The sequence below is a fragment of the Rattus rattus genome, chromosome 1 (assembly GCF_011064425.1).
Source record: "Rattus rattus isolate New Zealand chromosome 1, Rrattus_CSIRO_v1, whole genome shotgun sequence".
Classification (NCBI taxonomy): Eukaryota; Metazoa; Chordata; class Mammalia; order Rodentia; family Muridae; genus Rattus; species Rattus rattus.
In genome coordinates, this window is record NC_046154.1 from 10791632 (window position 1) to 10904131 (window position 112500).

General features: G+C 52.4%; 1 protein-coding gene and 2 pseudogenes across 4 annotated transcripts; 1 reads left to right on the forward strand and 2 right to left on the reverse strand.

Moving 5' to 3' along the window:
• The first annotated feature begins 10824 nt into the window (after positions 1–10824).
• Positions 10825–69054, forward strand: Spsb1 (splA/ryanodine receptor domain and SOCS box containing 1). Of its 4 annotated transcripts, none has more exons than XM_032894311.1 (3): positions 10825–10992; positions 59894–60735; positions 67090–69054. In XM_032894311.1, exons 2-3 carry the CDS (start codon positions 60042–60044, stop codon positions 67215–67217), a joined length of 822 nt encoding a protein of 273 aa, XP_032750202.1. In that variant the 5' UTR covers positions 10825–10992; positions 59894–60041; the 3' UTR covers positions 67218–69054. The 4 variants fall into 4 exon arrangements, with proteins under 4 accessions (XP_032750202.1, XP_032750220.1, XP_032750194.1 ...); XM_032894329.1 differs by lacking the exon at positions 10825–10992 and adding an exon at positions 27708–27764; XM_032894303.1 differs by lacking the exon at positions 10825–10992 and adding an exon at positions 57179–57358.
• Positions 48641–49062, reverse strand: LOC116890256 (annotated as a pseudogene).
• A 40854-nt stretch (positions 69055–109908) lies between the features above and the next one.
• On the reverse strand, positions 109909–111974 carry LOC116886159 (annotated as a pseudogene).
• Positions 111975–112500: the final 526 nt, after the last annotated feature.

Below are 112500 nucleotides of genomic sequence, written 5' to 3' on the forward strand. Positions count from 1 at the left end.
TCAAATCCCGGCTCTCAGTGAATGCCACAGGGGTGTGTGTGTGGGGGTGTGGGGGTGTCCATCATGTCACCATTATGAACTTTGGTTTCCTCCTCTGTGAACTGGGATAGTTAAGTCTGCTTTCCAGAAAGGAAGCATAAAGCTAGGACTTCATATAGAAGCCAGGAGAATTTAGGATGGGGCACAGGAGGGCTCTGGGCACTTCTGATGGGGACAGTAAGAATTAGGAAAGACTTCCCCTGAGTCAGGGCCACAGATAAAGAGATTAGTAAATGCCACAAGGTGATTTTGTGCGGTCCCACAGGTGTGGGGCAATGAGGGGTTGCCTGGTCCCCTGGGACCCTGAAGGGACAGCAGGAGCTTCGTCTGCTCCCGGGGCTTCAGAGTCTTTTGCTCAACCGAGGACCAGGCTACCTCACACTGCCCCACACATACTGTGTGCCAGGCACTGTGCTTGGTACTCAAAGTGCATAGCAAGACAGAGAACAGGCCCGGGATTCCCAGTCTGCAGGAGACAGGCGAGGTCCCAGGCAACCACAGCCCTGAATACTAGGGAGCCACAGCTGTGTGCAGTCAGGTAGAGGGAGCTCCTCAAGAAACACCAACCCCAGCTGGGGGCCAGTCAGACGGGAGACAGCTGCACGGGTCAGTCATCCCCAGGGCCTGGCCTCGCCCCCCTCTCGCCCCGGCAAGCTGCAGCAGCTGAGGCAGCCTTTCCAGCCTTGGCAGTTGCCATGGTCTAGCCATGGTCTACCAACCAGGCATTCTCGGATTCAGTAGGACCTACTCAGAAAGACTGAGGCACCCACTTATTCTCCTTTTAATACGTTATCCATTCTTCCTCCCACCCCCACCCCCGTTTGTGAACAAGCATGTCACAGCATGCCTACCTTGGTCAGAGGACAGCTATCGGGAGCTCTGTCCCCACTGTGGTTTCTGGGCACTGAACTCAGATCTGCAGTGTTTTGTTTTTTTTTTTTTCCATCTGGCTGGCTCTCTTCTGTCTTTGGTTTTTTGAGATGGGGTCTCATGTAGTCCAGGCTGGCCTCAAACCTGCTGTGAAGCTGGCACTGAACTCCTGATTCTCCTATCTCCTCTCCAGGTGTTGGGATTCGGGGTGTGAACCACCGTGCCTGGCTGGGACTGAAGCCCTCTGAAAGGCCCGGCAGCGCCTTCGGGGAGCACTCTCACAGCAGAGCTGGCTTGTGGGAGCGGTTTAAGACCCAGGCTGGCCACAATGGCACAGACCACCTCCTCCACCAGATCTATTAAAGGAGGCCCAGCCTATCGCCAGCCTTAAATGTAGCTCTCATATCCTTGCCTAGCTAGGCAGAAGAGCTGTTTCCCCTTTGTGCCATTGGCCCCGGCCCAGAGCAGGAGCCCTGTGGAACCCAGACCTGGGGAGCATAGGCTAACATCCTGGAGCCGGCCCTGGCCCCAGGCACCAGCTGCAGAGAGCGGCTCCCTGAAGCAGCTCCCGGAAAAGGCTCAGCCCACTCCTGGTACATTCCAGATCCTGGGTGGTCTAGTGTCAGGGACCCAGAGTCCAGAGGAGCTAGGTTCAGATTGCCACCAATTTCCTGAGAGTTTTTTCCTAGGGCTCCAGGCAAACCCACCAGTTAAATAGGAAAAAATAACAGATGACATCTTAAAACCAGATGTCAGAGTCTCTCCTGAGCCATTCAGGGACAGAAGGTGCCGGCTCGCCTCTTCTTCCTCCTCCCTCCTCTGTACAGTCCATGCTGCAGATGGGTCAGCCACCGCTAAGCCACACAGCATACCACGTAGTTGGCACCTAAAAATATTGCCTTGTGTTTTCCCTTTAAATAGAAAGGTCCCTCAGCTCCATCCACGCCAGGCCTCCACCTCTGGGTTCCGGGTGGGCGCCTGGGACTTCAGCCAGACTGGGCCCCCCTACCCCCTCGCTGAGCTGTCATGGCTCAGAGATGGAGGGGGTGGGGTGGGGTGACTTGTGATAGGGGTTCGTGCACTCCTGAGAGCTGGAGGGATGACACAGGGTAGACTGGTGTTTGACTTGCCCAACGTCCCCGAACATTACATATCCAGATGGGCCCTATTTCAAAGCCCAGGGCATCCCCATTGCACAGATGAGAGTCCAGGATTGGAGGAACCTGTGACAATGGAAGGGGCAGGGCATACTGGTGTGCTTACAGGACCCGTGACCAGGGATATCTGACCTCCTGAGGTACCGGTGAGAGATGGGAAGCTGTAGCCCATGAGTTCTTCATCTCTTGTCCTTGTGACTTCCTTTGCTCCTGAAGAGAGGGGAGCAGAGACTTCAAGGGCACACAAGCTATGGGTTCTCCTTCTGGTGCGTTTGTCTCCCTCTCAGCTCGGGTCCCGGGGTGCATACACTGGGTTGCTCATCTATGATTCAGGCTCAGACGGCCCTGGAACCCAAGGCCAGGAGAACCAGCTCATCCCCAGCCACGCAGCAAATGCGAGTGGGGATAAATAATTGCTCTTTAAAGTCACCGGCTTTGCGTTGCTATGTGTCAAGGATCCAGGTGAGCCTTGGGCGTCTGTGGGAATGCAACATAGCCCTTCACACAATAGAAGTCTGGCGAGATTAGGATGGCCCAAAGATTCGGACAATTGGAGGAGAATTGCCTCTCTCACAGGGGCTGTGAGGGAGGGCCAGGTGGGAGAGTGTGTAATCAGGGGTGGTAAGCCGAGAAGGGCAGATGGGAGCTGGGAGCCAGAGCAGAGCAGAGCGTGGGGTGGGGGGAGAAGCTTCTGGAGAGGGGCCTGTGGCACAGTCATGGAGGAGGAAGCAGGGGGTTGAGGAGGTAAAGCATGGAGGGAGGAGACTGGCGGAGCCAGGAGAGGTGGGAAGAGGGTGCCAGGTGCAGAGCGGCAGAAGGCAGCCTGTTGAGGGCCTTGTAGATGTGGTCAGGCTTTGGGACTCTGTTTTAAAAATATATGTGTGTGTGTGTGTGTGTGTGTGTGTGTGTGTGTGTGTGTGTGTGTGTGTGTGTGTGTGAGAGAGAGAGAGAGAGAGAGAGAGAGAGAGAGAGAGAGAGAGACCCTGAGGGAATCTGTTCTCTCCCTCCACCACGTGTGTCCTGAGCCCTCCTGGCTACCCCTTAGTTCTGTCTTGGTGACAGAGTGGGACAGTGAGGATTTACTTTGCAGAGACCGTTTATCTCGCTGTGTGGGATGCTGATCGGAAGGGCCGAGTTCCCAAACAGAAGAGGGTGAAAAGCCAGGTACCAGGCAGCTGAGGGGTGAGGAATACATATTTGTTTTCAGTCAGGGCCAAAGTCAAGACGAAGGTGTCTCAGGCTACAGGAAATCCCCCTTCCTTACCGGGTCCAACCCTCAGGGCTATCGGCAGTTTTGGTTTTCTTTGGCTTGTGGGTCACTTAAGCCCACCTCTTTGCCTCTCGTTTACTTTGGTCTTGTTTACCAGGCTCTCTGTGTAGTTCAGGCTGGCCTCACACGCCCGCCTCAGCCCCCTGTGTGCTGGAGTTTCAGGGGAGTGCCACCATACCCGGCTCTGCCTCTCTTTTTTCCAGGGTTTTCTGTTCTGTTGGTCTGGATCCAGACAGGCCTTCTCTTCAGTGCTCCTTCACCATTGGATCAAATCCCACCTGAGGCCAGTGTGATGTCATTTTAGATCTGCAAAGATCCCCATCCCCATCCCATCCCTTGGTCTCCCAAGTTGGTCTCCAACTTGCTACGTAGCTGAGAATGACCTTGAGCTTCTGGCCCCCCTGCCTTTACCCCCCAAGTGTTTGGATTATACCACCAAACCAAGTTTTATGTCGTGCTGGGGATTGAGCCCAGGGCTTCATGCATGCTGGGCAAGTGGTCTGCCAACCTAGCTAAATCCCCAGCCTGAGATCTTGTTACTAAACACGACAATATTCACAGGGTTTGAGGCACAGGGACCAGGTAGGTTACACTCTTACTTCCATAGTGTATTACACAGGAAGGACATAGCAAAGGTGACAGGTAGGTAGTGTGGGGTTGAGGCTTGTGCTGTGAGGCAGGCCAGGAGGAGCTAACTCAGTTTCATCTTCCAGCCATCTTTGTGGGAATAATACCAACAAGCTCCCAGCATGCAGCAGGGCACACGGCTCATGCCCGGTAAATGCTTATGCTAAATGAATGGGGAAACTGAGCCCTGATGGATGTGAAGATGAAACAGAAGGTTCAGGTCTGTGGGTCTGGACTCGTGATCGAGATGTCTACCAAACACAGCAAGCTGAAGACTGGAGAAGAAACGGGTATCTAGCTGCTGGAGGTGCCTTAACATTTGGGGACTGTAGCTTGTTTTTTGCTACTTTATGGGTTCTTCCCTCCACTCTTCTCCCTTTTCGTCTACCCTTTCAACCCTCTAACACTAGATAGGAGAGGGAAAAAGTGTAGAGGGGAAAGAGACAATATTACTGTTAGACTACTTCCTGCTGATTAGGGACATTGAGTTCTTTGGGGGCAAGTCTGATCTTCACTGTCAGGATTTCTAATTCTTCTTCTTCTTCTTCTTCTTCTTCTTCTTCTTCTTCTTCTTCTTCTTCTTCTTCTTCTTCTTCTTCTTCTTCTTCTTCCTCTTCTTCTTCTTCTTCTTCTCCTCCTCCTCCTCCTCCTCCTCCTCCTCCTCCTCCTCCTCCTCCTCTTCCTCCTCCTCCTCCTCCTCTCTCTTCTCCTCCTCCTCTTCTCTTCTTCTCTTCTTCTTTTTCTCCTCCTCCTCATCCTCTTCCTCTTCTTCTCCCCTTCTTTTCTTCCTCTTCCTCCTCTTCTTCCTCCCTCTTCTTCCTCTCCCTCTCCTTTCTTCTTCTTCTTCTTCTTCTTTTCTTCTTTTTTCCTCCTCTTCCTCTTCCTCTCCCCCTTCCCCTCTTCCCCCCTCCTACTCTCCTCCTCCTCCGTTTTTCAAATGACTACTTAACAAACCTTGACCAACAACAAACAACCCATCCTGCTTCTCTGGGTCCCAACATTTATATATCTTCTGAAAAGTTCCCAGAATTCCAAAGGTCACATGACCACAGAGACCATCTGCAGCTGGCAAAGTCACACCTCTGCTAGAGCACGAGGCAAATCGTGTCAGCTGATGTGGACAGTCTGAAGCAGCCCCATCCCCTACACCTGATGCTGAAACAAAAGCATATCCCCATATTTCTGATTTTTTTCCCCAAAGAAAACAAAATTCTCGCTACGGGAGACAACAGAGTGGCCTTAAGTTCTGGACCAGAGTGTTCTCTCTCCAAGCTTCTCTGAGTAAAAGAAAAATAGATGATCGTACAAAGATACCTGAAGTGAGTCTTTTAAAAAATCACTTAACTTTTATAAAGGTTTATTTTACTCTGTGTGTGTGTGTGTGTGTGTGTGTGTGTGTTGGTCAAAACTCAATATCGTGTATCATCTAAAATCACTCTCTAACTTATACTTTGAGACACGCCCTCTCGCTGTACCTGGAGCTCAGTAATAGGCTGGACTGTCCCTGCTTCTCCAGCACTGGGGTTACAGGAGTGCTAGCTATCTCGGTCACATTCGTATCACTACCCAATGATCCATCTCCTCTCAGCCCCGAACGATCCCATTCCAGCCTTTTCCGTTTACATGGAGATTCTCTAAAGCCAGGAGCTTGGTCCATTTTGCTTACCACTCGCCAGTGTGTAGAACAGCACAGAAGGTTCTATGTAGGCGCCGAGGGGAAAAGAAGCAATAGTCTTACCAGTGTGCTGGATCCTGAATGCTACAATACTGACCCGCCAGGTAAGATATGCTTGTTGCTGAACAGAGGCACAGAGATTATGAGGGTAACCAGCTGCTTAAAAGTCCATGGCTTGGGAGGTCGTGAGCCCTGGGGTAGGGAGAGAGGATGCTCCCGTTGTTTTACTAAGTGGCCACGTTGTCAGACTGCCTTCGAACTATTTACGCTTATACCCACAACAGTCTGCTCTCAGCCGTGGCCAGAGATCTTCTTTCAATATGGGCAGCACGGGCGGCAGTTACTGAAGAGACTCAGAATGGGCTAAGGTGCCAGAAAAAGTGACTGTTGAGGGTTGGGGCAAGGTCCTGGGTTGGTCCCCAGCCCCGAAAAAAAAAAAAAAAAAAAAAAAAAAGTGACTGTTGAGTGCTAGCCCTAATGGAACGTAGGTATTTGCCCCTCCCCCCAATACACGCTGCCCACATCCTATTGGACACCCTCAGGACATCTATACTAGCCCCTCCCCGAATGCAAGCTGGCCAAGGCTTATTGGACATCCTCGGAACGTCTATACTAGCTCTCCCCCAATGCACATTTATGCACGTTGCCCAAGGCTTATGGCCTTCCTCAAGAGGGAACAGAAAGGTTTAAGTGGGGAGGAGAGCTGTCGGATGCTGTCTTGTGGACATGCATGGCTGCCCTGCCCATGACCTTCCTGCGGCTGTGGTTCCTGCACGAGCCCGCCCTGTATAAGAGTAAGCCAACCAACGTGATCAGTCCACACTGTAGCAGGAGGCACCAACTCAACTCAGTGGGTTAAAAATATCATAGAGGGGGTTGGGGATTTAGCTCAGTGGTAGAGCGCTTGCCTAGCAAGCGCAAGGCCCTGGGTTCAGTCCCCAGCTCCGAAAGAAAAAAGGAAAAAGGAAAAAAAATATCATAGAGAAGGAAAAAAGAGAAGAGCTCAATTTATGTTCATTAAGATCCTCAAATTTTAACTTTAAAAAAAAAAAAAAACAAACCTGAGAGACCAAAGGAAGAAATACTCTTAGGAAGCATTTGCTTATAGTGTTTAAATAAAGATTTACTGTTCTGGTAAAGATGTCCCATGGGGAAAACGCCCTGAAAGATGGGCAAAAATTACTAGTGGCAAGCTGACAGGGGCAACAGCATCCCAGCTATTATTGGCTATTATTTTACTCGAAAAGGATCAGAAAATATTGCAGGGGGCGCTAGAGAGGTGGCTTTGTGCCTAAGAGCACTGGCTGCTCTCTCGGAGGCTCTGGGTTCAACTCTCAGGACCCACACGACAGTTATGAATGTTTATAACTCCCAGTTCCAGGGGATCTGGCACCTTCTTCTGGCCTCTACCAGTACCAGGCACTCACACAGCATGCTCGTGTACATGTAGGCAAAACACTCATTGATATAAAATAAAAACAACTACACCCTGAAAAACAAACAAAAAACACATTGCAAGATTCCACCCTCTCCCTTTATCCACATCTCTGGGGATCTCATGTAGCCCAAGCTGGTCTTGAACTCAGTGTGTAAAGGATTTTAACCTTGAACTTCAGATCTTCCTGCCTCTACCTCCTAAGTGCCAGGTTTACAGATACATGCCAGCAAGACCAGGTCTATGTTAGTCTAACAACTGAGCTTCATGCCACGGAATGACCATCTCTCTGTTAACGTCTTCTCAGAGAGCCTTAAGAGCTCCTTTCAAGCCTGGGTACCACTTAAAGCCCGATACAGTTACTGAACCTTTTCTCTGAATGTTTGGTATTGCTATACTGCAATCTCATGTCTTGCCAGCAGGTGTCACTGTTCAACAACGTGATCCCGCACCAGCACACCCACACAGGACGAATAGAGCCTAGTTTTACTTTGTGAGCGAGCTCTGTCCTCAGCAGGGATGGTCTGCATGTACTAATATACCCCAGTCAGTGTTTGTTCTCTCTGTCTTGGTAGCACTCGCAACACTTTTGTGTCATGGATTGGTCTCACAAATCCTTGGGACTCTTTAAACTCCTCAAAACCTTTTTACTTCATGTTTGTTAAATGATCGAACATACGTATATACGAACATGCCTCTCCAAGCCCTGGGGAACACAGAGCAGTTCTATGGATAACAAAACCGAATCTTTTGGGCTGGGTAAAGTGCACCCCACAACCGTGAAGGTCTGAATTAAAATTCCAAACACCCGTATTAAGGACGCTGTGGCAGTGATCATCTATAATCTCACTTAAATATTCATACTTCTCAGATCGTGGGGGAGGGAGGTGTGGGCTGGAGAATCCCCAGAAGCTCCTGTAATGGGCCTGGCAGAAACGAAAATATTCCAGAGAGACACTTGTATCTCTCATTCTGACTGTCAGACTATCGAAACAATGGACCCCAAAGAAATGGGAATTTCCCCAGGAATCTCATGTTGGCAGAAGAAAGGGCTCCGGCCAGAGGGGGAACTTGTCTCCCAGAAAGATTTCACACAGTTCTAAGAACTCAGACCTCCCTACGGGATGCGAATGAGGCCCAGACAATGACAGGACAACCATGTTTTGACCGTAACTGCTTAGGTGGGCATGGCCTCTACCTCCCTTCACGACTGCACGGATGAACTTGTGGGGTTTACGAGATCTCTCCGCCCTTCTTCCCGGTGTGACCACACCAAATATATCTTTTTTTCCCCCTGCTTTCCACTTTTAATTTGGCTCCATTAACTGGCTTTATTGAGGACGGGTGGCCAGACCTGAACTGGAACACAAGTTGTAACCTCTGAGTACGATAACATGCCCAGACCAGCTAGCCTGGTGTATGTAGCAGTGAGCAAGAAAGCCTGGTCTTAAATAAGTGGAAGGTGAGGACCAGTGCCCGAGGCTGTCCTGACCTCCACAGGCACGCGGCGCTACGCTTGTGCCCACGTTCACGTTTACACACACAGCCATGCACACAAAATCAACTTCAAACTGAATCTCTGTAGGTTAAGTGTCTTGGTCAAGGACACACATCGTGTGAACAGCGGTGTTGGGGTTTGCACTACGCTGGTCTTATTCCAAGGGGCCTCAGGGAAGACAGGGACCGTGTACCCTTTAAAGAGTGGCAGTATTCTTTCCTGTGGGCCCCAACTGTCCAAGGTATCTCTACCCAGATCTCAAACCAACGTCAGAAAAAGCAATTCTGTGAAGACTCGTTCCCTAACGATCCATCCTTATCATTTTTCCGAAGGTTAGAGAAGTAAGCAAACCCTATCAGCAGAACCCATGATGTACAAGATGTGGGAGTGGGGTCTCGGTTACAGAGTGAGCGGAACTGGGCGTCCTGAGCCTCCTCCCCCACTGGGGCTCACAGATTTGACTCAGTCTTAAGCAATCACCAGCTGACCTTTCGATCATATTTATCAGCTGCTGTAACACTATTGCAAGCTCATGACTTTTCAATAAACAATAGGATCACGCCCCTTTCAGACTCGTTCGCAGTGCTCTGATTCACGGAGGTCACTGCAGTATGACTAACTGTGTGATACCAGCCCACCTTCCCAGTATCCCGGGGTGACAGAGACGACTGTCTGGTAAGCCTAGCTATTCAGACCATTGATATCAAGTTACCCAACAGGATCAGAACTCGAGAGTTCGGGATCGGTGCTGATGGAGAAGTAGTCAAGCCTTTTGAGAGCTGTCTTTCTCAGACAGCTAAGGACCCAGAGCAACTGCTGACACTCTAATCATTTGAAACTTATCCGGTCTGTCCCTGAAGCTCTCCCCCAGGCAAAAGATAAGCCTTAGAAGAGTACTTTTTGAATAAGCTGAGAGGATGTAGCCCTGGTGTATGACCACAGTACCTGCCTTGTGAGGTGACCGTACCCGATAAGGGACGCACACTTCTGGCTCAACATATGGAGCACGGCTCTCTCCTTCCAAGCTATATGGCTGCTGTGCTCACAGGGAACCCTACAAGTTTTCAGACTTTGAAGAGTCCAACAGGCGGGAGTCACCCCAGAGTCACCGGCAAGGCTGCCTGACTGATAGGGTCCACTGGAGAGGCCATTTTCCCCACCCAGGTCCACCTTGTCCATGGCAGTCCCGAAACATCTGTGTTTTCAAACAAAACTGGCAACTCAGTGAGGTGACTGGAATCTACACAGTAGGCTCCGGCCCTTCGAGTCTTTACAGTGAATGATTACATAACGTCAGCGGCCACAGTATTGATAGCAATGTCTCCAGCATCCCTCACCACCAATGGGTGAGGAGTGGGGAGATCTTAGGGGGATATCGTTAAGATGGGAACGTAAAATCCCCCTCAGCCCCTGTTCTGTAGTGAGGGGGAAGGAAAAATCCCTTTCAAAGCCTCTAACAGGGCACTGTCACTCATGCCATCCTAAGCTCGGTGTCTAGGTACTGTGGATGCCTATGCGACCAAGACCTCCGGGTCTTGAAGTCCTGAGTTGCCTGCCTCTCCCCATAAGTGCGGAAACAGTATAGAGCAGCAGGATTGCTTTCCTTTGCAAGGCCGTATGACAGAACCTTAACTCGGAGTTTCAAACGAGTTAGTCAAGATCTTGCTCCTGTGATTATTGCTATAACCTCCCCATGACAAACATTCTTTTCCCTAATGAATGAACCTCAACTTCTCAATACAGGACTGGGCACCACCGCAGCCCCTCGCAGGTTTTCCGTTACTATGATATCGGCCTTAGGCCCAGCCTTTTCCCAAAACTCCTCCAGAGGGATCAAAACTCGTGCTGCAGAGGCCAGGGCAGAAAGATGTATGGCTGAGCCTACACCAGGTCCACAAGAAGGTGGTACTGGGGGCTACAGAGCTCGCAAAGCCGCAATCCGGGATGCCTTTGATCCTCGCACGCTCTGCGCTCTCGGGCGCCCCGCAGCGTTCAGCCCTGGGAAACCCAACACTGGGCCAGAAAGTAGAGGGGCGGGGCGGGGTAAGGGGAGGGGCGTGGGGCGGGGCTAGGCGGGAAAGGGGACGGGGAGGGACCTGCGGAGCAACGGGCAGGAGTGAGGGCCGGGATAAAGGGCGTGACCTGGGGCGTGGCAGGGCAGATGAAGGCGGGGCGGGGCATACAAACCCTGCCCACGGCGCGTCCCTCTTTTTCTCCGCCCCCCCACTTTAGAGCGGTCGGTGGCTTTTTCTTCTCAGCGCACGAGTCGCGCTGGAGCGGCCCGCGCGCTTGCCGCAGGAACCTGCTCCAGGCGCTGGCGCCGGGGCCGCGGAGAGGAAGCGACTTCGCTCTCTGCAGCGGGCGCGGCCCTGGGCACCGCGAGCCTCCTGAGCTCCCGGAGCTGCGGCCTCTCTGTGCGCGGTAGGCGGCTCGGGACACCGATGACCCGTTGGGTGGGCGCGCGTTCGGGCTCTGGGGTCCGGGGAAGAGGGAGACACGGGAACCACCACGCAGTGGGAACTGAGAGGGCAGGCGCGGGGCAGAGAGTGGGCAAAGGGTGGGCACCCGCCGTGAAGCCGTGATCGATCTTGGGTCCCCGGAGAGGGGCCGGGCGCCGCCCAGTGCACAGCCGCGTCTGCTGCGGAGGGGCGGCTCCTGGAGGCTCTGGGGTCCCACCTGCGGGGGCGGCATTGGGCGGGGGCCTCAGTGGAGCGGGGACTGTCGCGCACTAGGATGAGCCTAGGCTGCAGACCGAGAAAGAGGCCTGGGGTGCGCCATAGTCCCGGGGCGCCTTAGGGTTCTGGTTGCTGAGGCGGACTCCCATCGCCAAAGTCGAGGGGATCCTTTCTGCACCGTGCATCGCGACCCTGCTGAGTTAAGTTAGTTTCGCTTTTCCCGCCAGTACGAGCTCTGATCTGCAGTGGTCACAACTGTCCTAGTCCTCCTTCCTGATCCCCCCTTTCCGATCCGGCCCGGTAGCGCCTCTCTCTGGGAGACCGCCTGGTGACACTGTGCGAGGCGCCAGCCACCCCGGAGCCGCCGATGCTTCTCCCGGGCAACCGAGGTTATGTCAGGAAATCGATGGAAACAGAGAAACAAGAGCAGCCTGAATCGGCTGGTGGAGCAGCGGGCTGGGTTGTCCCGCGCCTGAGGAGTGTGCAAGGACTCGTTAATTTCCAAGTTTAAGGATGTGCCATGGCAAAGACTGAATGTTCACAAATGGTGCCTCTAAAGATGCTCGCCAGCCAGGAAATTGTGGTGTGCTTTTGCGAATGAGAATGTGTCCTCGAGTGTTTCTGGGAGTGACGGTGTATCGTTGTGAATGCGTGTGTTTCCTAAGTGTTCTTGCCTGTCTGTGAACATATTTCTGTGGCACAAACATGTGTCTGTACACATCTGTGTGTGTGTGTTTCTGTGTGTGTGTGTGTGTGTGTTTCTGTGTGTGTGTGTGTCCACTGCCATCCAGGATAACCCAGCAGTGGGGTGGCCATTGGCTCCGGAGGGTTGTGGAGTATGACTCCCCTCGCTTGGTTGGTTCTGGTAAGTGGAGTTGCTGGAGTGTTGGCCGGCACCTTTTCAGAGAAGCTTCTGCCAGCTGAGCAAGGCTCAGGCTCCTCTTTTTCTCTGAAAGCAAACTGTGCAGTGGTGGTGAGCTGGCAGAGGCTGCTTCCTGAGTGAGTAATATTTAATTAAACCCTCTACTTAGTAACATCAGAAACTGCTCATGAGCTGAGTTTTAACAGGTGTTTATCCCCCATGACGAAGATTTGGTGTCCTTGAAGAAGGCTCAGGATCGGGCAGACACACACACACACACACACACACACACACACACACACACACACACACTGAGGTAGGATGACCTCGAGGGAGTTGACTTTCTTCCTAATTGTTAGCCTCTAGGAGAGAGTGGGATTGCTTTTCCTTTTTGCCCCACGCCTTCCTAACTTGCATCTCTGGGAGGCAGAAAGCACTACACTAACATTAGTGGTACAGACAGAGGGATCGTGCAGTCAGAGAAGCACTACATCATTTAGAGACTATCTAGCTAGACCAACCCTTTCCCAGTGGAGGCCCAGAGAGGTTGGGAGATTTAGCTGAAGTGCATAGCCAGGGTTATGCACCAAGACTTAAATCCTGGCTGTTGGTCACTGTCCCTAGCCCTGAGGTCATAGGCCAAGTATCTGCAAAGTGACCGGGCTGGATTAGATCATCTGAAACATTTCTCCTTCTCCTCTTATTGCAGGGAGCACGTCTTCCAGTAGATCTCAGACGTTCTCTAGATTGGGAGATGTGGAGTTTCTGAATCCGGAAACTTTACAAGTCCTTTTCTTGCTTGGCCTGTATCCCACTCAAATCAGCCAGACCAAAACCTGGGGAGAAGCCATAACTGTCAGAGTCTTAGGAAGGCCTGGTCTTGCCTGGGGCCCTGGATGAGGTCACTTAGGGGTAAATTAGGCTTTGCCAGTGTGAGGCTGTGCCAGCAAGGGTGGACACACCCTTCAATGGGTTCCTCATGGCTGCTGCATAAAACAGGCCCCCGTGGAATCAGCATAGACGTTCAATTTCTCCTTGCTCCCAGGGGCACTGCTGCTGTTGATGGGGATGCAGACGCTTCCTTCTTGAGCCTGCTACCCTCTCCGGGGTGGATGAAGCTGGAAGGCAGACGCATCTGTCTCCGCTTTATCTAGGTCTTTGCGCGTCTCACCATGCTGTGAGTTTAATCTAGGGAGTTCGCACCAGTCCCTTTCAGAAATAGGGTGTGGCTAATATCCGTGAGTTGATTCGTCTTTTTTGTCACGGTGTACGGCGCATGGCAGGTGTGCCTCCCTGGGTCACGGCGCCAGTTTGTGGTCCCTGCCTTCACCGAAAGCCAAATCAGTGAGAGCTAGAGCAAAAGGCTGCCCGTCCCCCGGGGCTCTCAGTGCCGTGCCCACCCTTCTGCAGATGGTATCCTCGCCATCGGACTCTGCCATGAGTCCTCATCACACCCCCACTGGGCAACAGCTAGGACTGGTGCCAGGCTCCTTGACACATCGGGTTGTCTACACTTCCCAGGCGCTTAGACTGGGCGCTCTAGAGCTCCCATCCCCCTCTGCCGCAGCAGGTTACTTAACCAAGGTCTGTTTGCCATTGAAGGGCGGAGTCAAAACTCCAACCCAGTCACCATCACCATCACAGTGTGCCTCTCTTCGGCCTTGCCTGTCCCTTCTGTGTTGTTTGTTAAAATATTTATTATTGCGTGTGTATGATGTGTGTGTGTGAGGAGGGGTGCACATGTGCCATAGCGTGTGCGTGTGCGTGCGTGTGTGCATGCGTGTATGCGTGTGTGCGTGTGTGCGTGCGTGTGCGTGTGTGTGTGCGTGTGTGTGCATGTGTGGTGTGTGTGTGCATGTGTGGTGTGTGTGTGTGTGTGTGTGTGTGCGCGCGTGCGTGTGTGCATGTGTACCAGTTTGTGGCACTTTGTCTGCTTAACCATCTTGATAGCCCCTGTTAGCTTTATAAATGAATTTTCTGTTGCTGCTGCTGCAAAAAAAAAATTCAATCATCTGCTTGTGGAAAGGATCATATGATGAATGAGTCTTCACATTCCTTCACAAATTTTGAGGGTGAACATGTGCACATACATGAGAACGTACCTGCACATACACAAGTTGCAATGTTCAGAAGCAGAAATAGGTTGTCGAGTTACCTACCGTACCTTGTAAGATGTATTTAAGGGGAGAATCGGGTTAAAATCAGACCCCGTGACTCCCTCCGTATGAGGGTGAGGTATGTGTGCCATCTTGTGTGTCTTCACTTCCTGACTTTGAAGCTGAGGATGATGCTACGGTGAATGAAGACCTTGACCATGCCGCCAGCAGCCCGTCAGGGGCTCCAGCCTTGGGCCGCTCTTCAGAGCTCCTGGGTAGCGCCTGGTTTATTTAGCATTGTAAAAGTTCTGTCGGTTGCCTAATATTAAAAACAATGAGTCTGAGGGTCATGAGGCAAACCACATCGGTTTAGGGCCTCTTGGCCTCCCTGAAGAGTTGGGCAAGAGAAGCCGCCAAGGCACAGCCCTGCTCTGCCTGCTGTGGAGGCCCAGACCTTGTGCAATGCTTGTGCAGGGGGTCACGGCAGGCCTGGGTGTTAGGAACAAGAGATGATTTGTCAACAAATTCTGGATTAGACCTCAACCCAAACTTTAACTATTCAACTTGCTGTGCTGGCTGTGTCTGGAAGGGTCTGGAAGCCCCCGCTTTGCCCCAACTTCTGCGTGCTCTGAACTGAAGGGGGTGTGGGTGTTGGGATGTAGCCTCCACACTCAGAGAAGGACAGCTGAGGGGGACTTTGGCATCTCAGGGTTGGAGGGCCCCGCCTGTGACAAGGTCTCCACTCTGCCTCTCACAGTGACCCCTGCTTGCCAGGTTAGCTATGCGGCTGTGATGCTGCCAGTTGTTTTGGGGGCCACCTTGACTGTTAACGTTACACCCGTGTAAGTGGCCTTTCTTATTGCTATAACAAAATATCTGATTTTGTTATATATATTTTGAAAATGCAACAAAGAACAACTTAAAGAAAAGGCTGTTCCATCATCTTGGGGAAGATGTGAGAATAGAGGCTGAAGGTGCCTGGTGTCATGGTGTCCACAGTCAGAAAACAGCGACATTAAAGTGCTTGTACTCAGTCCTCCTTATCCCGTTCAGTCAGCCCATCCTGGACAGTGCCACTTAGAATCAAGGCAGGTCTTCCCCTCCTCTTGAAACGGCCTCACAGACAGACGCACTAAGAGTGTCTCTGAGGTGATTGCAAATCCCATCAAGGAAGATTAAACATCATAGCGCCCCTGTTCGGTGAGCATCTGCTTCCCCTACTTGTCATCCCACCCTTAAGGTACAAGGGCTCTCTCCCTTTGGGTCACCTCCCTTTGTGTCGTCTTACCCGTGCACGGGGAGCTGCCTTCCAAAGGAACGTACGTGTCTCCTAATTCCCTGGGAGGAATCCACAAGCCCATGGGGTAGATTCTGTGGGTATGGGGTCATGGTGGCAGGGGACATGGGTCTGCTGACTGTCGAGGTTGAGATTCTTTGTTTAGTGTTGCAGTGTCAGGAGTTATGGGGGACACTAACAGGTTGGTTGGCCCCCTCTGAAACACGAAAAGCTGGCACACTGTGTCCACTGGAGTTGCCAAGCCTCTGGGGTCAGTGGAGGAAGGGTCAGCAGCAGCTGGAAAGATTGGGCTTCCAGAGGGGCGGATCACTCCCACCTCAGACCTCACCGCCCATCCTGGGAGGGCCCAGAGGGCGAACTTCCTTCCCACCCACCAGTACTCTGGGAAATAGATTTGGGAGACCCACTCTGAAGTGCGGCTTGCTCTTCTCTGACCTTCTGTGGAACCCCATCCCTGAGAACCCTCGAGTGGGTAGGAGTAATCGGACGTGGGGGAGAAGGAGGCTGAGAGGTGGCTCTCAACCTCCAAGGGCAAGGTGGGTGTAATTAGTAATTACCATAATGGGCGGTCGAGCGAAGCCGTAATCACAGCCGTCTGGCTCGTGCAGACCTATGGGGCCGGCGAGTTAATCACCATGTTCCTAGGAGCAAAGCAGATGAGAGGAAGCCTGCTGCGTTCTTGACTGTCCAAGCAAAAGGCCTCCGGGGTGAGCGAACCCAAGTGTAACTCAGATCACAGAAACAGAGGCATGGGCTCTCAACTCGTCCCACCTGAGCCCAGCAACAAGGAGGCTGGGCCTACCTGAGTTCACCCGAGTCACTCAGGAAGAAAGTGGACACTGTTAATCTTTCGGCTAGGCCTCCCCGAAAGGCCTTAAGGTCTTTGACCGGGACGGCTGTACACTAGGGGACAGGAAGTAATCAGAGAACCCGGGGGCCTAGTGGATTGTTGTCCGTGAGTTGACTCGATTCCAGGACACTGGAATGCTCTCGTGGTCCTCTCTTCCCAGAGGAGCTGGTGGGGGTCACGTGATCAATGGAGTTTTAGCTTAGACCCAACTTAGAGGATGCAGTGGGTCCCTGAACATATCTGTGGTTATTTTTTTTTCTTAATCTTAATATAACGGGGACAGAAAGTATAGCAGCCAGCGTAATCATCACATTGACTCTCTGACCCGTGAGCAAGACCAGGGTCGAATGGAAATCATTAGGAATGTGTTCAGCCGGAGAGAGACGATAAATCGATGAGAGCACTGATGTATCTCTCAGAGGGCTTTCAGAGATGAGCGCCCTATCAAGGGTTTGAGAGGCACCAAGGGTGGTGGTCTCCTCACCCACACCCCCATTCAACTCGACAAGCACAGGTAGGCTATGCCAAAGGCCTCTGGGTCTTAGAGAATGACATTGCTTATCCTTAAATGGAGCAAGTGGTGACTCTAGCTGCAGCTGCTGCACCAGATGTGACTTTCTTACTTGAGCAAATGCACACATCTGGTATACAGCTACTGAGATCATGGATCTGGAAAATGCCCTTTTCTCCAGATCTGTCTGTCCACAAGACCTTCCGCCAGCAGCGGATTTTCACCCGGCAAGGCCAGTAACACACGCGCACGGTCCCACCTCAGGGGTAATTCACTCTCCTAGGCCATGGCACAGTTCCATCCCTAGGGTCTCCCTTGCCGTGACCTTCTACGATATGTCACAAGTGCCAATGATGTTTAAGACGTTACGCTGCTTGGATTGAATGAGCGAGCGGTTGAAAGGCACTTACTAGGAAGACCTTCATGGCGGAAGCTGGACAGAAGGCCCCCGTTGAAATCTAGGACCCTTTGCATCAATGACGTTTTTTATGAGATGTGTGGTGTGGGGCAGGCTGGAACACACTTCTCCGGCAAAGGATTAAGTGGTTGTGCCTTGCCCTGCTTACAGCCAAGAAGGCAAACGTACGCTAGCAGCCCTTTTCGGAGTCTGAAGATAATACATTCCAGACTTGGGCGTGTTACCGGCCTCATCTCCTGAGGGACTCCGAATGCTGCTGGTTTTGAGTGGGACCTGGACAGGGAGAAGGTTCTGCAACAGATCCAGGCCCCATGCAGACCGCTTTTTATGTTTGGGCTGCATGATCCAGGGACTAAGTGATCCTCGAGGTGCTGTGGTAGATAAGGATGCTGCTATTCAGAGCCTTTGGCAGCCCCCAAAGTGAATCACAGCACAAGTGCTTGGGATTTTGGAGCAAGGCCCAGCTGCTCTCCCCAAATAACTACTCTCCTTTTGAGAGACAGCCCTTGGCACGCTGCTGGGCCTCAGTGCGAAATGAACCCCCGACCACGGGCCGCCCCTTTATCCTTTGATTTGAGCCACCACCCGTATGAACTGGGTATCACCGGATGCCACCCCAGCCCCCACCCCAAGCCATAAAGATGGACGTGTACCTAGGAACAATCCATGATCCCTGAGCAGTGCCCGAACGCTCCAGTACGTTGTCTTTGAGACAATGGGCAGGATGCCTGATTTGAAGATATCGGACAGGCTGTGTTCCCAGCCATCCTTCCCACTGCCCAATGATGTCCTGGAGTAGCCACGGTGCCAGGGAAGGATACTGCGTGTGAGAAGCAGAGAGAGCGACACTTGTCTATGTGTATAATGAGCAGGCGCTCACTGCTTGCTTCTGTCTGTATGGAAAATAGGCATGTTAGCTTACGAACCTGGGCCTGACGGCTCCTGAGGAGTGGCATGCAAGGTTATCTTCTGGCCTCTACGTGCATAGACGTGCACATATGCACATGGACATGCACACACACACATGCACGCACGTACACACGCACGCACGCACACAGAGTCTGGTAAGGAGTCTAGCTGGACAGTCAGGGGAGGCAACTCTCTAGTGCTGACCTGCCAGTTGGGAGAGGAGCTGATAGTACTCCTGAGGTACAGTGGGCAGACACTGGGAGCTCACTGGACATGCAGCGTTAAAGCAGGGTTGAAGAAGTGGTTAGGAGGTCACAGCTAGGAACTGGAGCCTGTTTGGAAAGGAAGTTTCTCTGTCAGCAGAAGATTGCGTGGCATGAGGTGAGACATCGCAGGTTTGGAGCCATGTTGGGCATCTTCTTCCAAATGGAGAAGACCTTTGGTGGCCTCTCAGGCCTCGGGCTTCCACCTGGTACACACTGTCTGGGGAGAGGCTACCTTTGAACACCAGCAGACACCTCCTAGCTGATGTGTGCTCGGACCTCTAAGGTGAGTTTCATAGTGTCTGGGAACCATCTGGAAAGCCTTTCAAGAGAAAAATATGAAGTCTACAAACCTTTTAAAAATATTTATTTATTTATGTATGCGAGCACAGTGTCTCTTGTCTTCAGACACACCAGAAGAGGGCATCAGATCCCATTACAGACGGTTGTGAGCCACCATGTGGTTGCTGGGATTTGAACTCAGGACCTCTGGAAGAGCAGTCAGTGCTCTTAACCACTGAGCCATCTCTCCAGCCCAGATCCTTCAGAAACCAAGGTATCTACAAAGCCAACTCAAAGCTGAAGCCACAGAACAGATGTTTGTCAAGGAGAAGCCAGCTGGGAAAGCGTGGGCCAGGCCACTGGTGGACATTAGATCCCCGTGAATCTACGATCCTAACGTTACTTCTCTTCAGTGCTCGGGTTTGAACTCAGAGCCTTGTGTGTGCTGAAGAAGTGTTTCTCCCACCGAACCACATTTTCAGCCCTTGGAGTTTTGAGATGGTCTTGCTGGGCTAGCTTAGCTTGGCCTTGAACTTGTGATCATGTCTCAGCTTCCCTAATGCTAGAATTATGGCTATGAGCCAACACGCTCAGTTTCTGTGAAGATAGCAATAGTGACCAGGTCTTGGTGCAAGCCAGACCAGTACTCTACCAGCAGGGCTACATCCCAGGCTGCCTGGGGAAGGAGGCTTCATGGTGTGCCTTTAAGGTAATTGTAACCACGGGGTTCCTCTGATGCCCGCTTCAACTGGATTGCAGGTGAAGCTGCCTGTGCTGCTGGTGGGGGAAAGGTATAGGGGCTGGAGAGGTGTCCCGTCGCTCTGGTTTCTTGGCCATTAAGTCCCCCCAACACACACACACACACTACCCCTGTCCTGGAACAAGAGGAATAACACCAGTCATGGCCCAGCCTCTATTCCCAGGTCTCCGGACTGTGGTCAACATAATATCTGCTTCCCCGCTTCCCTCACCCTCCTTCCCGCCTCCCCCTGTCCCCAGCCTGATCCTGGTGGCCCTTGTTACTAGAACTGCTCAGCCTAGCTCATCAATGACCTGTCCCCATCAGCCACACACTTGCCTTTCCTCCCCTGCTGAGGAGCTCCTGGGGCTCCTTGGGTCTCTCCTGCTGCTACCAGACCCTGTTTGCTTCCCTTCTACTACCACCATTGCTAGGACACATACATGAGAGAAACAACGCAGAAGGGGACAGCCGGACGTTTGGCTGGTGGTTTCAGATTTTGTAGGCCGTGTTCACCCAGCTCTGCCGCTTCTGGGCCCGTGTGACACCGCACAGCTCGTGTGCAGGTGAGGAACGAGAAGCAAAGCAGCACGCCTCGCAGCAGTTGTGAGGTGGAGAGACGGATGCTTGGAGAGCTAGCGCGACTTTCTCTCCATTCCTTCCTGACAGCGTCTTGTATTCTTTCCACACTTTGCCCGGCAGTCAGGGGAAGGCGCGTGAAATACCATCTTCTCCAAGGATGGCTCTGCGAGTAGTCGGAACCCTTGTCAAATGCAGTCTCCGCCAGGCTCCATGCCTGACATCCTCAAACGGCCCCGTGAGGTAGATGCTGCGGCCTTGTTTATGGCTGAGAATAATGAACTTCAAAGATGTTTCCTGAGCTGTAGATGGCTTCCAGGTCCCCGTGGACCCCGGGAACACGTGAATTCCAGACACATGTAGCCACCAAGAGGGTTCCTACAAGGTTGAGATTTTTCACGGTCAGTGCTAGGAAGTCTGGCTTTCACAGGGCAGCCTGAGGGGAGGCTGCTACATTGCTGTATAGCAGGGGGTGGCAACCTGTGTCAGGCTTAGTGGTTGTGTGTGGGTCCAGGGTATCCTTGTACCCCCTCCTCCACAATTTCACCTCCAGCGCTATTCCTGAGATATTGATCAGATGGAATTTCCCCCTCGATTTCCTGTCTTACCCTAACCGTTATTTCCATAACGCCGTAAGTGGGGATCCTGGACCTTTTCTCTCAGAAGACCCAAATTTAACCCCCTCGTCTGTCCAACTGCCTATGCCCCCTCCCCATCAGGTTATTGACCTGGCGGTGTCACTGTCCACTGACAGAGGCCCAGGAGTCTGGCTCCGTGGTGCTGCTTGGTTGCCTCAAGTCTTCCCTCTTGTGGGGGTCCATGATAGTAAGACAGTTCTGTGCCTGCTGTGGGGAGGGCACAGGAGAAGCGAGCCATCAGATGGGGATCACAGGAAGCTGGCGGACCTCAAATTAAGCACAGGAGTCAGAGAATAGTAGGTTTTATGAGGGATGAGGCATTTGGTCTGAGAAACCTTCAGAGAGTTTCTGGGTGAGACCTGTAGACAATGCACACAGAAATGGAGCTCCGTAGCTTGAAGAGGAGGGAGAGGGAAACCTTTGCAGGCTCTTCTCAGTTTGGTGATTTTAGGGCCCACGAGAACGGTGGCTGGATGTGTCTGTGGAGCACAGATGAGGGGAAGGGAGGGCTTCCTAAGGATGCACAGCAGTGTCCAATTAATGATCACCTATAAATTATACGTATGTGTCAGGGCTCCTTCTTCAGAGCCATGGGTGCTGGGCCCAGATTTCTCTGTCCTTTGTGTACCTGTTATGCTGACTCTGAGTTGATTCCTGTGGTCTCCCCGCCACCCCGTTTACCCTCCCAAGCCCCTCCAAGCCAGCCTTCCCACCACCCAGCTTTCAGGACTGTCTGTAAAGCCCAAGATAAAAGGCTTTCTGCTCCCCTCTTTTTAAAAAAAATTCCCTCATCATTCAGCCGCTGTCCCCTGAATGCCTGCTCTGTCTGGACTGTCCCGGTGCCTGCACTGAGGGAGATGCCCAGACAGGGCTAACCCGGAGGTCTGAGTCTGAGCTGCACCCTCGTGACTGGGTCTCTTTCTTCCCCGCTATGGGTCTTGCCACAGCGGAGGTTTGCACGGCTGTCAGATGTTTACTGTGGAAACTTGCAGACAGGGATACCTCCAGGCCCCGCCCTGACCACCCAGGTCACTGCTCATTCCCTGGTCTCCTCAGTAGGTACAGTCATCCTCCTTTGAAAACCCCATCGGGCTCAGGAATAGCGGTGGAGTTCTAGGAAAGATCAGCAGGGCTCTTGCGCATTGGGGGTTTATACTGAGTGTCCCCGAATCTGTGTCTCTGGACACTGCCTACAGTTTGTGCAGAATCTCAGGGCTGTTTGAGCCAGAGGGGCTCTACTTAGATTTGGATTTAGGAGAGCGGTAGTATAGGGTTCTCTAAGGTGTAGTTTTTATTTTTTATTTTTGAGAGGGGTAGTTTGCACTGCTCAGCATGGATTTGGAGCCCATACTCCTAGAAACTGACTTTCAGACGCCACCTCCCTCCCCTCTCTGCCTCTGGCTTTCAAAAAATGCTTTCAGGAGTGACACCAGGGCCAGGCAGGCAGGGCACAGGCTGTTTCTACAAGGTCCTGGGTGACAGGTGTGACATATGGCTTCACCCAGCACGTTTGAGGGAGTGTGGGGTGTTCTTCCTGAGAAGGTGGATTTAGAGAAACCTGAGGGAAGTGAATTATCTCTGTGGTACTGGCCTGTCTGTCTGTCCTTCTACCCCAGCCAGCTGAAGCAGCTGCGTTCAGGCCCCATAGAAACCAGGGCTGAGCTCTCTCTCTCTCTCTCTCTCTCTCTCTCTCTCTCTCTCTCTCTCTCTCTCTCTTTCTCTCGCCTGTCCCTCACTGAGCTGAGACTCAGTCCAGTAAAAGTGGCACAGCTTTGGAAAGCCCCCCAAGGAAAGCTGTCCCCAGGATGCGACCAAGGGTAGCGTAAGAAGCTTGTCCAAGCTAGGCTCGTTGTGTGAGCAGGGTGGCCATGCTGCATATGGGATGCTCATTTTCTTCCTTCCTGTAGGAAGGACACCAGTTCCTACAGGTGTGTGGAGCACCTGTAGGTGTTGATTTCCTTTTAAATCTACGTGCTTTCCACTATACACGAGGTGGGGACTCCTAGGCCCTTCACGGATCGGTAAACTGACACTTAAAAACTATACATGGAGGTACACTGCTTCTAATCCCAGTACTTGAGGAGCTAAGGCAAGAGAATTGTAAGTTCCCAGCCAGGGGGACTACATAGTGACCCTGTTGAAAAAAAAAAAAAAAAAGAACCAGAATTAAAAAATGGAGTCAAATACTTATGCTGACATAGTATTATAGATGCAAGAATACTATGCTTGGTGGTTTTTTTTTTTTACATTTTCCTGCATGTGTGTTGTGTATGCATTCTTTGCAAGTATGTGTATGTGCTTGCCTGCATGTATGTGCACAGGGTGTGTGTGTGTGTGTGTGTGTGTGCTTGAGCGAATGTTGTGTGCACAGGGGGTGTGTACTTGTGTGCATGTGTGTGCACAGGGTTGTGTGTGCTTGTGTGCATGCGTGTGCACACAAGTGTATGTATGCATGTGGAGGCCCGAGGCTGATGTGGGGAGCCATCTGTCATCCAACATGGCTCTTTCCCGTGATTCCTAAGTCAGTTTCCAGATCAAGCCCAGACTGCACCAATAAGGCTAGTCTTACCAGCTTGTTCCAGAGGATCCTCTGTCATCACCCTCTGAAGCTGGAATTACAGGTGGGCTGCCATACCCATCTGGCATTTTTGTGGTTTCTGGGGATCTGAACTCTGGTCTTCCCACTTTAACTGCTGAGCCATCTTCTCCAGCCCCTCGGTCTGTATCCTGACCCTGTGCCTACCTGAGCTGGAAAACTCAGGATGGGGTGGTGAGAGGCAGTTCCTACAGTGCCACACACTGGGCAGGGTAGGGGAGAGATTCTGATGGAGGGGGCGAAGGAAGGGCCTCGTGACTGGGTCTGGAGAGGGAGGTAAGATGGCGGCCCTTCAACCCTGTAGTCTGGGAGTAGCGGAGCACACCCCACTCACTCCCAGTCCCGAGCACATGTGTATGCTGGTGTGGATGACACCAGCATCTTCAGAGAGGTAGAAAAGACCCTGAGTCTTGCACTTTTCCCAGACAACCCTAGACATGTTTAGTGGTTCTGCTGGGCTCTCAGTAGGTCAGCCACACCCAGAATCTTCTACTTTCACACAGATACCCAGAGCAGCCGCCTGGCTGGGGAGCCTCCGGGCCTCAGCTCTCCTGGGCCTCCTGCTGGGAGCTGCCACTCGCCAGGGTTCTGATTCTCAGACCAATCTCCTAATGCCCCAGAGGGGATGCATACCTGGGTTCACGTGGAGGAGGTAGAGGGAGGTAGCGGGGAGAGAGCAGGGCCCTGATACTTCCCTCTGCTCTTTGTCTAAGAATTCACATTTAGACAACTGAGAGACTGATGGCCTCAAGCCTGGCCTTCCCTTGTGGTGCCACTGCTTCTCTCTGAGAAAAACCAGCCTTGGGCGTCAGACTTTAATTACCTTCCCAAGGGATGCTTCCTGTGGATATTTCTAGTGACAGTGGCTGAGGCTGAGCTCCTGAATAAAATTAGGGTGTTTAACTGGGTCATAAGCTCCCATGCCCCCCAGAGGCTGGGAAGGGAGGCAGAAGGGCATCGGAAAGCCGGTCGTGTAAAGAAGTTCATGTCCCTGCTAAGGACTAGCTCCTGGGACCGTGGAGCCCACTGGCATGGTAATGTTTTGTTTTGTTTTTTTTCCCCAAGAGAAGACGAGAATACACACACACACACACACACACACACACACACACACACACACACACACACACACACACACACACTGATAACTAACTCAGGGAGTTTTGTTTGAGAAGTCCCAACACTATACCAGCTGAAAATGAATCTTTGAGTCAGGACACAGGACACAACTGGGAAGCCCACTCGGTTTGGGGCCAGGCAGCTGGGCCAGGGAGTGTTTCCACCCGTGGTCCAGCCCCCAGGCCACCTGCCCAGGCTGCATTGTGGTTAAAACTGAGGACCAATTCTGCAGATTTCACTGAAACCAGAGACACACGGTGGCTCTGAGGAACAAGAGGGGACAACTCCCTGCTCCTCAAGAGATGGCGTTCGCATGATTGTCTTTTGGGTACCCTGCATAGCTCTCACAGCTTTGGAGACACAACACACACTCCTGGTAGGTACTTAGTAGATAATTTATGTTGCAGATAAGCAAATTGTGACCTACCCCCCCCTTTGGTAGATGGGGTTTTAATACAAATCTGATTGCTCTGTGTGTGTGTGTGTGTGTGTTATTTTGTTTTTTTCCCAAGAGAAGCTGAGAACACACACACACACACACACACCCCAATGACCTTGCCCTGGCCTGAGCTGCATTCTAATTATATCCACTGAGGTCAAGGTCCCCCTAGCTCCTCTCCTGCTGGGGCACCTAGAGTCCACCGGCTGTCCCACCTATGAGCACTGCAAAGGCTGCTGACTAATTCACCTCACAAAGGTTTTACATGCTGGCGCTTCCAGGAACCTCGTGGGTGGATTTGTTTCACTAAAGGGGAAAATGAAACAAAACATTGGGGCATGGGGGTTCTTTCCTGAGAAGAGGACTCAGTAATTAAGGGTGCGCACGTGTGTGGCTCTGGGCATCCTGGTGCATTCTGCAGCCAGCAGGGCCTCTTGGCAGCCTGCTCCAGGGAGAAATCCCTTAGTCATTTACAAGCAGATTCAGGTGTAGGAGGTCAGGGAGGTGCAGGGCCTGTGGGGGACACAAGAGACCCTGCCCTGCCCAGGGAACCACATCGGCTGGGCACTCCTTCCAGCTCTGATCTGCCCCATACCTGCCAGAAGAAGAGCTGGGTGAAGAGGAAGGTGGCAGGTGAGACAGCAGACCACACCCTAGGGGCTCATGGCACTCCAAGGGGACACGGCCTGGCAAGAAGATGCTCCCAGCTGGCCAACACCTCCTGCCTACTGCTGCTGGGTTGGGGACAGGGGACTGCCTGGGATGCTTAGATTCTGCTGGAGAATGTATACAGCAGTTAGTTCCGGGAGAGGTGTGTGTGTGTGTGTGTGTGTGTGTGTGTGTGTGTGTGTGCACTCCTGTCTGCCTGTCTGTCCGTCTGTCCGTCTGTCTGCACCATATATTTCTGCATGGCCTCCTCCAGGTCATCACTACATCTTGTCAGGTCCAGGCTCTACTGAAGTAAGCCTGCTTAGATCCTGACACTTGACAGGATCCCGGGATGCTCGGCTATGTCCCAGACTTAGGCAGAGAACCTCGTGTAGATGCTTTATGGTAAGGAAGCACAGGTCACAGCAGAGACAGATCGGTTGGGCGATTTTTGGTACCCTGCAGCCCATGTGTGTCCCTTGCCTCAGACCAGGGACATAAGCAGGCTGTGCAGGGAGGGACCGCTCTGAATGCAGTGGACTCTCTAGGGTGGCAGGCTCCTGTCTGGATGGGTCTGCAGGGGAAGCCGGGCTTAGTCTGTGTGTGGAGGAGTTTTAAAGCTGCTTTGAGCTTGGATGGGAGTCCGGGAGGTGACTGCAATCTAGCGCTGGAACCTCGTGCCTCTGTGACCTGAGCGTCCTGGTCATTTCTCTGAGCCTCCAGTTTCCCCCGGGATGTGGGGGTCAGAATGCCCCCTGAATGGGCTGAGGCAATGCCGGTGAGTTGCCTGGGGTTGTCCTCCCAGTATCCAGGTATGCCCCATCTATTGGAAACAAGGCAGTTTGTCATGGAGAGGATGGGGAACCAGATAACTCCTCCCTAATACAACGGTAATGGAGGCCAGCAGGGATTGGGGAGAATTTTAATGGCAATCAGGATTTATTCGGGAAAGCTGCTCAGGGGGCGAATTCTCTGACCCCGAGTCTTAGGGCTGTGAAGGCCGAGAGAAAGGAGGAGAGGGAGACAAGAAGAGACGCATTCACTGGGTGAGGGTAGTGTGTACGCAGAATCATCAGGCGCTTAGCCGGGACTTAGAGTCATAATAAGTGCCGGAGAAATGACATCAGTAAAGGCAGTATGACGTCTGGATTTTCAGTTTTAATATTTGGGAGTGTGTGTGTGTGTGTACGTGTGTGTGTGTGTACGTGTGTGTGTCTCGGGTCCGTAGGTCCGTCTGTGTCTTTCCCTCCCCCTTCCAGCTCTATTGGTTTCTTGGATCTGAGCCTTTTATTCTTCTCTGATCTTCCATTAATCACACGTATGCATATTAAGGGTGTCTGGCCCAAGTACCAGCCCCCTCCGCTCCCCAGCCGTAGGAAGCGCGGTGGACAGCTGTGGGCTGTGACAAGCCAGGTGGAGACAGGAAGCAGCTGGGCTGTTTCCCCCCTTTCCGGGCAGGTTAGGGAAGCACGGTGATTGTTCTGGGAAGCTCAGCTGGTACAGCACCCCTGTTTCCTGTGGCCAGTGAGGGCGTGGCCTGGGGTCTGGGCTGCCGCTAGTGTTGGCGTGGGCACCAGAGGCTTATAGCGCCATGCCTTATCTTCAGCTAGGGGGTGGCTGGTGGTGATAGACTCTCCCCACACCCATCCGTGCCTTTTACTGTGCACTCTCTCTGGCTGTACCCTCTTCACTTTCTCCTTTGGCAGCCTGAGTCCCGAGCCTCTGCAAGCTGTCTGAGGAGCAGGCCGGCGAGACGGGGGAAAGCATCTGTGTAGTGGTTCTTTGCTCCAGAACCACCTCCCCACAGCTCCTCCCAGGCTTCCGTGTCTTGAGAACACCGTGATATGGTTCTGGCTTCTGACCTGGATGCCAGACAAGTCCCCGTGCCTCTTGTGTCTCAGCTGTAGAACTGGGTGTGAGCTCCTGTGTGGAGCCATGGCTGGACTGAGCAGAGACAGACAGATGTGTGGCTGGTGCCTGTGGACCACTGGTGCCATCATTTAGACAATTGTGCCTTTTGTGGGTTCGACAGCTGTGCCGGACTCTGGGTGTACAGCTGGACAAGGCAGGGTTCATGGCCCTTCCATGGCGGGGACAGTCACATGAGCCGGTGATCAGAACACAGTGTAACTGCAGGAGGCACCCTGTCAGGATCCCAGCCCACGATTGTGCCCTAGAGCAGGTCCACAGGAGGAGTCAGGAGCCTCAGCGGCAGAAGCCTGGAAAGCAGTGCGGTGTGTGGGCTCGTCAGACATACCCAGCTCCCTGCAAGGTAGCCTCTCCGCTCTGGGACCCTGTTTTCTTCTAAGGTCGCGCTGATCTGATATGAGGAGGTGGGGACCCTCTTAGCTGCACACCTTTCATAAACACTGCTAAGGCAGGAGGATTGCTGTATGTTTGGGGCCAGACTAGGCTACGCAGGAAGACCCCGTGTCCAAAAGGGAGAAGTAGACAAGGAGCGCTACTTTGAAGCCCACTGGGACCATGCAGCTCTGCTCTCTGGGGACAAGGCACAGTCCCATCCCAGAGACTGGGTGTCCACGTTGCTTCTGCTACAGTTTCTTTGCCTCCTTCCTGGTATTACGTGGCAAGAACTTCCTCCTATAAATAGGTGTGGAGATCCACTAGTACTATGGCGTGTTCTTGGTGAGGGGGCGGGTGGCCGCTCACTGGGAGAGAGACTAGAGAGTTGTAAGTAACCGTCACTGTCTCTTGGGGCAGGCCTGCCCACTGTGTGTTAAACACATCCACTGGCTCAGCTGGCCAAGCCAGGAGCTTAAACCTACGGAAGACTCTGTCTCCTCTCAGCTCCCCTTCACCTCTGCCTTGCCTCACTTATGTGCAGATGTGGGGTGGCCACAAGAACCCTTCTGTCCCAGGCGTGGTCCGTTTGTTTGGTATGTCTCAGTCCTTGCAACACAGAGGAAGTGAGTACCCACCCCCTTCCATCCTGCAAAAATTTTAGGCAGGGGCCCAGAAGAACCCCGAGGGAGCTGTGGAGACCCATCTAGGGCTGATGGATCAGGCCTGAGGGTGTGTAAAGAACCCAGAGGCCCCAAAGAGAACGCTGGAGTACACTCCAGGCACAGACATGGCTTGATCACTGTGAGGGTTGTAGGTGCCCATCTACAGTAGCTGGGACATGGTGACTACACGTGGCGGATGCTTTGTAGACACTGAATTGAATGGATGAGTGAACGAATGAGCTCGCCCATCTCTTCGCTGACGGTGGAAAAGATAGCATCTTTGATCTAGCCAGGTCATACTTTGTGGTTATCCCGTTGATTGGCTCTCGAGGGGTCCATCCATTTAGTTCTGAAGCCACTGTGTCTAGGACAGTGCCTGGCTTACAAGGGACTGAGTCCCTTGACCTAGTAAGATGGACGAGGCTGCCTTTGGCTCTCTAGCCTGTGTCCCCTCCCTGAAGGATCAGGTCTGTCTCCTTCCTTCCCAGAGGTCTCTCTCCTACCTTCCTACTGAGGATGGGTGCTGTGCTTGGCTCTCTGACCATCCTCTTCACATTCACTGAAGGCAGGCGCTGTATTTATTTCTCCACGAGAGACATTGTGTTTACGTCGCTGGCATTTTTAAGACTCTAACATCCTGAGGCGAAGTGAGTGGAATGGAGTTACATAGGACTCTTGCTGGACAAGTTCGTGTAGCAGGAGGGACCACACTTTACCAGGCTCCAGGGAAGACCCCATTCCTGCTTTGCCACCCCTGCAAACCTCTTCCGTGCCCCACCCCACCCCATGTCCTGTTCAGATGTCTGAATCCCTGAGAGCCCCACTCCTACCCTCTAGGCAAGGGGCGTAGCTTTGGCCATGATTCTGGGGAAGGAGGCGGCAGGGTAATTACAGTTACTGGAAATAATCTTATTTCCTTTCACCCTTTTCTATCCCACTGAAAGGAAAAAAAATAAAAAAGAAAGAAATCAAAACAAAACAAAAACGTCCCCAAAACACCAAGCCGAAAAGAATTCTTAAACCTCCCTAGTTTAGTCTGTGCAGTTGGTCCAGCCAAGGGCCTTAAACATTTGCATTCCTGGGGCTTAGCTGGCTCTTTGGGTGTAGAGTTTCTGGGTTAGTGGTCCTCCAAGGTGGAGTCAGACAAAGTCCTTACAAAGAAAGTGTGTGTGTGTGTGTGTGTGTGTGTGTGTGTGTGTGTGTGTGTGTTAGAACGTCAAGTATCCTTACAAAGAGTGTGTGTGTGTGTGTGCGTGTGCGTGTGCATGCGTGCGTGCACGTGTGTGTGGTGTGTGTGTTAGAACGTCAAATAGCCTTACCAAGAGAGTGTGTGTCTGTGTGTGTGTGTGCGTTTGTGTGTGTGTGTGTGTGTGTGTGTGTGTGTGTGTGTGTGTGTGTGTGTGTGTGTTGGAATGTCAAATATCCTGCTAGGCATGAGTGGGCTCCCGGAGCGCCAGGGCGTAGAAATGGGCTCTGACCTATTGCAAGTCACCTCTGTGCTGGGAAGAGAATGTCCCCGGTTGGGTCTTCAGACCTATATAGCCCATTCACTGTGTGTTGGGGTCACAGCTGAGAAGGGGTAAGAAGTTTGGGAGACAGACATGGGGTTGTTCCCATTTCATCAAAGGCCATTTGGGTGGAAGTCACTTGATTGTCACTGTAAGGTGCCTTTGTCTTTAGGGCCAGTCCGATGACAGATAGTAAGATATGGGTCACAAGGCTGAATCAGTGGTGGGAGATGACTATGTTAGACAGGTGGGTGGTGCTGGGTAGGCCCAGGTCACAGGAAAGATTGTTATGGGCGGGGAAGCTGGAGGGCACAGGCCTGACCCTTAGGCAGGACACAAGGCTGGAAGACTTATCAACCAACGACCTGCTGTGTCGAGAGGTACAGCCCCACTGTAGGTGGAAACTGTTGTAGGCACAGGCGCTGAAGTGCAGGGCATCTCTGTGGCTCACAGCAGGCCTGGAGAGGGTGGTAGCCACAGGAACAAACCCAGAAAGTACCACCTATGAATGCCCCTACTGTGGCCTCTTGTCCCACGAAGGAGCAGCTCTGACATCTGTTTTATATGTGGGCAAAGGCTGTCTGTCCTCAGGATATGTACAGCTGGGTCATGCTGCCTGCCCTCTCTGAATTCCCACCCTGTGAGAGGATCAAAGGGTCTTTATTAACACCTGAGCCCCTGGCTTTACCCTTCTTTGGCGAGCCTTACCGTGGTCCTGTTCCTGTGCCTTCCTTTTAATCAGCTCTTGGTACGTGCCATGCTCAGGACTCAGTGGAGGCCATCGCTGTCTCCTCTAATCTTCAAGTCATTGCTCTACAAGACAAGGCTGTTAATCTGATTTGCAGAGAGGGGGAAACTGAGGCCCACAATATCTCAGCCGAGGTCACAGCTCACATTGAAAATAAAAAGCTCATATCTTTCTCTGATTTGGGAAAAATGTTCAATAGATTCTTACTTATTCCTGTTTGGAGAACTGTCCATTAACCTGCCTTCCTCCGTATGGTAGGTTCATCAGCTCTTGGCAAGTGTGATCAAAAATCCCAGCCCTGTAACTGATCAAGGCCAGACGGCTAATGTGTTTTCTTCCAAGCCTGATGAGAGATGGCTTCATCTCTGGATAGTCTAAGGGGGTTAGGGAATGCTGTGCTAAGTTCTGAGTCAAACCTGAGGCAGTCAAGGCCACCTGCTGGTTCCATTGTGGTTGGAAATTGGTGGACAGTTTTTGAGGGCCAAGAGAAGCCACATACAGGTCCAGGTATTACTGAGGGACAGTGGCTTATAATGTCAAGCTTGGCCTTGGCTATGCTGATGGCCAGGAGGAGGCTGGGGCCCTTATCCTGGAGGCAAGTTCTAGGTTAAGTCAGCAGACACATCCAGCCTCTTACCCTCACCACACCCTTCCTACCACTCTTCCCAGACACCTTTTGTTGTCTGGCTCGGACAGACGTCTGGGCTCCCAGGGAGGTTCCTGATGGGGGACCTTGGAAATAGGTCACTCCCTTCCCGTGTAGCCAGCACTGACCCAGATGTGACCTGCCTCATGTGACAGTGTCCGTCTGAGTATCACTCTTTGATGCTAGCAGTGGAAGGGCCAGGTGGCCATCTCATCCCAGCTCTGGCCTTTGAAGACTATCTTCTCAGCCCCAGCACTCTGCATGCCCCTTCTGTCAGCCCCTCCTCCTCGCTGCCATATTGGAAAGGGGAAATCCAGTCTTGACTTCTTCCTCTCTCAAGAGTACCCTGGCTGGGCTGGCGACTCCCAGTCTCTGGATGAAACAGACAAGTTCCTGCAGGGCCGAAGCCAAGGGCTGCTGGGCCTAAACGTGGCCCTTCTCTGGCCCCCTACCCTTTGGTATCCCACAGAATCTTGGGGTTTTCCATATATTCCTGGCTGGCGTTCTCAGTTGCACCCCACCCCGCAAGCCTTTTGGCTGGACCTTTAGGAGATGCTTGGCACCATGGCGCTTCCTCCTCTTCCTCTCAGGTCTTCCTGAGGGCCAAAGAGAAAGTCCAGGGGGCTTTCTTCCAGCAAAGAAAACTGAGGTACAAACCCCAAGGAGGGGATCTTTTTATCCGAGCTGTAGAATTCTTCTCAGAGTTCCTGGGTGTTCTAGGCCACCTCCTCTCTTTCCTCCAGCTTCTGTCCTTTCTGTGGAGTTCTATTAGGACCTTTATTTATCCCTCCCCAGACAATCTCAACTTGGTGGAGTGTGTGTGTGTGTATCTATGTGTGTGTCTCTGTGTGTATATCTGTGTGTGTCTGTGCGTGTTTATCTGTGTGTGTGTCTGTGTGTGTGTGTTTGTGTGTGTGTGTGTGTGTGTGTGTGTGTGTGTCTGTGTGTGTGTGTGTGTGTGTCTGTGTGTGTGTGTGTGTGTGTGTGTGTGTGTGTGTGTGTGTGTGTGTGTGGTGTGTGTGTGTGTGTGTGTGTGTGTGTGTCTGTGCATGTGTGTGTGTGTGTGTGTGTGTGTGTGTGTGTGTATATGTATGTGTGTGTCTGTGTGTGTGTGTGTGTATATCTGTGTGTGTCTGTGTGTGTATATCTGTGTGTGTCTGTGTGTGTCTGTATGTGTATATATGTGTCTGTGTGTGTGTGCATGTGTCTGTGTGTCTGTGTCAGTTTGAATGTGGAGGTAAGAGGACAACTTGTGGTAGTTGGTTTTTACCTTCTATGGCGTGAGTCCCAGGGATCAGTCTTAAGGCTGCAGCATGCTACATAAGCTTTCTGCCATCTGGGTTATTCTATCGGGCCTAGGGACCCTGACTTCTGATCATCTCATCCCCACGTTTTTCTTTGTCAGCAAGCCTGGCACCTGTGATGCAGCTGGATCGGACCCCAAGTAAGCAGGTTTGTCTACAACACCATGTGGACTCACCATGAGGCAGGCACACACACAGGAGATTACACACGGGAGACCACACAGCCATCCATGGCAACGGTGAATGACATTCTCAGTGGCTGCCAGTGTCCTACCATCGGTGGCTCTGCCGTGTGCAGGCTCTTCTGCATTTCCGCTGTTCAGCACATAGCAGATCCTCAATAAGGTTCTCATAGTGAGTGGGGAGATGTCTTGTACCAAGAGATAGGAGGATGTGGACAGCCTTGAAGCCAGGGAGCGTGCACCATGACAGCAACTCTACAACACTTAACTTAAAGCTAACGTTAGTTAGACTGGACAGTCACGTTTGAGACAAGAAGTCTGTTTTTCTCTGCCAAGGGGCCTGGGTGGCCAGATCCAGTGCAGACACATTCTTTCTATTCTTTCTTAGAAGACAGTGCATGGAAAGCACAGGGGTGGCTGGGTGCAGGATGCACAGTTGCTTGTCCTGTCTGGAAGGACTGCACTTACTCGCTGCTGCTCCGGAAGAGAATGCTCGTGTGGGTGGAGGGAATGTGTTGAGCCTCTTCTGTGCGCAGTGTAGATGTGGGTTCCCCAAGTTGCGGCTGCCCAGAAGGACCAGTTCTCATCATCCAGCCCGGGACAGATACTCTAGGCTTCGAACCAGAGAGGGTGGAGGGAGGGATTGAAGGCCCTGGCTGCTTCCCGGGCACAGCCAGCTCTATGAACTAGAGACAATTTGGGCTGCAGGAGACTTGAGATTCAGTTTCTGGGAATGAGGAGCCTGTAAAGCAAGGCCAGGGCTAAGGTGCTTCTGACAGGACGAACAGAGTCAGCTCAACAGAAAGAGGTGTCTAGCCACCCCTTCAGGAAGGCTGTGTCTGGGGAAGATGGGAGACCCTGCTTCCCCAGGACGTCTGTGCAGCATGTCTGTGGAGCACGGCGCTATAAGATAGAAGGAGCCCCTCTCATCCAATTGGCATTTATGAATTCCCATGCCAGCCTCTGTTCCACATCCTGAGATGCAGTGAGCAAGATGAAGCGCATGTCCTCATAGAATGACTGTTCTGGTGAAGATGGACTCTCGAGCCGGTGTCTCGGTGAACGTAAATGTTTTGGAGAAGCATGGAATGGTCTCCTGAGAGACGAGGGCTGGGGCAGGCGATCTGAACAATCTGCCATCTTGAACAACGGCTGCCAGGCCCCAGTGGTGATGGATGTTGGAGCAGAGAGGCCTAACCCTCTGAACGGCGCAAAGACCCTGAGTTTGAGACTGGCAGGAGGCCGGAGAGGCTGGACAGAACGTGTCAGGGAGAGGAAGAGCAAGTGACAGTGGGAAGGCCTACAGGCTCTGTGAGATGTCAGCTCAGGCCTGAAGGCAGCCACGGGGGAGTGTGGGCAGTGGGCAGCTTAGAAGCCACACGGGGAAAGAGAAAGGAACCCGAGGGAACCTTGGTGTGGAGAACAGCCTGGTTCTTCCCAAATTGACTGGGTTTCTGCCCCCAGACTTGTACGTGATGTGACATCAAATAAGGGTCTCCAGGATGTAGGTGCTTCATCCACGTTTGTCCGTCATGTGCTAACTTTGAGAAGGTTTAGTACTAGCAGCTATGCCAGCCCCTGCTGGACTGAGGCAGGCATCACAGGGACAGGGGTTCCGTGGCTGAATGCACACAGGATGCCAGGAAACAGGTCAAGGATAGAAAGCACGCAAAAGCCACGTGAGGGCACGGGAGGGGTGTCACAGAGGAGAGGCCACAAGACTTCCCGTGTCAAAGGCTCTGTAGGGGCAAAGTCTGATCAGGAAACAGGGTGTGCCTGGTGGAAGAAACCGTGAGCCAGAAGGCAGTCTTTAAAGCTCTGCTTGGAACCGTGGAAGAGTTCTTACCAGCAGTCCTGCCTCAGTCCCCAGCACCACAAATAAATAAAGTCTATTTATGCAAACACACAAACCCCTCAACCTGGGGAAATGGCTCAACCTTGGGAAAGAGCTTGCCGTGCAAGTACAAGGACCTGAGTTTAATCTCCCTAGAACTCCAACAAGCCCCAGTGCAGGACAGCACGTGCCTGTGAGCCCAGAGCTGGGTAGGCAGAGATCCAAAGAGCCTTGGGGCTTCCGAGCCAGCTACACTAGTTCAATCCTCAGTGAACTCCAGTCCTCCAATTCATGAGATCCTGCCTCAAATAATAAGGTAGAATGAATATGGAAGACACCCAGGGTTGACTTCTGCCCTCCACTTGTACACACACACACACAGAGAGAGAGAGAGAGAGAGAGAGAGAGAGAGACAGACAGACAGACAGACACACACACACACACACACACACACACACACACACACACGAGCACCAAAGCTTAACTTGCTTGTCAGCAGGAACTTTTTTGAGTCAGAAAATCAAATCTAAACAAGAAAAGAAAAAAGACTTGCTGTGTCTAAGGCGTCTCTGGGTCCAGGGGTTCCAGCCCTGGCGTCAGCAACTGTGTTTCTGCTATTTAAACATCTATTTTTTTTAACCCCTTTCTCAGAAGGTCATTTAGGCAAAAGTCCCAGGGTTGTTTTGACTGGTCCCATATCTTCACTGTCCCAGGGCCATGTGAATCATCTCCCGAGGCAGCGGGTGAAGATCGTGTCCCGACTCCCAGCAGCAGATCAAGTTCTGCTTTGTGATGGGGGACAGGGGACTCGTCAAAGTCAGAGCTGAGGCACAGCGTGAAAGAGAGACAAACCAAGAACTGGACGAAGGCATCAGGTGCCTTCCCCTAGCAAATTGTTGGGGACATTGAGCATTCTCATAGGGTAGTCATGTGTTTTGTGGGGGATGGATCCCCCCAAAAAAAGCAGTAAGGGATGAATCTAGAGTCATAGTAGGAGATCACAAAGCACCGTTGACCGCTGTCCTTGAAGTGACCTGTGCCTATAAACTTGCCAGGGTGATCTGCATACTTCGTGGGTGGCCACCAGATGGTTTAGCAGGGGCATGAGACAGCACGGTCCTGGAGGCTGGTTGGGAGGGCCTGTGGGGACTCCGAGAAGAGTCAGTACGGTTGATAACCAGGGAGCTGAAGCTCTGCTCCCTGCTGATGCCCTTCCCCGGGCGAAGCTGCCTACAGCAGAATGGAACCTGTCATTAGCAGGCCCCAGCAGCCTCTCTGCCCTCAGCAGCTCTGGAGAGCTCACACCCCCATTTTAGCTCTGGCATGGTTGATGGAGAATGAGCAGGGTGTGTTTCTAAAAGCAGCCTGTAGCCCACTGTGGGGCCTTCTCGCTTGCCTTGTGGAGGGGAAGTTACAGCTGGGTTCCCTTGGTATTCCTGGCTCCTGAGGAGATGGTTTGCCACCCAGAAAGCCAATCCCGCAGCTAAAGCCAGAGAGCTTGATCTCTCGGGGATTAAAGGTCACTGTAGCAAGGGGTAGCAGAGACAGTGTCTCAGGGCCAACCAGAGTCAAGTAACTGGCCCTGTCCCATACTGCTGTTGTCCCATCTGTCCCCCACAGCATGGCAGAACCAGATGCTGAGGTCAGGTGAGGGGCGTCCCCTTACAGGGGAGGATTTGGGTTTTTTCTGCCTTTGATTGGTTGGCCCTCTGGTGCTCATGGGAAGACTTGTCAGGGGAGGAGAGTCCCCTTAGGGTAGTCAGTGACTACTCCAGAACCGCCAAGAGCTGGTCCTACTGCTTTTTTGAGACACGGCCATCCCCTGCCACAGAGGTAGACACCCATGAGCTGCTAAGATTCATACAAACGCTCAGGCAGGCCCTTGGAGGCAATGTTGTGCTCTGAATGGGGACCAGGGACATGACCAGAATAGATGCAGGGGTAGGAGCTTGGCCTAGATGTCTCTGTGTGAATGTCCTCCTTGGAGGACTCTGGAGATGAGTGAGGCACAGGAGCTGGGGACAAATCTAAGAGTTTGAAGAAGTTGGGACATCCACAGGGCCCTGCTGCAGCTGCCCAGGTTCACTTTCCCAGAGAGAGCTGCTGGGCGGAGGGGTCTTGCATGCTCACCCCCCCCCCCCGGAGATAAACAGCGCCCTTGTTGCTGGCTGAGCAGACGCAGTCAGCCTGACTTTCCAAGGGGCTTTTCTCATCTCTAAAGTTTAGTCTACTTTGGTTTAATTTCAAAGATGGTATTGCTTTTGAGTCAGAACATAAAAATCCCCCTAGATGCAGTCTGGAGCTTGTTGACTGTGAGGAAAGGGGACACTGGGGGAGGGGAACAACTGGAACACCCTCAAAGCTTTTCCTGCCTGCAGCCCTGACCAGCCTTACCCTCCATGCCTTCCTGAGTAGCCTTCACAGGATGACCTACAGGGGTTGGGGGAAAGAAATACAGTTTAATTTCTGTCTATGCCAGTTTATATTTCTGGTGTGTGTACGTGTGCGTGTGCATATGCGTGTGTGTGTGTGTGTGTGTGTGTGTGTGTGTGTGTGTATAGTACATGTGTCAGTCTGTGTCTTTTGGGAGTGATTGTTTAAAATGGACGCTCCTGGTCAAATAGGCACACGAACTGGAAAGGGATGGTGAATGCTGGTGCAGATGAAGCTCTGGGTCGTGAGGAGAATGAGTGTTTGGCAGTGTCCTAAGAAGTCTGGGGAGATGCATCTTATGGGCAAGGACAGGCCAGACCAAGAGGAGGGAGGCCGTGGGCAGAGCCGCTAGCAGCTGGGCGCCACGCCTCTTTGCTTTGCAGGGAGCTGGTCCTCCTCGCACTGGACCCTGGTCCTGGGAGACCCAAGTCTGAGAGAAAGTTTGGCTGTTAGCTAAGGTCTCAATCAGTCAAGGGCCAGCAAACTCTACAGGCTGGGTAAGCAGACACAAGGTTGTCCGTCTCCTGGCGATGGTGCTCTGGAGCACGGGGAGTGGAACTTCTGGGTTGATCGCCAGCTTGTTTCCCTATTCACACCGTGTGGTGCTAGCTCTTTGACTCCCCCAGTGGAGGCCGGATCTGTCCAGACTCTAGAAATCTGACACCTGTACAGTGATGTCTCATTTTAATTTGGGGTTCCCCGGTGGACCTGAGTAGGAGCCTCCTTTCAAGTAAGTCCGTTTGCCGTGTGGAATTTCTCCGTTTTTGCAGTGGGCTCCTCACATCCTCAGGCCACATGGTAGCAGAAAGAGGAGCAAATGTGGCGAGAGTTACCCCCGCTGTAGCGTCACCAGTGAGGACCCTGGCGGGCAGAGAGGGGACAAGTTTGAACTGTGCTGCCAGAGGGAACTCACGCCTCAGAGGTGTGAGGGATGCCCAGCCAGGAAGGAAGGCGTTCATGTTTGGACTGAGGCGAGCCAGAGGTTGAGGGTGAAAATTGATAGATACATAGAGACTGGGAGGCGTCTGATTGAGTCCTTATGAGATGACGTCTGAGGGCAAACTTGAGAAAGGTGGTTTCCTGAGCCACCAATGCAGAAGGGTGACAGACGGTGAGGGACAGCAGACACCTGCAGTGGGGCAGTGGGCAGTGAGGAGTGTACATCACGGAGAGGACAGCATCTGTGTCAAGGACATAGCATGATTTCTAGATGAGGTTGAGAGGCACAGAGGATGCTTTTCTTAGGCCCGTTCGATGTATTGATTAGGAATCCATAACCTTGAAGGGCACTTAAGGGCTGGGCCTGAGCAGCCTGCTTCTATAAACTGAGTGTGGAAGGGAACTGAGGCCACAGGAAGAGCGGGCGGGAGGAGTATAAGGGATACAGGTCATCTTGGGACTCACAGCCCTCTCCCGGGCGCACTGGCCCTGACTTAACTTTAGAGATGTTCATTTGTTCATTCGTTTTATGTGCCAACATCTCATGTAGTCCAACCTTGAGCTCGCTATACAAATGGGGGCTGGCCTCAGACTCCTTATCCCTCAACCTCCCAAGTGCTGAGATCCCAGACATATGCCACCACACTTAGCTTGACTTTCTCTTCACCAACAAGTGGGTGGGTTGAGCACCAGTGACACCCACAGGCCTCCAAGCTTGTTTCCAGATATGTGGTCCTTGGTGATGCTCTGTTCAATGTCTCCCCGACAAAGAGCCCTAGGGCCTAGGAGCGATGGGAGCTTTTATCTCCTTGAGGCTTGACTTTCGATGTCTTAATTGGCATGAGCCTCCCACCCCCCACCACTTCTGTCTCCTGCCAGTTTGGTCTCCTGTCTGTTTGGTGAGGCCTGCAGCTTGTAAGCACATGCACTGCCTGGAATGGCCTAGACCAGCATAGTCTGGGAATCATGACAGGAAGGGTAGATGCAGCAAAGAACCCTGGGGACCCTTCACCAAATAGCCAGTGTCCTTCACAGCAGGGCTGCTCTTGGGAGGACTGACAGCGGTGGCCATCGAACAGCTTAAAGGGACACAGGGCACTGCCGTGGGCAATAGGCCACACTTCTTAGCAGTTTCGAGCGTCTGTCCCAGGAATACCAGGATGGGAAGCTTCTTTTCTAATTACTTTTAGACTTCTGTGCCTCTGGTTTTTCTTTCTTTCCTTTCCATATGAAAGAACTGTCGATTGTGGCAAACACAGCCTAAAATTTAGTGTTTGGATCTCAGGCTCAGACCTGAGGCCTCAGGCTCCATGGTAGGGCCAGTGAGCAAAGGCACTCAGCCTGCTCACCGGAGCTCAATGCCCAGAACCACGTGGTGGAAGGGAGAAGTGACTCCTACACGTCTGCTGATTTCACAGGCATGCCATGGCGTGCACACACACATACAATAAACTCGTACATAAATGTGTGCACGTGGGGTTGGGGATTTAGCTCAGTGGTAGAGCGCTTGCCTAGCAAGCGCAAGGCCCTGGGTTCGGTCCCCAGCTACCCCACAAAAAGAAAAGAAAAGAAAAAAAAATGTGTGCACGTGACAGTGAGCTCAGTGGGGAGTGATAGGTGATAGTAGGCGTGCTGTCATGACGCTCTCCCCGCTAGTCGGACCCATGCAGCCTTCGCTGTCCATCGCTCCGCCCTGAGCCCCGACATTCACCTGTCTGCACCAGTCTCTGAATTTGTCCTTAGAGGGACCACACAGAAGTGAAAGCGTACTGTATTTGTCTTTTTTGTGACTTATTTCATTTCCCCAAATATCCTCAAGGTTCATCCAGGTGTCAGAATTTCCTGCCCCTCTAAGTCTGAATTCTACCTCACTGGGTGCATAGATTACAGCAGGCACACGGGTTGCTCCCGCCCTTGGCTGTAACAGCTACACACTGTGGTGATCGGTCGGTCGTCATTGTTGATTTGACTGGGTTTAGAATCACCGTGGACACACATTTCCAAGTGTGTCTATGAAAGCATTTCCAGAAAAGTTAACCGAAGAGGAAAGACTCGCCCTGAATGTGGGCAACTCCATCCCGTGGACTGTGTGCTCTTAGGTTGAATAAAAGGTGAACTGAGCGCCAGCGTTCACCTCCTAACTTCCTGACTACAGACACCGTGTGACCAGCCGCCTCACAGTCTTGCTGCCATACCGTTTTGCCATGATGGATTGTCCCCGCAATCTGTGAACCAAAACAAACCCTTCTGTGCGTTGCTCTTGTTGGGTGTCCTGACACAGCAGCGAGAAGATGAACCAATCCAGAGAAGTAATGCTCAGAGGCGGGGCTGGTGCGATGATTAACCTGACCGTGTGGTTTGTGGGCCTTTAGAACTAGTTTGCATGAGGAACATGGAAGTTTGGAACCATGGGCTAGAACGCTGTACACAGAACTAACTATTCCTGTGGGAGTTTGGAACAATGCAGAAAGATGTGTGGACAGCGGAAACCTGGCTTAGGTTTCAGAGAGAACAAATACTCTATTGGGACTGGCTGGAAGCCGTTCATGTTTTATGCTAACAGCAAAATCTGGCTACATTCTACCTGTGTCCTGGGCATTCGAGTGTGACGTAAAGGTAACGAGCTAATTCATTTGGCAGAAGCAGTCTCATCAGGTTAGTGTATTCAGACGGTGGCCTGGCCATTACTTGCGGCTCTTATCCAGGTCTGCGGAGACAAAGAGCAACAAAGAGAGCAGAGAGGTAGGGAAGATGTGCTGTTTGGCCCGGATAGGTATGTGACAGAGTTTGAAGATGTGTGTACAGAGGGCGTGGAGAAAGGCAGCTGCGACTGTTAAGGAGGTGACCGTTGTTAATGACAGACTTCATGCTCTGCATTGGGACAAGAGGAAACCACCCTTAGCTCAAGACATCCCATCCCCCACCCCTCTCACACTGAGGGCTCCATCTTGTAACAAGAGTAGCTGCCTTTGGAAGGACAGAACCGGAAATGAGAATGGAGATGAAGGGTGCCCTGCTCCAAAATGGCCACTTAGGCAAGCATTTTCCCAGGCTCACCTTGAAGGCACACAGAGGCCTACTGTGTTGGTGGTCCAAGGGGACTAGGCTACACCTTGAGCTGACAGCAGAACTCAGCCCTGTCATCCAGGAGGCGTTAATTTTGTAGGCCTGAAAGATTTGAGGGGGCAGCCACAGGGCCCTGCACCAAGGTCCCAGACAGCGAGGCAGTATTCAGAAGGCTTAGGTTCCTCACAGGGAGGCCTTGAGAGATCATTGCATGAACCCAGGAAGGCGAAGAGACCCCAGTTATATTGGAGGTGCTAAGAAGAGAGGGCGTCTGCTAAGGCCTGGAGTAGAGCTGGCCCAAGAGTCTGTGCTGTAGGTGACAGCAGGGGGAGGGGACTAACCACCATGAGTTCCAGAGGCCAAGTACAGAGGTGCAGGGGCTGGAGTTTGCCCTTCTGAGTCTTAGTCTTGCTCCGGTCTGGCATTTCCACCCTACCTTCCCATCCCCCGCTTTGGAGCAGAAACGTTTATCCTATGCCATTGTGTATTGGAGGATATATAACTTGTTTTTTGATTTTACAGATAGGATGTTGCCTTGGGTCTTAGAAGAGTTTTTTTGAGTTGTTTTTTGAGTTGTATTGGGGCTGTTAAAGACTGTGGGGACTTTTAGGAATAGACTATTTTTGCATTATAAAATGGAAACGAGACATTATACATCAGGGAATGACCGTTACGGCTCAGTAGTGGTGTTCCTGAATGCCATGTGGGCATAGGGTAGAGTTGTGATGGGCAATCGTCATTATCAGTGCTCTCCCATCATCATCATCATCATCTTGGCTGTCCTAGAACTAGCTATGTAACCAGGATGGCTTTGAACTTATGAAGATCCAACTGCTTCAGCCTCCTGAGTGCCAGAATTAAAGGCATGCACCATAACACCCTTTAGTATTTTTTAAAGTATTTAGTGTGTGTGTGTGTGTGTGTGTGTGTGTGTGTGTGTGTGTGTGTTTCCTGTGTGTGCACCGTGTACGTGTAGAGGTCAGAGTTCAACTTGCAGGAGTCACTGTTCTTCCACCATGTGGGATCTAGGAACTGAACTTAGGTCATTAGGGTTGGCAGCAAGTGCCTTTACCCAGCGAGCCACCTTGCCAACCCATCTTGTTTATTGACGTACCTTCTCTGACTGGCCCGGGGCTCTCTAAGTGGGCTAGGTAGCCAGCTAGAAGGCCCTGGGGCATCAAATCAAGTCTTTCTGCTCATAGGGCAAGAACTTTACCAAGTAAGCATCTCCCTAGCCCCGTCTTGGTTCTTATCCTGCTTTCCCAAAGCAGGAGAGAGAGAGAGAGAGAGAGAGAGAGAGAGAGAGAGAGAGAGAGAGAGAGAGAGAGAGAGAGAGAGAGAGAAAGAAAGAGACAGGAGGAAGATGATGGACCAGCTGTTTCTGATCACTTTTCAAGCACATATCTGAGTTGAGTACCGGCCTCCATATCCAAGCCTGACTTAAACGGTTAAATGGCTGACTCTGGCAGAGCCCTCACGTTAACGTGCCAGCATAACACCAGTCGCCATGTTTGTGGACTTGCCGCCCTTCCCTGCCTTTTGCAATAGGTAGTGAAACTCTAACCACTTGGTAGGGAGAAGGCATCTGCTCTCTGTTTGTAACACATTCTGGTTCCCATCCAGAAACCTGGGGGGTTGAGTGCGCCAGGGGAGGGGCTTTCTGACGTGTGGCGTCTTCCCTGCCTCTTGCCTGGCTGCCGCCCCGTGTCCAGTCCTGCTCCCTGTTGTGTCACAGCCCCAGGGCCTTGCCACCAGGCCCCAGACAGTGTTTCACATTCTTACCCCAAGTGTCCTTGTGTTCTGAGCAACGTTTCCATTGACTCAGGCAAAACGAAGGGAGTGGGGGTTTCTGATAGCGTCTGGCTAATTATCCTTGGAGTGCAGTTTAAAATTTCAGCCCAACAGTATCAAGTCTAAGACGCTGACCCCCCACTATTAAGTTCATTGGCCTTCCCATCTGGGACTGGGGCAGGGTGAGCGGACAGTGGGTCCTCAAGTCCCTCTAAGACAAGCAAGGACTAGGGTTGACTAGTCGTCTCTGCCTCACATTCATTCTGTCTCCTTGTTCCCCGTCTCCCTGTTTCTTTTCCCTGAAGCCGATATAGGCTGATTACTGTGGTCAGAGAAAAACATGGCTCCAGGGAGGCTAAGGAGCCACAGGTCCAAGCAAACCTCAGGTTAGGGGATAATTAAGAGGGTCTCCCCGGTGTTATGGTGGCTCCCAAAGAAGGGTTTGGACCTTGTCTCAGGTCAGGACCCCAGTGCCCTCCCCACCCCATGCAACTCTAGGTAGCTGTGGCTATCCCACCTCCCTAGTCAAACTGCAGAGAAGAGCAAGTGAGCGGGCGGAGGAAGGACTAACACTTCTTTCTCCCTGCAGGTCACCCCGCTGCAGGGAGCAGACCTGGAGACTTGGGGTGTGGGCCTGAGGAGGGGTGAGATGTGCCTCTCGGGGCTCTTCTCCTATTTCTGCTTAATCCAGTGTCTACTCATGGTGTCCTGAGGCCCTGAGAGTAGAGTATCCCTGAATGGGAGAGATCCCATTCCAGTAAAGGGTGGGCCTGAGGGGGAAGGTTCCAGTTGTGCTGGGACAGGAGGGGACCAGCACCTGGCTATGTCAGCTGTTCCTGAAGCCCTACCCCACAATGCCCCAGGATGGTACAGGACCCTGGTGGAGCCCTGGCTGCTCTCCTGCCAGGTTTGGTTGGAGTCTGGTGGGAAATAGCTTTTCTTCTTTAATGGCAAGTCTTTTCGTCTGTTGACAAGTTACTTAGGGGAGGGAGGGAGAGGAGGGGTTGGTGGATCATGGCTGGCAGGATCCGTGAAAACTGTGCCCACCCTCAGCCTACCCCCTGCCTGGCTGAGGTTTCTGGTGAGACCTTCTAGTGGGACATCACCCCTGCACCTGCCAAGCTTTCAAAAGTTTTGCAAACCTGGCTCAACGCTCCGTGCTGTGCTGGCCATGACTCTGCAGCTATTGGGGCTCCCGTGTGTTCCCTGTCTTTCTGAGTGGGGTTCAGAGAGGTCCCTAGGTCTTGGGAAACACTCGGAGACATAGGAAGGGAATGAGTTACCTATTGGCCTCCCACTGGCTTGTAGCCTCCAATCTTGGAGGGCCCTTAAACTGCTGGGCCGATTAGCCTGTAATTGTTCCCAGCAGTGAGGAGAGCGGCCTGTTAGGCCTTCGTGTTTGTTTTGCCTTCTGTGTTAGGCCAGTGGTAACCAAGGGCCGTTTCCCCTTGGTGACGGTGGAGCTGACTCCGGCCAGGACTGATCCACGCAGCTCAGGCACGGCAGGCCTGGGGACCTGTGTGACAGCCACATTCAGGACTATACCCAGATCTCAGCAGCCCGGTGCTTTCACTGTGCTCCAAATCCTACCCCCCTGGTGGTGAAGACCCACCAACTTTCCTCCTGGCTTTTCTCCAAGGCACTTGCCTGGAACATTCCAGAACTCTGGATTTTGTGGTAGGTGTTGGGAGACTGCGAGGCCACTTGCTGGCCGACCGCATGTGGGCGGGTCTTGGACAGGCTCATGGATTTCAGCCAAGACACAGGGTTGTGACTGACTGCCTGCCTAGGTTCCTGCAGGCCCGGGGTCCTGAGGTCATCCCAGGCAGAGATCCGAGGAGGAGATGGCTATGTGAGAGGCAGCTGCACACTGCTATGGACACCAACCAGGGAAGGCTCTGTGAGGGGTGGGGGGCAGCCAGAGCAGACCTGGAGAGAAGGGCTGCAGCTGAGCGTGGTTTGTTCCAGGGCTGAGAATGGCTTTTAGCAGATATGGGGCCGGGAGGTCTCAGGGTCTGCCTGTCTGACTGGAGTCTGGGATATTTGGAGTAGAGGAGCATGAAAGGATGGGTGAAGCCTGAGGTGGGCAGAGGGGAAGGCCTATGGGTGACTAGAGGAGCAGCCTGAGGTGCTATTCCCATGACTTGTCTTCCCAGATCCCTGTGACCACTGCCTTCTGTCAGGTGTAGGGACCACAGCCTGTTTTAGTGCCCTACCCTGCCCACCTCTATGGGTCTGGCAAAAGAGTCATAAAACATTGTCTGCCACCTCTGTCACACGGTCGGTTGTGTTTTAGGATCAGCTTCCTGGAGGGGGATGAAGCCCTCCCTCCATGTAAAGCAGGGGTTCTCAACCTTCCAACCGCTGGGGTCCTTTAATACAGTTCCTCCTGTTGTCGTGAGCCCTCAACCATAACGTTATCTTTGTTGTTATTGCGTAACTATAATTTTGCTACTGTTACGAATCCCAATGTCTGCGTTTTCTGATTGCCTTAAGCAACTCCCTCCCCTGTGAAAGGATTGTTCAACCCCCAGGTTGAGAACCATTTCCTAGTATCTTTGTAATGTATTTCCTGTAAGCCTCTGACTCCCAAAGAGGCCACCCGGACAGCCCCAACCCACCTGAGCATCGTCACCTGTGGCCAATCAGTGAGGAGCTAGGGTGGGACCCGAGCTCAGCATTTTCATCCAGTTCTAGCCTGCCGGACAGTCACAAGGTGTTGGGCAAGCCAGGTGACTGGTCCCCTCCTTTATAAAGTGACAGCTTGCCTGTGATGCAGCCACAGGCAGAATTTCCAGGCTATCTGGTTTTCCGGTTTGAGGGCCTGGAGAGGGAGCTGTCAGTTGGGAGAGATGGGGTGCAGGGAGCGGGGCTGAGCTCCCTGTGCAACTTTCACACCGGTCTCTGCCACCAGTCCAGCTGCCTAGGCCATTAGGCCTCTGTGATTCATTGTAGCTGCGTTGTGAAAATGCAGGTCCTGGCGGCTTGTTTGGTTGGCGGGTCTTGTCGGCTCAGCAGAAAAGAGAGGCTTTTGATATGGGAACGGAAACTCAGACAGCGGTAGAGCTCTGCAGCGCCTTTGGTAGGAGTGGGGAGTGTGGTCCAGCTCCAGCTGTGGAAATCTGAGCCAAGCAGGCGGGAGGGCAGGCTTGCAGCAGGGTTCTGAGGAGGGGTCTCCCACAACAGGTCTGGTGGCAACTGCACAGCTGTGATGTGCTAAGCCCTCCTGCGGCCCCTTCAGGAGGCAGGGAAGTGCTGAAAGGCGACTCGCAAGCTGATGTTCTTATGTCCTGCCTGCTGAGGACCTACCTTTCTGACATGCCTAGCTGTTTATAGAGCTCTCTGCCAGCGCGGCCGGAGTGTGGAGTCTTGTGTGTGGACCTGGGGTGGGAGGAGCTGGGCTAATTAAAGTGGCCAGTCCTGGCCTTGCTTAGGCTGAGCTGACTGTTGGGACAAGCAGTCTCTTCCTTCTCTCCACCGGTTGCCATTCTGGGTCAGCCTGTCAAACGGCTATTCGGCCACTTTCCCGTTCCCCCTTCACGTTTTTCAAGAAGTGAGAACTGGAAAAGACAGTCCCCGGATCCAAATTGCTTTCCTAAGAAACTTCCATGATGCCCAGCTTTGGGCTGCCTAGCTTCAGGGAGCAGAGGAAGGGAAGGGTCCCTCCTCTCCCAGGCCCTGGGTGAAGTCACTGAGTTCAAGATGGCCCAAGGCAGCCACAGAGCTAAGTCACACCTCCAGACAGCTCTTCTTTGCCTAGATGACTGAGTTTGGGATAGGGAATGGATTCGCATGTCTGTGTCGAATCCTTGTCTCAAGAGACACACCCATCTGCTCGCTTTTCCCTCCCCCCACTAAACTGGAAATGTATGTCCAGTGTTGTCTGTTCAGTTGTTTTTAGTGTTGGTTGGTTGGCATGCCATGTGTGTAAGCATGTGCATGCCTGTTGTGTGCCAAGAACTTTCTGGGGAGATGCATTGCACACACCTACTCACCCCACCTAGGGAGCACACCACAAAGTCCAACTTGATAAACCAGTAAGTTTTATTAGAGTTGCTTACAGGAATGTGGGTGAGGGGTTTCTTACAGGAGCAGAAATGACTCAGATACCTGCAGCACCAAAGCCCACCCTAGCACGTGTGACAGGTCACAAAGCTGGGAACCTGAGCTCACTGCACAGCCTGCAGGTAGCACAGCAGGTTGGAGAGTGACCTTTCCAGGTGCCTAAATTTCTTCTGGGCAGTTGATCTGGACTGAGTGTTTGCATTTCAGCATTCTGAAATGGGGACTCTTGAGCTTTTATTGCTTACTCTGGCAGGGAGGGGCCTAGTGATTCTGGTCAGTTTCAGGGACTTCCTGAAGCCATTTTGAGTGGTTTGCCTTCCTGCTTAAGGAGCTTCCCTGCAGGGTGGAATGTTTGAATCTCTGGAGGAAACAATGCCATGGAGCATGCATGAAGGTCATTTCTCTCCTACTATGAGGGTCACACTCAAACTCAGGTCCTCTGGCTTGGTGGCAAATCCCTTTCATCTCCCTGGCCCTGGCTGTTTATTTAATGTTGAGTTCTGGTAGGATCTACATTTTATCCTCTAAGCAACCAGTGAGTTTGGACCAACAATGGATAAGGGACCCAGAACTCAGAAAGCCAAGGAAGTAAGGTCACCAAGCTTATAGAGCAGAAGTCGACAACTGACAGCCCAACTCCAGACTTGGTTAAACCAGTCTCCCTCGATTGACCGTGTTTCACACAAGCCCAGCCCAGCTGGAAACCGTCTATGGGAAACGACGGCACCTGTCTGAGGTGCTTGGGCTGTGCTCAATCTGTAAGTGGTAACGTTCCAAGAACACAGCACTTTGCCCATTAGAACCAGTCTGCCTGTGAGACCAGGCCAGTCCGACGGAGCATCAGTGCATGGCTTCCAGGGTGTGGACAGGAGCCCTGTGGTGTAGTATTGCTGGCTAAGATAGCATCAGCAGGGGGAGCAAGCAGGAGCCGAGCTGCCAGGATGGTTTCCTGATATCAGAAAGTGGGGTCCTTGCCAATGCTTGGTGCCTCAGGCTATGGACCTGCTCTGTGAGAAAGCAGGCACTGGAGTGTGTGGGCAGGCCTCTGCCTACTGGGCTGGGCCCAGGCTCTGCCCTGGCAGCGCTCTCCCATGCCAGCATCCTTACAGGACTGGAGTTTTGGATATGCTGGTCACCACTCCCCAGCCTCCTGTTGGGGCACAGGCGGGAGATAGAGGCACACATTCCAGATTTCTCCGGAGAAACTTGATCCACAGGTGCCTGCTCAGGGATGCAGGGCCACCAAGCCAAGATCAGCACTTTTGTCTTTTGCAGGGGGAAAAAAAAATAATGTGTGGGTGCACGGACAGAGGATTGCAGCAACCAGACGCTCTCGAAGGCTCTTCACTCCCACATCTGAATACTATTAGTCGTGGCTGGTGTGAAACGCTGGCTGCGGCCGGTGCTCAGTCAGCCAGGTCCCCGTAGGCTCTGGGTGTCCTTCAACCTTGCATCTCTGCCCTGCCCCCCTCCTCCTTTCATTCTTGGTGTGCAAAGGCACATGCTTCCGTTCGGTTGTGCTTCAGACAGCACAGGGTTAATTAACTCTGTGTGTATATTTACCAGCGTGGCGGGGCACACGTCTTGAAGATGCGTACCTGACAGGTGGGCCAGCCCACCTTAGTGTTAGCTGTCAGGAGCTATTTGTTTTGATTTTTTTTTTGATTCAATAAAGTTTTATTTTCCCAAATGTGCAGCTGATTGAATCTGTTCGTGCATCTTCACCAGCAGCTGGGGCGTCCCCACCCTTTGTATTTCTGGTGTCAACTCCTTGGGCTCTGTGCTTTGAAGCCAGCTTCCTACGTCCTTCCCTGAGTAGCTCCCGAGGGGCTGCCCCGGCCATGGGACCTCGGATCTCCAGTCTGGAGGAGACCACAGCTGGAGTCCTACGCTATAGTTGGGAACTTCCCTACAGAGTTTGTCAGACGTAGCTTTGTCGAACAGGAGGAGGTTGTTTGGCTTGTCCTGAACTTTGCCTTTGGACCACTTCTTCTTTTTGGCCTTGCCACCAGATTTATTTACTGGGTCTTTGTCTTTTTGGCCTGACTTTCCAGCATCTTTCTTCTTCTTGTCATCCTTGGGGAGCATGGCGGAGCTCGGAGAGTAGTGTGGACCCCTGCAGCCTCCCGACTTTGCTTTTTGAGACAAGACCTCTTACTGGAGCCTAGGGCAAACTGAACAGGCCAGACTGGCTGGCCTTAGAATCCCCAGGGTTCTTCCCTGTACCCACTTCTGCAGAGCTGGGATTACAGGAATGTGCCACCATGTGTGGCTTTGTACGTGGGTTTGGGGGTTGAATGATGGTCTTCATGTTGTGGGCAAATGCTTGATAAACTGATGTATTTCTGCAGTCCACACTAACCTATATGTTTAATAATTGCATTGTGTGTGTGTGCACATACATGCATACATACATGTGTATGCATGCGTGTGTGCTATGGTATACACAAGCAAAGGTCAAAGGACAACTTGGAATCAGTTCTCTCATTTGGGGGGGGGGATCCCATGATCAAATTCAGGTTGTCAGGCTTGGTGGCAAATGCCGTCTGCCATCTTGCCAAACCAATATTAATCTTTTTTAAAAAAGCACGATTCGGTGGCACCTGGTACACACATACACACACACACACACACACACACACACACACACACACACACACACACTTAGTTCCCAAACATTTGGGTCCCTTATCAGGAGGTCCTGTTTCTCCCTGTGCCCTTTTACTGCCCCCTCGAAATCTGCTTCGGTCTGACTGGATTCTCCTGATCTAGCCTTTCCACACGATGGGCTCACGGGCTGTGTGACCATTCGTGTCTGGCTTCTCTCAGGTAGCAGAAGGTTTTCCAGGTCCAGTGCACCACCTAGGTGTGCTGCACTTTGTAAACCACACCAACTGTTGGTTGCCCTTTGGGTCCATGTACCTCTTGCCTCAACATCAAAACAACAAGATGAGAAGACTTAAAAGCAGGGGACCCCCGTTCACCCCTCGTGCTAAACACAGCATACTTTTACATTCCTGGTTCTTTGTTTGCCAGAGGATGACAGCTTCGATGTCGTTTTGGCCTGTTGAGATAAGGTTAGCCAACTTGCTATGTAGCCCAGGATAGCCTCCAACTCAAGAATCCCCCCCCACCTCCACCTCTTTGCGCTGGAATTCCACGCATGAGCCGGCACCTTGCCAACAGCATTCTCGACAGGTGAATGGTAGTCTACCCATGCTCTGCCCAAGAGGTCATAGTTCCCCTCCTTGCTCTTACCTGCGTGTGACAAACTAGTACATGAGAATTTGCTCCCCGGAGCCTACCTACGGCTTGTCCGAAGCATAGGATTAATTCACCGGCCACCTTCGGACTTGCTGGGGCCTCCCCTTTAGAGGCCTCAGGACTTTCCAGGCTAATGGTCTTCGAGCAAGAAGGCCAGGCACAGATACAAGGGAGTTCCTGGAGGCTATAGGAAATTACCTGAGAAATTAAAGTCCCTGCTTTCCCCACTGCCTGTGAGACCTGAGGACTTGCCCTCTCCCAGGCCTCTTGTTGGTTCTCTGAAATCCCACCAGGGACCATGCGGAAGCTTCTCCCCAGTTCCTGTCAGACTCCTGTCCAAGGTCACCGGCAGCGGTCCTTTCTTTAGAAGTCTGTCTGACAAACTAGCCAGGCAAAAACTCTTCAGCACCTCAGCCTGCCTCTGTGAGGTGCAGAGACCAGGAGGCCTAGAGGCGGGTTAGTGGGATCTACGGCGTCTTCTATTAAAGGTGACTGTGAGGTGGGGATTCTGAGAGCCAAAGCTGTGAGGGTGAGAGCGAGCCACTTCCAGGTCACACGGTTAACGGGGAAATCTCAATCCCTTATGTGACTGTTCTTACACAGAACCCAGGTCAGCATTTAAAAACCAATGCAGGGATTAAAGTGTTGCTAGGAAAAACAACCCAGGTGCTGGGTGTGGTGTGACCTTTGGCTGTAAATGGCCACCATTGTATCTGCAGTCTAGAATAGTCTAGAAGGAAGGCAACTGTATGTATCTTGGTGCTTCTCTCTGGCCTGTGGAGGAGAGAGAACTAACTATGCCTTCTCCATTTCTGTATTGTGACTTCTTCCCAGTGGCGTTTGAGATAGTTGGTATCAAGGTAGAATGCGAGGTTTCTGGAAAGTCATAGAGGGGTCAGGGAGATGGTTCAGCAGATGGAGCGCATGCCGCACGGCTGTGCAGGCTGCAGTTCAGATCTCTGGCACCCATGCAAATGCTGGGCTGGTGTGGTAGCCTGCCTGGAATCCCAGTGCATGGGAGGTGAGGACAGGGCACCCCTCCTGCACACTGGTTAGATGGGTCTCTGCACACTCACAGGGACAACACACACACACACACACACACACACACACACACACACACACACACACCCCATAGCATAAACCCACTTAATATGGATCAGGGAGCCAGGTGTGATGGTGCACGCCCCTCCCCGTATTTTGGGAGAACCAAGACTGTACAGTTCCCAGAGGCTGCCCCTGCTGCCCCCACGTCACTTTGAGAACCACTCTCGCAAACGTGATTTCAGGCAACAACCATATAGCCTCTCCCCCTTCTGGATAGTTCGGGGGTGACTCCCGCTGCTGCTTTTTATCTAAGGGGTTCACATGACTGACTGAATTCAGGAGAGGTTAAGAGGGTGCTGTGCGAGGGGGCCTTCTGGTCCCCCTGCTTTTCTCATGCCCTGTGCGGGGGCATCTGTGTACGGTTTGTGTCTCCTCTCAGAGACAGCTGGGCAACAGGAATTATCTCTGTGAGCCATGGACCCATGACTTACCATGAGCCCCTGCGCTCGCCGTTCACATTCCCTGTTTTGAGGGGTCCTTTAGAATTGAAAGAGACGGGGGAGGGGGGAGGCAGAGCTCTGCATGGATGATGCTTCTCCTGTGTGCTGGATGCTGTGAGTGGGTCAGGTGTACCCCAACCCAAGCCCCTAATCCTCCCCCAGCACCTCCCTACTCTTCCTCCTGCTCCTTCTGTCTGGGAGACACAAAGGGAACTGAGGTCTGCTTCTAAAAGTAATCATCTCTATGAGAGGACGTCAGGGCGATACCTGCTCCTATACTAGGCCTTGGGGCCCCAAAAGCTGAGCTTTGGCTTGATGTCGGGCTGAAAGCTATCTCAGACCTGTGTTAGCCGCCTCTAGGATCAGTCAGCCTGGAGCCAGCCTGGTGGGGAACCAGGCAAGATGGACCCTAGGATTGCTTCCCTGGGGAGTCTTCTCCACGCAGGAGTGACCACTTGGAGGCTGCAGGCACCTTCCCCCAGCACCCCATCTTCTGCTTTCCTCTGGAGCTGATAAGGGTATAAGATACCAGGCAGCCAGGACCTGTCTCTGTGGGTTTCTTCAGTCTCCCTGCCTCTCCGATGCTGCTGTCGAAAGCACTCAGCTCTCTCTGTGCCAGCACTAGCAGCCCCGTTCGTGACGACTCCCCCAGGCCGTGAGAACCAGTGGCCCAGAGTCTAGACTCTTCCCACTGTCACTAAGGTACGATGCCTGGTTGTGGCTGCCCCTGCTGTGGCAGAGCTGCTCTGAGTGAGTTGCAGACTGCGGCCCTCCAGCTCTAACTAGACTACAAGCTAACTGTTATTTTAATTTCTGGTCTCTGTATGAATGTCTCGCTGATTTCCCATGGGTGCGAAGCAACTGCTTCAAGCCCTTTCTGAAAGTGCAGTGAGTCATCCGGGTCCTTCTGTAGGTGTCTGTGGCAGGTGCATTTTGCTCTTTTGAAGTCAGAGGCTAGAGCTCTGGACTATGCGGGATTTTCTTTTCAAAATCGCCTCTCAGAACTTTCCAGAAGGTCTTGATACTCTCTGATGGTTCTAGGACCAGAGACTTAATTTTGTCCCCCACCCCCCCACCTGAGAAGACCTCTCAAGTGACTGGAGTGGGAGATTATAGCCCCACCCCCACCCCCACCCCACCCCCGCCTGGAGTCCCATGGAAGATGACACCTTTGTTCTATAGCCCAGCTTGTGCTCCTGTGCATCCTGAGCCCTCTCACCACCTAAGCCTCCCTGCCGTCTGTGTTCCTCAGGCTGAAGGAAGCAGTGAACCCTAATGAGCAGGCCAAGCTGGAGCAGGCGGTCAGACATAGCCCAGCCAGCCTGCAGAGGCTGCACTGTAACATAATAACAGGCTGTTCTGCCCCTGGCATATTGCTCTTGCAAAACCCGGGGCTGCAACCACCGAGGTGTGAGGCAGGGAGGCCACAGGAGGGAGGGAGCCTATTTGATCTTCAGGTGAAAGGAGGTTTTATAAATAGGTCACCTTGTTCCACATCCTGAATTTCATTCTTTCTCCCTCTCGTGTCAAAACAAAGGTTTTACTGTTCTGGGGGTCAAGGGTACTGAGGGCGAGCGTAGCTTCAGGGCGTACTGAGGGCGTATGTCTGCTTCTTCCCTGGTGGCCCTCCTCTGTCCACTCCCAGACACGGCCCCCCAGTCACCTTGGCAGTGCCTTCTACAGTCGAAGGCTAGTTTTCAGAAGAAGTGGGACTCTTGGGCCAAGCTATCTGAAAGCACTCTGGGGGAAGTGAGGTCTGAGGGGCTGTATCATTTGCTGAAGGAACATGGTAGGGTTCCAGGTGGATGCTGACAAGTTCAGAAGTCCCAGCTGATCCAAGTGCTGGAAGTTGTCCCCTTAGATGTTTCCCTCTGAGGTCCCCATTCTTCCTCCTCGTCCTCTCTGGAGTTGGTCTGTTGAGGCCAGAGCAGCCCTGGGTTTTATGGGGACAGCATTATGTGGTCCTCGACAGGAGCAGAGCTTGAGTAGAACCCACCTGGCTAAGTTGTAGCCTGAAACAATGCGTTTGGGGCAAGTGGCAATAGACGATGGCTCCGTTTTTTCAGTGGACCGAGTAAGTTGGCGGCTTAGAAAGTGTGATGGCGCGCTAGAGAATCGACTGCAGAAATAATGGTTTCTTTGGGTCGGCTTGGAGGCTTAACTGGCGTTCTCATCCTTGGTTCCGATTTTCTGTCAATCATGGACCTCAAAGAATCTAAAGTGAGCACGCCCTGTCTTTCCCAGCACGGTATCCCAGGGTGGCCACTGTGAAGTGTTCCCTGTTTATTCTTCTGGGTCTTCCGCTGTGCTTGCTCCTTCAGAGATGGGAGCGCACGATGCACCTTCCTGTGGTCCGCTTTAACAGACTCACGGTATGATTTTGCAGCCTATCTCAAGATGCCTCATTCCCAGGGCTTACACGGCGAGCAACGTCTTCATCCGAGTGCTCCTGTGTGTAGGCCTGGTGGGGGCGGTGAGCCTCTCACGTAAGACTCCTGAAACAGTGTTTGGTACCTGGTTGGAGGTGTGCCGTGCCACCCCCACCCCCATAGAGAAGGTTGTCCTGGTTGGGGGTCCTTTCTGCACACTAGCTGATAGTTCCCTGCCAAGCTCCTCTGTCCTCCATGGTGTCTTGGAGAACAATAAGGGGCCCTTGACTGAGGGTATAGAGAGCTGGCCACGGGAAGCCAAGACTTCAGAAAGTTTCGATCTTGTTAGAACCAAGCTGTGCATTTGAAAGTCTATTACGGATGCCACCTTTGGAGGGTTCTGGGTGCCCCTGGCCATCTAATCTGAGCTTTTGCCTCTAACCGTGGTTGCCTTTTGAAGTGAACCTGGAACTGAGTGGTGACCCCAGCTCTGTGTGTGGTGAGAGTGGGGGAGGGGTGGGATTTCTTCCTTAAAGGAAGGCGGAAGAAATTTAAACCACAGGGTTTAGTGTGGTCTGGCGGATGCAGACACCCTTTGCTTAGTTTCTGAGCTTCTGATCTGATTCACTGGAACGTAAAGAAATAGAAAGTGAGGAGTGCGTTTGCCTGTGCCTGTGCATGTCTGTCTGAGTGTGCCTGTGCGTGTGTGTGCCTGCATATGTGTGTGTCCTGTGCACGTGCATGTGTGTGCATGCATATGTGTGCCTGTGCACGTGTGCGTGCGTGTGCCTGTGCATATGTATGCCTGTGTGTGTGTGTGTGTGCGTGTGCATGTGCATGTATGTGTGTGTGAACTGGCCTGTCAGGGTCAGACATCAGCCCTCAGGGCCAGTACCTTTGCTCTTGCCTGCAGTGCTTGTGGCTCTGCTTCCTGTCTGTGTTTTTCTTACCCACCCCACCCTCCAGCCAGAGATAGGAGGTCCCACCGCGTTCTTGGGGCTAGGTTTCTTCCATTCCCAGGCTGTGACCCGTGTGTGCCAAGTGGAGCAGGGGTTGAGCTGGGATCCAAGGAGCAGGAAGGTGAGGACTGAAGAAAGAAGACAGGGGTGCGCCCAGGACACCCCCCTCTCGGCCTTGGGATCTGTCCCAGGCCTAGCCCCTTGTCCACCGGTGTGCTTAGGTTCAGCCCCACATCCCTAACAAGAGAGCAGGACAGCCAGTGGCATCGGTGGCAGTGGAGGAGGGACTGGCCTCCACCTGAGAAGCTGCTCCCATGGCATTTCCTGAGTAAATTGTCCAGGTCGCTGTCACACTGCAGAGCCCCTGCCACTCACTGCTCTTGACTCTAGAACAAGAACTTAGACTCCAAACAAGAGATAGTTCTCTTCTGTGACTCACCGAGTTCTAGTCTATTGTGCAAAGAATGTCCTTTCTCTCATAAGCAGTCCACTCACCCTTTGCCAATGCTTCCCCACAACCCCCTCCCAGCCCCACCCCCGCTGTCCTTGGTTGATCTTTAATCTGATTTTACCTGGAGATAAACATGGCTGAGAGGATGACTGGGCATATTCCCCGCTGCCCAATCAGAGTAACAGACCTGCACTTAGTACACACAAACACACACACACACACACACACACGCGTGAATACAGACACATGCACACACACAAACGTGCACATGTATACTTGTGTACACAGTCTCTTAGCTGGGGCACTTGTCTGCTGCACAGGAACTGTGATGGGTGGAGTAGTGACACTCACTGTACGTCTCCTCGGCCCTCTCTTGGGAGTGTTGCTGGCCCTTGGGAATCGCCAACATTGTAATGTATGACAGCTGACAAAGGCAGCCCTGGGGACCGAGCACAGTGGGACATGTTCAGGATTTGGGGTGGCCAGAGTTTGGTAGGGCGAGTGGGGTGCTGTCCACTAGGGCTTGGTTTGGGGATTAGCTTGTCTTGAGGATGCCCAGCAGGTGCTGTGAGGTGACAAATGCCAGAGTTCACTTTCTGAGCCTGAGACTAAGGGACTCAAGTAGGGGCCACTGACTTTAGGCTTCTGACCTGTTCTTCCACTTCAGTGACCACTGACGTCACTCCACTCAGTGGTACCCCTGCACCCACGGGCGTATGTGTCTGTGTAGGCACCTGTGGGTGCCGTGACTGATGGGGTGTGGTGATGGCAGACCAGCCCTGTGGGCTTCCCGCTGTCTAGTTTCAGCCTACAAGGCAACCAACGCATAACCACTCCCTTCCCACCCTTTGTGATTTGGTGGCTCTTGGGTAGGGATGAGGGCTGGGCCTTCCACCTCTCCGAGGCTCGCCGACTGCTCCCCAAGAACCTCAGGCCCCAGCCCTCATGCGGCACATTTGAACTGGGTCTAGCCTGAGAATAGCAGGAGATGGAACTGTGTTTTTCTTACCCACCCCACTGGTGAGCCAGAGCCAGCATCTGAACTGGGTCCCCTACTTCCTGTTCACGACACCCACTGTTAGTCCTTACTGGCTCAACGAAGCCTGTCCTGTCCAGTGTTAACCGCAGCTGTGAAGACCCGCCCGTGTCCCTGTCACTCAGCACACACGGATGGCACCCACCCACCCCACCCTGAGCGCCACATCCAGGTATTTTGGAAGAGCAGGTCAGCAGCTTCTCACAGTTTTATAAGAGGGGTCAGTCAGCAAACTATGGCTACGGGCTAAATCCAACCTCTGTTTTCTTCAAGTATTATTGGACATAGCCACACCCATTTATTTACACACTGTCTGAGAAGCCTAAAATATTTACTATCTGGTCATTCACGAAGCAAATTCTCTGACCTCTGGTTTAGTGGATTCCTTAACCTTGGTCTGGTGTGGGATGGCATTCCAGTGCTTGGGTCACAGCCAGAGACAGTGTTCCCGCGTCGGGCCAGCTGTGGTAACCAGGAAGATTGGCTCACAGTGACCTTTGTCCAGTGAACGAGCACATTCTAGAACATCAGAAGCGAAATGCCAGTTGTGCCAAGCCCTCTCTAGAACGTTGTCTCCAATGAGTTTCGGATAAGCATGTGACGCACGGGCGGCACCCACGTTGTAGATGAGCAGAGGGAAACTGGGACAAACCAAAATCGAATCGTAGTCGGTGTACAAGGCACGGTGTCCTGAGTGAGTTTTGGAGCCTTGGAGACAGGTCTGGGGACATGCCCTGCGGGCTACAGCCCAGGGAGAGGTGAGAACAGGAGGGTGCATCTGCAGGGGCGTGTCTTTAAAAGCTAATTTATCTTTAAATCATGTGTGGGGCGGGGCCTGAGTGTAGGTCCCCTCAGAGGCCAGAGGGCCCAGCTTTGCTGAACCACCTGGTGTTGGGGTCCTCGGCAAGAGCAGTATTTACTTCTAACCTCTGAGGCGTCTTTCTAGCTGCCTGCATGGGCACAGCTTAAAGTGGAGGGGAGGAGGGAAGGGGGATGACATGGGCACGCTTACCTAGGCTACGAGGTGGCCTAGCTGTGGACAGTGGAACAGTGTCATCTTCAGCCAACAACCTGGACACACAGGAAAGATGAGTCAAGAGTGACTCCAGGCTTGCCATGGCAACCGACCACTCAGAAGGTGACTCAGATGATGGGATGGTGGGACACGTACAACAGTGCTTGGACCATGTCCCCTGGCCTGCCCTTATGAGAGAATCATTCCACAGTACTGTGGACATTTCAACTTGGGCCAGCCAGTCCTCTCCCCAGCTCTGTCTTCCCACACCTTCCGTCCAGTGGACACGCACTGTTCATAGCCTTTCCGTGCCTGGGCTCTCGTCTTCCTATCAGAGAGGGACACAGCTCAGCAGAGCAGGGCGTTGGTGAACTGACTGTGCTGTGTACAGGCCTTTGGTAGCATCTTAGAACTAGGAGAGCTTGTGGGGCTGACTGGGACAGGGAGTGGGTGCTCTACCCTGAGGTAACTTTTTTGGTGGTTCTTTCTAAGGCTACTAGGAGATCTCCTCTGATACCTGCCTTATGGTTCCCTGCTTCAGCCTTCCCAAAGCTGTTCGGTGGTGACAGAGTGGGATCTACGATTCTCTCAGGGGCTGGCAGGTTGAGTGCTGGCCTGTTTTTTTTAAATAAAGGTTTACTGTGATGCAGTCGTGAACATCAGCTTCTACACCTGTGTGCTGTGGTGGTGAAGTTGAATAGTTCGTAATCTGGTCCATAAAGCCCAAGACAGTTAGTGTGGAGTTTTTGCACATAGAATTTGCTTGTTTCTGGTGTTCATTTGATTTCTGCTGCGATGATAAAAACATTCTGACGAGGAGCAATTTGGGTGAGGAAAAGGTTTTACTCCAGCTTACAGGTTGCACTCTTGTCGTTGAAAGAAGTCAGGGCAGTAACTCAGGGAGCTTGAAGTAAAAATGACAGGCGATTCATTGATTGAACCAGCAACACGAGGCTCTGGGTCCAAAAGAGTTTTTTATAAGGTAATGCAGACCAGCCCTGTGGGCTTCCCGCTGTCTAGTTTCAGCCTACAAGGCAACCAACACATGACCGCTCCCTTCCCACCCTTTGTGATTTGGTGGCTGTTGGGTAGGGATGAGGGCTGAGCCCTCCCACCTCTCCGAGGCTCGCCGACTGCTCCCCAAGAACCTCAGGCCCCAGCTCTCTTGTGGTGCATTTGATGCTACACATCACATACATTTGAAAAAACATACTTGTCAGGCTGGCCCTTTACCCGCTGAGCTGTCTTTCCAGTCCTCAGGGTCTGGGTGGCAGAGAGCGTGGCACAGGAGGGAGACCCAGGAGTGCAAATGCTTTGCTGTTTTCCACCATCCAAGGTGGGGAAAGAACTGTCAGCCTTCCTCTCCAGCCTCCTCTTCCTCATCTCTACACCCACCGGAGGTCAAGTAGACAGATGCCCTGAGGTGTCCCCTCTGGTTCCGCTTCCCATCCTCCCTAACATATCCGAGGCATGGTGAAGCCAGAGGGGAAAGAGCTAGGCCTCCCTACTACAAGGCTGTAGCAGGAAGACTCGGGCGAAGCGTTGTCTTCTAGTTGATCATCTGCAGGTTAGCCCAGAACCATGTGAGGGTGAGTGGATGACCCTTGCCTCATCTATGACCATCCGAATCCAGGAGCCAGCCCAGGGGCCCCTGTGGAAACCCTTGTCGGCTCAGGTTCAGGCAGAGTAAGGACCTGACTAGGAGTTGCTGAGGCCTCTGGGCTGTAGAGCCTGGCTGAGTGTGCACGCAGTTTGTACGTTGAGCTGTGATCTACATCCGTGTTCCCTCCCTTGGGCCACTTGATGTCATGACTCTGAGAGTGACTATGCTGGAGGAGAAAAGGGACGGCTGAGTGTGCTGTCCTCATCTGCCTGTGCTGTGGTTTGCATTCTATACAGGGAAGAGGGGAGAGAGGGGAGCAAGGAGGTGTCAGTGAGCTGAGGCTCACTCCGGGGTCTATGCTGTCGCCTTGGCCTTCTGACTGTGAAAAGCCAACTAGGAGCCCAACCAGCATCCCCCAGTCTCAGACTGGCCCAGAACATGGAGGGCAGCTCCAAGTTCCTAAGCCCACTTCTACTTCTCCACTCCAGACCATGGGGAGATGGCCTCTTTCCTTCTGGGACAACAGAGCCTCAGGGACAGGGGCATTTCATTTTGTATCAGGGTTCCAAGCTGCTGAGACGTATTGGGGTGCGTGCTTCCGTGTTGCTCTTTAATCTTCCCCCTGTTGTTGCACCCCAGCTCACCCACTCTCCTGTTTTTCTTTCCACCAACTAGGCAATACAGAGCGCTTTACAACCTTTGGAAATCGCCTAGCAACCTCCCTTAGGGGTTCTGTGTGGCCCTGACTAGAAATCTGGAGTCAACGCCCCAAGATTGATGAGTTTGCCTTGGGAGTCGGTGAAAAGGTGAAAGAAAGGCCAACATGGGTCAGAAGGTGACAGGAGGGATCAAGACTGTGGACATGCGGGACCCCACATACCGACCTCTAAAGCAGGAGCTCCAGGGTTTGGATTATTGCAAGCCCACCCGGCTGGACCTGCTGCTCGACATGCCCCCCGTGTCCTACGATGTCCAGCTGCTCCACTCCTGGAACAACAATGACCGTTCGCTCAACGTCTTTGTGAAGGAAGATGACAAGTTGATCTTTCACCGGCATCCGGTGGCCCAGAGCACGGACGCCATCAGGGGCAAAGTTGGGTACACACGTGGACTACACGTATGGCAGATCACATGGGCCATGAGGCAACGAGGCACGCATGCCGTGGTGGGGGTGGCCACAGCAGACGCCCCTTTGCACTCTGTTGGGTACACAACCCTTGTAGGAAATAACCATGAATCCTGGGGCTGGGACCTGGGGCGTAACCGTCTCTACCACGACGGCAAGAACCAGCCAAGTAAAACATACCCAGCCTTCCTGGAGCCAGATGAGACTTTCATTGTCCCAGACTCCTTCCTTGTGGCCCTGGACATGGATGATGGGACCTTGAGTTTCATCGTGGATGGACAGTACATGGGAGTGGCTTTCCGGGGACTCAAGGGTAAAAAGCTGTATCCTGTAGTGAGTGCCGTCTGGGGCCACTGTGAGATCCGCATGCGCTACGTGAACGGACTTGATCGTAAGTGTTCCCTGCTTTGTCTAAAATAATGCCATCCCCCATGTTCTTGTGGTCCTGGCTAGCTTATGTAGTTATTGGATTTAAAATATCTTTAAGTAGGTAGCCCAGTGTTTGTAGATCCTCGCAGGTGATTTTTTGACCTATACCTGGTTAAATGAGAAAGTCTGTCTAGAGCCTGCAGGAGTACCTGGCAGTGCTTCAGGAATAAATAAAAGATGGATGGGTAGATGGATGGATAATGGACGGATGGACGAATGGATGGATGGATAGATGGATGGATAATGGATGGATTGATGAATGGCAGATGGATGGATGATGGATGGGTGGATGGATGATGAATGGATAATGGATGGAAGATGGATAATGATGGATGGGTGGATGATAGATTGATGGATGGATGATGGATTGCTGGATGATGGATGGGTGATAGATTGATGGATGATGGGTGGATGATGGATGATGGATGATGGTGGATGATGGATTGATGGATGGATGATGGATTGATGGATGATGGGTGGATGATGGATTGATGGATGGGTGGATGGATGGGTGGATGATGGATGGGAGGATGGGTGGATGATGGATGGAGAAATCAGATGACTGGATGAATAGGTGATGGATGGGATAATGAATAGATGAATGGATGGATGGATGGATGAATGAATGAATGAATGGTTTTTATTATTCTCTGGCTAACATGCTTCCAGCCTTGAACTGTAGTTGACTGTGTTCCAGCACAGTAGCATCAGCAAGCTGAGCTTTGTAGCCTTAGGGATGCTGTGGTCTCTTAGACAAGTGAAACCCAGGGATCTCTCCCAATCATGACCCAGATTCTGTCATTCTGTCTGTCTGTCTGTCTGTTTCTCTTTCTCTTCCCCTCTCCCCCATCCCCCTAGGGCTAGACACTCCATTGCACCATCGTCTTGAGAAGGACTTGCTTAGTCTCGAGTGTGGACACTGCTGGGTCAGCAATGACTTCTGTCTGTCCCTTTGGAAAGGGGCGTGGCCTGTATGTTGAAATGGCTTGTGTGCAGCAACACCATGCTGGTGGCAGATCCAGGTCCATGACAGCCCTGCATGAGTGGGGATGGGAAGCCGTGTTAGCAGGAGTCCTAGTGCTCCAGACCCATCCACCTCCATGCCAGGTCCCCTCTCATTTCCCACAAGGGCCTCTCCTATAGTCTATAGGTCCATCTCCATAGGGGATTAGCCAGGAAACGTTAGCCGTCCATGGCTGCTTTTAGGGGCAGGTTTGGCCTAGCACTCCAAATCCCGGCCCCAATCTGTGTTTTGTGATAGACGTGGCTCTCGCAGATGTCAGGAGCACAGACGTGACCATCCTACGTATAACCCTTCAGGATTCCCCAGTCTGCCTCGGCCTCCCTGGAGTCCATCTCTGAAAGGCTCTGGAATGTTCAGAGTAGTCAGGCATGTGAGCTAACTCCTAAATCTTCTCAGAAGCCTCTCCCTTTTCTTTTCCATACTCACGGCTGGAAACCACTTGTTGTGTGGAGGCATCTGTAGTCAGAGTCCCCACCTGCTCCATCTTACCCTGTGCAGCCAGCCAGACGGTATGGCAAATGTGGCCAATATGCACCTCAAAGGGAACTGACTCAGACCTGGACCAGGGAACCTGCAGAGCAAGTTCTGTGGTTCCGTCTCCCTCCGTTACAGAAACAAGTAGCATAAGCCCACAGCCGACTCTACGGGCACGGCCAGACTCCTGCACACAGGTGTCCGGGGCTTAGGTTCAAAGGGAGCCCTGGCTCTGGGTCAGCCTCCCTCCTCCCTTTCAGAGGAAAGCTCAGTACCCAGAGAGGTTTATGCACCCTCATGGCAGAGTGGCAGATGGGGGGATAGATGTCTTACAAGGATCCTTTGGCTTATGGTAGGCAACGATGGCTGCCATGACAGTTGTCCAGGCAAGAGATGACTAGGTCTGAGGCAAGGCAAGAGCTATAGAGGTGGTAGAGGCTGCCAGATCCTAGACTGCACAGCTCAGGAGATTGTGTGTAAGAAATGAAAGGCTAGTGAGGCTTTGACTCCAGGTGTTCCGCCTGAGCAGGTTGAAGGGTATAGCCACCATCAGAGAGCTGTGAAAGCTGAGGGGAGAAGCGTGTAGACGTTGAAATCAGTCCAGGTGGGCCCACACATCGCCTGAGACACAGGGGCTAGCAGAGGAGTTCGCCCATGTACAGAGGGCTTTGAGAGCAGGCACTCTTGGCTGGGAGTGTCGCTTAAGGGTAGCAGGCTTGCCTTGCATGCAGAAGGTCCCAGGATCCATCCCCAGCCTGCTAAAATAAGAAACACCCCATGGCCCTGGATGAGAGCACCCAGAGGGATGGGGAGAGCTAGGTTTGAGAGCGGAGGTTGGACCCTGTTAGAGGCGGGAGGCCCAGGAGAAGCAGGCCATGTGTCCAGAGGGTCCCAAGAGATGGTACTGGGTGCCAAGGGAAGACGAAGTAATGACAGGTCAAGAACGCCGACAGCTGCCTTGGCAACCAGACGGCTGCGAGTGACCTTGCCAGGGGTCATCTGGGTGGATCAGGGCTAAGTCCTGAGGCCTGATGGAGGAAACAGGATGCTATCTGTCCCAGTTCGGGAGGCCAGATGTCTGAGACCGAGCTGTCAACAGGGTTGGAGCTCCCAGAGGCTCTGGGGGAGAATTGGTTCCCTGAGGCCAGCAGGCCTGGCGTCTGCTGCTCCTCACCCGCTTCCTGCCTCTCTCCGCTCCTGGCCAGTTGTGGTGCATCTGTCCTCTCCCCAACCTACCCCCCTCCCCACTCCCACGTTGTTCTCTGGCTGCCTCGCCACAATGGTACCTTCTCAGTGTTCCCCAGTTCAGTGCTCTGGGGAAACTGGCTACCCTACCCCTGCCCAGGATGCCCTTCAGGGAGTATCACACGACTAAGGAGAAGTGACACCCTCTCTCAGAAATGCTGGCCTCATGAGACCCCTCTCCCTCCCCTGCTCCCCTCCCCCAAAAGCCTTGTGTTTTTGAAGCTTAGTTTGAGTCAGATCTTTTTCAGGGTACTACAGGCATCTCAGGTTAGGGCTCCAGGGCTGTGCAGAGTCTCCTAGATCTTGAGGAAGCTGTTCCTCTTAGAAATGCAGAAGTTGGCATGGGGGCTCGCCCAGGTCCTCAACCTTCTGCTCCTGGAAACGGTGTCTGGTTAACTTCCTGGTGTCTTCACTGCACATTCTGCTCCATCTCCTCTGCCGTTCGCATAGAAATCAGCGGCCCACCCTGGCCTCCTGAAGCGAGCATGTGTAGCCAGCCAGCAGTTCCAGACAGCAGGACGCAAAGCCACCAGCTCAGTGGACCAGCAGCGGACACTTGGAAAGGGCAGGGAGCAAGCCTGTAGTCTTGGCCAGAAGGATTGAGTGGGAACGACCCTCCTGGGTCTTGTGGTGACCAACGGAAATGGACGCAGTGGGCTGTGTGTCTGTCTGCACGGCCTGTGCGTTCTTGTCTCTCTCTGCCCAGGGTTTGAGAAGCAGGCAGACCTCAGCCCTGTGTACTGTTGTTTCTCCCCCTACGAGGATGGGGAACTGTGACCTGTTCGTTCTTGTTAGCAGAGTGGCTGGCTTACTCCGATTATATTTTCAACTCTTAATGCATCCCTACAGCCATTCCCCTCCCGTAGCTGGTCCTAGAAGGCCGCACAACCCATGATCATACCACCCCGCGCCCCGTGCCTTCTGCGTGGGTGAATGAGGTAGCAGCTTCACCTCTTCAGAGCCTTTGGGATCCTGATGTCTGACTCCCCGTCTCCAGGTTGATGGAACAGTCCTCCCAGGGCCCACCTACCACGGAGGTGGTGGTGATGTCAGCTGCCTTGTCTGTCCTGAAACACGGCAGCTGGAGCAGTCCCAGCCCTAGCCTCTGCTTTGGAAGCTTACTTCACAGGGGTGTCTGTGAGGTGGCCCGAAACTCACAATGCCAAGGGTTTCGTGGTGAGAATGGCTTCTGGGTTGGTGGGGGTCCTTGAGCCACATTAGATGGTTCCTGAGGCTTCGTCGACAGCCCCCAGCCCTTGGGGAATCCCCGCTAACTCCCAAGTGGGGCTGAGCCACTTCCTCCCGGAAGACCACTCTGAGCAGCCCCAGGCCCTCTGCCCCAGCCGTGCTCAGCAGTGAAGAGGGCGCGCAGAGGGTCCTCCGCCGGCCAGAGGCTGCAGTTTCAGGGTCTAGCTGGACATGGATGGTTGGGACTCCTTTAGTTTGTCCTCCTGCTCCCGGGCTCCTAGTGATCACCCTGGGTTGTCTAAGAAAGGCTCTATTTCCAGGCTTCCCGTTAAAAGCCATTGCTACAGCTCCCGCTCCTGAGAAAGCTATGGCAGAAGCATTCCTCCAGATTAGAGTTCAGGAAATGCCTTAAGTTTATTCTTTTCTCTAAAAAAAGTAATTGTGTGTGTGTGTGTGTGTGTGTGTGTGTGTGTGTGTGTGTAGTGTATGTGTGTGCATATCTGTGGTGTGTGTGTATGAAGTGTATGTGTATGTGCATATCTGTGTGTGTGAAGTGTGTGTGTATGTGTGTGATGTGTATGTGCATATCTGTGTGTGTGATGTGTATGTGTGTGTGTATGTGTGTGATGTGTGTGCATATCTGTGTGTGTGATGTGTATGTGTGTGATGTGTATGTGCATATCTGTGTGTGTGAAGTGTGTGTGTGTGTGTGTGTGATGTGTATGTGTATCTGTGTGTGTGATGTGTATGTGTGTGTGTATGTGTATGTGCATATCTGTGTGTGTGTGTGTGTGTGTGTGTGTGTGTGTATGTGTGTGTGCTGGCTTCATCTCAAATTCACATCACTGAGTTTGTGCCACAGGCATTTTACTCACTAAGCCATCCCATCAGCTCCGGTGTATCCTGTGGGGGGAGTGGGATGTGTGGGCGGTGCATATGCACATATATGTGGAGGCCAAAGGTCAGCGTCAAGTGTCATTCCTAACACAGAGCCTGGCTCTCTGGGACCTGGGACTCACCGATATGGCTAACCTAGCTAGCCAGCGACCCCCAGGAATCCTGCCTTGGCCTCCCCAGCACTGAGATTACAAGTGTGTGCTACCACGCCTGGCTTTTTTCATGTGTCCTGAGAACTAAACTGGGGTCCTCCTCCTTTCCTGGCAAGCACCGTCTAGGTTGAGCCATCTCCCCGGCCTGGTTTATTCTTGTTTAATTCAGCTGGTGTAAGCCTCAGCTTAGGCACCATTCTAATGCACCCAGTGACTTCACTACGATCAGCACCCGAACATTCCCCTACCTCAAAGAACCCTGCACTCCGCGTTCTCCCAGACATAGAATTCAACCTTCAATAACTTTTACTCACTCACTTTAGTTAGTTCTTATTGGGTGATGGGATCTGAAGCCAGGGCTTGGCACATGCTAAGCACCCTCTCTGCCACCCTTAGGTTACTCTTACTATTTGGAGGCACACTGGTGACTATTGAAGAATTAAACAGAAGAATGCACTTTCGCACTGGGGAGATGGCTCAGTCAGTAAAATGCTTGCCTGGCAAGAGAGAGGGAAGGCCTGAGTTCGGTTCCCCGGGACACATGTAAAAAAGCCAGTGTGATGTGTGCACTTGTAAGCCCAGCATTAGGGACACAGAGAACTCGGCGCCTATCAGAGCTAGCTAGCCAGCCTAGCCCACTTGGCGAACTCCAGGCCAATGAATGGCCCTGTCGCAGAACAAACAACAGTATGGTGAATTGTTTTCCTGAGGAATATGGGCTAAGGTTGTCCTGTGGGCTCTGCATTCACACACATGCACGTACACACATGAACGTGTATACACTTGGTCATTGTCCTCTGCCATACAATGAAGGCAGGGACATACCAGACAGTACCTGGAAGTAGAAGCTGGTTGGTATGCAAGGTCTTCCATGGGGGATGCTGACTCACTTCCCCAGAGCCATTCCTAGGGAAGGTCTGTTTGTCCAGACAGGGCAGAGTGACCCCACAGGGAGACCAGAAACAGCTCCTTTGGGTTCCAGCCCTATCTCTTCCAGGAGGGTGAGCCTAGGCAAGCTGATCAGAGGCTGCTTCTCGGCTCCCCTTTCTGTGAAGGGAATGAGGACAGCAACAGCCCCCTATGTCTACTCCATCACAACCAATCACTGTCGTGAGAGCCATGACTCCACGTGTCCGCAGAGGGCTTCTGACCCTGTCCGGCCCAGAGCTCCACAATTGTAGCCACAATTCAGAATTTAAAAGACATTTGTTAACCATCTGCTTGTTAAACCCCACTAAGATCGAGCCAGCGCCAGCCTTGGGCGCGTGATGTGCGCGGTCTGTTCCAGCGTCCTCCTGAGCTTTGCTAAGTTTCTCCTCTCTCCTGGTTTCCCCAGCTGAGCCCCTGCCACTCATGGACCTGTGCCGGCGTTCGGTGCGCCTAGCGCTAGGGAAGGAACGTCTGGGCGCCATCCCCGCTCTGCCGCTACCTGCCTCCCTCAAAGCCTACCTCCTCTACCAGTGATCCGCATCCCAGGATCGCCGTGTGACAGCCACCTGGTGCCAACTCACTGAGCCGTTGGGGTCCACCGACCCCTGCGCCTGGGATGGACGCCCACCCTCAGGCATGGGCAGACGCACCCTCTCATCCCACCGGCTGCCTCTGCTGGGTGGACCAATGCCAACAGACTTCTCCCTTCCCAACACCGGCTGAAGCAGCAGCATCCAGGCCCTTCCCTGAACCAGATGCAGAGAATAAACTATGAGAACCTCTCTCAGGCGCCTCTGCTCTCCAGTGGAGTGGGCTGCCCCCCACTACTCCCTGCAGAGAGAGTCTACAGCCACCTGGGGGGGTTCCTGGGAGGTGAGACGAGTGGGAGATGCCGGGGCAGATCCCAAAAGCAGGAATATGCAGGACCAGGCCACACCGATGAAGCTCAGGATGTCACATACCATGGACACTGAGACAGAACCCCAGGCTGGACCTCCCTCGGGCCAGCCTTAGTGTCAGCTGCCGGTGCTCCGTGCCCTGTATTTATTCTTTAAACAGTAGCAAAGGCCATTTATTTATTCCACTGAGAAAGGAAACCTTGTTGGGTGGCTTCCCTCGATGTGCTCTGTTGCTTTCCCCGCACCTGCCACCTCCCTGGAATGTGTGTGCCACACCCGTCCTTCTCCTGGGGCCAGGCCTGTGGCACGTGAGCTGGTGTGCACAGATACAAGTATGTCATTGTGTACGACCTTTGACCCCGTTCCCAAGTAGCTCTGCGCCAAGCACCAGAGCAGAACCTGAGTCCCCAGGTACCTGCTCCTGTTACCTGGAGCATCCATACACCGTCACACGTGTTTTGATCTCTCGTCTTCCGTGTGCTTTGAATTTTGCCCCCCTGATTCTTCTGATATTTCCTGTTGAATCCTCCAAAGTTCTAGACCTGGAGGACCATCGGGACACCGGGGGTGAGGGGAGGGGTCTCCAGCCCCTGGGAAAGCCACAGGCAAGGCAGGATTAGACCTTGTCACACACGCACCCTCAAGCCTCAGCAGTGGGTGTAGGGTGGACAGGACGGGTGCCTGTCTCCTGCAGTGCACCAATGGAGCACCACTGCTCCGGCTCTCTGGGGATGTGGTCGGTTGGGAGAGGGCTTGCCTAGCACGCAGGAAGCTCAGGTTTCATCCCCTGCACCAAGGAGAATCAAAAGCCAGGAGGCTGAGGCAGGAGGATTGCTGTTCAGTGCTGTACAGAGGTCGTGGACATCCCGGGCTGTATTAAATCTTGTCCTTTAAGAAAAAAAGAAAAGAAACCAACTTCCATCGAATCTGAGTTCTGTTCATTTCTGCACAGGTACAGTAGATGACTTTATTTGTTGAAAATGTTTAATATATTTACATAGATATATTTGTAAGAATCATTTTAAGCAGCTGCTGTAGGGTACCTTTTTTTTAAAAAAAAATAAACATCTTCCAGTAGAGTATAATTTTTAAGACACAGAGTTGGTGCGGAGACTAGATAAAGAATGTAAGTCATTCCCTCTGCGTTTTGAGGTCCTTCTCCTTTTGGGGGGGGGCCCTTTGTCAGACAGAAATCTTACTCGTTCTGGTTTTGGAGCGGATCACATTCAGCCGCATAGATCCCAGCTTGATCTCCACCCGGCCGTACCCTCATGGATGCTGGCGAACAGCAAGGCTCTCCTGTGTCCCCCATACTCCACCACCCCAGGACTCACCACACCTCCCTGCCGTCCCGTCACCATCACCGTAAAGCCTTGTGGCGTGTATAGTTCTGAAATCCCCGTTCTGTTCTGTTTTATGATGACTCATATCAGTCAGTAACCTAATAAAGGAAAGTTTGTTAAAATATGAAACCATTCGAGTCCTTTCGTGCCTGGGGTTGGGGGATGGTGGGTGGGGCGGGAGGCGTGGCTAAGCCCTCTTCCATCCAGCCAGTGACACTGCCTACTGTGTGGCTGGCTTGCCACTCCTTGCCCTGGCCTTAGAGTGGGGTGCGAGCTGAAGGGTATGGGTACCATCCTGGGATACACCTCACGTTTGCAGGAAGCTTTGCAACCCAGCAACCCAGTAAATGTAGCCCACTGAGCCCAGTAGGAAATGACTCTGAGTTTGGGTGAACTTCTCTCATTGCCTCCTTAAAAAGCTCTGGGGGAGCAGGGGGGAGTGGTGGAGGCCGAGATTGGGATGTAAAGTGGATAAATAAATTAATGAATTCATGGGGGGGGGCTTAGTGTAAGAGTTGGGGAAGATGGCTTGTCACTCAAGTCTGGATCAGAGCAGCAATGTAAAAAGCTGGGAGCAGCGACATGCTGCTAACCGCAGCGCTGGGGACAGAGATAAGCAAGTCCCTGCAGGCAGGCCAGCCAATCGTGCCAAATCCGTGAGCTCCGGGTTCAATGAGGGGCCCTGTCTCAAAAGCTAAGGTGGGGGTGTGACCGAGGAAAACAGGTGAGGTAAGCCTCTAGCCTCCGCATGCTCCCGTGTGCAAGGTCGAACGCACAAGCGCAGCCGAGGAAAACTGGAATTGACCGTGGGCTGCTGAGGATTACAGCATGGCCGGCTCTGGCCCTCAAGGCCCAGTCTCAGCACTTACCAGAAGACCTTGGGCCTGTGTCCCTCGAATCAGGAGTGCATCGGTATTGAAAGACCCTTGCCCGGGAGCTCATCCCTTCACCTGCTGCAGGCAGAGGGAGGCCCCGTGGGAAGGACAGGAAATTCTGGCTTACTTAGAGGAAGGTGAGCTCACATGTCATAACTCGATCCAGAGAACCACCGAGAGTATGCACAGCGCTCATTTCGGGGTGGGGCCACCAAGAGTGTATGCAGCTCATTTTGGGGTGGGGGGTGTCTGAAGGATACGCTGGGCTCTGGGGGTGCTGTGAGAAGTACCTGGTCAGGGGGGCTCAAGCCGAGCCCTTTCTGAGAGCCCCTTGGCCAATTTTCCTTAGACTTCTCCACTGTTAAACGCAAGTTCTCGCTTTGTGGATATAACTCAGTTGGTAGAGTTCTTGCCTGGGTCGTCAAGATGGCTCATTAGGTAAAGGCACTTGCTACCAAGCTTGATGACCCGAGTTTCGTCACTAGGGATGTCCCCACCACCCATGCAGAGACCTAATGCACAGTGTGGCGTGTGCACACAAGCACAGGACGACTAAAATTGTAAAAAATGAAACAGTCTGACGTGGTGACGTATATCGGTAATCTTGCTCTCAGGAGGTAGAGGCAGGAAGAGCAAGTGTTCAAGGTCATCTTAGGCTCGATAGTGACTTAGAGGCCGGGCTAGAGGGGTTGGGGATTTAGCTCAGTGGTAGAGCGCTTGCCTAGGAAGCGCAAGGCCCTGGGTTCAGTCCCCAGCTCTGGGAAAAAAAAAAAAAAAAAAGAGGTCAGTTAGGGTACATGGGACCCTGTCCTTAAAAAAAAAAAAATGCACGTCTCAGCAACCCCACCCCTTAAGCCCAACCAGCATTTCTGGGACCAGCCCCAGGAACCTACACTTTAGATGCCCACTTCTCAGGTAAACTTGCTTGAGAGACAAACCAGCAGTCTTGGAGACAGTGCTCACTCTGTCTCTCCCAAAGTTGCTAGGTAAAGAGACTCACTTCAGTGTGGTGGCAGCTTGACCCAAGAACTAGCGTGTGGCATCCTCAGTCACACCCAGAGGCTAACACTGGTGGTGTGACCATGGGCGAGACTCTGTAAAATGGCCATCGTCGGTGGAATGAGGGACCGTGGAGCCCCCACAGCAGGCTCTGCCTCGTCACGGCAAGGCCCATGTGCCAGCACGCACTTGTGAGACCAGTTCTTCTGAAAGGTATCGTTCCCTCCGTTGGAACTTGGCTTCTGAGGACAAACCAAACTTTCCTGATCTAACCTCCTAACTAACATTTCTTCCCAGGTAGCGTTCCTACGGATCAAGGTGGAACCTTTGGGAATGGCGGGGAGGACCTTTCCACGCCCGCCCCGGATGTAGGCAGAGGAAAGAGGGAAGGTCTAGAGTTATTTTTAGGCAGGAGTTCATGTCTGGGTTGCAGTTGTAACTCGGGCCTCCTTTGAAAGGGTGGCAGGGGAAGAGGGGTCAGGCATGGGGTAGGGGAGGCACCAGAAAAATGAGGGCCTTTGTACTGCCAGGAGACTTCTGGGGGAGCCGGCCTTTGTGCTGAAGGGAACAGTTTTAATAAAACCATCTGTGCAGACTTGGCCCATCTGGTTGTAATTAATCCCCTGCCTCCAAGCAGGTAGCCGGCTTGGCCATACATGGGAAGCCGCCTCTGTCTCCATCCTGGGCAGAAGCCTCCCTCCCGCTCCTAGGCGGGATGAGGAATGTGGACTTTGCTGAACCGTAAACTATGATGGGGAAGCTGGGGAGGGGGCTGAAGACAGAGCGATTCGTTCATGTTCCAGTCCAGACACCCAAACATGGTCGGGTTCCAGCCACAAGGAATATTTGAAATAAATGTACTGCGCGGGGCCAGGAGTTTGCTGTGTTTTCCGCACGGGGCCATGGCAACCAGAGAGGAAATCATGAGCTCGGATCAGGCTGAAGGATCAACAAATGATGTCCCGGCTCGGCCGGCCGGCGAGCCAGAGGAAGCTGCGCATGACTCTCTGAGAGTTTCTCAGGACTCAGCTGCGGGGAGCCAGGACTCAGACTGTCCATCTTTCTGGTGCGCTCAGACCTCACCGTCCACTTCTAGACCCAGATGCTTCATTACACTTTTGGTAGACTGTAGGAGGTCTGCTACTGTCGCTGAAGGTCTGATGATTTTCTGAGCAGAGGGGATGCTCTCGGTGAGGTAGCTCAGACTAAAGGCAGACACTGGAATCTAGCTGCTCTGTGGAAGTGGCCCTGGTGTAGCCCCTAGCCCGGGGCCTGTCTTCCAGTTCAGGCCCAGCTGCAACCCTTCTGGGTCTGTGTTCCAACACAAAGGCATCCTCTATCCCATCCAATGTCTCTCTCTCGGGATGTGACTTATATATGCCCATAAATGACAGGTCCTAGCTGGGGGTGTCAGCTGAAGTCCACAGATGTCCCCTGCATCTGACTTACCTGGGGAACTTAAAGGAAAACCTCAAACCCCAGCAAGCTTGCTATGCCAAAATGGAGAATCTGGTGGTGACTGATAAATGATAGATTGCCCCAGAGTTCTGAGATCCCAGAATTCTGCAAATAGTTTTCTCCAGGCAGATCCCTCTGCCATTCCCCATGGTCCCCTGGAAACCTGCAGAGGGCTAAGAAGGGGTTTGGTGACATCCCTGGTGAAGGCTTGTCCAGTTCTGTCTGCTTTGGGCCTTAGCACCTGTCGAGGCCCGGAGAGCTGCAGGCTAAGGCATGGATGCTATCGCCCCACCCAGTCTTCAGAACTCAGGAACTGCATCCTCAGGGAAATTCCTTCTTGGGAAGCTGAACCAGGAGGCTACTGGCATCATCAGGTTTCCAAGCCATGGCTCAGCCCCTTCAGGAGTTGTCCTTTTATTTGCAGTGAAACCAAAATAACATGGCATTAAATTCACTATTTTTCAGGACACACATCGGTGGCTTTTAGCACACTCTCAATACTGGGCATCAGCCTCCTTCCTGATCTCAAACACTTCATCATTCCCAAAGGAATATACACTTATACATATAACACACACAAACACACACATACATACACACTCACATATACCACACATACATACACTACACACACATACACTACACACACGTACCACATACACATACATATACCATACATACATCACACACACACACCACACACACACATACACGCATTCACTCATATATACCATAGATACACATGCACCACACACAAACATACACCACACATAAATATACCACACATATACCACACACACAATATCCACACACACATATACACTCACATATACCATAGATACACATGCACCACACACATACATACACCACACAAAAATATACCACACATATACCACACACACATACAATATCCCCACACACACATACATACACACACATGTGCCATATACATATAGCACACACACACACACACACACACACATATATATATACATATATACATACCACACATACCACGGACACATACCAGATGCACGTACACTCACATATACAACACACACACACACACACACACACACACACACACACACACACACACCCTCTCGTATTTTCCCTTCCCCACAGGCCCTGGCAACCATCACCTACTTTCTGCCTCCGTGGATCTCCTATTCAATGGACCGGGGACCCCATGGGGCCTTTTGGCTCTGTCTTTGGCTTCCAAGTGGCCTGTGAAGAGAACAGGTCCCTCACAGTGTCCTTTACTTTCTCTTTGTCTCCTTGTCTGTCAGAGAAAGAGAACATTTCCTCTCAGGATTCTTTCAGGATCCCTAAGCCAGTATCAACAGAGCTCAGAGCACATCTAAGCCCAGATGCATCTGAGGTGCTCCGTGGTTCCCAGCCACCAAAGCCCTTTCTTACGAAGACATCTTTCAGTGCCATTACCAAGACGGAGGAGCCTCAGTCGCTCTGGGGGGGGGGGAGGGTTTAGCTTGTTGTTGTTGTTGTGGTGGTGGTGGTTTGGTTTGGGAGCCAAGAACAACAAATGATAAGAGCTTCGTGGCTTTGTCCAGCACTCTGAGAAGGCTAGCGGCTCCGGGTTGTTGCCCCAGCCCCTCCCTCTGTTTTTACGCCTGTCTCCTTAGAACCCTCATCATCGGGGCCCAGGTGAGTTGATCCCAAGTCCTGGACTCAGTGGCATTTGCTGAGACCCTTCCCCAGAGAAAGTCACGTCCTTGGGGACTCTCGAAACACAGACACGGCGTTTGGGACCACCATGCAGGCCTCCACCCGCATCTTAAGGACAGAGTTACTGGGGTGGCTGAGAGGACTTTTCCAACAGGAGCCCATGAGAGGTGCAACCCAGGCTAGCCCGTGGGGACTGCTACCAAACAATCAGCGTTCTCAGTCATCAATACATTGTCCTCTCCCTGACTGCTTACCCAAGGCTAGTCCTATGACACGGGGTTTCTCTGTACTTGATCCGTATTCTCTGGGACTCAGACTCAGAGGCCATAGGGCCAGGATCCAGTTACAAATGTGTTAGTGTACACTTGAGTACCAGCTAACTTAGACGCTGCCTCCCCTCTGACCTCCCACCCTATCAGGGTCTATCTAGAAAGGACAAGCACGGCTCAGAGGTCCCTGGAAATGGAGGTGGGCCTGAGTGAGACATCGCATCTTAAGGGTCAAGTTCTCTTTGGAGACCCCCGAGAGGTCATCTCCCTTCATCTGGTGGCACAGGGATGCCATGGACCACTGCAGCTTTTCCTGGAGGGCTGCTTGAGTTGGTCCTACAGGGACACGGAACGTGAGTCCCGTGCTACCGGGAGATAGAAGACACAGCTGACGCCGTGCCAAACTGGGATGCCGTGGTCAGCCAGCACAGTTCTCCTCTCTGCGCATGGATTGATTTACAGGAGGCAGCGGGCAGCCCGCTCCAACGGCAGACAGAAAACTATTTGAAGCAGCTGCCAGATGTTGTGTCTGAGTTGGGTTTTACAACTTGCTTACTGGTGAACAGCCACCTCCTGCTGGAGTTCAGCTTGTCCCAGTGGGTTCGGGCCCTGGCGCCATCCCTGCAGGCCTTTGCTAGCTGCCTGGAGGCTCCCTCTCCTTTAGCAGGAATATTATTGGGACCTTGAGGGGAGCCAGGCTGGGAGCCCAGTTTCCAAAGCAGCCCATCTTCCCGAGGAGGTTCCCCCAAGGGTCTGACTTGGGGATTTCTCTTAGGAGCTCTAAGAATGCTCTGGAATGTCTGTTTGAGCTCAAGCACTTGGGGTGTGGCCTGAGAGATGTGTGTACGGAGTATGACTCTTAGCCACCTGATACCAAACGCCCGGGGGACCAGGGCTGGGGCCACAGCTCAGCCAAGAGCTTCTAGAAGGTTCCTAACTTTGTGCATGAGAGAGGGAGGTACTGGTGAGTACAGATTGTCCGAGGAGGCCACTGTGTTGAGCCAGGACAGCCTTAAAGGGAGGTCAGGATTTTCCCCCAGCGTGAGACTACTGGGGTTCACTGGAAGTTAGAACATGTTTCTCAGCCCTCCCTGTGGCAAGAGATTGAGGACTCCAGGCTCACGGTCACTTCCTGGGGCTGTGAATCGAAGCTGCTGAGCGGGTGACAGGGAAAGGGGCGGGGAGGAGGAAGGAGACGCATGATTAATCTTGTTGACTGTGAAAGCACGCCTGTGTCCGTCCAGGAATCCTGGCTGAAGGCCGCCAGAGTGGACAGAGTGTTCAGTCCCCTCCTGAAAGCCCCAGCGATGTTTTGTCCGCCGGGAAGGAAAACACCCTCTTGCCTGAGCTAGAACTTGGCTCTGCCTCTGGGAGATGCCTGGGAGAGCCTCCTTCTGAGAGGAGTGTAGCTGGGGACTAGAGGGTTTCGAGAGCCTGGCTTCTCTGAGGTGCCAGGGGTGCCCTCTAGCCTACAGCCCTCGGGAACACCCCTCCATGCTCTTGCCCAGCCCTGCCATTTTTTTTTTGTTTTGTTTTGTTCTGAAATAAGAAAAAGGAAAGAAAAGTCCCCAACAGTTCATCTCTCCCAAAAACCTGTGTCACCGGCCCAGAAATGATGGCAGAACTCAAGACATTCCCAGGCTGGCCCACATGAGGCACAGCGACCCTGGAGAAGTATAGGGACTCAGGTCCAAGACCCTAAGTCTGGGGTTTGGATTCAGAACCTCTGTGACGGTGGTCCTGCCAGCTTCCCAGGTGGCCCAACTGTGCCTTCTGTGATACGGGAATAATGATAGCTTTCGTCCAAGTTGGTGGCGACGCCAAGATCAAAGGCAGCGTGAGCACGGAGATGTGGCCTGAAAGTCCAAAGAGTCCTTGCCTGCCCGCCCCTGGATTATGACCCATTTATTTACAGGGCAATGGGAAAGAGACACCTCTTAGGGATGCCCACGGCTGCCAGACCGCCCCTCCCTCTAGCTCAGCACTTCCTCCTGGGTCGGTAGCAGCCCTCCAGGACGCTGATGACCTCTTTGAGCACCCCCAACCCCCACTTCCTGAAAGGATGGATTGGCCGCAGGTGTCACTTCCTTCGTGGGAAGCCATTCTGCAGCCCAGCCCAGACTCATCCTGAGAACACGCCATCCTCCTACGAAGGCTCAGAGGCCAGGGGTCCCTGTCAGGATAGCCCAAGACCCCAGACTCCATCAGTCCCCTTAGACAAACAGGTCCCAGCCCCACTGTCTGCGCCTGACACATGTGGACAGCAAATAGAGACCGAGGAAACCTGAGTGAGCCAGGGGCGTGGGGACAGACATGGGACGTGGGCTGCAGAGGGGACCAGGATGGACCCTCCTTGTCATTCTGGACAGGAGTGCCCTAGGGGCATTAGGAAAGATGATTCTGGGAGGGTTCCAGAAAGGAAAACAAGCCTGTTTATGTACCTATATGAGTACAATCGTTTGTTCCTGAGGAGCTGTTTGTAAAACAATGGAACCCAGGGTTCGGTTGATGCATTATTAGAAGTAGAAGTCGTAGTTAGTAATGGTGGTGGTGATGGTGATGGTGGTGATGGCGGTGATGATGGTGATGGTGATAGATACGGTGACGGTAGTGGTGGTGATGTCATCCAAGCACGGGATGTCTCTGCAGCCCGCAGAAAGCTCTTTGAAGAGCGTTAACCCAGACCCTCGGGAGCCAGGCTAGTCTCTGAGGCCAAGTCCATTCAGTTTCTGGCTTTCTGAGATGAACCCCTCTCAGAGCAACTAACTTGAGGAAGATTCCTACCTTTATCTGTATCTGGTCCTTTTCCTATTGGGGATCCTGGGGTAGTCATGAGCCAGGCCAGCAAGACTGCTGTGGCATGGTGGGGTGTGGGTTCAGGATAGTAGCACCCCACCAGCTCTCGAACAGCCAAGAGGCTGTAGGAACTTTTTCCTGAAGTTGCCTTTGGCCCCAGAGCCCAGCAGGAGTTCAGGTTGGTCCTTTCTAAAGCTGGTGGCTTCAAACATGATCACCATCATGAGACCAGCAGAACCCTCCCCCAAAGCCAGACACACACCACACACACACACACACCCCCCCACACCCCACCCCCACACACCCCCCCACACCCACCCACCCCCCACACACACACCCCCACCCCCCCACACACACCCACCCCACACACACCCCACCACACACACACCCCCACACACACACACACACCCCACACACACACCCCACACACACACACACACACACACACACACACACACACACCCCCACACACTCTCACACACACACACACACACACACACACTCACACACACACACACACACACACACACACACCACACACACACACACACACACACACACACACACACACACACACACACACACACACACACACACACACACACACCGTACACCACACACACACGCACATACACACCCCACACACACACACACCACACACACACACACACACACACACCACACACACACACCACACACACACACCACACACACACACACACACACACACACACACACACACACACACACACACACACACACACACACACACACACACACACACACACACACACACACACACACACACACACACACACGTAAGCCTAGACCAGAAGTCCAAGACCAGCCAATGCCCGGGTCACCTAGTGGCTGCTGCAACCTGAGAAGCCCAGGGAAGCTCTGTTGCTTGGGAGTTCAGAACGTGACCCCACAGGTCTAGAAAGGTGGCTCGGTGGATAAAGTACTTGCTCTGCAAGTGTGGGGACCTGGCTCACGTACTCAGCAGCCATAGGAAAAGCCAAGTCTGACAGTGTACCTGCAACACCAGTCATGGGACTTACACGAAAAAGGGGAGGGGTGGACCTAGGACAGTGCTTCTCACCCGTCCTAATGCTGCGACCCTTTAATGCACTTCCTCATGCTGGTGGTGACCCCCGACCGTAAAATTATTCCGTTGCTACTTCATAACTGTAATTTTGTTACTGTTATGAATCGCAACATAAATATCTGATAGGGGACCCTAGAGAAGCCTCGACCCACAGGTTGAGAACTGCCAGTCTAGCTGAATCTGTGAGCCCCTGGGGTTCAGGGAGAGACCCTGTCTCAAAAAAAATAAGGCTGATGTCAGTTGAAGAAGACTCCTGACAGCAGCCGTTGGCCTCCATGTGCTCACCAGTGTACATGTTCCTGTTTGTACATGTGTACACATTCAAATATGTAAACACACACACACACACACACACACACACACACACACACACACACACACACACGTTATCTTAATTTCTACTCATGTTGGCTCCCAGTTCTGGGAGGCCAAGTTTTCTGCAGACTGACGCCTGGCTGTTCTAGAAAGCTGGTCCCAGACAAGGCCCCTCTTCCTCCTGCGTCTGCACCTGCACTACTTAGGATGCGGGCGCGCTCTGTGGCTTCACCGAGGGCGGCTCTGCAGAGGGGCACCACAACAAGCAGGCTGGCCTCCCCAGGGCCACATGACTCCTGTTTTCTCCGTAAACATTGCTCGGTCCAAGACCAACGAGGACACCTGACCCGGCCGAGGTTACCCTGGTCTTCTGAGCTCCGAATCGGCCGCCAGCTTATTTTTACGAGCCGTTTAATCTGCTCACTGTCCTCTGTTCCCAGTAGATGAGGACACGCATTCCAGGATGGCCTCGAATGATAACAGCAGCTGTCTAGACAGAGGCTGGCCCCAACACCACCATAAATAAAAGTAGCTTTGTGCTTCAGGCTCTCGTCTGAGCCCAGGGAGGGGCGAGCAGGCCCCCGGTGGGCGGGCTGCCACAGGGTTCACCCAGCTGCTGTCTGCCCCTGCCCCACACCCTGGGAACCTAATAGAGTGCCTAAGACCCACATGAGGGCAGAAAGCAGTCTGCTGGCCCTAGGATGCCCTTAGAGGAATGAGGTGCTGAACATTGGCCCTTTCTCTTCTCCGTCCATCCATGTGATCTGACAGGGCTGCCTAGACAGAGAACACAAGGGAGTCATGTGCTGATTTAACTTTAGGCTCCAGAGTCAGTGCTCTGCCCACTGCTCCCGGTTCCAGGGCCCCAGGAACAGCCGGAAGTTCAGGCTTCCAGCTTTCTGCCTTCTCTCTCCCCTTGCTCCATGGAGCCCGGACTCCCTCCGAGTGGCGTTCATTCCCTGGTGCATTTCCAATTCCCTCTTTCAGTGCTGACTGAGCCATTTCCACAGAGGGAGGGAAGGTTGGACTCAGGTCTGAGAGGAGCTGGCAGGTAGAGGGACCTTAGGATACCTCATGAATTCAGAGAGTGGGGCATGGCCAACATGTTCATCAGGTGGGTCAATGCGCAAAAGCATCCGTGGGTGCATTCAGGCCAACGTGGGAGCTTTGTACAAAGGAGCCCACAGGGGAATTAAGCTTCTGGTTCTTCCCTGGGTCCGCGGCATGTGCATTTGGCGTCTCATAGGGGACAGGGAAGCCATGGAGCACAGTGGGAGATTTACCGAGAACAAAGATGGTTCTTGAATACAGTCTGGCTCTTGGCTATGGCTGGAGGTGAGGAGACGACCATGGGTGAGATTCCACAAAGACATATGTCAGTGTGGCACAGTATGTCCCACGATGCCCTGAGCATGGGATGGTCCTTATTTTCATTACTAGAGACGTGGGAGGACTAGATCTCAGTGCCCAACACCCCTTCTTTGAAAGGAGCAAAGCTTCCCCCAGGGCCTTGGCAAACCCATGCTGACCTCTCACTCCTCAGCACTAGGTCTCCATAAAGCACAGGTCTTCAGAGAATAGAGCCTGGGGACAGCAGAAGAGACGGCACCCAGATGAGGCACACGTACAGTGCACTCACTGGTCCTTCCTCACGCCCCTGGAACAGCCAGCACAGACCTGGGGATCCTTTGGTTTGAAACCTTTGTCAATCTAATCGATCTAAACGGCATCTTAGAGCTGAGGTGCCCAGTAAGGGATTCCTCAGCCAAGCAGATCCCTCGCACTCAGCAGAGGTAACTTTTCCTCCTTCCCCAGACCCCACCAGCACACCCACAGAGGGTGCAAAATCAGGAGGGATTTCACTGTGCTGGGGATAAAGCAGCAAGGACTGTTCTAAGGGGAGAGAGCTTGTAGGATCTTCCTTGAATCCCCAGATGACGCCTACCCCTGTGTCAGGTACCGCCAGGCCAGGAGTCCCCTTCCACCCCTATGGTAGTCAAGCAACCTTGGTCCACCCCATCCCCAAGAGGCGCCTCCACTCAGGCTACAGGGAAGGCAGCAAGTGCTCTGATGCTTTGAACCTTGGTTGGCATATCTGACCTTTAAAGGTAGAGAGGACTGTCCAGGAGAGGTGGTGGGTGGGGATGGGGCCACTGTGGGGCCATAGAAAAAGGCTGTGTTGACAGCAAGGCAATCAGCCATTTCCAGGAACAAGGGACAAGGGGGAAGGCCGACTAGGTAACCTGGAGAGGACCAGAGCAGGATGGGCTTCCCTGTCATGTCATCCGCCATAGCATTCACCCCGAAAACACATCCGAGTCAAACAAGCAGAGTGTAAGGAAGAGGGCAGAGAGTTTCCTCCTCCGTGTCTTTTGTTTTGTGATAGGGTCTCATGTAGCCCAGGCTAGTCTCTGATAGGTAAGCTCTGCCAACGAGATACAGCAGTTCGAGCGGAGTTAAAAAGTATATATAAAGACGGGTTTATTGGGGGCAGCAGGAGGAAGTCAGGGAAGTAGCATTCAGGAAGGGAGAAGCGCAGAGTGGGTGGGGTGGGGAGGATATGTCTGGGTAACATAGTGAAGAGCCCAGGGGCTGGAAAGTTCAGGATAGAGGGCGGAGTGTGTCAGCCATGCTCTTTGACAGGCGGGGAGCGAGGGATCCTGGGAAAGCCAGGTCTGCTTTGGTGTTAGCTAGGCACCTCGGCCACGTATGACTGAGCCCCGATCTTCCTGCTCTGATTACAAACACATAGCACCATGGCCGGTTTGTGCAGAAGCGACCTGGTGCATCAGGCAAGCGCTCTACCCACTGGGCTGCTGCATCTCTAGCCCAAGGACTTACATTGTATGCGTATGTGACTTTTTTTTTTTTTAATTGAACAGGGAGCAACGATCCGATCCGTGACAAGCCAGCAGGAAAGGCCACCCAGGGCTGAAGGATGTGTCTGTGCCCCGAGCCTATGGTAAAGCACCAGGATGCTCTATCTCAACGCCACTGAAATTCTGAAAGGTTGGGCCACCCCCACCCCCTTCACTTTACAGAGGAGGAAACTGAGGCACAGGGGGAGGGGAGACTTGACTCAAGTGTGCCTCACAGCTGCCGAGGGCAGAGTCGGGACTCCAGACACAGATGGCTCTGACTGCCCTGTCGTCCCGGCCTCTCTGTGTCCTGCAACGCCTGGTACTGGGCTGGCACCAGACGTGTTTATTCAGCGCAGGGCCGGGAGGGAGAGATCCGGGTCCTCCCTGCCTTGCTCCGAGTGGAGCGAGTGGAGCGTCACTCTCCGGTCTCACACGGCAGCTTACGAAACAAGAGTCTGTTGGGGATGTGGAGCAAACAAGGGAGCATTGGAACGGCCACCCCGCCTTCAGGGGCCTCTGCCCTGGCTGAACAAAGGGAGACATCCAAAGTCAGAAGCCTGGCCTCGTGGCCATCAGGAGCGGAACGAGAGCCGGGGGGTGCAAAATGGGGACATGACCCTTCCGGACTGGAGCCCTGGCTGGTGTGTCAAGCCCCACCAATGTCTCCCCTCAAAAAGCCAACAGGAAAACAAGGTCCAGGACAGAAACAGGAGTGATGTGTGAGGATGGGCTAGACCCTGTTCATTCCAGATCTTTGGTGAGGGGCCCAGGTCTGCTCAGAGTCCAAGCCATGATCCCTTGGGTAGGGGGAAGGGATGAAGGCCATCCTTCAGCCCTGGGTGGCCTTTCCTGCTGTTTGTCACACAGGCGGTTGCTCCCGTTCAATTATAAAAAAGTCACAAACATGTAAAATGTAAGTCCTTGTCTTGTTGAGGTACCTGGGAGAGGATAAGGGTAGAGGGCCTGAGTGTAGCAGCCTGGAGTGTCCTGATTCTGACACAGGACATCAACAACACGAACCGTGCCCTCCCCCACACAGCCTCTAGCCACCCTTCCCTTTAGTTCCTCTGGCCAGGGAGGACCCTAGAAGATGGAGCCCCTTGCCTGTGTTCCCTTGACACTGCAGTTGACCCCAGTACACTCTTCTTCCCCGACAGGACCTATGCCGCCTAGCTATACCCACTCTGTCCTAAAGTGCCTTCCGCTCCCAAGTTTCACTCTGGGGAACTAACTACCTGCCCAGCTTGTGGCCCTATCCACCAGCGTCTCCCCTGTGACCATTGTCAACACCATTGAGAAAGAATCCTGCTTCCCAAGGGAAGCCTGTAGCTGGATGGGTCCTGTTGCCCAACCCTCTGGGAACCATCTCAGTCTCCCTCCAGGAGCTATCTCAGTCTCACCCAGCAGAGCTGCTGGGAGTGAGCAAGCCACACGGCTGGAAAAGCATCAGAGATGAGGAGAGACAGGGGGCTGTGCCAACTTCAAGCAACCATTTGCATGCCCATTTGCAACCATTTGCACCCCAGACCAAGCCTCCACAGAACTCTTCAACCTATTTCTGCTGAAGCCAGTGGGAGCGGGGCCTCTGGCACCCACAATGGAGAGAACTTGGGGTGGCCAGAGTCAGTCCACAGGTCTCCATACCACAAGCAGAAAGGGTTTTCCTGGGGACCTGAAGGAGGGAGAAGGTTATCTATAGTCTGAGCACAGCTCTGAGGCAGACCTTGGCCAGTCTCAGCCTCCCGATGTTAGGCAGTGACTCAATCCAACCCCTCTGGGTTGTAGAGACCCCCAACCCCTTCCAGGTTCTCCCTGTTCAGTGAGAAAGAATTGACAGGGACAAAATATGATCAGTGCTGGCACTGTGTCCTGTCCAACAAGAGACAGATGGCACCTTGAGGACAGGTCAAGGGAGGTTTTCTTACATGGTGTGTATAAGGCAGGGGAGCCTCAGAGGGAAGGCAGCTGGGGTTGGTGACAGCAAAGCCGCCTCTTCCCCAAGCCCCACAGGACAATGGTGGTGACTGACAGCTGACACCTAGAACAACAAGCCATTCTGCCGGCGGCAGCAGCACCTCTCATTCATAGACATTGCCGGTTCACAGGGGCCAGCAATGCTCTAGACTGAACCCCAAACTTCATGTTCTCCCGGAGCCTCAGAATGTGATCTCACTTAGAAGCTGGCTTTCCCCCCAAGCCCCGTACGTGGGGAAGGACAGCAGATAAAGTCAGGTCCAGTGACCCATGTCCCCATGGGTGGACAACACAGGCAGATACAGAGCTAAAGGCCGTGTGCTGAAAGAGACGAAGACGTAAGAGAAGCTTCTCCACGCCAAGGAAGGCTGGACAGGTCTTCCCAGAGCCCAGGGAGGGCCCCGGACTTGTGGACACTTTACCACGAACTGTGAGACAGTGCGTATGTGTCGTTAGCTCTGGGAGATCATCGCACGTCTCCTCCCCTCTGGCTCTCCGTGAGTCTAGCCCTGAGGCAGAGGGCATGGAAATCTCTTGGGGTGATCTACACAACTCAGCCTCTACACAGGAAAGAGGGAAAGAGGGAGCCAGTCTGAAGGATGAGAGGAAACCTAGAGGGGACAGCTGTTGTCACAAAGGGCAGCCTACCCAGATGTGCAAGGGAGACCTGGTCTCTGGGGTAAGCTGCCACTCGGTGTGCTCCTGGTGGCCATGTTGGCACCTCGGTCCATTTTGTCATGTCAGACACACATCTACTAGAGCTCCTCAGAGACCCACCTGCCTGCTCCGCTTCGGGGAAAGTCAAGAAAGAGCAGAGACCCTGTAGCCACTGGCCGAGGAAGCAACCCGGGGACATTAAGGTTTATCAATGCATGTGCTTTCTCTCGCTCACTCTGTGTGTGCATGTGTCTGTGTGTGTGTATCTGTGTGTGTGCATGTGTCTGTGTGTGTATGTGTGTGTGTGTATCTGTGTGTGTCTATGTGTGCATGTGTGTATATCTGTGTGTGTCTGTGTGCATATGAGTGTGTGTGTGCATATGAGTGTGTGTGTCTATGTGTATGTCTGTGTGCATATATATGTGTGTGTGTCTATGTGTGTCTGTGTCTGTGTGTATATATGTGTGTCTATGTATATATCTGTATATGTGTATGTGTGTGTCTATGTGTACATGTGTCTGTGTGTATCTGTATGTGTGTATATTTATGTCAGTATGTGTATGTACTTGTGTCTGTGTATGTGTGTGTATGTGTCTGTATGTGTGTTTGTGTATATATGTGCCTATGTGTATGTGTGTGTGTCTGTATGTTGTGCCTGAGTCTGTATGTATATATTTGTGTGTGTGTATGTGCATGTGTGTATCTTGTCTGTGTGTGCATCTGTGTGTGTATGTGTCTGTATGTGTCTGTATGTGTGTGTCTGAGTCTGTATGTATATATGTGTGTGTGTCTGTGCATGTGTGTATCTTGTCTGTGTGTGTATCTGTGTGTGTGTATCTGTGTGTGTGTGTCTGTATATATGTGTCTGTATGTGTGTGTCTAGGTCTGTGTGTATATATGTGTGTGTGTCTGTGCATGTGTGTATCTTTTCTGTGTGTGTATCTGTGTGTGTGTGTCTGTCTGTCTGTGTCTATGTGTCTGTGTGTGTTCACACCTGAGGAAGCCGTAGGTAAAGCGCAGCAGTTGTTCCTCAGGACACCAGCCACTTTGACTTTTTTGACACACAGTCTTTCACCTGCCTGGAACTCACCAACGCAGCTCGGCCGACCAGCCATCCCAGGGAGTTGCATGGCTCCACAGCCCCCCCGTGGCACTGGGATTAGAAATGAAGCGTGCACAGCACCCCTTGCCCTCTTCTTGGATCCTGAAGCTCGAACCCGAGTTCCCATGGTTACAACTGAGCCATCCCCCGGCCCTAGGTAAGGTAAGTTGGATTTCTACAAGAGGAATGTGGAGTCAAGCACACAACCAGGTCTAGGGATCCATTTGGGCTGAACAGAAGGACAAACAGATGTGCTGAAAGCCGGGTGGGTCAAGCACTGGGGATAAAGGCCAACTGAATTCCCAGGGTCTACAGGAACTTGGCCCATTAGTCTCTTGGCACACACCCTGGGTGGTCAGGTGACAGGTGGGTGGGGCTGTCTTCTTCGTAGTGTCAAGCACCTTTCACCCTATGGGGTCCAGGGGCAGACACTCCCTTCAGTCTGTGTTCCTTAAGTCCTTTCGCCTGGTTTTCCTGGTATGACTTTAACACACCAGTGTGCCCATATGTTCCCAGTGTGGTGTGACAAGTTTCCCACTGGTCGTTTCTTACTTTCAGGCACTAGCTCACAGTCCGTGCTCCACAGTCGTCGCTGGACGGGTCGTCACGTCTACGTGCACAGGATGCAGAGTTACCCTGTCTGCATTTGCACTGAAAACGCGGCCAAGCGCTGCTTGTAAAATGGGGTCACCAAGGGCAAGGTACAGCCTGAAAGCCACAGAGGGGTCCTGAAAGAACCCAGGGGGCTTCTGACGGGAGGCGAGGACACCAGGCAACCCCTTTGAGTTTCCTGTGGCTGCGTGACAACCGACCACAGACACGCAATGTGTAACTTCACAGCACTGGAGGCCAGACGTGACAGAGGCAGGTACGAGCAGGCTTGACTCACTCTGAAGCCTCAGGGGAAGACTATTTTAATTTTCTAGCTCCAAGCAATGTCTCCGTCCCTGGGTTCGCAGGAGCTCTACCTTTAGAGCCATCGGCTTTGAAGCATCGCCGTCTCTGCCTTTCTCTGGCTCTTGCGTGCCATCTCCTCTTCCTGTTTATGTCTCTCTAACATTTCCTGTCTCTCTCTCATTTTATGTCTCTATGTCGCTATCGCTCTGCCTCCGACTTTCTTGTCTCTGATGTTCCTGTCTGCTGCTCGTGGGATCCTTCTGGGAACGCCAAACCTGCATGGGATTGAGGAAGTTCTTAATCCCACCTTCGAAGAAAGATGATGCAGACATCTCCACAGAGATGTCATTCTGCCCAGAGCACCCCCTGTCACTAATGTCACAGCCAGCCGCACATGCTTAAACTGCAGCTCTACCTTACTTGGGGGTCGACTTTCAGGCCACCCTCCCTGGGCCACTGGGGAATTGACTTCTTGCCGTTGAGGATGCTCTAGCTGACCTTCGACCTGTGCACACAGGGCGCTGTGCCCAGTCCAGTGGCGAACAGAGAACCCTCCCCAGAAGTCAACAGGGGTGGTGGGGCAGACACAAAGCCCCCTTGTCATTGTGAATCACTCACTGTCCTAGCGTCCTGGGAGATCTCCAGAAGGTATAACCAGGGAAGCCAGGAAAACAAGGACCCCTACAAGCCAGAAAACTGTCCTCTCTCCCCTGAGGCCCCAGAAGGTGTGAACCCTTTTGGTAGCTGCTTCAGTCACTGTCTGCAAAAAAAAATGAGAAAAGGCTGCCACTGTCATTAGCAACACTTGTGTGGACACTGAGGGGTAAATTCCAGGCCCAATAGAGAGTTTTAAGATGTAAAGAAAGGAAACAGCCTGGTGTCCTGCTATACACGCCGTGGGGACAGGGAGGTAGGGGGAATTTTTGACGACACAGAAAGTTCGAGGTACATCCTGAGCTACGTGAGACCCTGTGTCAAAATACTAATGAAGAGAGAAAGGAAGGCAGGGGAAAGGGCAAGGAAAGGATCTGTGGCAGCAAGATGGTGGTCCCTGCACAGAGCTGGTGTCTGAGGGTGTGACACACACCTGGGGAGCCTGGCTTTGAGAGTTAGCACAGTTCTGACCGTCTTCCAGGACAGTATGGAAGAGGCTCTAGTGGACAGAGGCCAGCCTTACCAACAGGTCCCGGAATGTTCTCGGACACTGCCCAGAAGAGAAGAGGGAAAGGGCTGTATAAAGGGTGTGCCTGGCCGTGCTGGCTGTCCCCAAGGCTGGCTGCCATGTAACCTCCTATCAGTTTGCAGGCAAACCTCACAAAAGCCTTGGGGTCTCACTGAGCGCTGTTGTTGTACTGGGCCCCAGTTGATGGAGGCCTCCCCTAAGCTTGGCCACAAGGCTTGACCGTACTCGCCTCTGGGAAGAGTAGGAGTCTTGTGGATCTGTAAACTGGTTGTCGGCACTTGCAAGCTTCTCCCTGGAGTGGAATCCAGAGCCCCGTGCTCTCTCTCCAGACCTTAATGACCCAGCCACAGGAGAGATTTTATATGCTTCTCGATTAAGCCTGGGGCATTCGGAGCACCCTTGACCATAGTGCACAAGCCAGGGCCCTCTGGTAGCTACTCTGTTGGCACAGGGCCCCTGGCTAGACCTGCCAGGAACACTCTTGGATAAGCCAGGTTTTTCCTGAGTGGAAGTTAGGTTCAGATCCATGTGCCCTGCAGGCCTGAGCAATGGGGCAGGCCATCCGGGTCCCACAGAAAAGGTGGGGGATTCTGGCCACCAGCCTGGGAGGGGACAACAGAGCATTCTGAGAAGCTGCCAGGCTTCATCCCTGCCCTCCCGGGTCACACGGGAATATTTGAGACCAGAAGACAGGTGGGTGGGGGTAGGGGCCTTCTCACAGCCCCTTCCAGGGTCACAGTCAGGGCACTGCAGAGGGAGAACGGGCCAGATCTGTGAGGGATGGCTATGGAGAGGCAAGCGGAGGATACAGCTGCAGCCTCAGGCCAGACACCACTTCCTCCCGCCCCAAGCCCGCCCTCCTTCCCAGAGATGCAACCCACCAAGGATCTCATGTTCTGGAAACACTGGCTGATCCCACACAGGAGCATAGGGGAAGGATCTGAGGTTCCTGTTCCCAGCTGACCCAGGGAAGCCCGTGGCCTTGACTCACACGCTCCCTTCACTCCCCACCCCTCCCACGTCCTCTGTCCCACCCAGACCTGCAACTTCTGCAGCACAGTCACTATCCCTCCTTCCATCCTCCACGTCTAGCATCAAGCCCAGCATGCACTGGGGCTTAGTAAACACCCACCGTCTCTTCTCAGCATCCCCACGCCCAAGACGAAGGCTGCAGCTGCTTTGCCCAGCAAACTGTGCAGCACAGCACAGACTAGGAGTTAGATCTCTTGGCAGGAGTTTGGCTGAAGCAGCTGAGCACAGTAGGAACACTTCTAGGTGGGGCCCTGCCCTGCTCCACCCCATGGAGATACCAATGAAAACTCCGTTGTGATTGACACCTGCCAACCCCAGCCCCACTTCTGAGAAGGATGCTGGCCATCATCCCCTCCAGCCCCCAACCCCGTCTGTCTGCCCTCTGGTGCTTCAGATAAGTGGAGCTGTGTTCAGTCCAGCCTGCAGTTGGAGACCCCTGGTCTGTCTCTGCTAATAGCGCTTCTCCATGCTTCTGTGTGTGGGCAGGCATTCATCCCCCCGAGTTCCGCAAGGGAAAGTTGTCTATCCTGAGGCCAACCCACCAGGCTGGGCCTGTGGGACAGTACAGCACACCATTCTTGGTGCTGGGAGTGTGGCTGCTCCACACTGGTGTGGCCTTTGAGTTGTATGAGGGGCAGCATCAAAGACATCAGGGTGCCCAGTCTGAAGCCCAGATCCAGCCACCTCTGGCAGGTGAGCAGGAGCTGGGACAGGGAACAGAGCCAGCTGCTCCCCTTACACCGGGGATTGCAGCTCCGACAGCTGAGATTCCAAGGGAGTTCTCAGCCAGCTCAGCCATGGGGATGTTCTCCGAATGGAACCCTTGGTCCACGCTGAGTCAGAAGTTGGCGTATGTACTGGAATCGTCCTGGTCCACCTGGCCAGAGACACCACAGGTCCAGACCACATCAGCCTCGGGGAATCCAATGGGGGAAAAGAGTTGGCTTCACTATCTCAGGCTCCCACAGTAAAGGAAAGGTTACTCCCTCCTCCCGGAGGGATGTGGGTAGCTCTGATCTAGCTACTCGGCAAATATCCCTGAACCCAGCTTTGTGTGGAACGCGTGGTGGGGGCTGAGCTGTGGAAAGAGATCAAACTGTGGGCCTGTCCTGGGGCAGACAGGTAAAATCGGGCCAACACAGCATGTCTGAAGTCAGGGAAAAGGGCTGGTGGTCAGCTACCTGCAGGAGGGTCCCCAGGGCTGTCCAGGTCAGAATGACTTTGCGGTGCATAGGCAGGAAAGTTGGAAGAGCTTAGAAGCAGGAGCCAGTCCCTGGCCTTGGTCTTTTTCATCCCACAGTGCCAGGCCTAGGAGTACCAGACTTGCTTGGGAAGCTTCAGGCTCTGTGCCCTGGAAGACACAGCTGCACCTGCCTGGCCTTGAGCCACAGGAAGTGACTCGCCTGTGAGGTCCCCACAGGCGGCATCTCCCAGAAGGCACACAGGAAAGAACTCAAAGGTTTATGGCCACTGAAGTCAGGCTAGGTTTGGGGAGCGTGTGAGCCAAGCCTGCTGGTTCTAATTAGAGGACTGGGCTCCTCGAATGGCCAAAGGGTCTAGGGGGCTATGCCAGGTTTGCAGAGCAGCTGACAGTGTTTTGTTCAGCATCTCCTAGCAACAGGGGCCACTGTAATGGAGAAGGGGTACCCTAGGAGCCGGGAAACTCAGCAGCTAGTTTCACTGCAAGGCTCGTGACTAGCCTGGCTGGGGTACCTGCCCTGGACTGAAACTGGCTGGTTCTTATCCCATCATCAACCTGAGCTTAGGGGGAAGCAAACAGAACCTGTACTCTTGCCTGGAGCCTGAGTGAGAACTGTCCTCTCCCAGCCCAGGGTGGCAGTGCGTGGATCCAAAGGTCCCGAAGCCAGAGAGTGGCTGTGCACCTCCCCCGAGCATTCTGAAACCAAACTAAAGAGCAGAGAACTGAACCCAAAATCTAGACCAGGCGAGGCCCTGTCTGCACTCAGGGCCCAGACTAAAAGTAGCGAGTCAGCCGGTAGAACTCAGGCTACCGTCCAGGGAGTGCTCAGTGTAAGCGTCTGGTGAAATGGAGGGCTGCTGTCTGTCTCCAACACCAAGCTCAGTGACAGCTAGACAGACAGACACAGGCAGTGTCCTGCGCTCACCTGCACCCATGCCGTGCTATCTCAGACTCCAGGGTTTCCAGGTTCTCGCCCTGGTTGGTAGAAGGCAAAGGGGGTGCAGGGTGGGGTGGCAGGTACGGGTCAGACAGTGTGTGTCTGGCCTTTGAATGCTTTCCCCGGCAGTTCCTCTGATTCACAGCTGTCCCAGGAACAGTCATCGCTGTGTCAATAAATATTAGTGACACCAAGTGACCTCTCAGTCTCGCAGGGTTGCTTGGGTCTTCCTGCCCCTCCAGAGCCTGTCCCGGTCATTGTTATTCTAGTCAGCATGTAAGTATCTGAGCCATGAGAGGTCCTAGGGGAGAGAATTACCCCTGCAGGCTGATTACCCAGAAAGCTGTGGCCCTGTCCTAGATCGGGGGTCCCAGGTAGAAACTCCATCCCTCTGAGAGTCCGCATCCCTGGGTACATGAGAGCGAGTGGCAGACACCAAGAGGTCCTGACACAGAAAGATGTTGACCCTGCCCTGTCCCCACAGCTCACCTAATGTCCCCTGTTCCTCCACATTAGTGAAGGGGCAGACGCGTGTTGTAGACTAACACAAACACCAAGCCGGGACAAACTATCTCTCTCCCTGCTTCATACTTTCCACAGCGGGCACTGAGCGTGCACCCCCTCTTCAGGATGACGGATTTTTAGCATGAGAGGAAAAGACAGCTGTGAACACACAGGATTTGTGTCACCTCCTCCACTCCACTCCAAAAACATCATGATTTCAGCATTCTGTGGGCTAGGCGCTCTGGGGATGTGACAAGCCTGAGCCCATGTCCTCTCTCCTAACAAGAGTCCTGCAGCAAGAGAGAAAGATGTAATGGAGCAGGTGTGGGGCTCTGGTGGCCAAGGCTCTGGGGAGCTGCCAGAGCAGCTAACAAAGACTAGGGGGACAAACAAGGGAGGACTGGGGGTGAGGGCTCTTGGCTGGAACCTGTGTTAAAAGCAAAAGACAGGTTAGTGAGTAGTGTTTAGAGCTGTTGGAGAAATTAATTGTCGAGAGCGTGTTAACTGGTAGTCCTGAAACGAGGTCACATTTCTGGCTATAAAAATGGACTTTAAGGCATAGGAGAGACTGCCCCTGCTCCTCCAAGGTGCTTGCTTGCGTATTAAAGAGGGAGGGCCTTTGACTGTGCAGCGACTGCCTTTGGAAGGCTTAGGAGTATACGGATGGCAAAGTGCCCATGGCTGAGCCTCAAGTCACTGCACAGACATGGTTCAGTCGTCTGCCAGAACTGAACTAGGGAAAGGGCAGAGAGGTTTCAGCAGCAGAGGGCCAGCAGGCAACAGTAGCTCACGTCTCCAGAGTGTAGTTGTGAAGCCTTAGGAGGTAGAATCTATAGGCGGGAGAGACGGCATGGAAGGGAAGAGGTCTTCTGGCTTCTGTGGAGACCGGCGGAACAGAAATGGGCCTGGCACAGGCAGAAGATTCAGGGCCAGTGAGGCCACCAAGCCTGACGCCCACATGGTGGGAAGGGAGAACTGACTCCACAAGTTGTCCTCTGACCCCCATCCATGCGTCCCCTCCACACGGAATAAAGTATAAACAAAGTCGTTCTTTAAAAAATCCAGTTTCAAAATATCTGTGGGGACAGGACATCTCAGAGCCCCAGGAGTTCGGAGGTACGTTGGCCCAGAGAACCCACGGAGTCTGAATTCTCTTCTCTGGCATGGCTGTGGGGGTACCGTGTCCGTTGGTAATGCCAACCAGGCACACTCGACGTCCCAGGATTGAAGCTCAGTGGAGGCAGATAATGCCCCGCCTCATCCTGAACTCCATTTCCCAGGATCCTCTCTGCCCCCGCGAGAGAGACAGGCGTACTGTCCATTCTCACGGACCCTTGACGTGAGTGGGAATCCGCAGACATCCCAACAGGTGGGATAGGAACAGATGTCTAGCTGGAGGGAAGCTCTGTAGCCTGAGTTTTCTACATTCCCGTAATTTTGGTCTATTTATCACAAGGGTCATCAGGGTGGCTTGGACACACAGGCGTGAGACGAGCCAACCTCAGGGATTCCGGGCATCTGATCCTTTATGGACTTACCCCAGGCTAAGCCTCTTCTGAGGTCCCTTAATCATTACGCTACTATGTTCCAGGCACCGTCGTGAATGCCACAGAGAGAGGCGCAGGCACTACGTGGAGCACGTAAATAATTATGCAGGAATGCAGAAACGTAAGCTTGATCCTTGAAGCATTTGGCAATACACCCAGCACCGTGCCGGAGGCCCCACGTCCCTGTAACCTGAATATCCGCTCTATGTGATAGCATTATCCTCCGTTGACTTAGGACAATGGGGACTCAGAAGGGATCCCTATGCCTACCCAAGGTCACGGCTTACAAGTATCAGGCTGAGAGAATGAACTTGGACCTGGAGCCTCTGCTCCTTCTTCAGTCTGCCATCTTCCAGGGCCTCAACTTACCCTTAGAGGGTGGCAGTTAAGAAGCTTGTTCAAGGGACTGGAGAGATAGTTCAGTGGTTGGGAGCACTGGCTGCTGCTCTTCCAGAGGTCCTGAGTCCAGTTCCCAGCATCCACAGGGTGGCTCACAACCATCTGTAATGGGATCCGATGCCCTCTGCTGTCGTGCAGGCGTACATGCAGACAGAGCACTCGTATACATTAAATAAATAAATAAATAAATAAATAAATAAATAAATAAATAAACAATCAAGTTCAGTTCCATCCTCAGGAGCTTAAATCTTGGACTCACATTGTTTTCATTGGTTCTAACCCTGGACCTCTCCTTTCACACTGGGATCAGCCGGTGCTGCCCAGCGGTCAATCAGTTCCGAGAGTACAGGGGAGCGGGGCCACCTAAGGAAGAGAATTACCCCACGGTGCATGGAACGTGCACCCAGGCAGTAAAAAGGCCCTTGCCAGTTCACATGAAGTTCACATTTAGCAGGCTTTCTATGTGGATGCTGGGGCTTGAGCTTGGTTCCAAAGCTTGGAACATCACTTTGCTGACACTGAGCTCTCTCTCTCTCTCTCTCTCTCTCTCTCTCTCTCTCTCTCTCTCTCTCTCTTTGTTTATCTCGGATAAATGAACCCCTTATGCGAGGCTCAGATATCCAGCAGGTGTCCCAACGCATCAGGTGTAAGCTCCCTCCTTCACTCAACTCACATTTGAACATGATATCTTAGCAGGTGAGTGGGTCTTCGACCTACTTCCAGTGATCCTGAGGTCTGCCTTGCTGCTTGCCAGTCTCCAGCTCCATCACGAATTCCAGCATATTCTGGAATTTCCAGGACCTGTTCCTTCTGTCTAGAACACTCTTTCCCTCCACTCTGCCTTTCTTCTGGAAGCCCATCCCCCACACCCCAACCTTCTCCCATGACCCAACCCTCCCCATCACATCTTGTGCTTCTTTTTAAAATAAAATATTTGTATTGATTCTCGAGGATTTAAAACATGTACACAATGCATTTTGAACACACACACACACACACACACACACACACACACACATAGGTGAGATGTCTGAGGGCTAGAGTAAAGCTGTTCACCCATTGGTGGCCAAGGACAGAGACAGACAGACAGTGGAACTGGGAGGACCTACTTCCTATACTAAATTCACCCTTGTAAATCTCTGTTGCTCCCTAGCAGCCCACTGGGTTATGAATTCATCTCTGTTAATCCATACACATGGCCAGAGCCTACCCTGGTTGATTGATTGATTGATGATTGATTGATGATTGATTGATTGATTTCTTTTTTCTGAGACACTCTCCTGTCTCTCAGACTGGCCTTGAACTCACTGTGTAGCAGAGGACAGTCTTGAACTTCTGTCCCCTTTGTTTCCACCTTCTGAATACTGGGATCACCCAGGTTTCATGCCCATTGGGTAGCAGCACTCTGACCGCTGAACTATATCTCCAGTCCTCCCACTCTAATTTATGTTCCCTGCAGCTGGAGGGCGCGGGGAGCAAAGTCACTCCAGCTGAGAACAATCATTCTTTTTGGGAGAGGAAGGTGAGGGGACAGCACAGTCTGGAACGATTGAGGATGCAGGCTGAGGAACGGGCTCCGTGTGGCTATAGCCACAGCCGGCTCTGGATGGCGTGTGGACAGCAAGGCTTGGCGGGTGAGAGTGGAAGGGCTCAGGGAACCGCCAGGGCAGGCTGAGCCATGCTCACTTACTTACCAGCCGTGACCCCTGAACTCTGGGCTTTTCCTGGAATGTCCATCATAAGGATGTGCATCAGGGCAAGGCCTGGAGCCATGGGCCTGTTTCAGAGGCGTGCACGTCCTTCTCTATACTCTGCTAAGTGTTTAGCAGGTGTTGACTGTGCCTGAGACCATCAGGGGAGTCAGTCGGGATCCTGTTTAATGTTGCCCTCACCTGGAACGAAGATCTCCAACAGGTAAGAACACTGGCTTGAGGTTTCTGGGCTGTTTGGTTGCAGATTGGTTTGTTTGAAGGGTTTTGTTGTTGTTGTTGTTGTTGTTGTTGAGACTTGTTTTATCGTATATGTATAAGTGTTTTGTTTGCGCGTACATTAAATATCACATGCATGACTTGCGCCTCGAGAGGGCATGAGATCACTGGAGCTGGAGTTGGAGGCAGTTGTGAGCTCACAGTTTCGGATGCTTCGGATGTTATCTACATTTTTATTTTAAAACATAGCTCCGAGTCTTTCATTTTGTGTTTTAGGTGTACGGGGCGTTGTCTGCTTGGATGACTGCGCACCACATACATGCAGTACCTGTGAAGGCCAGAAGAGGGCATCACGCCTGAGGGCACAGGAGTTACAGGTGGCTGTGAGCTGCCATGTGGGTTCTCAGGACTGAACCCGGGTCCTCTCTCTGGAAGACCAGCCAGTGCTCTTAACTTCAGCAGGGACTTTCTATCCCTAACCCCCTTTCCTGGACAGTGCCTCTTAGTGGTCTGAAATTCTCCAAATAGGTTATTCTGGTTATCCAGCAAACTCTAGGGGTTCACCCGTGTCCATCTCCCCAGCACGGTGCCATATTGTCTGTCTGTCTGTCTGTCTGTCTGTCTGTCTTTTGTTGTTAGTATGGGTTCTAGTTTCCTATCCCTCAGCTCTGCAACTGCTCTCCTTTCCAGACCTTCAGCAGTCTGCCGGGAAGGGGTCCTGAGAGTGTTCTGATAGGCCAGCCTGCATCACGTGCCTAATAATCGAGCCAATCCTTGCAGTCCGAGCTGCCACTGTGTTAGTTATTCGTGAGTGGGCTTGAGGAAAGAGGGGTGATGGGTCGTGGGTCCCTCATGGAAGCACTGATGCCCATTGGCTGAACCCCACTCGCACAAGCTGTATCCCCACACCGGTCCTTCCAGCACACCGCCGTCCCCTAGGCTGAGGAGGCTTGAGTGGGCCTTTCTGAAGTCACAGGGATCTAATGCCCACAAGTGGCCTGGCCCACGCTTTCCCATCTGGCTTCTCCTTGGCAAGCATCTGTTGTATGGCTTCAGCTTTGAGTCGGCTTTATAGGTACCTTGATATCTGAAGGTTCTTCGTGGCCTTAACAGTGACTTTTAGGGCTGGAGAGATGGCTCAGAAGTTAAGAGCACTGACTGCTCTTCCAGAGGTCCTGAGTTCAATTCCCAGCCACGTGGTGGCTCACAACCATCTATAATGGGATCGGATGCCCTCTTCTGGTGTGTCTGAAGACAGTTACAGTGTACTTATATACAATAAATAAATCTTAAAAAAAAAAAAAACAGTGACTTTTCAAAAGTTCCATATTGACTTAAAACATGGGGAGAGGGGATTGTAGCCTAGGAAGGCACACTTAACTTCCCAGGCCAGAGCACTCACGCATGGGCTCACTCTCACTTGTGTTCCCTTCTCCTCCCCCCTCCCCCTCCCCTTCCCTCTCTCTCTCCATCTTTCCCTCTCTCCTTCCTGTCCTCCCTCCCTCTCTCTCCTTCTCCCTTATACATATCTACATACAATAAAAATAAGTAAAATAAAGGGAAGATTTTAAAATTAAAAAACAGCAATAAAAGCATATTGTACACACAAAGATTCCCAAGAGAGTTTCTTTTTTAAAAATGGATTTAGACTTGTAGAGAAGAGAGCAGGAGCGTATCTCTATGCAGTCTCCTGGGGACTTAGGGTAGAGAGGGGCTAGCCTGTGGATGCTACAGAATGGTTCTTCAGATGGCCATCCCCATCTCTCAGCCCCACCCATCCACTTCTGGCCTGGTCCCCAGAGCATCCTCCCCTACCCATGTCCCCACCCTGACCCAGCATGGAGGGCTTGGCCAGCATGACCTGCTCTGCCTTCAGAGGAAAACAGCCGACTCTGGACAGACCCTGGTGACTCCTGATTCATGCTCACCTCTGACGAGAAAGGAGAACCAGCTGTGGTTACACTGAACCGCTGGGGGCGGGGTGGGCCGGAGGCAGGGTGCAGGCAGGGACATAGAAATTCTGAATCACAGCACGACGGTGGAGGGTGGGGGTGGGCAGAGGCAGTCACGGGAGGCAAGGGGATGAACCGGGGGAGAGAGAGTGTCACTGCTGTAGACCGAGGACAGGCCGGCAGAAACAGACATGGGGAGTCCCCGTCCCCACTTTATCAACCTCAGAATGAGTGGCATTTCCTAGGAATCAAAGGGAGATATCCCAGGGCCTCGAGGTGGGGGCGGGGGATGCCTTGACCTGAAGTTGTGAATGAGCCAATAGCCTGTAGACCCTGGTGCCAACAGACAGAGAGCCAGTCCAGACAGAGTCCTGTGGCATTGTCCTGACCTGGTCAGAGCACGAAACGACAGGCTCCAGCCGACCCACCACATACCCTAGGGCCCAAACCTGATTTTTTTTTTTTTTTTTTAAATCACTTCTCACTTTGTAGCCCAGGCTAGCCTTACAGTAATTCTCTTGCTTGCTTAAGATTATAGGTAGGAGCCACCAGACCCAGCCCGATCTTCTGTGGATCGCCCAATCCAATGAGTCTAGATAATGAGGCTTTCATGGGAGCCAGCAGGTGCCCAAACCACTGGGTAGAAAAACCTCCCACTGGTTAGAGTCTGCAGACCCTGGAGTAATTAGTGCACAGATTGCGGAGGAGGCTATGAAGGATGGGGATGACATCCAGTCCCGGGATTGTAGGTGATGCGCCCATGTTGGCCAGGAGCCTGAGCTAACAGTAACTCTAATCCCAGAAGCCAGGACCAGCAGCCACCCTTCCCAGGCCGCAGAGAACTTCCGGGGAACCAGAACCTCAGAGCCAGGCAGAGAGCCTCCAAAATTCCTTGGGATTTTTTCTTCTCTAGTCCAAAGAGTATCTATTTTTAGCCGTGGAAATCGGAATGCAGAAAGGGCTGGAGGGAAACACGCGAAATGTTAACGTGTTTGTTTTCTTCTTTTCCCTGTTTGTCTTGTTTTTTTTTTTTTTTGTTTGTTTGTTTGTTTTGTTTTTTTTTTACCAAAAATAGAACTTTCGAGATTAAAAAAAATATTTTTAAAGTGTAATTAATCTTGACAGAGGTTATTCATGCTTGAGATTTTAAAAAGCGGGGAAGCAAAATTATCAGCTCCCAGGGTCTGTTAGCGTGGAACGTTTTGCCGTCTTGTTTTTGTTTTTTGTTTTTTTTCTTCTTCTTTCCCCCCCCCCCGCCTTCTCCTGTGAAGATTCTTGGATGTAGGGTGGGGGTTTTGAACACTGCTGTTCTTGCAAGTTTGGGGGTTTTGTTGTTTTGTTGCTGTTGTTGTTGTTGTTACAGCAAAGTCTTCATTCTCAAAATGTCTACGTAGGGGGAAGGGAGCTAGCCCGGTGGGTAAAATGTTTGCTTTGCAACAATGAGGACCTGACTTTGGATCCTCAGCTCCCCCATGCGAAGCCTTCGTGGTGGTGCACACCTGCACCCTAGTGCTGGAGGGGTGGGGGTGGAAGTGAGGATCCCCTGGGCTCGCTGGCTGCTGGTCTCATTGAGTTGGTGAAGCTCGAACTTCAGTGAGGACCCTGTCTCAAAAACTAAGGTGGGCTGGAAAGATGGCCCAATGGCTTAGAGCATATATCACCCTTGTAGAGGGCCCACGTTTAATTCCCAGAACCCACATGGTGGCTTACAACCATCCATAATTCTAGTGCCACAGGAGCTGATGACCTCTTCTAGCATCTGTGAGTATCAGGCAAACACACACACACACACACACACACACACACACACACACACTACACGTGCAAATGTGCAAGCAAGCGAGACACTCATGCACATAAAGTAAGTCTAAAATGTTTTTTTTTTTTTTTTTTTTTTCAGAGGGCTGGGGACCGAACTCAGGGGTTGCGCTTGCTAGGCAAGCGCTCTACCACTGAGCTAAATCCCCAACCCCTAAAATGTTTTTAAAAGAAAAACGTGTGATTAAAAACATAAGAGGGGGGCTGGGAAGATAGCTCGATGGAAGACTACCTGCAGCCCCGCCCAGACGTCTGCTCCTGCTCTGCAGAAGCCCTGGCCAAAAGCAGGCAACTTGCTGTGTCCTTTGGTTTCCTGGACTCTGGGGCCAAACCAACGCCTGCTTTAGGATCTACACTGCCAGTGGGATTCTGTGACGGTAGCAGAACTGGATGGACCAAGACACAGAGTCAGTCTAAATCCCGAGTCCCCATCTTGACTGGGGTTAGCGGCACACGCCCCCGTAATCCCAGCACACTCAGAAGGCTGAGAGGATCCTGTGCTCCAGGCCAGCTGGGCTATGTGTTGAGAACCTGTCTAAAACAACACCAAGAGTCCCCACGGGATGGGCGGGCTCTCTGCTGACAGAGTGAGGGAGGGCACCGTCCTGGGACAGGGGGGCCTTCATCCAGGGCGGGCATCTAAGGTCCACCTGAGCATGACAGCCAAGTTACACTGACAACCTGACTGGAGCTAGAATCCCCCAGGAGATGCAAACCGGTGCGTCTGTGAGGACATATCTAAAGGAAATTAACTAAAAAGGAAAGACCCATCCTGAGAGAGGGCAGCATCTTCCCACAGGCTGGGGACCTCGACTGACTGAAAATGAGAGAGAGCTGAGCACTAGCCTTGCCCCCTCTCTCTGCTTCCTGACTGCCCATGCAGTGGGGGGGGGGGGCTCCCGAGGACACCTCTTCTGCGTCAAGATGGCCTGTTGCCTCAGACTGTGAGGCACGTAAACCCTTCCTTAAGTCACTTGTGTGTCATGGGAAGGTGTGTGTGGAGGTGCACGTATGCTTACATGTGTAGAGGTTAGCCTCCGGTGTGGCTCCTCAGGCACAATCGCCTGTGCTTTTGTTTTGCCTTGTTTTCTGACAGACTCCTTGTTTGGCCTGGAGCTCACGTATTAGGCCAAGCTGACGAACCGGAAAACCTCAGTGACCTTGGCCTCTGCCTCGCCCGTGTTAGGATCTCAAGCACGCAGCACCTTGCCGGTAGCCATCGTTGTTGCTGTTTTAAAATAAGCGCACTACAGATCAAATGAGGGTCTTCATATCTGCGTGGCAGGCGCTTTACCGACTCAGCCATCTCTCTCGAACCTTCCGAACCTTCCGTATTTTATCCCAGCAATCGGATAAACAACTGAAATGCAAGAGGAGCCCAGGGAGTCCGCAGAGCAGCCAAAGGGTGCCGGGTGGGTCACGGCTCCAGAGGCTGACAGGCAGCCTCTACACAACTCTGCGCATGCCTCGAAGGGTCGTCACTGAGCTCCCAGCCCTCAACTCCAACCTGACTGGGCCCTCTGTGCAGATGGGAGTTCCTATCCCAGCAGCCGCGCTGCCTGAAGCCCCCTGCGCTGCCAGCAATATTTAAATTCGCTCTGCTGGGCTAAGTGGTACCCTGCAAAACCCTGGCTTTGATTCCTTGCGCAAGAAAATTTTTGCTCAAGCTGGTTCATCGACGATAGCTGGAAATTATAAGTTTGGTGCCATTAAATTAGAAATATAAATGCAACTCTCTCTGCTTTGTACAGGCAGGAAATCTGGTTTGGGGGCCTGAGTTTGAGGCCCAGCCATGCCTCTTGAAAGTGCGCCTCTGAGCCTGGTTTTCCTTATGTGTATTGTGTGGATTATCAAACGGGCAGCTAACTTCTAAGAATGAGATAAGCCCAAGCTAATTATGGGATGGGCACTTTACGAGTATTGTGGGAGAAGGATCAGGGGCTTTAGGCATCGGCAAGCTGAACGGTCGACAGGGTAGAGCAGACATTATCCAGGCCTGCCTGCCCCCAAACAACTCTGGGAAGGGGAGAAATTAAGTCAAGAACTCCAGGCCATTAAGCCAGAGGCTGAGGGATGAGGACACTCCCCCAAGAGAACCTCCCCTCTTTTTTTTCTCATTTGTTTGGTTGAGTTAGTTGGCTGGGTTTTTGAGACAGAATTCTGTTTACATAACTAGTCAGGTCAGGCTCACCAAGGTACTGCTCTGTCAGCCCTGGGTTGAAGGTCTGTGACTGACTGATTTCCAGGGCTGGGAGAAGGGGGAGGTCACATCCAGCTACATCAAAGAGGACTCTGCTCCTCCCACATCCAAGGGAGGGTGCTTTCCCCCTTCTGCCATCCATGTATCCTCCAAGACCTTCAAGCAGCAAGCTTGTGAGTGGTCAGACCTCACAGGACTGTCTGGAAGGGTTAACGGGACAGCCTTGTTTCTGCTGTCTTCCATGTCTGTACCCGTGCCTGGCAGAATTACACATCTGTTCTAATTTGCCTCTGCCGCTGTGATAAAAACACTAACCGAAAGCAACTTGGGGGAGGAAAGGGTTTATTTCCCCTTACACTTCCAGTCACGGGGAGATGTCAACACAGGAACAGAAGGCAGAACTACTTGCTGTCCCCTACTACGTTGCCTCTGACTAAGTGACTCACTCAATAGCCAAGGAGACAGCAGGGACTGTGGAAGAGACTGCTTGCTAGCTGGCTCACTCATAGGCTCCTGCTTAGCCAGCTTCCTTATGCACAGAACCCACAACCACCTGCCTAGGGAATGGCGCCTCCCACTGTGGGCGGGGCCCTCCTGCATCAGTTAACAATGAGGACAGGCAAGTCCGCAGGCCAACCCTCATGGAGGCTTTCCTTCCCAATGACTTCAGATCATGTTAAGTGGACAAAGCCAGCTAGGGCATCACGGTGGGAAAAGCGGACTCCGACCTCCGCACCCCAAATCTTTTCATTTATCTATCGTTGACATAAAGTACTGCTTTGGAGGAAACAAGATGACTTATTCATGAGCCAAATATGAGTGAACAAGGCCAGAGAATGCAAACTTAGTCATCCTGCATGGGCTAGGTCAGCACAGAGAAGCAACGTGAGCTTGTATAACCAAAAGTAAAGGAATTAGACGGGATTGTAGACAGGCAGCCACAGAAGGTGGGAAATCGGGCCTTTGGTGTTAGCTTGGCTTTGCTGATGAACTGAGCTGACAAGCTAGAGTGCTTTGAGAGGGGGGACTTGAAATTGACAAAATGCCTTCACAAGATTGGGTCGTGGGCAACCCTGTAGAACATTTTCTTAATTGGTGATTGTCTTAGTCGGGGTTTCTATTCCTGAACAAAACATCGTGGCAAGAAGCAAGTTGGGGAGGAAAGGGTTTATTCAGCTTACACTTCCACATTGCTGTTCATCACCAAAGGAAGTCAGGACTGCAACTCACACAGGTCAGGAAGCAGGAGCTGAGGCAGAGGCCATGGGGGGATGATACTGACTGCCTTGCTTCCCCTGGCTTGCTCAGCTTGCTCTCTTATAGAACCCAGGACTACCAGGGCAGGGATGGCACCACCCACCCATCCACAGCCACCCCATCTCCCATCACTAATTGAGAAAATGCCTTGCAGCTGGATTTCATGGAGGCATTTCCTCAAGGGAGGCTCCTTTCTCTGTGCTAACTCAGCTTGTGTCAAGTTGACACACAGAACCAGCCAGTAGAGTGATTGATCTGGGAGTGCTCAGTCCATGTTGGGTAGTGCCGTCCCTGGGCTGTGGTCCTGGGTTCTATAAGAAAGCAGGCTGAGCAAGCCATGAGGAGCAAGCCAGTCAGCAGCGCCCCTCCATGGCCTCTGCATCAGCTCCTGCCTCCAGGTTCTTGCCCTGTGTGAGTTCCTGCCCTCACTGCTTTTGACGATGAACTTTTCTATGGAACTAGGAATTAAATAAACCCTTTCCTCCCTGCGTTGCCTTTGGTCATGGTGTTACATCACAGCACAGCTAACCCTAGGTAACACAGTTGTTGTAAGGGGCCGAGACTGGCCTGACCTCCTTGGGCTATTTATCTGCAACCTTCTATGTCTTAGAATCTTGATGTTCTAGTTGGCCAAGGCCAAACACTCTGTAGGCTCTTGACTATAAAAAGAGCTTTGTCACAGAGCCTGTGCTCATAATAAACACAAATATGTTTTTCTTTTATCATTATCTTTGTTATTATTACAACAGGGTCTTGCTGAGTCACCCAGGCTGTGCATAAACTTCCAGAGTCAATCGGTCCTTTGACCTGGACCTCCCAAGGGCTACAGGCAGGCACTACCACATTTAGATTGTTTTTATATTCATATTTAGGGGTTTATTGTTTTGCTTGTATGTGTGTGTGTGCGGGTGTGTATGATCGGATGTCTGTGTATCCTGTGCATGCGGCTGCCCAAGGAGAGCAGAAGAAGGCGTCAGTTCCCCTGGAACTGTAGTTACAGTCAATTGTATGCTGCCGGACTGGGTGTTGGGAACTAAACCTGGGGCCCTTTTAAGAGCAGTAAGTGTTCTTAAGCACTAAGCCATCTCTCCAGGCCCGGGTTTTACACTTTTAAAAGATGTGGACATTCATGGAGCCAGCACAAGGCCAACATCAAATCTATTAGTACCCTTTGTGGGCAGCCTGTTTATTTTAGCCATGGTTTTTAAATTGGCATGTGGCAGGAGTGCACATCTAAGCAAGGAAGGCAATACTGGTTTGTCTAACCGTAAAGCCCAGAGATGGCTGCCTCGGGGATGGCTGGGCCCGAGAATTCAAGTAACACCATGAATGACCCCCTACAAACACACACACACACACACACACACACACACAGAGAGAGAGAGAGAGAGAGAGAGAGAGAGAGAGAGAGAGAAAGAGAGAGAGAGCTCAAACAATTTCCTTCTAAAACCAGCAAGATGGCTGCCAGCAGCCCTCAGCCACCATCCTGTCTGGATAGTCAGACTAAAAGAAACAAACAGTGTTTCCTGACAGTCAGAAGATTCTGATGGGAAGCCTTTGGTTCTAGCCCCACCTTGGATGAGGGAGAATTCCCCACAATAATGTGCTTGTGAGGATCAAATGTGTCCACATCATCCCAACTCCACGCTCAGAAGTGACAGAGGTTCCTCGCAGGGGTGGGAGGAGGTTTGGGACTTGGCAGAACCACCGGTGGGACACACAGACTTTGAGTCAGCTCAACCCAAACCAACAGAGTGAGAATTGTCTGTCCTCTCACCGAAAGACGGAGGCTAGACAAGAAGAGGGGAGCTCAGGTCTGTCGGGTGTGAAGCTGCCCGCAGAGGTTCTCGAAATGAACCTTCCAGGGGCTGGGGAGACAGCTCGGTCAGTAAAAACATCTCCCTTACAAACGTGTAGGCCTGAGTTTAGATCTTGGCACCTGTGTCAAAGTGGGGCGAAGCCCTGGGTGCCTCTGATCCCAAAGCTGTAGAGGTGGAAGTGGGGGGGGGTGTCATTGTGTCACCTCTTTTGAGGTGATAAAGCCCTGGCCCCAAAACAGCAGTAGCTTGGAGGGAGAATAGGAGAGACAATTCGTTTATTCCTGCAGAGGACCCGGGATTCAGTTACAGCACCCATGTGCCTCACAAAATCTGTAACTCGGGCTGAGTGTGGTGGTACATTTGGAAGGCAGAGGCTGGCTGAACTCTGTGAGTTCGAGGCCAGCCTGGTCTACAAAATGAGTTCCAATTCATCCAGGGTTACACAGTGTGACCGTCTGCCCCCTCCACACACACGCACACACATGCATGACACATTCACACAGACATGCACACACATGCATGCAAGCACACATTCACACTCACACAGACATGCACACACATGCACACATGCATGCACACACTCACACATACATGCACACATGCATGCACACACTCACACACACATGCACACATTCACACACACATGCACACACACATGCATGCACACATTCACACACACATGCACACAGGAATCTTCCGTCGTCTCTTCACATTCCCAGATCCCAACAAGACAGGTCAACTGCAAAGACAATCTAGGTGATCTGGAATCTAAGACTGACCCAGGCTTTGTTTCTACTTGACAGCCCACATCCCCTCCCACACCTCAATGCCCACCCTCAGCCACTACCACCAGTCTTATTCTATGGAAAAGCAGAGAGCTTCCAGTGCCAGGCTGCTTGCTTCAGAGCCTTCCAACAAGCCAACCCAGGCTTTTTAGCTTGCTCAGCTATTTTAAAGCAACCCTTCCCAAGCAGCCCAGGAGTGGGGGCTGCGGCTTGATTCGAGGTTAAATAAATAAGAACCATTTCTCCACTGACAATCTAGGAATGAAAGATTTCTTCAGGCAAATTCCCAAGCTATGTGCACCATTTAAAAAAGAAAAAAAGCTGCCCCAAATTGCAGGGTTCCAGTCCAGCCTTCTCTATTTCCAAAGATATCTGGATTGGTTTTGGCTGAGCTCTGTACAGAGTACCAGGACCAATGGCAGTGTGGGCGGCCAGGCACACTCTGAGGTCTGTGTAGCCCCGACCTGGGCTTTCTTGGCAGGCAGCCTCCAAGCCCAGACCCCACAGGACCTCAGAGGGCCTGGAGTACTTCTTGGCATGCTGGGAAATTCTCATCCCACTTCGGAAGGCCTAGGCAAGACGATCAGCAGTTTGACAGGCTTTCGGGTGTCTGCTTGAAACAGAATGTTTTTCTTCCCGTGTGGAGAGAGTTTTCCTTTCTATCTTAAGAACGACCGATTCCCTGTGCCCAAGCCGAAAATCTAGACCAAGAGCTTTTCAGCTAGGCGTAGTGGCACGCACCTGTAATTCCAACTCGGGAGCCCGAGCCAAGAGGATTGCAAAGTGGAGGGCAGACTCCACCACACAGAAAGTTCCAGATCACTCGGGCTTCGACAAAACTGTCTTCCTCACTCCCAGAGGTATCTTGAGAGCAGAAAAGATGTTGGCCAAGAAAGCGAAGCTGCACGTGCCTGCTGTGGGCTGTGAAGAGATCCAGTCAGCGAAACGTGTGGAGCAGGAGACGCGTGTTCCCGAAAGTCCCACATGCCCGCCAGTGTCTCTTAGCCAATGCACGGCAGAGAGAGGATAGCCTCCGGGACTGCGGAGATGGCCAGGTCAGTAATGAGCCTGCCGTGCAGGCGCCAGGACCTGAGTTCAATCCCCAGAGCCCACAGGAGAAGCCAAGCATACACCTGTAAGCGAGCTCTGAAGAAATGAGGGCAGGGAGGTCCTGGGGCTTCGTCATCGTCAGTCAGCCTTGCGTAACAAGTGAGCCCTTGATAGTTGGAGAGCCTAGCTCAAAAGAGGGGGTGAGGGGTGGGGACAGAGACTAGAGGGATGGCTCAGTGGGTAAAAGCTGTTCTAGCACATAAAATGGCGGCTTACAACTTCCTATAACTCCGCTACCAGGGGCTCCACCAGCCTCTTCAGGCCTCTTCAGCCACACACATGCACCCATCAAATACACATAAATGAAAAAAAAATTTTTTTTTTAAAAATGGACAGTCTTGGGCTGGAGAGACGGCTCAGAGGTTAAAAGCACTGACTGCTCTTCCAGAGGTCCTGAGTTCAATTCCCAGCAACCCCATGGTGGCTCACAACCATCTGTGATGGGATCCGATGCCCTCTTCTGGGGGTGTGAAGACAGCTACAGTGTATATATATATATATATATATATATATATATATATATTTAAAAAAAAAAAAAAAAAAAAAAAGGACAGTCTCTGAGGAAGAATGAGTTGTCCTCCAGCCTGTGCACGCACGTACAGGTTTCCTGGGCGAAACTATGGAGGAGAAGGGCCTGCTAAGCCACTGGAACCTATAGCCTGAGGGAGAAGAATAAGCTGTTATTGTGTCTCACCACCCAGCCCCAGGGGCTGTTTGTTACTGCAGCATTACCTAACACCCTCTGGCTGATTCAGCTCGTGACACGCTCTGGGACGTCTGCCAAATCATTGCTGGGACAGAGACCGACTTGCATAAGAAAAATAAGCAAACCACTTCCTTCTCGTCTGGCCAGCAGCCTTTGCCCCAAGAGTAGCCTCCAGCTTCCCTCCAGGAGCCCCCCGATTTCTGGGACGCCTCTGTCGCTTGAGCCCGAATCTGTGCCTTCCTTTGCATTTCTCTGCAGCGAGTGAATGTTCAACGTGATGCTCACGCTCACGGGAGACGGGCGGGAGGGACCTCGGTCCTAGTTTGTCTTTTTGGAGACAGGGTTTCATGCATCCCAGGCTGGCTCCAGATCTGCCCTGTAGCCAACTGAGGGGGTTAACTGTCACTTATCCTTTACCGTGCGCTCCCACGTTCCCATGCTGCTGCATCTGGACGCTTTAGGTGTACACACGTGATAGCCCCAGCTTCCCCACCACTCGGCTGCCATTTTACTTAAAGGCCCATATGTCGTCCTTACAGAGGTACAGAGAGATGAGGTGAGCTTGCCCAACATTGCACAGGTAAATGCCGGAGACGACACTTGAACCTTGTGGGTCCACTCCAGAGACAAAACGGATGTGCCTCTCATAGACAGACATACAGGTGAAGGACAGACCTGTGGAGCCTGCTGGAGGGAGCGAGCCTTGGGCCGGGGGCTCCGCCACTAGGTTCAGATGCATACTGGACAGGGACGGTAGCAATCAAGGACTAATAATCACTGGTGATCATTAAGGAGACTAAATCATACTCGCCCCCAATCCTAACCTCACTCTACAGACAGGAGGACACGGGGAGCTTTCTCAGAAAGCCTAGAGGCCTGGAATGGCCCAACAACATCCCCTCAAACATCCTTGCTGTATATCCTGCTCCACAAGCAGGTGTCCCAGGGCCCTCATCACCATCGTTACCCGGCTGTTACCGGTTCCACCCTGTTTCCTTCGTAGCCTCTCCCTAGATAAACTGCATCATTGCAGGGGGAGAGAGGGAGCCAGCATTACTGAGCAGTTGCTATGGGTGTGACTCTGTCAGGCAAATCCATACACTGCGTCTCAAGAGACCTTGACACCCCAAGGAAGCATTATCTATTATACAGATAAGAAAACCGGGCCCGTGGCTTTAAATGACTTGCAATCGGGAAATCGGCAACACGGCACTGCCTCAAACCCTTCTCTGTTAATATCCAAAGCTGCATATGAAACATGATGCTAAGCCTGCACTTTTAGACCTAACTCCCAGAGACACAGTGGGCCTTCAGCTATTCCTCCAGATGTGGAGTGACTGGGTTGTATTTCTCTCTCTCTCTCTCTCTCTCTCTCTCTCTCTCTCTCTCTGTGTGTGTGCGATTGTATGCACATGTGTGAGGTATATGCATGTGTGTGTGTGATTGCATGCACGTGTGTGAAGTATATGCATGTGTGTGTGATTGTATGCACATGTGTGAGGTATATGCATGTGTGTGTGTGATTGTATGCACATGTGTGAGGTATATGCATGTGTGTGTGATTGTATGCACGTGTGTGTGCTTGCCCAAATGGATGCATATGGAGGTTTACATTGATATGCTATTCCTCAATTGCTTCTCCATCTTATTCTGAACTGGAAACTCACTGTTTCAGCCAGATTGGGTGGCCAGTGAGCTACCAGGATCCTCCCTCCAAACACACACTGCCATCCCGGTGCAGGGGTTAGAGGGAGCACATCACCATGCCCAGCCTTTAGGTGAATTCAGGGGACAAAGGCTCTCATTCACGTGCTGCAAGCATTTCCCTCACTGAGCTCCTTCCCAGCCCGCTTTATCACTGAAACAAGATCTTGCTGTTTGAAACCTGGTCTCAAATTCTTGGGCTCTGTTGATCCTCCTGCCTCAGCCTTCTGAGTACTGGGACCACAGGCATTTACAACCATGTCTGCCCTTATTGGGTGCTTTCTGAGTGTCTAATCCATGCCAGGCTCTGGGCTGGGGTCTGAAGCAGCCTGGGTTCGGCTTCCTTCTGCTCACCGGGGAGAGTAGTTCAAAATAATGGCATATTTGGAGTATTTTCCATTGTCCCCAGGTCCTAAGAGGGCCAACCAACAGCCTGTGGCCGCTCCTCGGGGACAGGGGGGTTTTGGGGTCTTTCTGGGAGAATCCAGGTCTGAGTGTTTCAGGAAACCTCTGATCTGCCAGATTTCTGTGTAACTGATCAGTCGGAGATGGGGGAAGGTTTCCCGTCAGCCGGGCTTTTGTCTTTCACATGAGCTTGAGACAGACAAACCACAGACTCAACCAGCTGTGGAAGCATCGAACAGGAAACCCAGAACATCTGGCGCTCCACTTCCTCTGAAGGCTGCACACGTCTGGGTGCCTGTGTGTGGCTGCCTGCGTTCGTGTCTGTTTTCTCTCCCGCCGTTGGTTAGCGGGACTCAGATGCAGACAGAGTTGGAAACCACAGGCCTTGTGGTAACAAGGAAGTCAGACACCGGCTCCGAGACCTGACAGCACATGGCCGCTCCTCAGACAGTGTCCCAGGCAGGATCCAACCCAGGCTCCAGGCCACCCTCCAATTCCCAGCCATAGTCAGCTGCAAGTCACCGTGCAAAGCAAAGGAAAGACATTCTTTTGCTTCTGGACATAGGTGGTTTGTTTTTTTCAAGCCGCTGTCTGGAGAGGAGGGGAAACTCTGCTTAAATATAACTTGGCCTCCGCGTGCAGACTCACAAAATGCAGTGTCTGGATGAAGCTGCTTTTATGGTAATTTGGGAATCTGTGGGTGACCACTGAAGCCATGTGCTGAGCAGGGGACTGGTTTCCCATTAGCAAGGCTGGCCTCCCTATAAGGACTGAGTTTGCTGAGGTCCACACACACTTCCTTTTTTTTTTTTCCCCTTGACACAGGGTCTTAAGTACTTCTGCCTGTCCTGCAACTTGCTGTGTAGAGCAGGCTGGCCTTGAATGCACAACACTTTTCCATTTTATCGAAGGGAAGGCAAACGAAAATGGAAAAGCTCTCAAAACCTCGGGAGGTAGATTTGTGGGAATGTTTAAGAATCGCTTAATTGGCCTTCAGAGAGGGTCTTAGCTCACCTGAGATCACACAGCAGCAAGAAGTACGAGCTTCTCTGCTCATAAATTATGGTTTCTGACTTTGTGTTTCTACAGGGTCTCTGTGTGTGTGGATGTGTGTCTCTGCATCTGTGTTTCTTTTGCAGTTTTGGGGGGGCACTCTCTTTTTCTTTTTCCCTGTTTGTTTGAACTCCATTTTCTTTTTATGTGTTTAATTTTCCTTCCTAATGAGAGAAAGAAAGGGTGTGGATGTGAGTGGGTAGGTAGGATCTGGAAGAAGTTGGGGGAGAGGAAAGTAGGATCAGCATATATTGTATGAAAAATATCTATTTTTAATAAAAACAGAAATGGGGCCGAGATTCAAATTCAAGTCAGTTCCTAGCTCCCTGCTGGGCCCTAGATTATTGTCTGAATGAGTAGTAACAACTGCCTAGCACACAGTTGGTGCTCAATAAATACTTCTTTTTTTTTTAACAGATGTAATTCATTTATTTTTCTTATATAAAAACCCTTATGTGGTGGCCACAGCTGGAGCCTGGGTCCTCTGAACAGAGACTCTGGTGTGGGTTTTCACAAGGTGGCCAGTGAATTCCTGATAAGAAGACTTGGTGAACAGTTTCTTTACAGAGGTCAGAGGTCAATAGCTGTACATCATGGAGATGGTATCAAAGGTGGCCTTGGCAAAGTTGCCCAGGGTGGCAGTGCAGCCCCTGGCTGAAGTGTAGCGGTTATCTATACCGGCCATCATCAGTAGCTTCTTGGGCACAGGAGCAGAGACAATGCCAGTGCCTCTGGGGGTGGGGATGAGGCACACCAGCACAGAGCCACAGCGGCCTGTCACCTTGCATGGCACAGTGTGGGGCTTGCCAGTCTTGTTCCCCCAGTAGCCTCTCCGCACTGGGACGATCGAAAGCTTGGCCAGGGTGATGGCCCCTCGGATGGCAGTGGCTACCTCCTTGGAGCACTTAACACCAAGACCAATGTGGCCATTGTAGTCCCCAATAGCGACAAAAGCCTTGAACCTGGTCCGCCGGCCAGCCAGAGTCTGCTTCCACACTGGCATGATTTTCAGAACCTCATCCTTTAGAGATGCACCCAGGAAAAAGTCAGTAATCTCAGACTCCTTAGTGGGCAGGGAGAACAGGTAGATCTCCTCCAAGGACTTGATCTTCATGTCCTTAACCAGGCGGTCCAGCTTGGTGACGGGGATCCACTCCTTGTCTTCAGCTTTACCTCCATGAGCCCCACGGCCTCGACCACGGCCAAGGCCACGGCCTCAGCCACGACGCCTCCTAATCCTGGGCTCCCAGGTCCTCCGGGCCCTTCCGCTGCACCGGCATCATCCGCCATTTGGTGTTTTCCTGAAGAAGAAGAAGAAGAAGAAGAAGAAGAAGAAGGAGGAGGAGGAGGAGGAGGAGGAGGAGGAGGAGGAGGAGGAGGAGGAGGAGGAGGAAGAAGAAGGAGGAGGAGGAGAAGGAGGAGGGGGAGGAGGGGAAGGAGGTGGAGGAGAAAGAAGAAGGAGGAGGAGAAGGAGGAGGAGGAAGGAAGGGAGAAGAAGAAGAAGAAGAAGAGAAGAAGGAAGAAGAAGAAGAAGAAAGAAGAAGAAGAAGAAGAAGAAGAAGAAGAAGAAGAAGAAGAAGAAGAAGAAGAAGAAGAAGAAGAAGAAGTCAATAAATACTTCTAATCAACGAACTGTGCTATCATTTGTGGCAAAGATGGCCACCCAACTCACCGGGAGTATCTAAACAATACATGGTGCAGAATGGATGCTCTATTGTTGCTGGCATTGTCAGGGTCAGAGCCTGGGACCTAGGAGCCCTGACAACATAGCATCCTATACCCAGTGAGCCAGTTACAGAAACAAATAATAGTTAAAAAAAAAAGAAAAGAAAAGAAAAAGAAAAAGAAAAAAGCAAAAAAGTAGATTCATTCGACATGGCCACATAGGGAAAAGGGACAAAGAGGTCCTGTGACCCTATAAGTCCACCTTCAGGGTTCAAACATGAGGTTTCTGTTTAAAGAGAAGGCAAGAACTATGCATAACTAAACAGTCCCCAAAAAGGTGTGGTCCCACGCGTGATCCGCTCCAGTCTACTCTGCAGGGCCATCTGCAAGGTGTTAGGGCTGTGTAAATCTCTCTAGGAGACAGTGTCCTCCTCTGTCTGGCGCCAATGTCTCTTTAGAATATCTTCGTTCCTGCCAGGCCCGTTACATAGCCAAAATTCTCAAATCCGCAGCGGCTGCTCTATGTTACCTGTGACTTCAGAAAGCATGGCTGAGGCTCTCCTCGGCCCACAGAACTCAGGAGCACGTTAGGAAGATGGCCAGATGGCTGGCAACAGCGATTTGTGAGTTCATGTAGCAGTCAGACGGGCTAGGCGTGGTGGAAGAGCGCCAATGAATAGAAACGACAAGATGAACAAAGCACTAATCAGGTATAGCCCGCCGGCAGCTCAAAGCGAGCCAGAGAGAGGATGCAGCATCTCGCTCATTTCTGCGGCTAAGATTACAGGAGCCAACTCCCAGCAAACCCTAGACTGCGAACGAGCACGAACCTGAGGTAGCACATGCGCAGTGTTCCGGGACATGCTCTCCCCCACACCCCTCAAACCCCACACCTGTCAGGTACCACTCCTACAGTTGGGCTTGTCACACAGATGGCGCGTGCTGGTGATTTTAAGGGGAAGCCCGAGGGGCAGAGTCGTTGCCGTGGAGATGAGAAACGTGTAGCCACGCCCCCATGACGGGATTGGCTGACTCTGGTTGTTGGGTATTCAAAAGCCCACAAGGGCAAGAGTGTCTTGTGGTTCTCCACCTGTGCGTCACAACCCCTTTCACCAGGGTCGCACTATCAAATATCCTGTATATCAGATATTTACATTACAGTAAAATTACAGTTGTGAAGTAGTAATGAAAATAATTTATGTTCTGGGGGGGCACCACAACATGAGGAGCTGTCTCATAAGGGGTCACAGCATTAGGAAGGTTAAGAACCACTGTTCTAGGTCACTGTCTGCTGAGATTCCATAGCGATTTGTATCTTGTGGAGTGTAAGGATGATTCCAGCAACTTACAGACCCAGGGTAAGAACCCTAAA

Coding starts and splice junctions, on each gene's coding strand:
- Spsb1 (XM_032894311.1), top strand. CDS start 60,042: ATGGGTCAGAAGGTGACAGGAGGGATCAAGACTGTGGACATGCGGGAC. Junction 60,736..67,089: donor CTACGTGAACGGACTTGATC/GTAAGTGTTCCC, acceptor TGGTTTCCCCAG/CTGAGCCCCTGCCACTCATG.